Raw genomic sequence first — 144,179 nt, 5'->3', positions numbered from 1 at the left:
AAAGTTTTCTTTCTTTCTTTCTTTCTTTCTTTCTTTCTTTCTTTCTTTCTTTCTTTCTTTTTTTAATGCGGGCAATGCTCTGGCTCAGCAGGCTACACGGATATGTGTGTGCAGTATGCACTAAAATGCAAGGCTAATTTCCCTAGGGAAAATAGATGGGGGAGAAGGTGAGAAAGAAAAGACTCCCCTCTCCCCCTACAAGCTCTCCAGCCTGTCTTGGAGGGATAACGAATGATGGAAAGTACTTTGACAAGCCCGCGTACAATGCCACTCAGTAGAATGAGACGGACAGTCTCTTGCTTAACCATTCTCCAGCAGAGCCCAGAAGAGGAAGCCAGAAACTAATTCAGAAAACCCGACACTGAACACTAGCGGCACTAAAATGTGGTTACATAATTTCATTTCGTTTTTGTTTCTCCGCACTTGAGCGGAACTCGGTTCCACAGATGTCTTCCTCAATGTGAGAACAATCCTTTCTGCAACCACAGGGCTGCAGATGACGCCCTGGATCTCTCCCAGGGGCAAAATGCCAGGTCCGGGACTGCTTTTCCGCGGTCACTACCCTGGGTCGTTCAGGGGTCAACTGACCTTGGGACCTGTGGGCGGCAGACACCTGCATCTGCACCACCTTAAAGGGCCCACGCTAAGGGCCTGGGGGTAGGAAGGCCAGGTACCCTTGCTTTCTGGGCAGAAGACGAAACAGCAGCTGGGAGCGGGCCCTCCCTGCTCATCACTGGGCTACAGATTCCAGGCCCAGCGCCAACGTGGGCAAAGTGCAGGGGAAAATGCCCTTCGAGGTGGGAGCTGAGCGGGAGCCGGGAGCCTGTACTTGCTATTAAACCTGGTAAATGCTGCCGCTCCCCGAGCCCGGACCACACTCTGTCACCAAGTGGAAGGAAGAAGCCCTGTCCTCCATCCCGAGAACTCTTTCCAACGCTCTGCTCTTTCTCCCCTCCACAGACCTGCTGTCCGCTCGGGATGGACGGCGGAGGCGCCGGCCCCCATGGCCTGGGGTCCGGGGGCTGAGGGTCAGGGGCCCTGGGAGACCTGGTTCCCCTGGGCACCTGGAGCCTCCAGCGACCGAGGGCCACTCGGAGCTGGGCGGTGCGTTGAATCACGGCTGAATCACTCCTTTCAGGGTCCTGGAGTTTCCTAGCGGAGGAGGCGGGGCAGGGGATCGTAGGGCCGCCCTCCGCGGCTGCCGGCGACGACGGGCGGGGCGGGGAGTCGGCAGGGCGGGCGCCGCGATCGCGGAGGCGCGGGCGTCCGCGCGGCTCTTTATAGCGCGCCCGGCACCCGCTTCTCCAGACTCGGCTCCCCGCGCCCCTTCCCGCTCTTTCCCCAGGGGCGCATTCAGCCCAACCTCTCCAGCCTTCGGGGCGCGACGAATCCTCCCGACCTCGCCAGCAACTCGTGGACATGGCGTCTCCCACCGGACCCCGGGTGACCTGCCCCGAGGCCGCTGTCTCTAGGACACTCCTCCTCGGCTGGGTCCTTGTCCAGGTGGCCGGAGCCTCAGGTGAGTGGCACCCGCCTCCCTGAATTCCTGGGGCGCTCTGTCCGAAGCGGGGATCAGTCCTGGCTGACAGCGGGCTCGTCCTGCTGCCTGGAGGTGCCCCCGGCGCCTGCCCAACTCAGCCGCGCTCACCCACCCGCGTTTGAACCAACCTGGGCGCGAGTTGGAGGGTAGGCGCTTGGGGCCTGGGACCCGCCTGCATCTGCTAGAGATGCTTACTGGGAGATGCGTAGTTGTGTAAGTGCAGTTGTGGCTCCAGCTTTTAGGGAAAGAGCTTCCCAGTGATCTTGACGGTGGTACTTGGGTCCGCACCTGCACGGGTCAGCGTGCAGTGGTTTGGATAGTATCCTTAAGTGTGCACCTAATAAAGAGCGGCCCTCCGTGTGGTCTTGCTCGTCCTAGTTTAGACTGAGAGGCAATCCTGTTGTAGAATGTCGCTTGGATTGAAGCAGTCGTTACATTGTCCAAGCCTCCGTATGCCTGTGCGACTGACCTGCCCAGTCTTAAAAACGCAGACCTTAATAACCAAGCATCCTAACCGGTGTACAAGCATCCTCCGGTGTGACAGGCCCAACATCTGCTAGGTGTCTACTGACGTTTCAGGATAGAGACATGTTGGTGAAAATGAAAAGGATCAAGATTTGGCTTTTTCATTATATGCAGCCCTAACTGCTCTCACACATGTGGGATTTGCCCTTTTCCATAACTTATGGAAGACCCTTCCTAGCTGGCCTTCCCTGCCAGAGTCCAACCTTGGAGTCCTAGGCTCCCCCAGCTGGGTCAGGGACCCCCCAGGGCCCTGATGGCTCCTGGGCTATGCTTCTGGGTCAGGTTATCTGAGGGAGTCCCATGTGAATGATTTCAAACAATAATTTCAAGATCCTTGCCCGTTTCCTTACATTACAAGGAAGAACCTACCATGAGGAAATTCTGGGTTTGGGAAAATTTTGAATATTTTTTTCTCTGGATAATTCAGTAATGAAGTTTTCATAGTTGGAAAAAAAAATTACTGTGAGGTTTATGGTGATGTTTAGAGGGTAAGGTGTTTTATACCTTCAACGTGAAATCATGTGCTGAGAAGTTCATGTAACAATAGCTGTTTCTCTTTTGCTTAAAGGCACTACAGGTGTGGTGGTAGCATATAATATAACTTGGAAATCAACGAATTTCAAGACAATTTTGGAGTGGGAACCCAAACCCATCAATCATGTCTACACTGTTCAGATAAGGTAAGTTAGATACAAAAAGAGGAAAATATGGCTTCTGATGTTTCTCCTTCCCTGTGCTGTCTTGATGTTTCTACTTTAAATGTCTTTAAAGCTGACTGATGGTTGAGGTTATTGGATAGATGACATGGTAATTTGTCATACTCTGCTAAACCTGCCACATTTCCAGCCCTTAAACTGATAAAACATTTTAATTGCTTTTGGAGATGATGGAAAAATTCCTAAGTGGAGGAGAAGCTATGGAGAGGTGAACCTTATTGAGCAAGGCTTGATGTCACTGATAGATATGATTCTGGATGGATAACTAATCTCACCTAAGCGCACCCGTCTATTTCCGTGCTGTCTAGACTGTAAGCCTGCTCTAACGTGTTAGGGAAGGGAAGAGGTGTGCAGGAGTTTGGATACATACATTGCCCTGTAGCAATGTTGGATGCATTCATCCTCGGACTCATGTTTCAAACTTCAGTTGCATACGTGCTAACAGAGGAGGTCAATTTTGTGACTCACCCTGCTGGAAAGAAATACTCCTCTGCCTGCAGGCTCAGCTGTCAGGGCTTCTCTGATTGACAGTTCTCCCTAAGAGCCCATAATTCAGTATACTCAGTCTAAATGTGGACATGTCTTCCTTGATGGTTTTCTCTATATTCTTGTAAGTTTCTTGTTTCTGAAAGGTTCTAGGAGACTTGGAAGAGATCTTATTAATTAGAGGAGAGCAGCTGTGGAAATTATTTTAACACGTTGTATAAAGGCACAAAAGTATCACTGGCTAAAATTAAGGTGTTTTGCTTTTTGTTTTGTATTGTTTAGCTTGTCAAGCCTTTTTATAGTATTAGGAATGCAAGTCCTACATACGGAGGCAGTCTTTTAGGTAGATGTTCTTGTTTTACAAAATGAACTTCATGATGACTGTTGCCAAACCCACAGAGAAGTGTGTGTGTGTGTGTGTGTGTGTGTGTGTGCACTGAAATGCTTATATAGATAGAGGGAGGGTGAGAAAGGAATTTCATAACCTGAAGTCATAATTATGATTGTGGTCAAAGTTGTCAATTCATATTCCACTAGTCAAGAGCTGAAGTTTACTTTGGTAGATACTTCCTTCTGGAGATTGCAAATAACATTTTAGGAGGAATGCTTACCTCTGAAATATATTCAGTCTTATGTTTAGTGAGCATGTGGGAACATATTATGGTTTCCCGGATTTTTAAACATAAGCCTTTGTTAGCTCTCAGTTCTTGGACTTCCCAGGGCTGATATTCAAGTGAACGCAGCCCCTGTGTGCAAACATCCTAATGCAAAGCTGCTGGTTGGGGGCCTCCGTGGACACGGGGTTCTTGCAGAGCCCAGATCTCATACTCTCACCCATGTGCTAGAGCAGGGGTCCTCAAACTACGGCCCGCGGGCCACATGCAAATACAAATATTGTATTTGTTCCCGTTTTGTTTTTTTACTTCAAAATAAGATATGTGCAGTGTGCATAGGAATTTGTTCATAGTTTTTTTAAAAAAACTATAGTCCAGCCCTCCAACGGTCTGAGGGATAGTGAACTGGCCCCCTGTTTAAAAAGTTTGAGGACCCCTGTGCTAGAGGACCTGAGAGCAGTCCCTCCACCCTGCTGCAGACCTCACTCTTCAGTGTTGGTGAAAAGGACCACAGCAGTCATTTTATAGGAAAGGAAATTATTGCCCTAGGAAGGTGAGGGATTAATCCATGAGTGTCTTGATGGTGAGGGCCCAGCTGGGTCTGGAACCAAGGTCTGCCCAGTATTCTACCACCACCACCTTCTCTGGCGGGTCTGCCGCAGCTGATGTGAGGGTTGGTGCCAAAACACGAGTTTCTCCTTATTCCTCAGGTTTTTCTGTGAGGCTCCATCTCCTCAGTGGGCTGCCTTCCCTCCCAGTTTTCCTTCTCTAAAGGCAGCATCTCCACCTGCTTCTCCTCTGCACCTGCTGCTCCTTTGCACCCACCACTGGCCTGTCCCCAGCCATGGGGCACCACTGCTGGGCCTGCAGCCCCTACTTGGAGCTCCAACTGTATTTTTCCCATTTGGAAATAGTTTCAGTGACGGTTGCAAAGTGCTATTGGCTCAAGCACTGAAACATCACCTGTAAGATTGATTCCATGGGAAGGTTTGAATTCTAAAACGGAACTTCCAAAGCTCCTAGAAAACAACCTTTTCCTACATTGATGAGTCTTGATTCCATTGGAATTTTTTAGTAATTGAGGCAGGACTTTTATTATTTCCAAGTCAGGGGATTTTGCAATAAATACCTAGAGGATCCTTGAATGCTTTTAAAATGTTAGTGCTGATAACAGTGTTCAGAGGAGCTTACTACAAAATTGCCCCTTTATTACTTGTTCACGCAGCTTTACTGATTTCACTAGTTTCGGTGAAATTAAGTACTGTAATTCCTATATGTGAGCTGGGAGAAACAAAATACGGATCTGTCAGGTGGAAAGTAGTCTCGAAGCCCAGCAGTCTCTTTCTTGTTCTCTGAACGACATTTTGCCATAGGATGAAGAATCATCATGTTTCCTTCACTTTTTTCACTCCAGAATTAAAACAGCCTCTCTACTTCTGTCACAGAAAATTAGAGGAATCTAAGAAGTCAAAATCTTTCTGTATCAATGTTAGCTTGTGAATTTTAGAACAAAGAGTGTTATTTAGTTCCGATTTTTGAAAAATAACCTGTTTACAGCTCATGTGCATGGATTTGGACAATTGAATTCAGTTTGTTTTCCCCCTCATTCAACCTGTAAATGCAAACCATCTAATACTGAGCAAGGCCTGCTGTGTATAAGCCCTACAGCCTTGCTGCGTAACAGCAAACACAAGGGCGTGGACCCCTGGTACCATGCAGACGGTATTCAACATGAAGTGCTTTAGTGAAGATATCAGTGCTGGGAACAGGGAGGGGAGAGATCCGATCTGAGCAAGATCTGGAGATTCCCGGGGAAAGTGGGACTGGAACAAGGCCCTAAATGACGGACGGGGCTGAGGCAGTGGATGATGCTGAAGAGAAGTGTGGCTGTCAATTTAGAGAGGACAGAAGTGTGTGAATCAAGTCGCAGTGACAGTTATCTATGGATTGTTTGGGTCCTTTAAAGCAATTTTATACTTATAGAAGTTCTTTAAATAATTTCCTCTTCAATGAAGGAAGATCTTTTAGCCTCTTAGTCTTTCAGGCTTTGTGAGAGAGATACTATTGTTATTCTGTGATCTTTAATGGGAAGTATTCACATCTTGTAAAAAAAAAAAAAAAAAAAGTGAGAGGCATGTAGCAGAATGAGATGAACACACCCAGTTCTCACCCCATTAGTTACATGACCTTGTACAAATTACTTAGCATATCGAGCTTCAGTATCCTTGTATGTAAAAAGGATTCAATACCTTCTTGGAAGGATCATATCAAATGAAGTAATATGTAAAGGGTCTAGTATAGTACCTGCATATAGTAGATTCAATAAATATTAAATAACCGCACCAATAATTGTCATGATAGAATGTAATATGTAGAATATATTATATAGATTCCATTATTACTACATTGACAATATTCTACAAAGAATATAGAATGTTTATAATAAATAGAATATAATACAAGATAATAAGTAATAAATAGTTGGGCCTTAATAAAAAATCGTGTACATTCTAAGAAAGATATTTAAAATGGTTAAGAGCACAGACCCCCAAAATTGTTGTCTGGCTTAAAGTTAGGTCAGTTGTGTGACTGAGCTGGTCACCTAATCTCATTTTGCTTCAGTTACCTTATTGTGAAGAGAGAGATGATTACAGAGCCACCCCAGGTTACTGTGAGGACTCCAGTACATCTAAAGTGCTTAGCATGGGAGTGCCTGCTCACAAGTGGTTATGGATGCTATTATTGTAACAGCACCACAGCCAGAAAGCCATCTGTCTTGTTGGATACAAATCCTAATGTTCCGTTTCTCTTCCTTCCTTTAGCCATAGATTAGGAAACTGGAAAAGCAAATGCTACTCCATCACAGACACAGAGTGTGACGTCACTGATGAGATTGTGAAAGACGTGAAGCAGACGTACTCAGCGCGGGTCCTTTCCACACCGGCAAATGCCACCGGTTACACTGGGGAGCCCAAGTACACAAACTCCCCGGAGTTCATTCCTTACTTAGAGAGTAAGTAGATCAGTTTCATTCTCATTTTTATAAGCTCCCGAATCATTTTGTGAGCTCATGACCCTTAGGGGCCTGTAGGTAAAACAAGATTTCTTCAGAACCACATCTTTTTTCTCAGGAACCATAAAGTGCCCCAGCCCTCTTCACTCATTCCGATGTGGTAGGAGGTTCCCAGAGCGTGAACTTTGGAGTTGATAACACTGTTATCAAGTAACTTTCTCCCCTAGCCTATCCCCAGACCGTGCCAGTGACAGGCCGGATGGGGCCTGTGGGACTAGGCCTTCCACCAGGACTGGGGTTTCAGTGTTTCTCCATATATATTTTATTTACATACATATACACTCATACACACACACACACACACACACACACACACACACACACACACACACACACCATTTCCATCCCATCAGCAGACCAGAGTCCCAGCTTACAGTTTTTCACAGTCACAACTGCTCAGGGAAAGTCCAGTTTCCCTCTGATCCAGAGTCAGGCTTGCTGACCTCATCTGGCCAAGGCTGAGCCCCGTGCTGTGCCAGGCGCTTGCCCAGCCACTCCCAGCCTGCCTGCTTCGTGCAGGTTCTGAAAGTGCAGAGTGCTTTCCTCCCCCGCCTTTGCCCCAGTAAGCAGCCCTTTAGTATCTCCCAGGGGAATGCACAGGATCCTGGCCAAGTGGGAGATTACATTTTTTGGCCTGACTACAATAAACCTGTAACACACTAGGAAGGGTGAAATCTTTTAAGGTCTTTTAAGGTCTTTAAATCTTCAAAGGTCTTTGAGGAAGACCTAGAATGAAAGGTTAAAGTGAAAGGGTCGTGCTATCGGTGCTTTTCTATCTACCCCTCTGACCACCCAGTGAGAGCGGAGAGTTTCTGGAGGCGGGAATGGTGAGAAGGGGCAGAGGGACAGGCAGCCAACCTTTCCCCTCTGGTATCTACTTGGAGGGTTGAAATAGAAGGTAGCCTCAGCCCAGGTGAATCTGGCTGCCTTTCCTGAGCCCCTGTTTGCCAGAGCCTGTCTTTCGCTAGTGTGTCTGTCACGGCACCCAGCTGGGCATTAGACACCACATCCATGCCCCCTCTGGTAACTCCTCCCCGGATTACTGATTGTCCTCCTTCCATTGATGGCACCCACTTGGTTTTCTGTGACAGTTCTTGTAATTTTTATAAGCCACTTCAAGTCTCTTTTTGGTACAAGATAAAATATAGTTTGCATATTTATTTTGCATGTGCCTACACATAACTTGCACATAATTTGTGTTAAATTATTTGGGATTGATTTTATTGTTATTCAACCAAAACACATGGGATCATTGTGCCCTCCAGAGTCCCAAGGCTTAACAGAGGTTCCTTGAGGTTTCAGGACATCTCCCGGGCTTTCCCACAGCCCCTCATTTATTTTACCTAAAATATGGAATCTTGTGCAACTGTGTTGTTTAATACAGTTGCCTCTAACCACGTGTGGCTATTGAGCCCTAGAAATGTGGCAAATGCTATAAGGGTAAAAATACACACTAGATTTTGAAAAACATCTCCACAAGTTTTAAATGGATTACCTGTTGAAATGATAATATTTTCACTATAATGGGTTAAATAACATATATTACTGGAATTCACTTCACCTGCTCCTTTTCACATTTTCTAATGTGATTACAAGGAAATGTAACTGACACTGGTGGCTCCAGTTATATTTCCAATGAGGAGCGCTTCTATAGCAGGTCTTGGGGTTCGGCTTGGTGCCACTTGGCTCACTCCTGCTAGGGAGCGGGTTCTGTGCAGGTGTTTTATGAGGGATGACCAGGGTATTAACTGTGATAACTAAATGGGATTCTATTTGTAGGGAATTCTTTGGTTCCAACGAAGTTTATTTTCTGTTTTAGCAAACCTCGGACGGCCAGCAATTCAGAGTTTTGAACAAATTGGGACAAAACTGAATGTGACAGTACAGGATCCTCGGACCTTAGTCAGAAGGAATGGCACATTCCTGAGCCTCCGGGATGTCTTTGGCGAGGACTTAAGTTACACACTTTCCTACTGGAAAGCTTCAAGTACAGGAAAGGTGAGGATTTCTTCTGCTGGTTTTTATGACTTGCTTTAAATCGTAGGTCCTTGATTTTACAACCCAATTCTGCCCCAATTCAGAAGTAGCAGAATAGGGTGGTTGAGAGGGCAGTGCGGTGGGGTGAGAGGGGTGCTTGCTGTCCTGGTTCTACCCGTGACTTTGAGTGACCTTGTGACTTTGGGCAAGGCCCCCTTGGATACCCAGGTTCCTCAGCCAAGAGGCTCGACCAGATCATCTCTAAAGTTCCTGTCAGGTCTCACATTTCTCTCTCTATTGAGGATCACAGAGACAAAATTTGTTTTCCCTTCAACAATTAATACGGCATCCTTCCTTTCCCTTACTGCAAACATCTCCTACAGAGGCTAAGTTGGATATCTCTAGTCTTGGAAAAAGCACCCTCAGCAGTTAGCATGAGGAATATTTAGCCAAGTCACTTCTAATCCTGTGTATGTCAGATGTGTCCATGCAGGCTTTTGCTTCCCCAGTGACCTGGTAAAGGAGAAAGAACTCACTTGGAGGCCAGATGAATTAAGAACTCTATCTTTTAACAGAAAATGGTCAAGACAGACACTAATGAGTTTTTGATTGATGTGGATAAAGGACAAAACTACTGTTTCAATGTTCAAGCCGTGATTGCATCACGAAAAGCTAACCAGAAGAGTCCCGAAAGCCCCATTGAGTGCACCAGCCCCGAGAAGGGTGTGTTCAAAGGTGAGTGGCTCTGCCCGGCAGGTGGGAGGCACAGGTGCCCTCCAGAGGGCCAGCTCCAGCCGCAGAACCAGGGTGTCCTTTGTTCAGAGAGAAAGTGTCTTGGTTTTTCTTGGTTTTGTGTGGTTTTTTTTTGGAAGTTACTCATAATTTTAGGCCTTTAGAAATGTTTCTATGTTGTTCCCTTATAGTAGCGAGTATTTTCTTGAGCGCCTACCACGTGTTAAGCTCTCTGCTGAGTACTAGGCACATAGTCCGTGTTTGGGGTTTAGTGTCAATCACAGATTTCTCTGGGCATGTTTTCATACTTAACTTCTAATCTTTGGGGCTTGGGGAGAGCATCTGGACCAGCTGTGAGCACCCACGGTGGGCTGTAAAGTCTAACCCATGAAGGGAAGGGATTCAGTCTGTCACATATACCCATGTACGTGTGTCCGTCCATGCATGTGCACACACGGGGTCCACACACAGTGAGGAGAGGCTTCTAACTGGAATTGCTGTGGGTGTGTAGACACGTATGTCCAAGAAGCTGTAAGCCTAGGAGTTTCTCTCCAGGCTTTGTAAAGAAAGTGCTCTGAGTACTTCCAGGGATTAAATGTCAAAAGATAGTAATGATGACCTAGCTCCTTGCTAAGAAGACATTTTAAATTTAAAAACACTTTAAAATAAATTCTCCTCCATTTATTGACACTGACAGAAGGAAAGGACTCTCCTCTCTGGTCCTGCACCCTCTGGGCCATCGTACCCACAGCCCTCACATCCATCTTTCTAAAGCCAACTCGAGTTCCGCTGCCTCTGTCTTTGTGCACATCCCGACCGCTGCCTCCCAGGTCTCTTCTGTATCTGCAGAAATGCGTCCTTTGAGAGCCATTGCAATTGCCACCTCCACTCGGAAGCCTTCTTATTGCCCTAGCCAGTTATCATCTCAGCTGAATTCTGGTAGCCCTCTGTGTGTCTCTTTGCACTGATAGTTCATCTTCTACTGTAATCATTGCCACCAAACTCAGCATTATGCACTATTTTTAGCCAATTCTTTCTAACAGCTGTTCTTACTTCCGTCTATGTGTACCTTCTCTAGACTAAGAACATTAACCAGTTTACTTAAGCTTTTGGCCTTTGTCAATTGCCCTACAACATCTAGGGTGTGACAAATTCTTTCCTAACCAAAATGCGTTGTGGTGGAAAGAGTAGAGGAAAGAAATTTCAAATTACGCAAAAGCAGGATGGTGTAATTTGGAGTTAAGCCCTCAGTTCTGTCCACCGATAAATGGGAGTTGAGCTCTCTCTCTACATTGACTTGGTAACTTTTGTTTTTCAGACATGTTCTTCATCATCGGAGCAGTGGTGTTCGTGGCCATCATCTTCATCATCACCCTGGCCCTGTGTCTGTACAAGCGCAGGAAGGCCAGAGCAAGGGAAAGTGGCAAGGAGAACTCCCCGCTCCGTGTTGCATAAAGCACGTGACATTAGAGCTGCTGACTTCTGCAGAGTTTATATTGCACTGTGACAAAGAACTTTTAAAATGATGGAATATATGGAAACAAAAATGAATTTTTGGAGCATGGAGACTCTTGGGCCCAAAGAAAGTTCTTTATCTGACTGTTCTCATGATTAGCATTCTGGTTTCGAGACCAGCACTAGTCACTTTGGAATGTAATGAACGGTACAACCAATTCCAAGTTTTTTAAATTTATTTTTTAACACTATGGCACCTTTTGCACATATCATGCTTTAGATTGTATTTTCTACACTCAAGACGAAACCAGGTTATCTAAACAAAAACAAATGAACAAATGCCTTAAAAATTCCTGGGTGGACTTTTGGAATACTTTCAACATGCTGACTTCAAACCATGTGGGAGAGTAAAATGGAAATTGGGTGGACTTTTCTAACATGTGTCTGTCCTTTTAAAATGTGGAGTTTAGGTTCTTTATTTTTTCTTAGGAGTTCTTTTGGAGGTTCAAAATAGTTGGCAAAACATATGCATGTGTTAAATGCAGAAGACTTCCACTTTGCCTGACCAAGCCTGACAACTTTGGGCATATGCATTACAGTTTAGCACTTTAACTGACTTAAATGCTATTGATTAAACACTTGACAGCTAGCTATATTTTTATGAAACTATATAAACTACATAAAGTTTATGATTTAAGGTACTTCAAGTTTATATGGCCAACATTGTATATATTTATATAATTTTTTAAAGGTTTTATATATGGGGATTTTCTATTTATGGAGGTGATATTGTTCTATTTGTATATATTGAGATAATTTATTTAATATAGTTTTATATAAATAAAGGTGACTGGGAATTGTGACTGTTTCATTTATTATATCTTCCATTTATTGTTTTTCTATTCTTTATTATTTAAAGTATTACATGAGTCTCCTTTTTCCCCCATTGACCTCTCCCCAGCTGCTCCCATTCCCCAGCACATGCCCTCACCCCCCTGTCTGTGTCCATGGGTTATGCTCATATGCATGCATACAAGTCCTTTGGTTGATCTCTTACCCCCTGAGCCCCCACCTTCCCTCAGGCTGGACAGTCTGTTCAATGCTTCTATGTCTCTGGTTCTATTTTTGTTCATCAGTTTATATTGTTCATTATACTCCACCAATGAGGGAGATTGTGTGATATTTATCTTTCTCTGACTGGCTTATTTCGCTTAGCATAATGCTCTCCAGTTCCATCCATGCTGTTGCAAATGGTAATAATTCCTTCTTTTTTATAGCAGCGTAGTATTCCACTGTGTAGATGTACCACCGTTTTTTAATCCACTCATCTACTGATGGGCACTTAGGCTGTTTCCAAATCTTAACTATTGTAAGTTGTGCTGCTGTGAACATAGGGGTGCATATAGTCTTTCTGACTGGTGTTTCTGTTTTCTTAGGATATATTCCTAGAAGTGGGATTACTGGGTCAAATAGAAGTTCCATTTTTAATTTTTTGAGGAAACTCCATACTGTTTTCCACAGTGGCTGCACCAGTCTGCATTCCTACCAGCAATGCATCCTCCCCAGCACTTGTCGTCTGTCGATTTGTTGATGATAGCCATTCTGACAGGTGTGAGATGGTATCTCATTGTTGTTTTTGTTGTTTTGATTTGCATCTCCCAGATGATTAGGGACTTTGAGCATGTTTTCTTATGTCTCTTGGCCTTCTGTATGTCCTCTTTTGAAAAGTGTCTATTTAGGTCTATTTATTGTTTTTGATTTGGTTTTTGTATTGTCTCAACTTCAGGAACAAAGGACCCTAAAATTCTCAATGGATTATGAAAACATTTTTATATTATTTTTAATTTCTCACATCAGTTTGGTGGCTGTGGGTTAAATGCAGCTCTTCTTTTCTTTTTCTTTTTTATCCTCCCCGAGGATATGTTTTTATTGATTTTAGAGAGAGAGGAAAAGAGAGGGAGAGAGAAAGAGAAAGATCAATCGGTTGCCTCCCATACTCTCCTCAACCGAGGATCAAACCCAAAACCCAAAACCCAAAACCTAGGCATGTGCCCTGACCAGAAATCAAACATGTTGCCCTTCGATACATGGGACGACGCTCCAACCAACTGAGCCACACTGACCAGGGCTGTAGCTCTTCATATATATATGCTCTCCAGTTCCAACCACTAGAAACACCAATGATGAGAGAGAATCATTGATCGACTGCCTCCTGCACGCCCTCTACTGAGTATTGAGCCAGAAACCCAGGCATGTGCCCTGACCAGGAATTAAACCAAGACCTCCTGGTTCATAAGTCGATGCTCAACCACTGAGCCACATTGACCGGCTGCAGCTCTTCTTAATGTCTTGTCATTCTAAAACCCAAACTAAAGTGTAGCCTGTATTTGGATCAAGGCAGAAAGCTGGTAGAATCAGGCAACCACCTCTTCAAGTTTTAAGCTGTCTCTAAAAACCTGTGCTCCAGACTGGCCCACTGTCCCTACAGCTCCCGTGACACTGGCTCAAGCAAGACACATGACCACACCTGACAACACTGCCCACAGGCTCCACAAGTTACACAACAATGGGCAGGGATGATAGTGTTACAGGAAAGGTAGAACTCAGATAATCTACTGTAGACTTAGAGGGACAGAATTGTTGCCAAATGCATTAGTTTGAGTTGCAGATGAAGGTTGGAGAAGAGAAGGGAAAAAAGTTCTTTTGATTATTGTCTTGAAAAAACATTGGATAAAAGTACTATGTAAGATAGGGAGAGAGAGAAGTAGAGTGGAGTCTCTAGAATTAACTAAAAGCTCTTTGCGGGCAGGACTGGGTCGAGCTCATGTTTACTGCTCCTTGAGGGTGGCCATGCCAATGGGCTCTGAGTCATAGCGGAGTCGGGTTCATCACCGCCTTCTAGAATGTAGAGACAGTGAGTCCTCCATTCAAATACAAATAAAACAGCAGGTCAATCTTGTTCTCTCAACTCTATTGAAAGAGGATTCTAACCAGAGATGAGGAAGAGGTCCCTGCACCTACTCGGGCCACAACCACATTTGCCTCCTGCCGGGGAAGGCCGGGCCAGTGGAGTCTAGGAAAAGCATCCAGATGGCACACCTACCTGGACTTGGTCCCACACGGAGACACTGAGCAAGCATTGAAATGAGCAAAGACCAGGTTCACTGTCCAGCCATTCATAAATGTTAACTCCGTTTTGTTCCTTTGCTCTAAGGAACTAAATAAAAATTGGCAACAAAACTCTAAACATGATATGTTTGATATCATATGTTCTAAGGAAGAATGGGCAAAACAAACCTTTCTTTGAGGTTCCCTAAAAATGGTAGCCCAAAAGGAAAAAAAAAAAAAAAAGATAGACGTTTTGGAGAAATTAAGGGAAACAGGCCGGTGGTTGTTCAATCGAGCTAGTTTTGTTGGTTGGTTTGCCATCATCGGTTTGTGTTAATGCTGGAGAGGATGAATCTTACACCCTTGTGGGGCTGGGGAGGGGCGTGTGTTGTGCCAGAAAAAGAGGGGGTACATTTGCAGCAGAATCCATAGCAGAGAGGTTGGATGGGACGTCCTGAAAGAAGTGTGCTTTGGCCATTATCTTGAATTCCTGCTCACGTGGGGCTACCCGGGACAAAGAGCTTAGCACTTCCCGGGGGTACAACAAGCTCCCAGAGCCGCGTCTGACGTGGCTTTTCCATCAGACTGCGCTTTCCCTGCCAGGAATCAGTACAGCGTTATGCAATTCTGAGGCCTCATAATCTAAGGAATTTTAATGGTCCCGCTAAAGAAAGTTCTGGCAGAGTGAAAGCAGGTCTGGGTAGTAATGAGAGGTGTCTGGCTGTTCATAGGGAAGGAGTCCATTACAGACCGGAATGAGGCCGCACTGCCATGGACAGGAAGCGTCAATGCTGCAAATGTTACCTGTCTCAGGTTGCTACACCTCCGCTTATCGCTGAGAGGAAGCAGGGCCTGCTGAAATCCACACCGTACTATCAGTTGCTAGCTGGTACCCAGAAACCACCGCCACCCTGTGGGCCAAATCCTGCTGCATTACTTACCCAGCCCTTGAAGGATCCCATAGATCTAATTGTTATCAAACTAAACTTCCATGTTTTGAACAGAGATTTTTTTTTACCATCTTAAATTATTGACCAATTTTGACTTATTATAAGAAACTAATACTTATGGAATCCAAAGACATTTTACCTTAGTTATAGCTGATGGCCTACAATCTAAGTACCTGTCTTGAATAAACAAAAGAACAATGATCTCTATCCATCTAATAGTAAATAACTCATTCCCAAATGCAATTTTTATCCTTAGGATATGCACATTTAACGTGTGTTATTTTTCTCCAGAGGTTGCTTGAGGAGGTTTATTACTGTTACAACATGACCCTCATTCAGACGTATACAGTGGAGATTAGTTTTTCCCATAACCCATGCTTTCCAGCCGGGTGTCTAGATGACTCTGGCTTTGTCATTCAGCACATTCCTTTCTCAAGGCTGTGGAAATTGGTTTAGGGGTTGGCGCACGACCTGAGTCTAGGAAGCGTGAACCTCAGGGCTTTTTCTGGGAATATTGGAATAGTCTCTTTCTTGATGAACATAATGAGAAAACATAGCCCCAAGAGCTGCTGGCAGTTATCTTGAGACCATAAGGAGAGCAGCCTTAACTAGAGCTGGCGCATTGGAGAGCAATGCAGAGTGATGGAAAGAAACTAAGTCATCAAACTGCTGGATCAAGCCTTGCCTGAGGTTATCACTATCCATGGACTTTTCACAGGTTGTAAAAGCCAGTAATTGTTTACTCAAGCTTGATTCAGGTCTTCTTGGCTTTTCTGACTTGCAATCCAAAGCACCCTAACTGATGCTGTGTAAGCACTGGCCATGGACTATACACATAGAGGAAGAAGGTGCCTATAATGTCAGCTTATAATACAAAGAGCTTATATTGTAAAGTAACATTACATTTTCAATGACTCAAAGACTTTACATGGAAATTATCCCCTTTCCAGCATCGTCAGGTTCTTCTTTTCTATTGGATCGTTCCTACAGAACACAACATACCCTGTTATTTTCCCTCTTTAAAAAGAATTTTCCTTTGACCTATAAAAGCCTTTGTCTGGATTTTCTTCTCACCCCTACTCCTTGGAGACCATTCTCTTCTTTCTGACTCTAAATGTTGGATTACTTCAGTGCACCAACCTAGTCTCTATCAATTATCACTCTCCAAGTAATATATCCCGGCCCAGCTCTGTCACCTAGCTCTGTCATGCTACATCTCCATACCATCTCTATGCTGATGGCTCCCAAATGTCTCAGCCCCCAGCCTCTTTCCTACACCCCAGGTCCAATTGTTTACACACTTTATGAGAATGTCTAATGGGCATCTCAGTTTTATTTTATTCATTTTAATATATATATTTTTTATTAATTTCAGAGAGAAAGGGAGAGGGGGAGAGAGAGAAACATCAATGATGAGACAGAATTATTGATTGACTGCCTCTTGCACGCCTCCTATTGGAGATTGAGCCTGAGCCTGTGCCTTGACTGGGAATCAAACTGTGACCTCCTGGTTCATAAGTCAATGCTCAACCACTGAGTCACACGACTGGGCAAGCATCTCAATTTTAAAATGGCTAAAGAGATTATATTTCTCCCAACCCCAAAACCTGTTTCTCCCCTAATGTTTCCATTTTCAGTCCCTAGGCCTGGCCAGCGGTTGAAGTGCAAATATCTGGCATGGAAGGGCAGGTCCCAGCTGAAGCCTGGGCCCTGGGCAGCACCTCAGCCCCCAAGCCCCCACATTCCCCCCTCCTCCTGAGTCATGGCACCCAAGTCCCCATATCCCCATCACCCCTGCCCCCAGGTAGCTGGCAAAAGGTCACAGCCCCCCACCCAGGTGCCATGGGAGGTTGGTCACCACCACCCACCCCCAGTTCCCCATCCCAGCCCGGGGTTCAGCCCCAATTGGGCGATCAGGGCCTGTGGGCTGCTGGCCGCTGTCTGTGGTGCAATCAGCGGGCCCCCACTTGCACCCGCCTTGGCCTGGTACTGCCTGCTCAACTGCTCCACCATCCCACCGTGGTCCCTCTCTCCTCGGGGCCCATTGGGGCCAATAGCGCCTCCACTGCTGCCTGCTGCCAGCACCATGTCGCCGACGCCCACCATGTTCCGCACAGCCCCCTGGTGGTCAGCGCATGTCATAGTGAGCGGTTGAACTCCCAGTCAAACTCCCGGTAGAGGGGACAATTTGCATATTAGGCTTTTATTATATAGGATGATTATTTATTTATTTTCTAATCTTCACCCAAGGGTATTTTTTCCATTGATTTTTTTTTTTTTTTTTTTTTTAGAAAGAGTAGGGAGAAGGGAGAGAGAGAGAGAGAGAGAGAGAGAGAGAGAGAGAGAGAGAGAGAGAGAGAAACATCAATATGAGAGAGACACATCAATTGGCTGCCTTCCACATGAACCCTGACCAGGGCCAGGGATTGAGCCTGCAACTGAGGCATATGCTCTTGACCAGGAATCAAACCCATGATCCTTCAGTCCATGGGCTGATGTTCTAAACACTGAGCAAAATCAGCCAGGGCTGATCATGATTTTTATCCTTCATTTTGTTTATGTGGTTTGTTTAATTGATTTGCAGATATTGAATCAATCCTGAATCCCAGGAATAAATCCCACTTAATCATGGTATATGATCTTTTTAATGTATTGCTGAGTTTGGTTTGCTATTATTTTGTTGAGGATTTTTGCATGTATGTTCCTCAAAGATATTGGCATATATATATTGTCTTTGTCTAGTTTTGGAATCAGAAAAAAAAAAAAAGCTTGGGAGGCTTTCCTCTTCTTGAATTTGTTTGAATATTTTGAGAAGAATAGGTGCTAATTCTTTTTTGAATGTTTGGTATAATTTACCTGTGAAGCCATTCAGTTCAGGACTTTTATTTGTAGAAAGTTTTCTGATTACTGATTCTATGTTGTTGGTAGTAATTGGTTTGTTCAGATTTTCTATTTCTTCTTGCTTCAGTCTTGGAAGATTGTGTTTTTAAGAATTTATCCATTTCTTCCAGATTGTCTAATGTACTGACATATAGTTGTTCATAAAAATTCTTATAGTCCTTTGTATTTCTATGGTGTCAGTTGTCATGTCTCTTTTTTAATTTCTGGTTTTATTTCTTTAGATCCTCTCTTTTTTTTCTTGTTGACTCTAGTTGAGGGTTTATCGATTTTGTTTATCTTCAAAGAACCAGCTCTTGGTTTTATTGATCTTTTGTATTTTTTTTTAGACTCTATTTCATTTATTACTGCTCTGATTTTTATTATTTCCCTTCTACTACTCACTTTGGGCTTTGTTGTTCTTTTTCTGGTTCATTTAGATGTAAGGTTAGATTATTTACTTGAGATTTTTCTTGTTTCTTCAGGTAGGCCTGTAGTGCTATGAATTTTCCTCTTAGGATGGCTTTTACTGTGTTTCATAGATTTTGTGTTGTTGTGTTTTCATTTTCATTTGTCTTTTTTATTTTTTTCTTGCTCTCATTGTTTTTTGTTTTGTTTTGTTTTGTTTTATTGCTTAAAGTATTACAAAGAGTATTACATATGTCTCCTTTTTTTTCCCCTGCCCTTGACAATCCCCTGGCCTCCCCTACTCCCCCAGTGTCCTATGTCCATTGGTTATGCTTATATGCCTGCATACAAGTCCTTTGGTTGATCTCTTACCCCCCTCCCTCCTGCCCTCCTACCCTCCCCGGCCTTCCTGCTGTAGTTTGACAGTCTGTTCGAGGCAGCTCTGCCTCTGTATCTATTTTTGTTCATAAGTTTATAATGGTCTTTATTATCCAGAAATGAGTGAGATCATGTGGTATTTTTCCTTCATTGACTGGCTTATTTCACTTAGCATAATGCTCTCCAGTTCCATCCATGCTGTTGCAAATGGTAAGAGTTCCTTCTTTTTTACAGCAGCATAGTATTCCATCATGTAGATGTACCACAGTTTTCTAATCCATTCATCTACAGATGGGCACTTAGGCTGTTTCCAGATCTTAGCTATGGTGAATTGTGCTGCTATGAACATAGGGGTGCATATATCCTTAATCTATTCATTGTTTAGCCTCCACATGTTTGTGTTTTTCAGCTTTTTCTTAAAAATTATTTCTAATTTCATACCATTGTGGTCAGAGAAGATATATGATATGATTTCAATCTTCTCTAATATATTGATGCTTCTTTAGTGTCTTAACATGTGGTCTATCCTATATGTTCCGTGGATACTTTAAAATAATGTATATTCTGCTGTTTCAAGGTGACATGCTCTGAAAGTATCAATTAAATTCATCTGGTCTAGTGTGTTATTTAAGGCTGCTATTTCCTTGTCAACTTCTTGTCTGGAAGATCTATGCATTGATGCCAATGGGGTGTTAAAATATCCTACCATGACTGTATTACTGTCGATCTCTCCCTTTATGTTCATCAATATTTACTTTATATACTTAGTTGCTTTTATGTTGGGTGCACAAATGTTTATAAGGGTTATATCCTTTGTTGGATTAAACCCTTTATCATTATGCAATGTCCTTCTTTGTCTCTTATTATAGCCTTTCTTTTAAAGTCTATTTTGTCTGATATATGTATTGTTACCCCAGCTATTTTACATTTCCATCTGCATGAAATATCTCTTCCCATCCCTTTATTTTTAGTCTCTGTGTATCTTTTGCTCTGAGGTAGGTGTCATTTAGACAGTGTATGTATGGGTCTTGTTTTCTTATCCATTCAGCTACTCTATATCTTTTGATTGAAGCATTTAATCCATTTACAGTTATAGGGATTATTTATAGGTACATATTTATCACCACTTCATTACTTATAACTATGTTCCTCTTTTTTCTTTTTTTCTTTCTTTTCCTAAGAAGACCCTTTAATATTTCTTGTAATGCTAGTTTGGTGGTAATGAACTCCTTTTGCTTTTTCTTGTCTGGGAAGCTATTTATTTCACCTTCAATTTTAAAGGATAGCCTTGGCAGGTAGAGTAATCTTAGTTGTAGGTCCTTGCTTTGCATCACTTTAAATATTACCTGCCAATTCCTTCTGCCCTTAAAAGTGTTTGTTGAAAAATTAGCTGTCAGTCTTATTGGAGCACCCTTGTAGGCTACTACCTTTCTTTATATACTTTTAAGATTTTTTTTTTTATTCAACCTTTGCCATTTTAATGATGTGTCTTGGTTTGGGCCTCTTTGGGTTCATCTTGTATGGCCCTCTCTGCAATTCCGGGACTTGTATGTCTATTTTCTTTGGCAGGTCTGGAAAGCTTCTAGTCATTATTTTTTCAGATAGGTTCTTGATCCCTTATTCTCTCTCTTCTTTTTTTGGTACTCTAATGATGCAGATGTTGTTATATTTTATGTTGTCCCAGAGGTCCCTTAGGCTATCCTCATTTAAAAATAATTTTTTGTTGTTGTTCTGATTAGGTGTTTCTTCTACTTTATCTTATAAAACATTGATTTGATGCTCTGCTTCATCTAATCTGCTGTTGATTTCTTCTAGTGTATTCATTGTTTTGGTTGTTGTAGACTTCATTTCTTACAGGTTTTTTTTTTTTTTTATGGTGTGGGAACCATGTCAGGTCCCTGGATAGGCAAGGCAGTGGAAGTACAGAGGCCTTGTTATCAATACACCAGAATGGCCAAAGATGGCTCTGGGCATGTGCCTAAACAGAATGTTTAAGGACTCTGAGCCTGAGAATCCTAATCAGGCCAAGATACCATGAGCGGGTGCAAGGACACACAGTACACTGTGCCCTTCAGTAGCCAATATGATTGATGGAACTATTGGCACAAAGCCTTCTTTGTCTAAATAGTGTAAAAGTAGATTACTGGCCAGCTAGTAGGCTGGCATCTGGAGAGAGAGCAGCTAATACAGAATTTGGTTTGGCTATATAGGTGGATGGCTCAGCCCAGAGCCGATAGCTGTCACTCCAGCCCTCATCCTGAAGACATACAATTAAATTTTCCCTTTATGTTTCCAGCACCCTCCAAGCTTGAGGTTTCTTTATAAAGACTACAATGCAGGCCTAGGCTGGTTGTCTCCAGAAGAGCCGTGGGTCATAAAGGAGCTGGGTAGGGTGGGGTCTCAGGGATTCACCAGACTAATGCAGGTTCAGATTTGGCCCCTGGGGGAGGCCTCTACACAAGAAAAAGGCACCCTTCTGCCACACTGAGCGAGGGCTCAACCCGGGAACAATGGCAGCCGTCCCTCCCACCCCTACCTGCAAGTCATGCAACTCAGCCATCCCTGAAGGGCTCCAGCACTCTCAGGCTTAACCGGAATTTCTCAAGTTTTTAAAGAAAGACTCCAGCGTGAGCCTAGGCCAGTGATGGCGAACCCTTTGAGCTCGGCGTGTCAGCATTTTGAAAAACCCTAACTTAACTCTGGTGCCGTGTCACATATAGAAATTTTTTGATATTTGCAACCATAGTAAAACAAAGATTTATATTTTTGATATTTATTTTATATATTTAAATGCCATTTAACAGAGAAAAATCAACCAAAAAAATGAGTTCACGTGTCACCTCTGACACGCGTGTCATAGGTTCGCCATCACCGGCCTAGGCTGATTACTGGTAAGTTGGGTGGGGTGGTGTCTCAGGGAGTCATCATGGAGCTCGAGTTCACCAGACTACTGTACATTCAGATTTGGTGGGGGGGCAGGGGGGGGAGTTGCCTGACCCAGGAAAGATGGCACCTGTCAGCCAACAGGAGGGCAGTGTTGACAGGCAGCCTTCCCTCCAGCCCCTGCACTGAAGCCACACAACTCAGCCTCTCCTTGCATGTCCCTGGTGCTCCTCTCCCATCCCTGAGCCACTGTCCCCGCCAGAGCCCAAGGTGAGTGCCTGTGAGGGAGAGCTTGAGCACTGGCCTTTTAAAAGGGTGACTGGGTTTCCAGCAGCCTTCTGCTTCACCAGGACAGAGAGAGGAATCCCTGCTGATTCTCACAGCCAGATGTTATGGGGGCTTCTCCTCCCCGCACTGATGTTCCAGGCTTGGGAGCCCAGTGTGGGGTTGAGACCCCGCTCCTCAGGGGGAACCTCTGTAGGTGAGATGTCCCCCTAGATTTTCAACCTCCACATGTGGGGGTGGGGCCAGCCCGTTTTGTATCTCTGACCCTCCTACCAGCCTCTTCGTGGCTCCCTCTTTATATGCTTAGTTATAGAACTTCTGGTCAGCTAGTCTTCAGATGGTTATCCAGGTTGATTGCTCCATAATTTAGCTGTCATTTTGGTGGGGGAGGCAAGTACAGCATCCACCTAGTCCGCCACCTTGACTGAAACCTCTATAAATATCTTCCCTCCATGTTCTCTTTTAAGTCTGTTATCTGTGCTCAAATCCTATCCTGAACCAGGGCAGATTCTACTCTTCTCTGCTTTCACCTGCTGTTTCTCTCCCTGAGACAATGATCACAGCACTGTGACGGACTGAATCAGGAGGGTCACGGGTAAAGAACACACCAGGGAAAAGCATAGGTAGATATTCCACAGGATGTCATTTCACCATCCCAACTACAGAAAAGATTTAAAATTCACTCCCATTAAAATGTCAATGGCTCATAATAATGAAAGGCAGAAACCAAACTGAAATGCGTGGTTTCTTCTCTGGGCAGGATGCAACGGTGGTTTCTTTCCTGGTTCTTGTCCAGGTGGATTTGAAAAATGAAGCCACGGACAAAAGGTGGTACATATATGGAAAGGTGGAAATTTATTGGAAACAAGTACAGACTCCCACATGGGGAGGGGCTCCCAAAGGGGTAGCCCCGAAGCCCCTTTTTCCTAAGATTTATAAAGGCTGCAGTTCTTTGTCTATTGTTACTCCCTTCTTATTGGTCACTATAGCAGCTTCAAAGCACAAACCCCACCTGGGCCCCCTCCCTTTCTCTCCCTTCTGTGGCAGAATTCTCCACTCCCTGTGAAATCTGTTTTCCTCTTTCTCCCTTCTGTTTCTCTATTCTCTGTGGCTTTCCCCGGTCTTCTGTGAATGGGTGTCTTCCTCTCCCCATAGGCTGTGGAGCCTTTAGTTCTTTGTGAATGTATGCCTTTGCCAGCTCCAAGTCCCCAGCCAACTGTGTCTCCTTCCCCCATGGACCCTCTTTATTTTTAAAACTCCCTAAACCTACCTATTTTACCCCTAAAATCTCCTTTCAATCATATTTAACCAAGAGCCATACTCTTCAAATACAAAGAATGAGAGAGTAAAGGTGGAATTTCACTCAGCAGTTGTTGTGAGAGGGTTTGGTGAGAAGACAGAAAAGGAGTCTTCTCTGTCCTAAATCGGACCTCATGCTGTAGGGAAGGCCCCGTGCCTTCCTGACACACCCACTTATCCTTCCTACCCTTCACTCCACGCTTGGGTTCCCCCTTGTCCACATTTTTAGTATCCTCTTACTTTCCCTCCATGAACAGCTAAGTCATGCTCTTTTCTTTGAAAGGGAAACTGTCTGCATGGAGGCAAAGATTAAATCGTGTGCAAATCTAATTCCCTGAAGAAATTTGTTCATTTCCCTGGATACTTCCAGACCATTGCTTCGTTACACTGTGAGCTTTAGCCACTGGCTCTTCGCGTGGTCCCCAGACCAGCAGCGTTAGCATCACCCTAGAGCTTCTTACAGAAGCGAATTTGTGACCCTGGCCTCAGACCTACTGAATTAGCGATCTGTGTGGTTTTCTCCAAGGTGATTTTTAGACATAATTGACATACATCACTGTCTAAATTTAAGGTGTGCGCATGATGGTTTGATTTTCACATATTGTCAAATGATTGCCACAATAGGTTAATTTAACCTCCATCATCTCATATAGATACACTACAAAGAAAAGAAAATGTCTCCTTTGATGAGAACTCAGGATCTACTCTCTCTTTCTTAACACCTTTCCTATATCATATAGCAGTGTTAGCTATAGTCATCATGTTGTATACATGGCCTCCTTAGTACTTATTTATCTTCTAACTGGAAGTTTGTACCTTTTTTAAAAAATATGTTTTTATTGATTTCAGAGAGGGAGAGATAGAAACGTCAATGATGAGAGAGAATCATTGATCAGCCGCCTCCTGCATGCCCCACACTGGGGATCGAGTCCAAAACTTGGGCATGTGCCCAACCAGGAAACGAACCATGATCTCCTGGTTCATAGGTCAATACCAAACCACTGAGCCACACAGGCTGGGCAGCTTGCACCTTTTGACCATCTTCTTCCAATCTCACCTCCCACCTGTGGTAACCACAAATCTGGTTTCTTTTTTATTCTTCCTTTTTTTGGTGTGTGTGTGTGTGTGTGTGTGTTTATTTTTAGATTTCACATATAAGTGAGGTCATACAGTATTTGTCTTTCTGTGTCTGACTTATTTCACTTACTGCTTTCAAGGTCCATCCATGTTCTTGAAAACGGTAGAATTTCCATTCCTCATCTGGAATGGATAAAGAAGATATATGAATGGCCAACAGGTACATGAAAATGTGCTGTTAGAATGGCTACTATCCAAAAGGCAGAAGATAGCAGATGCTGGTGCGGATGTAGAGAAAAGGAAATCCTTGTGGTCTTTGTCCATTCATCTTCTTTACCCACTCATCTGTCCATGGACACTTAGGTTGTTTCCGTGTGTTGGTATGTAAATAAAGCTGCTATGAGCATGAGTGTGTAGTTTTCTGAGTTTGTGCTCCCATTCCTTTCGATATATTCCCAGCGGTTGGATTGCTGGTTCACATGGTAGTTCTATTTTAAATTTTCTGAGGAACCGCCATGCTGTTTTCCAAAGTGGCTGTGCCAGTTTACAACCCACCCACAGGCCACAAGGATTTCCTTTTCTCCACATCCACACCAGTATTTGTTATCTTTTGCCTTTTTGATAACAGCCATTCTAATAGGTGCTAGGTGATATCTCATTGTGGTTTTAATATGCATTATGATATCTCATTATGGTTTTAATATGCATTTAATAATCACTAGTGATATTGAGCATCTGTGTATGAATCTGTTGGCCATTCATATATCTTCTTAATAAAGATGTCAATTTGGATCCTTTACACATGCACATTTTTAATTGGAATTTTTTTTTTTTTTTTTTTTTTTGCTATTCGGTTGAACGAGTTCTTTATATATTTTGGATGTTAATCCCTTATCAGATATATGGTTGGCAAACATTTTTTCCCCATTCCATAGATTGACTTTTCACTTTGTTGATGGTTTGTTTTGTTCTGCAGAAGCCCATTATTTTGATGTAGCTCCACTCATTTTTTTTATCTTGTTGCTTGTGTTTTAGGTATGCTTTCCAAAAACTCGTGACTAAGACCCACGTCAAGGGGCTTTTTCCTATGTTTCCTTTTAGGAGTTTCATGGTTTCAGGTCTTACATTTAAGTTTTTAATCCATTTCAAGTTAATTTTTTTGAGTGGTGTAAGATGGGGATCAGCCATCTGTGTCTAACAATAAGCCCTTCATGTGATTCTAGTGCACAATAAAGTTGGAGAACCACTGGCTTAATCTATTATTTACTGCAGTCAGAGGCTGGGAGTAGCTATAGACCCAAATGGGGCATTCCTAGACCTTGGAGAGTCAGAATGCAGCCTTCTGTGAAGCCAAAATCAAATTCAGAATACATAAAGCACAGACAAGATCTCCATCTTAGACTGCACACTCCCCAGAGGTTTGTCACATTAGGGTCTGTTAGGATTGGTCCTATAGTGAGGAATAGAAACGCAAGAGAACTTAAGCAAAATTCAGGGCTGTTTTCTCGGTTGTCAAGTGCACTAATTGTTCTAAAGCTCTTCAATTCCTTTTAGCCTCAATAATGAACAATTATAAATAACTAGTGGGCCGGTGCTTGAGTTCGTTTGTGCACATTGAAAGGAAATTAATTAGAAGAAATATTTTAATATTGCTACTCACCCTTTCTCTATAATAGAAGTGTCAATCAAATTCACGATCAACAATGACAGATGGAAACACATGCGTGCGATTGGCGCCAATGAGAGCTTTATATGTATCGCACATGTGGGAGTCAACTTAGCCATATATATATATATATATATATATATATATATATATATATATATATATTAAACTTGCCTAATTAGACCTGCTTTCTGATTTAGCTAAACTTTTTCCAACCCAGTGAAGCACCCCAATTTCTCTTTCAGGTAATTATCAGCAACACAGCAGTAAATATCAACACGAAGCAGATTATTATTGGAGATCATCCAGGGAGAACAAAAGGTAAAATATTTAACCGCAGCAGTGTTTGACTATATTCTGCGCAGTGAGAAAACCTGAAATCATTTTCAAGGTCCACCATTTCTTACTTCTTTTCAGTCGGGTCAAGTTTCTAAACTTTCTAAGTCTCCGTTTTCCGGCTAATGAAAAGAAAATAGGATTCTACCAAGTCTTCTATCTACCTACTCCAGGACTTCTGTGAGGATCAAATGAGATGAGGCATGGGAAAATGCTTCACAGACATTTGATTAAAGTATAAAATGTTTGCACTTGGCTATGAAGCAAGTTGTGTTCCTGGGCTGAAGAAACTCCAAGGAGGCTGGTCGCTAGGGAGAAGAAGCCAGGTGTTGCTATGCAACGTCATTACCCGGCGCCCACAGCCACCATTTCTGGGCTGGGCTGGGCTGCAGGCTGCATTTTGTGCCATGGGGTCTCGGCAGCATCAGCTGCGATTTGGTGGGTGTCACTCCAGGGTGGTGGCAGGGCCTGTGTCCCACTTGGGGGAAGCCGAGTGTTGCTTTGTCAGCGCCAGGTCCTCGGTGCCATTTCTCTGTAAATGGCCAGTGCACGTCACAGCAGCTCCTGCATTGAGCGTCTGCCCCCTGGTGGTCAGTGCATGTCATAGAGACCAGGACAGTCGGACACTTAGCATATTAGCTATATATATATATATATATATATATATATATATATATATATATATATACACACACACACACACACACGCACACACACACACACACACACACAATCCCTAGGGACAATAAAAAAAATATAATTTAAGAATTTTGAAACTGAGAAGTTGTATTTCATCTTGAATACACAAAATTTAATAAACTTTAAAATAGGATTCTAAAATTCCATTGCATATATGTATCACAATTTTTTTATTCAATTATCTATTGATGGGCATTTAGGTTGCTCCCATATCTTGGCTATTGTAAATAGCACTGCAGTGAACATAGGTATGCATATATTCTTTTGAATTAGTGTTTGGGTCCTTCGAATATATACCCAAAAGTGGAATGCTGGGTTATAAGGCAGTTCCATTTTTAACTTTTTGAAAACCCTCTGTACTATTGGAATATTACTCTGCCATTCAGAAAAAAATGAAATCTTACCATTTACAACAACATGAATGGACCTAGAGGGTATTATGCTAGGTGAAAGAAGTCTGGCAGAGAAAGACAAATACCATATGATTTCACTTATCTGTGAAATCTAAAGAACAAAATAAATGAACAAATAAAATTAAAACAGACCCACAGATACAGACCAGAGGGAGGAGCTTTGAGGTACTGGGTGAAAAAGGTGAAGGGATTAAGAAGTACATATTGGCAGCTACAAAATAGTCACAGGGATGTGAAGTACAGCATAGGGAATATAGCCAATAATATTGTAATAACTATGTCTGGTGCCCAGTGGGTACTGGAAATATTGGGGTGATCACTTTGTAAAGTATGATTGTCTAACGACTGTGCTGTATGCCTGAAACTAATACAAAGTAATATTGAATGTAAACTGTAATTTAAAAATAAATTTAAAAAGAAATTAAATAAAATGTAAAGTTCTTTAATAAAACTAAACAGGGTTCTAAAAAAGCTTTTAAAAAGTTTCTTGACATGAACTTTTTTCAGCCGTATTTTCAAAGACCACCAAATAACTATGCTCCATCTGCAAAGTAACACGTTTTCTTTGAGCATATATCAGGCCAGAGAATAAGAAATGTAACAGTCAGAGGGGCAGGAAAATGCTTTTCTTTTCTTTGCATATTAACATTTGAGACTGGGAGTGTCCTTTATAACTAACACTGTGGCGCCATCTTCAGTTCCTGCGGAGGATCGACAACTTGACCAGAATGCTTAGCCTGGAATCACTGAACCAGAAAACCTTCTCCAAGTTGCTGCAAGGCCGCCTGTGAAGGTCTCCTTAGTCCCCAGCTAGAACTCCCACCCCAGATCCTGCTTCTTAAAAAGTGTGGTCTGTGGGCTTAGCATGATGCGAGCTAGTTAGAGAGGGAAATTCTCAGGCCGCACCAAGACCTCTGGAGCAGAATCGCACTGGCCAGCTGATGTGTGTGCTCACGGAGACCTGAGACACTGCTCTCTGTGATTTCCCCAACCATTAGCCCACTGGTCCTGGCTTTACAAAAGCAGCGCGGGGGGTTGTGGCGGGGCGGGGGTGGAGAAGGAACACAGACACCGATGGATAGAACTGCACAGCATTGGTGAGAAGATGCTGTTTATTAGACTGAACTATCAGCCGGTTAATAATCCATGACAAAGGTAAAAGAGAGCCTGGTCCTTTTGCAAATACTACACATTTCCCAAAGACAATTATTTGACAACCTCTGCCTCAATCCACAGCTTTGTAAAGACCAAAAGCTTTGATGCCTCAATTCCACTGAGTCATGTGTGCTGTTTCTACCTCCCCATCCTTCCAGATTGTTCATCCTGCCTCCTGGACCTCACCTAGGAGCCTTCCTCTCTCGAATTCCCAGTGTCCTCTCCCTGCCTCATCACTGCACGCTCACAAGTCCTGCTTAAGGTCCTTAACATTGTGCAGAAGAGTTCTTTACCCGTCGTGGCCCCTTTACTAGATCATAAATTCCTTAGTAAGAACAATGCTTATGCATTTGGATTCACTCACTTATTCATTCATTTATCCTAATACTTAGCAAGTGCTATGTGCCAGGCATTGTGGATTTGATTAAAATACAAGAGGCATAATCCCAGCTCTCTATTTGAGCTCATGCATTTATAGAATAAAATGACAAACAAGTAGTGATAATAGGAGATAAATATTATGACATAGAAAGTATAGGGTGTTTGGGCGGACTCACGTAGGGCCATCTAGCTTGGACTTGGAAAGGGTATCTAAAATGCCAACTAAAGGATACAGAGTTAATTGGGCAGAGGGGGGAACAAAGAGGAGAGAGTACAGGAAGTGTTCAGGAAGCAGGAATGCTTGCGTCATTAAAATCATGTCTTGGGCATACAATAATGCCAAAAATATGTGTGTTTGGCAAAGTTTGGCACTTTGTGTTGCCTCAAGCATCCAAAACTGAAAACTATTTGGCAAAATGTCTTTGGCTAAAAGAAGAGTTTGGCCAATTAATTTACCTTTTTAAAGAAAAGACAGCGTTTAAAATATGGGCAATATCTATATTTTTATTTGGGTTGATTGTTAATTTTTTAAAAGCATTTTCAGAGAAACAGGATGACCAGATTACTGAGCTTCCCTTTCCACTCTAAGAACTAGCAAGAGAAGCTTTACCTGAGTCAACAGAGAGCTCTAAGTAACTTTGTGAGTCTACTTTACAAAATCACCATGAAATCGATGTTCTAACGAATATCTCAGAATCATGACTCAATTCTTCATTTTGAGTTTTCTTAAATACTTTATCCTCTTTAATGCTAAAATATACAATCTTATGTGGAAAAATATATGTATAAATAAAGACTTCAAAAAGTCTATATGGACTTCCAGTTAAAGATGAAATATGTTTCTTCTCTCCTTCCCAAGACCCCACTAACATGATACTAGGTAAACTGCAAAAGTTTCAATCCATAGCGACAAAGAGAAAAGGAGCGAGTAAATTAATGGACTAGAGATTTCAGTAACTAGTGGACAAAGACATATAAATGTGTCCACGTTGAAAAGGGAGCCATATTCTGTTCGGAGGAGGAAAGGGAGGAAGAAAGTTAATCTGCCTTCTTGGAGATTAAGGACCTGCCAGATACACCAAAGGAGATACTCTAGACAGGAAAGTCATAGGCACGTGCATAGGAACAGGCATCAGAACACTGAACTTTTCAACAACAAACTGGATATAAGAAAACAAATAGAAGAGGAAAATAACTATAAAAATTTTTAAGGGAAAATGATCTTCAGGTTAGATTCAGCATTCCAGCTGAACTCCCCACCAGGCATAACAGAATAAGGCTATTTTCAGACATACAAGACTTCAAAGAGTTTCCCTGCCATGTCCCCTTTCCCAGGAAGCTCCATAGGACATGTTCCAGTACATAAAGATGTAAACCCCAGCAGAGGAAGACATGGGGTCCAACACAAGAGAGCTCAGTGTCAGACTGACAGCTCACCTACAAAGCCTGGGTGGAGGAGGGGGACAGAAGACCGGGAAGCACATCTCTGGGAAGAAAAGGACATGGATGTGATGGCACAACTGAAAATAATTAAGGACTATTATCTGTTAAGAGATTTATGGCAGATAGAGCAAAGTTGAGAGAAAAAAAAAAAAAAAAGGAAGGCAATCTGAGACTAAAGGGGGAGGATAGTAAAAATTCACACTTCTTGCCTGGCCAGCGTGGCTCAGTGGTTGAGCATCAACCTATGAACTAGGAGGTCCAGTTCAATTCCCAATCAGGGCACATACCTGGGTTATGGGCTCAATCCCCAGTGTGGGGCCTGCAGGAGTCAGCTGATCAGTGATTCTCTCTCATCATTGATGTTTCTCTCTCTCTCTCCCTCAGAAATCAATAAAAATATTTTTACAAAGAATTCACACTTCTCTACTTGGCTGTGCAGTGAAAAATACTATTTACAGTCCCCTCCCTCGCCCTTATCCCCAAGGGATACCTTCCAGGATTCCTCCGGGGATGCCTAAAACCACGGATAGCAACATATCATATGCAATATATGCTATATGTTTTCCTAAACATGCATACCTAAACATCCTTCCTTAAAGGAAGGACTTGATGGCTTCTTTTTGGTATATCTGAATTGCCAGCGTCGCTACTCTTGCGCTTTGGGGCCATTATCAAGTAAAATAAGGGCTACTTGAATACCCCCACCATCGACCTGATAACTGAGATGGCTACTAATTGACTAACGGTTGGGTAGAGTTTAGTGTGTGAAGATGCCTGACAAAGGGATGATTCAGTCCTGGGTGGGATGGAGCAGGATGGGGCAGAATTTTACCACACTACTTAGAATGACACAATTCAATACTTATGAATTGTTTATTTCTGGAACGTTCCATTTACTATTTTGGACTGCAGCTGACAGTGATAACTGAAACTGTAAAAAGCGAAATGGGATAAGGGGGGACTACTGCACATTCATCACAAAGCAAACATTGATTGTTCATTTAAAATGATTTAACTAGAACTTATGCTGCATTCTACTGGTCGCAGAACTAAGCCAAAGATGGCCCAGAGATGCTCCCTCTGTATTAGCCTATAATGATCCCCATGGTGTTGACTTCTTCAGTGGGCTAGGACCATTAGCCCAAAGCTTGCCAGTGCCAAACCCAAATCCTCACAAACCCAACTGCTTTATAGTCCAAAAAAGCTTTATTTTTATTTTTTTAAAATATATTTTATTGATTTTTTTACAGAGAGGAAGGGAGAGGGATAGAGAGTTAGAAACATCGATGAGAGAGAAACATCGATGAGAGAGAAACATCGATCAGCTGCCTCCTGCACACCTCCAACTGGGGATGTGCCCACAACCAAGGTACATGCCCTTGACCAGAATCCAACCCAGGATCCTTCAGTCCGCAGGCCGACGCTCTATCCACTGAGCCAAACCAGTCAGGGCAAAGCATTATTTTTAGCCAATCAGAGCCCACCTGCTTTACATACCCCACAACACTGAATCTAAGATCTGCTAACAGTAGACAACCACAGCTGCCCTTCAGAACAATTGCTGCTAAGCAGCAATCCCTAGACACCAGCCCCTTGGATATCTCCTTTCCCCCTGGGAGTCCCCTTGCCCTATTCCCCTAATGGGTAGTGTCCCACATCACCATCTCCTTAGTTCTGTCCTTTTGCCCCCATTGAGCCCTTCTAGCCCACCCTGCCCCCTGCCTTCACCATCCTATTGTTTGTGTCCATGGGTTATGCATATATGCATACAAGCTCTTTGTTTGATCTCTTCCCACCCACTCCTGCCCTCCCTCTGAGATTTCAGTCTGTTCCATGTTTCTATGTCTCTGGATCTATTTTCTTCAAGTTTATTTTATTCATTAGATTCCACATGCCAGATCATGTGATACTTGTCTTTCTCTGACTGGCTTATTTCACTTAGGATAATACTCTCCAGGTCCTTCCATGCTGTCTCAAAGGGTAAGAGATTCTTCTTTTTTACTGCTGCATAGTATTCCATGGTGTAAACGTACCATAGCTTTTTTATCTACTCGTCTACTGATGGGCACTTGGGCTGTTTCCAGATCTTAACTATTGTAAATTGCGCTATGAATATAGGGGTACATACATTCTTTCTAATTGGTATTTCGGGTTTCTTAGGATATATTCCTAGAAGTGGGATCACTGGGTCACATGGCAGTTCCATATTTAATTTTTTGAGGACACTCCACTCTTTTCCGTAATGGCTTCAACAGTCTGTATTCACACTAGTAGTGTACTAGGGTGCCCTTTTCTCCATATAATCGCCAGCACTGGTCCTTTTTTTTTTTTTGGTAGCCATTCTGATAGGTGTGAGGAGATACCTCATTGTCATTTTAATTTGCATCTCTCTGATGATCAGTGACTTTGAGCATTGTTTCATGTCTCTTGGCCATCTGTATGTCCACTGGAGAAGTGTCTATTTAGGTCCTTTGTACATTTTTTAACTGGATTGTCTTCCTTTTGTTAAGTTGTAGGAGTTCCTTATATATTTTGGAAACTGACCCTTTATCAGATGTATCATTGGCAAATATGTTCTCCCATACAGTGGGCTCCCTTTTCATTTTGTTGATGGCTTCTTTTGCTATGCAACAGTTTTTTATTTTGATGTAGTCCCATTTGTTTTTCTCCTTAGTTTTCCAACCTTTTTTTAAGAGGATACACAAATCACCAATAAACATGAAATGAGTTCAAGCTCATTACTGATCAGGGAAATGCAAAATGAAGCCAATAACATACTACTGATAGCTAGAAATACATAAAAACAAAATAAACCCACTCACAATACCAAGCATTGGCAAGGACTAGGAAGACTAGAATTCTCATACATTTACAGTAGAGTATAGAAACAGTACTACTTTGGAGAACAATTGGGCAGTATATAACAAAGCTGAACATGTGCCATTTCAAAAATGCATGTGTGCACCAAAGACATGCATAAAAACGTTTATATGGACTATTTGTAATTGCTCCAAACAGAAAACCCAATGCCCATCATTGGTAAGATGAATCCCGTATGGACTATCATATGATGGAGCAATAAAAGTGAAGGAACTCTTGACACATCTACCAGGGATCAGTCTCAGAAAGTTGAGGGTAAGTCAAGGGAAAGAAGCCATACACAAAAGGGTGTGCAGTACACATGGAGTTCAAAAACAGGCAAACTAATTTATGTGATAAAAGTCAGAATGGTTTTAGGGGCTAATAATTGAAAAATGATCAGAGGGAGGCCTTTGAGGTGAGACAGTGATTTCTTGATTTGGGGGGTGGTAATGAGAATGTGCACTTTGTAAAAACTTATTGAGCTTAAGGTTTATGGGCTTTTCTGCATATGTGTTATCCTATATAATAAAACCAATATGCAAATTGACTGAATGGCAGAACGACCAGTCGCTATGACATGCACTGACCACCAGGGGGCACTCAACACAGGAGCTGCCCCCAGCACGCAGGCCCCTATCAGCGGTGGCGGCAGGGGGAGGGGCCGGTGAGCAGACTGTGCCAGGCTAGCCAAGACGAGTGCGAGTGGGGGCCCCCCAATCACCCCACCGATTGGCCCTGATCACTGGCCAGGCCTAGGGACCCTACCCATGCATGAATTTCGTGCACCGGACCTCTAGTAGTACAATAAAGTGTTTGCAAATTTTATCCAGCCAGCATGGCTCAGTGGTTGAGTGTCGCCCTATGAACCTGGAGGTCACAGTTCGATTCCTGGTCAGGGCTCATGCCTGGGTTGCGGGCTTGATCCCCAATGTGGGGCGTGCAGGAGGCAGCCGATCAATGATTCTCTGTCATCACTGATGTTTCTCTCTCCTCCCCCTCTCCCTTCCTCTCTGATATCAATAAAAATATATATAGGTATATATTTTTAAAAAGTGTTTGCAAATTTTTAAAAATGACTTAACTGTATGTGGGGGATGAGGCAGAAATATGGGTAATAGGAATGTCTAAACTGGTAAATCAAGAAATAGCATATTGTTTAAAAATAAAAAGTAATCATCACAAAACAATCAGAAGTTAAGAATGACTGCCCTGGTGAGTGGGAAAAAGGACTGCTTTTTAGTAATTTTTAGTATTAAATATTTTTTTAAGTGACATGCATATGATATGTTTATAGGTCAAAACATTTCAATTCTTCACAAAGGAAAAATTACCAATGTAGGTAAAAGTGTAAACAGTTTTCTACAACTAATGATGCTAAAGTCTGTCTGATAGAAGAAAATTCATTGCTTTTAGGCAAATTACAGTTTTAAACACTAAGTTTAAAAGTTAAAAATTATTTAAGAAAATGACAGATGCTGTATCTCCACAGTTTAAAGCCAAATGCTAATCACTGAGGAAGGAGGTGAAGGGTGGCAGAATATGCCACCCCAAAATATGCCACCTTGGCTTATTTGAGCTAAAGGCACTTAAAATAAACAAACAGCAGGTGAAACAGGAGCACTCGGGCTCTCCTCTTTTTGTTCCTTAAAACAGGAGATAAACCCCACGGGGAAGATGCCCTCCTGCACCAGAAGTAACATTAACACCAAGGACAGGATGTTGACCCTCAGAGAATTCCACACAAACCTGATTAAAAGAATTCTTACCTTCCGTTAGCCTCCTGCTTACTTTCCCACAATTGCCTCTCTTTGTTCAACCTCGTATAAAAAAGCCTTTAGGTTCTGCCACTTCTTTGGGTCTTCATATCCTCATGAGGGATCCAGTTTCACATAAAACTTAAACTTTCATGATTTTTTCCTGTTAATCTGTTTTATGTCAATTTAATTCTCAGGCCCAGCCAAAAACCCTAAGAGGGTAGAAGTAAACTTATGCTTCCCCTGCAGTAGCAAACTCTAGGCACATTTGTTCCGTTAATGCATAGCAAACAATCTTAGTTGCTTACATAAAAATTTTTGATTATATAAAAAGTAGAAGTTTGGTATGCAACACAGAATGATACTTAATATGCAGTGTGTTGCTCATGGATGGAAGTTCTTATTCTTTAGTTTATTCTTCAGATTAAACTTCCATCTTCCTGTGCAATTTATACATAATGCTCACAGGAATTACGGGAAGACAATGCTCTGTGGTCCATCACTTGGGAAACAGTCGAAACACCTTCCGTTACTGTGCACTGTGACTCTCCAGGAGGTGCCTCCCATGACCCAGGTGGTGAGGTGCTTTAATATTTGTTAAATTAAAAAAGAAAGAAAACAATTCTAATAGTAAGAATCCACTATAGAGAGGACTGGGAGGCAGCTATTGGTCTGGGGCAATCTAGAAATCTGAAAATCTCAAACTTCCCGAATGCCTTAAAATCTTTCCCAGGACTAGTAATATATTTTAAGGTCTCCTGGCTATTTGGTAGCATCTGTCAGGTACACTAAAGGTTTTAACTGGCTTTTCTAAAAGACAAATTCATTTCATTAAAACCACATTTGACACAACTTTTCAAAAAAAGAGACATTGGGTGCAAAAAAGGCTTTCTGAATGTTAATTTATTTTTGTGTTTTTCAAGTCAAGGCTGTATGAACTACCCATTATTTAGATACCAGAATAAAAAGAACAAGCAAAGGGTGTATAGAATATCTGATTAAAAAAAAAAAAAAAAAACTGAACAGAAATTAAGTATACAAGTTTGTTAAAGAGTGGTAAAAACTGAATGTTATATAGTATGGAATCAGTAAATCAAGTTTTACTTTAGTAGATGATAATTCTTATAATTAATTCTGCAACAAAACAAAACCAGCTATGCAGAAACAAGAATAAAGAATGTCCCTTTCTGAACCCCCATTTGATAAGACTGATTTCATATCTAGCTTATTTATAATATTCAGTTTCAGTTCTCCCTGTGCAAATAATAGATGTGGTCATTAATGGTGGTCTGGTAAGGTGAAATTGATTTCTCTTAGGATAGTTCAACATAATAACCCAAATATTAAAAAGCTATGAAAAATTCATGGAGATAAAACAGTACCTACGGAACATAATTCACCCATGTGCATAATATTTTTATAACATTTTTTAAACATAAAATCACAATCAAAGGTAGTGATAATGTTGTATACTCAGTGCGTTCGTTCATGTAGTGCATTCTTATGACTCATTTGGAGTTTCACACCATGTAACCACCACACTTCTAATGAATGGGCTTTAATGTACACAAATTCGTGATTCTTTTAAAAAATCTAAACATCTAAGACCTTGAACTTGACATTTAAAGACTTTGTCTTTTAATATCCCAAACATTGGGAAGAGTAAGTGTGAAACATAGTAACCACCTTTTGTAAGCAAGACTGGGTATACTTTTTGTAAAAACCCTTAAATCAACTCAACACTGAAGATTGAGCAGGACACATTTATTATTTGGCCAAAGGAAATTCAAATGGCTGTCCTGGAGTCAAATGTATCCCAGGACATATACAAGGAATGAGTATAACTGTGGCAGCTAAAGAAACCTGCCGCTGTGAATAAATGCGCTTATGCAATGATGCTGTGCATTTTGATAATACACTATGATTTGTTTGCTTCCCACCATCAGGGGCACAAGAAAATTAAACTCAAAACTATCTTGTTATAACAGGACATGTGATGATACCAGTTTTAAACAGGGTTCTTCATTGAAGGAAAAGACAAAGCCATGAGTCAAATTAGCTGACTTTCAATGACTTATATCCCCAGGTGAATCAGGTGACACTGATTTAAGCCCAAGTTAATTTAGGCAGTTTTTCAACCACAAGAATAAGGTCATTCTTAGTACATATTAATAATTAAACCAACATATACACAATTAGCAATATCCTACATAATATTAAAGGTTTTAACAACTTGTTCTCGATTATTTTATATTTAGTTAGTTTGCTGCTTGGTTTTAAAAAAGCTCAACTTTATTTTACAATGTACTTTGCATTTCTAAGTGTGTTCTGTAATTATTTCATTGAAGCAGGTACAGTTCTCTGGATTCTAAGAGCCAAACTCAACTGTATCTTCTGTTATCTGTTTAAATTCATAATTGCCTCTGCCATCCATATGCAGGTAGTACTGTGGGAAAGAACGGGGGAAATCAATAAGAGAATTTCCTTCTTGTCAAGAATTTATGTAGAGATAATTATACAAGTAAATGATTAGAAATGATTATTTTAAGCAACTAAACTTAAATTCTTAAAAGTTGATACACAGAAACGCATACAGGTCTCAAGGTTAAGACTAAATAAAGAAGTCTATTCTTTTAAAAAATAGCAACAATATAACTCTGCTTGTAATTAAAACACTAGACCTTCTCACTATTTAAAGAAACCAAATCTATAAGCATCCCACAAATTAGAATGTTTCTACAACCAAGGGCCTGAGCTACCATAGGTCAAATTGCAACAAGTGCAAGTCTGTTCAATCCAGCAGCCTTTCATGCTTCCAGAATAATATTTTCTAGGTCAGCTTGGAACCTCTAACTAAAGGCTTTCTGTTTATTTTTATTTGCCAGAGGAAGAAAAGAGCTATCCCTATATCTCCCATCCAATGAAGACAGTCAGGACAATCTATATATATAAAGAGCCAGGGTCCGTAACATCCAAAATGACCGAAGGCTCGACCGACTGGAAGTCAGTACTGGGTTGCCATGGCGCCCCGACCCAGCACTGACTGCAGAGGGGGCTGTGGATCAGGGCCAGAGAGAGGCCAGGAGAGAGAAGCAGGGTCTGATCCACAGCCTCCGTGGCAGCTGTTGATCAGCACTTGCCTCTCTCTTTCTCTTGGGGCCTGGCCAGCAGCCGTGCCTCTCTTTCTCTCAGGCCTCTGCTAGGGCTGTTGATCAGCCCCGCCTCTCTGATCAGGCCCATTGATACGCCCCTAGATGCCAACTGGCATAGAAACTGACCAATCAGAACCAAATCTGGGTGAAGTGCCAGGAGCCAATGGCTGCCTAGGAAGCGGAGCTTTTGACGCTGACAGGCATAGAAACCGACCAATCAGAACCAAATCTGGGTGAAGTGCGAGGAGCCAGTGGCTGCCTAGGAGGCGGAGCTTTTGACGCTGACAGGCATAGAAACCGACCCATCAGAACCAAATCTGGGTGAAGTGCGAGGAGCCAGTGGCTGCCTAGGAGGCGGAGCTTTTGACGCTGATTGGCATAGAAGTTGACCAATCAGAACCAAATCTGGGTGAAGTGCCAGGAGCCAATGGCTGCCCAGGAGGTGGAGCTTTTGACGCTGACTGGCATAGAAACCAACCAATCAGAACCTAATCTGGGTGAACTGCGAAGGCAGAACCTAAGGTGGGGTGGAGCTTTTGACGCTGACTGGCATAGAAACCAACCAATCAGAGCCTAATCTGGGTGAACTGCGAAGGCAGAACCTAAGGTGGGGGCTGAGGAGGGGTTTTAAGGGCAACAGCTGTTTGGTGTAAGGTGTTAAGAAAGCGGTTCAATTTTTTAATGACCAGTTTGGCAATATAGTGCATATGGCTGGCTATCAGTCCAGATATAGGGATTATGTATTTTTGTCTGCCAAGAGCATCTCCTCCTGAATAAAAAGGCTTTCCCCCCCCACTTAAGCAATCCTATCCTACATAATCTATCTATACTACCAAAAGTATAATATGCTAATTAGACCAGGTCGACCGGCCGGCCATCTTCTGGATGTCTGAATTCCTTCCGGACAAAGCCATGGTGGTGGGGGCCGAGGCAGAGGCAGTTAGGGGCGATCAGGCTGGCAGGGGAGGGCAGTTGGGGGCGAAATCAGGTTGGCAGGGGAGGGCAGTTAAGGGCGAGATCAGGCCGGCAGGGAAGGGCAATAGGGGCGATCAGGCAGGCAGAGGAAGTTAGGGGTGGTTAGGGGTGATCAGGCTAGCAGGGGAGAGAAGTTAGGGGCGAGATCAGTCTGGCTGGGGAACGCCATTGGGAGTGAGATCAGGCCAGCAGGGGAGGGCAGTTGGAGGGAACCAGGCCAGCAGAGGTGGGAAATTGGGGCGAGATCAGGCTGGCGGGGAAAGGCAGTTAGGGGTGATCAGGCAGGCAGGCAGAGAGGTTAGGGGCAATCAGGCAGGTGAACGGTTAGGAGCTAGCAGTGCCAGATTGCGAGAGGTCCGACTGCCGGTTTAGGGATCAGGCCTAAACCGGCAGTCGGACATCCCCCAAAGGGTCCCTGATTGGAGAGGGTGCAGGCTGGGGTGAGGGAACCCCCACCCCCACACATCCCTGTTCACGAATTTCATGCACTGGGCCACTAGTCTATACTAATAAAAGGGTAATATGCTAATTAGACCGGACATCTTCTGGTCGACCTTCCGGACATCCTTCTGGACAAAGCCATGGTGACGGGGCCGAGGCAGAGGTGGTTAGGTGAGATCAGGTCGGCAGGGGAGAGCAGTTAGTGGGGATTAGGCTGGCAGGGGAGAGCAGTTAGGGGGATCAGGCTGGCAGGGGGGAGAAGTTAGGGCGATCAGGCCAGCAGGGGAAAGCAGTTAGGGTTGACAGACCAGCAGGGGAGAGCAGTTAGGAGGATCAGGCTGGCAGGGGGGAGAAGTTAGGGCGATCAGGCCAGCAGGGGAAAGCAGTTAGGGTTGACAGACCAGCAGGGGAGAGCAGTTAGGAGGATCAGGCTGGCAGGGGAGGGCAGTTAGGGGAATCAGGCCGGCTGGCAGGTGAGCAGTTAGGAGCCAGCAGTCCCGGATTGCGAAAGGGATGTCCGACTGCTGGTTGGGGCCCGATCCCAGCAGTCGAACATCCCCTGAGGGGTCCCGGATTGGAGAGGGTGCAGTCCAGGCTGAGGGACCCCACCCCCGTGCATGAATTTGTGCACCAGGCCTCTAGTGGTTAATAAAACCTTCTGTTTAGTGGCTTTTTATTGACAAAAAAGATTTCTGTTTTCCTGTTTTCTATACTTATTTCTTAGCTATTCTGGCTCTAACTTTGCTATACTTCCTGTCATCCCTCCTTCACATGGTACTGGCCTGATGGTTATTTTCCTACTCATCTATACATATCTCCAGAAGACAAGGAGAGGTAAAACCCAAGACTTCTCACTGTCCTGTTAAGTTTATGAACTTCTGAGAAAACACAAAGGCTTGCCCTGGCTGGGTTGCTCATTTGATTGGAACATCATCCCATATACCAAAGGTTGTGGGTTCGACTATCCATCAGGGCACACACCTAGGTTGTGGATCCAATCCCCAGTCAGCGCACATATGAGAGGCAACCAATTGACATTTCTCTCTCTCCCTCCCTCATCCTACCCCGTCCTCTCTCTCTAACGTCAATAAACATATGCTCAGATGAAAATAAAAAGGAAAACACAAAGGCGTGGATATATGTTAAACTGCTTTGATTTCTAGTTATTCAATCTCATTCAATTCATGAAAATATGGACAAATTATAATGCCCTAAGATAAAAACTACCTTTTGTTGTTGTTAATCCTCACCTGAGGGTATTTTTCCCCATTGCTTTGTAAAGGGAGAGGGGGAGAGAAAAGAAGAGAGAAAAACATTGATGTGAGAGAGACATTTTGATAGGTTACCTCCTGCACAAACCGACCTGGGCAAAGGATCGAACCTGTAACCCAGGTACGTGCCCTTGACAGGGAATTGAACCTGGGGACCTTTGGTGCCAGGGCCAATGCTCCAACTACTGAGATACACCAGCCAGGGCAAAACTATCTTTAAAAGTCACACAGCTATATGGAATTTCACTACACCTTATGAAATACTTTCATATAGGCTGTTTCTTTGATCCTCAAGGTAATCTATGAGACAGGCAGATAAGGATCAATAACTTTATTACACAAAGAAAGCAATTGATGCCAGAAACAGTGGTGTCTGAACCCAGGTTTTCTGACTTCAGTCCTATGCTCATTTTATCATTTGTACACTGTCATCTAAACTAGCGGTTTCCAACCTTTCGGAGCTCACGGACCACCAGTGGTCCACAGACCACCGGTTGGCGACCACTGATCTAAACTTATAGGTTCTTGCAGGTAGATAGTACTCTGAATCCCTCGGACACTTACCGTAGCCCAGTACTTGACACAAAAGGTGCTCAAGCAGCGATGTACTTCATAGGATAAGATATGCTTACCACTGTCCCAACTTTTCTCAGACCCTTTCTTTTACCTAAATTTTCTGTATTTTTAGGAAGGAAAAATAAGAAGGAAGGCAGGAAGGGGAAAGAAAAAAAGAAGGAAATAAAATAAAATGAGCTCGGCTGGTGTGGCTCAGTGGTTGAACATTAACCCATGAACCAGGAGATCATGGTCAGGACACATGCCTGCGTTGCCGGCTCAATCCCCAGTAGGGGACGTGCAGGAGGCAGCCAATCAATGATTCTCTCTCATCACTATGTTTCTATCTCTCTCTTCCTCTCCCTTCCTCTCTGTGAAATCAATAAAAACATATATTAAAGAATAATAAAATGAATTAAACTGGGTTTATTTTTAGGGTTTGATCATTTTATACTAAGAGTTGAAAAGAACTGCCTGCCATCTTGAGAGTGGCACTAGTGGAATGGCAAGAATAAGATATCTGCACAGTGTAAACCTCACTAGAATATCTTTGCAAATTGTGGTGACTACCTAATGAATTCTACTTTATCACAGTGCAATGATGCACATAGCTGACAACACTCAGTTTCCTTGTCATCCTGATCTCCACTAAAAGTGTCCCTAGACTTTTGGGGATCTAATCCTTTTGAAGACTCTTTCCCCTTCTGTTAATACTGGATGGTAAGAAAAAGTTTACTTGGCCACAGCTGTGATAAAATTATGCAAATTTTAGTTATTATATAACAGTGATAGCTAAAACCGGAGAACCACTAACTGGTTCTCTAATATTCATTGTATATAACAAGGGATTGTATACATATATTGTAACTTTCAAAACTGACAATTACAATAATATTTAAGGAAATCCTCTTTCATTTTATAAGACTGAAACAGAATCAACTTTTTCCCTTAAGGTATATGTATATAAGGGAATATACTCCAATAAATCTCAAACCACCCTGACCCGTGTTTCCCAATGGTTAGAGCACTGGTCCATGCACCAAAAGACTGTGGGTTTGATTTCCGGTCAAGGGCACGTACCTGGGTTGCAAATTTGATCCCCGGTCCTGGTCGGGGTGCATGGGAAAAACAAAAAATTGATGTCTCTCTCTCACATTGATGTTTCTCTCTCTCTGTCTCTGCCTCTATCTCTATCTCTCCCCCACCCTCACTTCCACTTCCTCTAAAAAAATCAATGGAAAGAATATCTTCGGGTGAGAATAAAAAGAAAAAGAAAGAAAATGTAAGAAATACAAACCTCATGGTGTTTCCAAAGAGACTTCCTATGAGACACAGTGAAGAGGGTGATGCCAACCTATTACAAAGAAAATGACTTATGTTTATAGCAATAACATAGATTACAATTTAAACCACTCTATATAGTTTAAGACAGCAGTTGCCAACCTTTTGGACCTCACGGACCACCAGTGGTCCGTGGATCCCCGGTTGGCGAACGCTGGTTTAAGATATTAAGATGATGGTCTTCAGTAGCTATAGTTAAAAAATCAATGTCAAAGAGAAAAAAAATTACAATTGATGTCAAATGTTCAAGGTAATACAAAGCATAGGCCATCAACCACATTATAAAAATGAACAGATATCAGTGAAGTTCTTTACGGGGAAAAAAAAAAACCTAAACTAACAGCATTATGTGTTATTTTGTTTGGGGCAGAAAAATATATATCCTAGCACATTTTCTATTTATTGTGAAAAATACATGAAAAAAGTATAAGAATGATAGAAATAGCAAAAGGTCAAGATCAATTTGCTTTTTAAATACAGAGTCATCATCCTTTCTGGAAAACCCTGTTTTGGAATTTGTCTTAGAATTCAGATTTTGGAAATGCAGTATTTACCACCCCCAGAGGGTCCTGGGACAAATTCTATAATTAAACACATAAATATTTCTATTGCAACACGTGTAGACACTGACAGTGAGATAGTTAAAGGAGTTTAAATACCTTTTATTAGTTCAGACCAGGTTTGGCTACCCAGTGAGCTTGCCAGAAAATAATGAAAAATCTTTTGGTTTTAAAAAACTTACTGGATTTAGACTGCAAATAAGCTTCCCCGTATCTGAACTTCATATTTAAAAAAACAACAACACTAATTTAACTAATTGCTTTGGATCAGTGGTTCTCAACTAGGTGGTGGTGTATGCGTGTGATTTTGTCTCTTAGAGGACATTTGGCAATGTCCATAAACACTTCGGACTGTCACAACTGAGCGTCTACTGACATTTACCAGGCAGAGGTAAAAGACACCACCAAACGGCCTACGGTGCATCCCACAACTAAGAAATTATCCAGCCCAAAATGTTAATAGAGCTGAGACTGAGAAATCCTGTTCTACATCATTGTTTGTATCCAGGAACTTTCCATCATGAGTCTAAATCTTATTGTCATGTGATAATTTTTTTTGAAAATCAGCAGTAAGTATATTCTGGATCACTTCTATCATGAGATTTAAGTGCCCAATGTTGTATTTACACGTCTGCTGTATGAAGTGATAATGTAAAGTAATATCACTTAAAACTTTAAACGTCTTAAGTTTAGCTCCCTTATGGAAGGATTCTCAAATTGGTTAGGAACTGTAGGACAAAATAAGCATATTATATATATGCTTTTTTATATATATTATATATTTTAAGAAAGCATATTATATATATGCATTTCTAACAGGCTCTCAGGTGATGTTGACGCCGATCCATGACCACACTGGGAGTAGCAGGAATTCATACTTCCTGTGCAACATGACCTTTTATATTTATTATAAACTCCTAAAAACAGCTACAAAATGTTAAAAGACTCTGTATTTCATTTGTTTATGTAAATTCTTTTTGGATTTTGTTCCAAATTTTGTATAAATATTAGTGATAATCTCTCACAGGAAAAAAAACAACAACTGAGACTACTGAATAGAACGGAACCAATGTAGATAGCCCCAGAAAAGGCTACTAAAAGCAGCTTTGGTAAAATACTGCCTAGGCCAGAGGGAAAAAAATGAATAAATTAAAGTTGCCAAATGATTACTGTTGCATTTTCTTGATTAAAAAAAACAAACAATCAAAAAAATACACACACAAATCATATTTAGGTAAAGTTCATGGAACAAATTAAAAATATACCAGTTTATTAACTCTTAATATAGGGAATAAAGTAAAAAAAATAAGTTTAAATATATTTTTCGTTTCATATCTAAGATGTGGCTAAAGAGAATTATATACAGAATTCATTTACTTTTTCTTATATCTATAATCACCTTAAAGTCCTTGCTAAAGCGAGATATCTTCCTTTGATAGTAATTTTGTTACTTAGTAATTTAGAATCTTCTCTTTTGGTAGCTATTTGGTTGGACACAAAGTAAAGCAGGAAGGAGGACGTGGACCCTCACACTGCAAACCTGTCCACTTACCTCTCGACAGTGATTGTAGATGTAGCCTTCCACGTCCACACTCACTGCGCTGGTGCACTCGTCCAAAATGGCAAACTGGGGTTTATGATAAAATAATCTTGCCATCTGAAGCAAAAAAATAATATTTTGTATAATCACATGCATAAGTTAATAAGCTAAAATAGGTTTACTTTAAGTTAAGTATGTACTTACAGTCTTATAAAGCAAATATGAAAATTATTCTAACTCAAAAAAATCTATTTCCCAGAAATGAAAGCAATGTAAATAAACCTAGTTGTTTCTATTATCTTCCTGAACAAAAAGAGAAATGTAATGCTTAGGAAATATTGTTCAGAGTAAAACAAAACTTTCAGGACTGATATGAGGTGAAGTAGAGTTTCAACTAATATTAAAGAAAGTTCTCTACACAAGATTAAAGGGTACATATTTAAACCAAAAATCTTACAAGTCAGACTCATAAATGACTCAGGTACAAACATATGTCTACCTTTAAATGTTTTGTTGCTTAAGTAATGCCCATTAATATTACATTGTCAATATTAATATTGTTATCAATATTCCCACTAATAATTTTTTGTGCACCTGTTTCATCAGCTTGTTCGTTTTTTAAAGCCTTTGCTAACTTTGTAAGTAAAAATTAACATCAAGATTGTTATAGCTTACATTTCTTTGATTAGCAGAAATGCTGGACATTTTCTCACGTTTACTTTCTATATGTGTTTTATTTTCTGGGAATTATTTATTCTGATCCTTTGTCTAACAAATGACTTCACAGGGCTGCTGGAAGAATTAAACAGGATCTGCCAGTCACAATCTACTTTTCCTCATCATTTTCCCAGTGCACTTTTTTGGTAGTTATATACTGCCTTGTATTACAGTTAGTTGAGAATATTCGGATCTCCTAACACGGGAGTGGGGAGCCTTTTTTCTGCCAAAGGCCATTTGGATATTTATAACACCACTAGAGGCCCGGTGCACGAAATTTGTGCGGGGGGCGCGGGGGGGGGGGGGCGGGGGGGGGGGCGGTTTCAGCCCGGCCTGCACCCTCTCCAACCCGGGACCCCTGTGGGATCGGGCCTAAATTGGCAGTCAGACATCCCTCTCGCAATCTGGGACCACTGGCTCCTAACTGCTCGCCTGCCTGCCTGATCGCCCCTAACCACTCTGCCTGCCTGCCTGATCGCCCCTAATAGCCTCTGCCTGCCTGCCTGATGCCTCTAACTGCTCCCCTGCCGGCCTGATCACCCCTAACTGCTCTCCCCCTACCAGCCTGATCGCCCCTAACCACCTCTGTATCAGTCCCCACCACTGTGGCTTTGTCCAAAAGGATGTCTGGAAGACGTCTGGTCTATCCAGTCTAATTAGCATGTTACCCTTTTATTAGTATAGATTCTCGGGCCATACAAAAGCATCAACTTAACCCTTTGTACACCTTAAGTGTCTACAGACGCAATTAAATTCAAAATATCATGGCTTGTGGGGATGGTTTCCGTTTTGGACATGTGGCAGTTAACTGGTTAAAATTAGCCTGCTTGCCTTAGCCAGTTTGGTTCAGTGGATAGAGTGTTGGCCTGCAGACTGAAGGGTCTCAGATTCAATTCCAGTGAAGGGCACATGCCCAGGTTCTGGGCTCAATCCCCGGCAGGGGATATGCAGAAGGCAGCCAATCAATGATTCTCTCTCATCATTGATGTTTCTATCTATCTCCCTTTCCCTTCCTTTCTGAAATCAATAAAAATATATTTTAAAAAATTAGCCTGCTATGTTTGGTCAAACATTTAATTAACTCACCTCTAATGCCTTGGCAGGGCCAGACCAAATGATTTCATAGGCTCAAGGGCCACACGTTCCCCACCCATGTGCTAACTAGATTATAAGGGCAGACACTTGGCTAATATTGAGCTCCGTGGAAATTATACCATAATTAAATTAGGTTTCTTACTATTAAAATAATGGAATAATAATCTCATTTCCCTACATTTATACTAAAGGAACTTTTAGAAATTTGTCACCAGACCTCCCATTATTCAATAGTATTATTCCATTCCCTCACATTCAAACCCTACTCTCCTTGCTCAAAATTCCTTTGGTTCATTTGTTTTACACAAACCTTCACTATTACAAATTCGCTATTTATTTTAGGTGGTTAAACCTTTCAAATCTGTTCTCCCTAAAAATTATAATTTTTATAATTTGTGAATGTAAATTTTTGATTTATAAAAACTGTCTTGTCTTCACTCAACTTTTTACTTTGAAAATTTCTAATCCTACTAAATAAATGAAAGAATAGTAAAATGAATATACATACTTCACCAACTTCATCAATGTTAATATTTGTTGCATTCACCTTTTCTTTCTCCCCATAAACCCTTTGAAAGTAGCAAAACAATATGCTGTCTTTTAAATTTTCCGGTCAATTCTCCAGACATTGGCCCACACAGAACATACTGTCAATGGCAGAGTCATGCAGCAGTGCCATGGGTGAGCTTTTTCCGTTTTCCTAACAACTCTATCACTGTCGATCTGGCTTTACAGGATTCCTTCCCCACACCCTTACTTGTTTGTTTTGTTTTGTTAATCCTCACCCGAGGATATTTTTTCATTGATTTTTAGAGAGAGCAGAAGAGAAAAGGAAAGACAGAAAGAAATATCAATGTGAGAGAAACACATCAATTGGTTGCCTCCTGCACGGGCCCTAATCAGGGCCCAGGCCTGGGCAACCGAGGTATGGGCCCTTGATCGGAATCAAACCTGGGACCCTTCGGTCCGCAGACTGATGCTCTATCCACTGAGTCAAACCGGCTAAGGCCCCATTCCCTTACTCTGTAAGATATCCTCTCACTCCTCAAGGTCTTGCATTCTTGTCTTCAAATAAAAACTATCCCTTCTATACCTTTATACCACACACACAAGATTCATTAGTTATGCACATTTATTTTTCTTTCCCTGAGTTTCCATTGTGTCCATTTATAAATCTTGACTATCCTCCCATTTTCTTTGAAGTCACAGTACAGAAATTTAAATTTGTTGTTTTGACTTGTAGTTATTCCTATAGCCATCCTCTAAATTGATTCAAGTAATGCCATCACTTCAAATTTTCACTCCTTCAGCCCAATTTCCATTTTGAATATAGCTGGCATCTCTCTTTTGTTTATGGTTCATTCTTCACTCTAAATTATACTCATATTATAGCACTAGCCAAACAAATCACAATATTAGGTTGATACTATGTTTGCACAGGATGGGTATACTTTTAGAAAAAACAACATGCAAAATCAGGGAGTAGTAGGCAACAAGAAGGTAGAATATAACCTGAAGATACTGAATAAGAAATTCTGCAATAAGCCATTTCTTTAGTCGTCTTTCCTTGGCTGCAGTTTTCTCTAACTTCCACAAGACTAATATTCTGGAAAGAAAAATTCCTCTGGATCTGCTCAAACTGTGATATATTCCATTAGAAAATGACTCTTTAAAAGTGATCCCTCTTAACAGAGTACTCTAAGTATCACTCTTAATATGTACTGTTCTATAGTGACATTTGATTAGGGATAAGTTTAGTCAATCATAAATTAAAATATAGTTCCTCTCAAATGCTTTTTTATAGTAGGAAAACTTTAAAAATCTAAATAACTTTAAGTAGCAGATACTGAGCCCTGACACAAGGATATATACAATGGCAGAGGGAAGGGGCAAGAACAGAATAAAGAATGAAATGGTAACAAAATTAGGGTTGATCACCTCTAATATCTTCAGCTACTTCAGACAATAGCCTGAGTAAGACAAAGAGATGTCTGTAGGGAAAAGATCTCATATGAACAAGATCTCATAACCCAACCATAATTACTGTATGTCCCAAGACCAACATGGTACAAAGTTTCCTCAACTTTTACAAAAAAATGGATTAATGATATATATTTGAATCTGCAGTTTTTCCTTTCACAGGAAAACTCAAAATTTTTCAAAATTTCAAATTTACATGCAAGTTACTTTCAAGCACCTTTATTATTATTTAAACTAATATACACTATAAAAATTGCCATTAAAAATATGAAAGTATAATAAAAAATAATAAATGCTCATTATTTTTTAATAATCAGAAAATACATATAGCCATAAACAAGAAAGTAAAGATTCCCTATTATTTGAAACATCCAGAAATGATAGTGATTAACATTTGGTGTTCTGATTTTATATTTTAATATAAACATATAGAAAAAAATGTACATATAGATAACCATGCTATACATTCCATTACATAATCTTTTGTTTTACTTAATATGTGAGGACATCTCTGTCCATCTTCTTGCATTATTACATTAACTTCCTGTTTCCCTACTGGCAAATATTTAGGTTTGCCAATCTTTTTTTTTAAAATAATTTGTTTCTTTTTTATTGATTTCAGAGAGGAAAGCAGAGGGAGAGAGAGACGGAAACATTAATGATGAGAGAGAATCATTTATCGGCTGCCTCCTCCACACCCCACACTGGGGATCAAGCCTGCAACCCAGGCATGTGCCCTGACCGGGAACTGAACCATGACCTCTTGGTTCATAGGTCGACGCTCAACCACTGAACCACACTGGCCAGGCTAGGTTTCCCAATCTTTTGTTTTGTTAAATGATACACTAAAGAAACTTCTTGTACAGGCATTTCTGTGCATTTATCCTGTTAATTCCTTAGGATAAGTTCTTAGAAGTGAACAATTAAATGTCAGTATACACATTTTAAAATGCTGTATCAATTTGCCAAATTGCCCTCCAGAAAGTTTGAACTAATTTATATTCTCTTTAAAGTGTATGAAAGTATCTATTATCTCACACCCTCATCAACACTAGTTATTATCATTCTTTTCAAATTTTTCCAGTTTTATAGGTTAAAAGGTATTTTTATTTTAATTGGCATTTCACTTATTACTAGTGAGGTAAAATATTTTTCATGTTTATTGGCCATTTGTATTTCTCCTTTTTGATTTAACTTGCTTAACCATGCTTTAACTATATTTTCTAATGTTTTTTTAAATCTTTTCATTGATTTCTAAAAGTTATTCATAATTCAAAAATATATGTTGTGAATTCTTTTTTTTACAGTTTTTCATAACTTCAAGTATGTAGTTTAGATATTTTTCTTTTGTTTTAAGTAGCCAATATATTAAAACTTTCTTGTTTTTTACTTTTGGATCATGATTGGAAGGGTATTTCTTATTCTAAGATTAAATAAATTTTTATCTGTGTTAAAAAAAATATGCAAGTAAAAATATGTGCCTTGATTAATCAAACAGGTGCATTTTTGTGCAATGTCTTCAGAGTATACTTACTGCCATTCTTTGCTTCTCTCCACCACTGAGCACATCCATCCAATCCTGAACACTGTCCCAGCCTCCTTCGCGTTCAAGAATATGACCCAACTGGACATTATCTAAGTATTCCTTCAGTACCTTTCAGAAAAATGATTAAAGATGAAATCAAATGTAATAATATACCAACATTCTCTATCTTGCTGTATTTTTTAAACTAAAATCACTATAATTCTATTGCCAATATCATTTAAAGAGGTACATTTCACACAAAAATGTGGCACAAGGGTAACCCTGAAGTCTTTACTTCCTATCTACACTAATTTTGACAAAATATATCTAGCAGCTTAAGGAGGACACAACTGTACATAATTAAAGGACAAGAGCAATGAGAAAATAAATAATATTGTAAACAAGGTTAAACACTCGAGTCATATTTACACAAAGTGGTTAACATCTTACCTCAACTTGAAAAGTATAATTACTGTCAAAGCTTTAAAAGCTCTATAGGTTAGAATTAAACTGCCTGGCATTAAAAGTACGTAACTGAACATCCTGGAAATGAATGACAATGAAAACACAACAATCCAAAATCTATGGGACACAGTGAAAGCAGTCCTGAGAGGGAAGTTTATAGCTCTACAGGCCTACCTTAAAAAAACAAGAAAAATGGTAATAAATCATCTCACTCTACAACTCAAAGAATTAGAAAGAGAGCAACAAGAAAAGCCCACAGTATCCAGGAGGAAGGAGACAATAAAGATCAGAGAAGAAATGAATGACATAGAGATGAAAAAAACAATATAAAAGATCAATGAAACCACAAGCTGGTTCTTTGAAAGGATAAACAACATTAATGAACCTCTAGCCAGGCTCACCAAGAAGCAAAGAGAGAGGACCCAAATAAACAAAATCAAAAATGAAAAAGGCAAAATAACAACAGACCCCACAAAAATGCAAAGGATTGTTAAAAAATACTATGGACAACTCTATTCTAACAAACTAGACAACCTGGAGGAAATGGACATATTTCTAGAAAAATACAACCTTCCAAAACTCAATCAGGAAGATTCTAAAAATCCCAATAGGCTGATAACTATGGAAGAAATTGAAGCAGTCATCAAAAAGCTTCCAGCAAACAAAAGCCCAGGGCCAGACGGCTTCACAGGGGAGTTTAACCAAACATTCAAGGAAGAACTAAAACCTATCCTCGTCAGGCTATTCCAAAAAATCCAAGAGGAAGGAACACTTCCAAGCACATTCTATGAAGCCAGCATCACCCTAATACTAAAACCAGATAAAGACAACACAATGAAAGAGAATTACAAGCCAATGTCCCTCATGAACATAGATGCCAAAATGCTCAACAAAATCCTAGCAAATCGGATCCAGCAGTACATCAGAAAGATCATACACCATGACCAAGTAGGATTAATACCGGGGATGCAAGGATGGTACAATATCCGAAAATCAATAAACGTGATACATCACATAAACAAATTGAGAGATAAAAATCACATAGTCATTTGACACAGAAAAAGCATTTGACAAATTCCAACACCCTTTCTTGATAAAAATTCAGCAAGGTGGGAATAAAAGGATCATACCTCAACATAATAAAAGCCATATATGACAAACCCACAGCCAACATCATACTCAATGGGCAAAAACTAAAACTATTTCCCCTAAGAACAGGAACAAGACAGGGATGCCCACTCTCACCACTTCTGTTCGACATAGTATTGGAAGTACTAGCCATTGTGATCAGACAAGAAGAAGAAATAAAAGTCATCCAAATTGGAAAAGAAGAAGTAAAACTGTCTTTATTCACAGATGACATGATACTGTACATAGAAAACCCTAAAGACTCCATCAAAAAATTATTAGACTTAATAAATGAATTTGGCAATGTAGCAGGATACAAAATTAACGCCAAGAAATCTATGGCACTTCTATACACTAATAATGAATGTACAGAAAGAGAGACTAAAAAAGCAATCCCATTTACCATCGCACCAAAACAATTAAGATACTTAGGAATAAACTTGACTAAGGAGGTAAAAGACCTATACATGGAAAACTACAGGACAATGAAAAAGGAGACAGAGGAAGACATAAACAGGTGGAAGAACATATCGTGTTCATGGATTGGTAGAATCAACATCATCAAGATGTCCATACTACCCAAAGCAATCTATAGATTCAATGCACTCCCCATTAAAATACCAACGGCATATTTCACAGACCTAGAACTAACTTTCCAAAAATTCATCTGGAATAAAAAAAGACCCTGAATAGCTGCAGTGATCCTGGGAAAGAACAAAGTAGGTGGGATCTCAATACAAGATATCAAGCTGTATTACAAAGCCACTGTTCTCAAAACTGCCTGGTAATGGCACAAGAACAGACATATAAATCAATGGAATAGATCAGAGAACCCAGAAATTGACCCAAACCACTATGCTCAATTAATATTCAACAAAGGAGGCATGAACAGCCTCTTCAATAAATGGTGTTAGGAAAATTGGACAGATACATGCAAAAAAATGAAACTAGACCACCAACTTACTCCATACACAAAAATAAACTCAAAATGGATAAAGGACTTAAACATAAGACGGGAAACCATAAAAATACTAGAGGAATCCACAGACAGCAAAATCTCAAACATATGCTGAAGCAATTTCTTCACTGATACTGCTCCTAGGGCATTGGAAACTAAAGAGAAAATAAACAAATGGGACTACATCAAAATAAAAATCTTTTGCACAGCAAAGGAAACAATCAACAAAACAACAAGAAAGCCCACTGAGTGGGAGAACATATTTGCAAATGTTATCACCGATAAAGGTTTAACCTCTAACATTTACAGGGAACTCATACAACTTAACAAAAGGAAGATAAACAACCCAATCAAAAAATGGGCAATGGACCTAAATAGATACTTTTCGAAAGAAGACAGAAGAAAGGCCAAGAGACATATGAAAACATGTTCAAAGTCACTAATCATCTGAGAGATGCAAATCGAAACGACAATGCGGTACCATCTCACACCTGTCAGAATGGCTATCATCAACAAATCAATAAATGACAAGTGCTGTCGGGGATGTGGAGAAAAAGGAACCCTCGTGCACTGCTGGTGGAAATGCAGACTGGTGCAGCCACTGTGGAGAACAGTATGGAGTTTCCTCAAAAAACTAAAAATGGAACTCCCATTTGACCCAGTGATCCCACTTCTAGGAATATACCCACAAGAAACTAGAAAACACCAATTAGAAAGGATATATGCACCCCTATGTTCATAGCAGCACAAATCACCATAGCTAAGATTTGGAAACAGCCTAAGTGCCCATCAGTAGATGAGTGGATTAAAAAATGTGGTACATCTATACAATGGAATACTACGCTGCAGTAAAAAAGAAGGAGTTCTTACCATTTGCAACAGCATGGATGGAACTGGAGAGCATTATGCTAAGTGAAATAAGCCAGTCAGAGAAAGATAAATACCACATGATCTCACTCATTTGTGGAATATAATGAACAACATAAACTGATGAACAAGGACAGATCCAGAGATGGAGAGGCATCAATCGGACCGTCAGGCCTCAGAGGAAAGGTAGGGGAGGGTGGGGGTAAGGGGGAGAGATCAAACAAAGGACTTATTATATGCAAGCATTTAGGCCTCACCAATGGACACGGACAACAGGGGGGGGTGAGGGCATGAGCAGGGGGGATAGGGGTAACGTGGGGATAAGGACACATATGTAATAACTTAATCAATAAAAAAATTTTAAAAAATAAAATAAAAAAAAAATTAAAGTACGTAACTGGTTAAGAAAAAGAACCTTAAACATAGTATTTTCTGCAGGTCTGAGATATAAACCGTTACATACTAGGTCAGATATCCCCTTCCTTTTTTGATCTTCTCTTCCATCTGGATATATCACTTGGTCTCGAAGGGTTCCAAGGGTCATATAAGGTCTCTGATAACAGACCAAAATTCATTAGAAGTGAATTTTTAAGCAATAAGTAAAAATATCTTTAAATTAAAAATTACAAAATAACTCAAGGTCTTACCTGAGGAACATAAAATAACTTTCCTCTCTCAGGTTTAGTTAGACGTCCTCCAAAAAGAGGCCATAACTATAACAGGAAAGAAGTGGGATGAGCAATAGTAAATTTCACAATGTGGTAGATCATATGGCAAAATAAAACTGCAAAATTTTGAGGCCAATTTGTACTTACTTCACCAAGAACACGGAAAAGTGAACTCTTCCCACAGCCATTTGGACCACAAATTAGAACATTGGCCCCAGATCGAACCTGAAAGAAAATTATGAATTAATGAATAATTTTAACAGATTTAATTTAATGAGGTAAATGAACTAGAGTGAATCTGTAAACAATGAATATTTCCTCAGAGTCCAAACGTTCTTTGCTAATGATAAACTTTCCGTTTTGTCTATAAATGTGATATCAGATATAAGCAGTGGAGGGTATAGTTGAAGGGACCCTTTATTTTTGTTTACTTTAAAATTTTACTCACTTTTTAATTTAAAAATCATTATTGATATTATCAACTTAATCTCAACCAAATACAAAAAGCTAAAGCTTAAAAATTTGAGAATTCTTGAAAACAATCAATATGTATGGTTTTTTTCTAATTTTTATTTTTCAATTACAGTTTACATTCAATATTTTTTGTATTAATTTCAGGTGTATAGAATAGTGGTTAGATAATCATATACTTTACAGTGTGATTCCCCAGTATTTCCAGTACCCACCTGGCACATAATTATTATAATATCATTGACTATATTTCCTATGCTATCCAATCTTTCTAAAAAAATAATGGAATTGTACTATATATGTCCTACATTTGTTATTATTTCACAATATATAATAAATATTCTTCCAGGTCAGTATATTCAGATTCTTCCCATTCTTTTTTCTAATACTCCCAGTGTATCCTATATTAAGGATGTGACATAATTTATTTAAGTATTTAGGTTGTCTGCATTTTATTTTGCTCTTTTAGGTAATAGTGTAATGAACCTCCAAGTCAGTGAGCAAATTTATGCACTAGTGAAATATGTTTCTATATATCAGATTCTTAGAAGTAAGTGTTGGATCAAAGTATATATGCATTATAACTATGCAAGTACCACCAAACTGGTCTGCAATAACATAAAGTTAAATAAGAATATGTAAAAAACTGCCTAAGTTCTAAGCTTGCAGTCTTGTGTTAATCAATCCTGTGAAGATTCTGAAAACCTGGGTTATAAACTAGCATATAACATAACACAGCCATGTACACATGAGGAAGGGAGACAACGAAGGTGAAGAAAAAGGCGTTATCCAAGCTGTGGCTGTGGCACCTACCTTAGACAATTTACTGTTGAGCTTCAGGTTCCTATTATTTAATTCAATAAATATTTACTAAATTCTCAGTGTCAGGCTCTGTTCTAGGCAATGGAGCTACATTTGAAAAAAGAGAGAGACCAAACCATCCCCCCAAAACAATCAAACAAAAAGCTCAAACCCTCCCCCACCAGCCTACATTCTAGTGGGAGAGACATACAGTAACTGTGCATAATAAATAAGCTAATTAAATAATGTTAGAAAATAAGTGCTACAGAGAAAAAATAGATCATAAGGAAATTTGGGAGTGGTGAGGGACGTTGCATTTTTAAAGGGGTCAGGCCAGGCAACTGGGCAAATACTGAAAGAAGGAATGAATTTGGAATTTATCTGGAGGAATACTGTTCTAGTACAGTTGATGGCGAACCTTTTGAGTTCGGCGTGTCAGCATTTTGAAAAACCCTAACTTAACTCTGGTGCCGTGTACATAGAGAAATTTTTTTGATATTTGCAACCACAGTAAAACAAAGACTTATACTTTTGATATTTATTTTATATATTTAAATGCCATGTAACAAAGAAAAATCAACCAAAATGGTGTCATAGGTTCGCCATCACTGTTCTAGTACTAACCCTACCAAAAAAGGCTGATTCAAAGGCACTGAAGCAAGAATGTATCTGTTCTATTAAAACAGAAGGAGGAGGCTGATTTGGCTGAAGAAAAATGAGCAGAACAGAAGAGGAGTAGGAAATGAGCTCAAAGAGATAAGCAGTGGGGGCAGGATAGTGGCAGGCAAATCCTACAGGGCATTGTAAGCCACTGAAAGGATTTTTAAGGCTTTTTGATCTGATGAAATGGAGAACCGTTCGTATTATTTATAACTAGAGGCCCAGTGCATGAAATTCATGCACTGGGGGAGTGTCGGGGGGTTGGGGGGGGGAGTCCCCTAAGCCTGGCCTGTGCCTTCTTGCAGTCCAGGAGCCCTCAGGGGATGCCTGCCTTCTGATTCTGATTTAGGCCCGCTCCCTATGCTAGCAGGTGGACATCCCCATCCCTCTTGCAGTCCAGGAGCCCTCAGGGGATGCCTGCCTTCTGATTCTGATTTAGGCCCGCTCCCTATGCTAGCCGGTGGACATCCCCATCCCTCTTGCAGTCCAGGAGCCCTCAGGGGATGTCTGCCTTCTGATTCTGATTTAGGCCCGCTCCCTATGCTAGCAGGTGGACATCCCCATCCCTCTTGCAGTCCAGGAGCCCTCAGGGGATGTCTGCCTTCTGATTCTGATTTAGGCCCGCTCCCTATGCTAGCAGGTGGACATCCCCATCCCTCTTGCAGTCCTGGAGCCCTCAGGGGATGCCTGCCTTCTGATTCTGATTTAGGCCCGCTCCCTATGCTAGCCGGTGGACATCCCCATCCCTCTTGCAGTCCTGGAGCCCTCAGGGGATGCCTGCCTTCTGATTCTGATTTAGGCCCGCTCCCTATGCTAGCAGGTGGACATCCCCATCCCTCTTGCAGTCCAGGAGCCCTCAGGGGATGCCTGCCTTCTGATTCTGATTTAGGCCCGCTCCCTATGCTAGCCGGTGGACATCCCCATCCCTCTTGCAGTCCTGGACCCTTCACTCCTCACCACCCGCCTGCTTGCTTCCCCTTACCGCTCGGCTCGCTGCTCCTTAGCACTGTCGTGGAGGCGGGAGAGGCTCCTGCCACCACTGCTGCGCTTGGCAGCCATGAGCCCGGCTTCTGGCTGAACGGGGTTCCCCCTGTGGGAGCACACTGACTACCAGGGGGCAGCTCCTGAGTTGAGCATCTTCACCCCACCCGCGCCCCCCCAGTCGGTACACATCGTAGTGACCAGTCGTTCTGGTCATTCCACCATAATGGTCACTTAGGCTTTTATTATATAGATAGCAAAAAAAAAAAAAGTGACCCAAGAGAATGAATGGACAAAATGCGGCACATATCTATAATAATAAAAGGGTAATATGCTAATTAGACTGGACGTCCTTTCTGACATTCTTCTTTCTGGACAAAGCCGCAGCAGGTGGGGGCTGCGGCAGAGGCGGCAGAGGCCCCTGGACACGGTGGTGGCAGCGGGCGGGGGCCAGGGCCTAGGCCCTTGCACGAATTTCGTGCACCAGGCCTCTAGTATATATATAATATACACTAAAATATTATTTAGCCCTAAAAAGGAGTTAAATTCTGAAACATGCTACAACTTGGATGAACTCTAAAGACAATATGAAGTGAAATAAACCAGTCACAAAAGGATCAATATTGTATTATTCTGCTTATATGAAGTACCTAGAGTAGTTTGATTCATTGATGCAGAAAGTAGAACAAAGGTTACCAGGAAATGGGGAGAGGAGGAAAATGAGGAGCTAATGTTTAACGGGTACACAGTTTCTGTCTGTTATGATGAAAAAGTTCTGCAGATAGTGGTGATGATTGCATAACACTAAATGTAGTGAGCGCCACTGAACTGTACCCTAAAAAATGGTAAAAACAGTTAAGTTTTATGTTATGTATATTTTACCACAATAAAAACAAAGAAAGAATGTGCTCCTTAAAAAAGGCTGAGAACTACTGGTATACCACATAGCTGACCACATCTTATGCAATCAATGTTAAAGAATACACTATTCTGAAAGACTTTTCCAGAGGAATGAACTGAGAAATTATTTTTAAGTATCATTTTGATGAACTTCTTTATGTGCACTTATCTACTTCCTTTTCCTATAAAATGGAAAATACTGACTATTCCTAACAGTACAAGGTTATTATATATAGTAATTTTACTCTACTAGAACAATGATGCCCTCATGAGCTCCTGCAGTTCAGAGAGCTGTTACTTACGTGGTTCCCTACTACTATGCTTTGAGTAATGTCATATCTTTTTTCTGCTCCTCACTGCTCATTATAGTCTTCACTGGTATCTAATACTTCTCCATACTATTTGTTTCAATATGGCAGGAAGCTATAAGACCAAGTTTGTAATTATGTAAATAATAGCTAGACTTATGGACATTCTTCAGTTACTCCTATGCTCAACTGTCTTAGATTCAGCATTAACTTTTCTTTATTCCATGGCTTTTGGTAATGTTGGGATAAAACTTCCCATTATAAAATCAATCATGGTAAGCCAGTGGTAATTTTTCCATATTAAAGATTTATAAAAATGTATATTTTTTCCCTAGGTTGAATTAAGACTAAAAGCTGCCCTGGCTGGTGTGGCTAGATAGAGGGTCAGCCCACCCATCTAAGGGTCTTGGGCTCAATTCCAGGGCAAGGGCACATACCTGGGTTGCTGGTTCTATCCCCAGTCCCCATCAGGGTGAATGCAGGAGGCAACCAAACAATGTGTCCCTCTCACATCAATGTTTCTCTCCCTCTCTCTCTTCCACTCTCTCTAAAAATCAATGGGGGGAAGGAGAATCCTCTAGTGAGGATTATCAACAACAACAGAAAAAGACTAAAGGCCAACAATCACTTTTACTGAAAATTGAATTTGTAATAATACTTACTATTGAGGCTACTGGATTGACTTAATGGAGCAACAAATGCTTTGAATATTTTAATATATATTCCCTGAAAAATAAAACTTCTTTATAAATCCTTTCTATTAATTTACCATAATAAATCATGAAAAAAATCTACCCATAAATGATTTTAGTAAAAGAGAAATTATGTAAAAGTATTCTGCTTATGAGGATTTATAGGCTTCTTATACATTATAAATGTGCCTTACTAAAAAGTAAAAATTTGAGTAAGTTACAAAGTACTATTTTAACGTCCATATTATAATTTACAAGCTATCTTAGGGTCTCTTCAATCTATATCTAGATAGGTAAATATGCCTATGCTGAGGAGTTTTTATAGGAATAAGCTATACAATCTCTTATGTCAAATAACATAAGCTTAGACAAACTAATTATAAAGTATAAAACATTTACTTTTGGTGGTCAAGTCTGTTTTATTTTTTTATGAATAAGTCTTGTATTTTACTTAAAATATCTCTTAAAAATATGAATATACTGCTAATCTAAGGAATGTTAATTACTTACATGTCACCTAAAAATTAAGGTTTCTAAGGGTTAAGAATTCTAATTGGAAAGAAATTATGGTTTTCGTGTCATTTTGAAGGGAAAAAAAAGTGGGTTCTGAAAGTTGTAAGGTTTGTGAGGAACGGTAATGTTTGTAAAGAGAAATGTTGAAAGGAAGTTATATAAATGGCACATGCCAGTAAGCCAGGATAAAGTAGAATAGGGGCCAAGTCCATTTTATTATACCTATAACCAGGAGAAAAGGAATCTTTATTTCAAGTAAAATAGATGGGTAGAAAGTAACTGGAGGTAAAAAAGAACTGAAGGGTGTTTGTTGAATAAAGGAAGGCTATGTTAAGAACAACAATGAAAAGGATACATAGAACAGACTGACAGATCTCAGAGGGGAGAAGGAAAGGGAGGATGGGAAGAGATCAACCAAAGAATATATATGTAAATATGCATAACCCATGGACATGGACAATAAAATGGTAAAGGCCTGGTGGGAGGCAGGGTGGAAGGGAGGGGGGGAATGAGAGACATCTGCAATAGAGTCAACAATAAAAAAAAAACAACAAATAGACAAACAAAAAGAATAAAATGGAAAGACAAAAATAAATGAGAAAAGCAAAGTCTAACTTAAAATTCCTTAAGTCAGAGACAGAAGAGGAAAGAGGAATCCATTACAATAGCTCAAAAAGACAGAAGTCAAAGAAACAGTGGAGGAGAAAACAAAAGAATCACAGGATAGATAACAGGGGGTATAAAATATAGTCACAAAGGAAAAAACTTGAACAAGTAGGGGCATAACTGGGTACTCAAATAGGATTTTCCAAATGAAACCAATATAAGAGCAAGAAAGCAACGGCCTTTCTGAGACTATAAAAATGAAGTTATAAGAACTGTCTGGAAGTATATTAAATCCAAACATAAGGGCCTTAATGGGAAGGGCTTTTGGACTAAAAGGCAAATGAGAGCTTTCGTGTAGTACCTTATGATAAAAGTGAGTAATATTACAGACCATAATCATACGCTTACCTACTCTATGTATCTGTGTATACATAGAGTCCCAAATCCCACCCCACATGCTTAAGCCATGTGTGCATCTGTATTGTTGGATTAATTATTTCTGCATAAAGACAGAGTGAGGGAAAGTGGAAGAAAGGGCCAAGACGATTCTTTAATGAAGAAATCTGATGACCCTTTTGATCCTTGGGTTGTGGCAATAATGGGGCTACTGAACTCTAACAAAGATGGGGTTCTGATCTGTTTTATACCTGAAATCAAGCCTGATAGATACACACCAAACTGACTGAAGTACCTACAGCTAAATGAGAAAACACTTCTGTAATACTTGTAGGCATTCAATATTTACCAACTACATTTACATTTTCTCTACTTCCTCTTGTGTTTCCTGGCTTTAAAAAATATAGTATACAATACTCATTGTTATTTAAATAAATTCAAACTACTTAGCATAACTAACATTTTTCATTTAAAAAAGAAACTGGAGATGTAATTAATAAAGATACATTACTAAGTATAAGAAAATTGAAGACATGTAAGATTATAACAATTTAAAAACAAATCCAGTGGTTGAGCATCGACCTATGAACCAGGAGGTCACGGTTGATTCCCAGTCAGGGCACATGCCTGGCTTGTGGGCTCAATCCCCAGTGTGGGGTGTGAAAGAGGCAGCCAATCAATGATTCTTTCTCATTATTAATATTTTTATCTCTCTCTCCCTCTCCTTTCCTCACTGAAATCAATAAAAATATCTTCAAAAGTAAAAAATAAAAACAAATCTAATAATTACATACCTTATTTTGTAAACTATCAGAAAGCAGTTGAAAAGAACCCCTACACATAACACAAATGATAAAAGGCCACATATATTGGCATATAGAGAGGAATTCTAGAGCTATGCTGTCTAAAGATCAAATTTATTAAAATTAAATACAATTTAAAATTCAGTTCCTCAGTTGCACTAACCAAGGACTTTATTTGCAAAAGACTTTTTATAATAATATCTGAAACTCTAAAGTCTTATCAATTAAGAAAAATAGATTTCTAAGTATTTCAAGCACTTATTTTTTAAAGCAATTTTGTGGATTCAGAGATTAAGTCAAGCCTTAAAATTATTTTAAATATTCAACCCTTATGCATTTCACATTTTAAAGATAAGTTAAGTTTTTATACAATCATTTTAAAACTTACTTCAAAATTAAGATCTCGGATCAAGATATCTCCATTTGGCGTTGCTAAAGGAACATGATCAAATCTACAGAAGAAATTAATAAAAAAGGATAATTTTTCATTAAACACTAAGCAAGTGTAGCTGAAAGAAAAGGGTACTATGTAGTTTAACAAATATTTATGGTCCTAAAAAAACTTTTTCTGTACGTACTTTATAATGTTATCAGTATTGATGATTTCTCCAGCTCCAGGTATCAAGGGAATGCTTTGTGCTCCTTCAATACCTTAAATAGAAAATAAGTATTAAAGTATCATAACCACACTGTGTATTAAAGCAAAAACGTAAATTATAAGACGTAGAACATTCATATTTACCCCTTTCTTGTTGAGAGATCATTGTGCGTTCGTATTTTCCATTTTTTAAATCCTTTAATACTTGCATTAATTCTGAAATCCGAGCAGTAAAACTGAAATTAAAAACAAGCTATGATCAAATCTCCAGAGGCTATCATATATTATTTATTTTTTGAGATAAAATTGACATATAACATTGTGTAAGTTCATATCTTGTTTTACTTTTTTTTTTTAATTCTCACCCGAGGATTTGTTTTTACTTTTTTATTTTTTTAGAAAAAGAGAAAGGGAGGGAGGGAGGGAGGGAGGGAGGGAGGGAGGGAGGGAGGGAGGGAGGGAGGGAAACAGTGATTGGTTGCCTCCCATGCACACACAGACCTGGGATCAAACCAGCAACATAGGCACGTACCCTGTCTGGGAATCAAACCTGCAGCCTTTTGGTGTATGGGACAATGTTCCAACCAACTGAGCCACCCACATCTTTTATTTTATACAAACTTAACTGAAGTTTAAAATTATTATCTAGTGTAAATAAAATAACCTAAAAGAAGTCTCATTAACATAAAGTATTAGTGATAGTATGCATGTTTTACTATTACATTTCAGCACAAAAGCAGAAACGTGGGGACAAAGGGAGAGGTTTCATAGGATTCCTACCTCAACAGATACTTCTTTAATAGGTACTAGTAAGTCAAGAAAGTTGTTTGCCATTAGAAGTTTAAGGAAGTTTCTAGTAGATACTAGTAGGACTAGTACTTGGGCATTCCTTAGGCACTGAGTTCCCGCTAGAGTGTGCTATAAAGCCTGGTATAAAGATGGCCTTCTATCTGATGAAGGTGTTTATTATACACTAGAGGCCCAGTGCACAAAATTCATGCACTTGGGGTGAGGGTTGGGGGTTCCCTCAGCCAGGATTGCAAGAGGGTGCAGGCCAGGCCGCGGGACCCCACTGGTGCACGTTCAGGGCTGGGGAGGGATGTGGGAGGTTGGCCAGCTGGGGAGGGACCGCGGGAGGGCTCCAGGGCATGTCCAGCCCATCCTGATCAGCCAGACCCCAGCAGTCAGAGCGTCTGCCCCCTGGTGGTCAGTGCACATCACAACAACTGGTCAATTGTCTGCCCCCTGGTGGTCAGTGCATGTCATAGCGAGTGGTTGAGCAGCCTTAGCATATCATTAGCATATCATGCTTTGATTGGTTGAATGGCTGACCGGACACTTAGCATATTAGGCTTTTATTATATAGGATATGCCAAATGGCTGCTACCACCCTGCAAACAGAAGATTTGGAAGATTCCTCTCTTATTCTAAAGAGGGGAAAAGAGCCCAGTTGGTGTCGCTCAGTGGTTGAGCGACGACCCAGGAATCAAGAGGTCACCAGTTCAATTCCTGCACATGCCCAGATTGCAGGCTCAATCCTCAGTAGGGGGCATGCAGGAAGCAACCAAACAGTGATTCTCTCTCATCACTGATATTTCTATCTCCCTCTCCCTTCCTCTCTGAAATCAATAAAAAAGATATATATTAAAAAATAATTAAAAGGTATTTTTTAAAAATAAAAAGGGGAAAAGATAAAATGTTCTTAATATTAGATAGAAATCACTGTGGCAATATAGAGAAATCGAAACTAATGACAAAAGGTTGAGGCATATAAGAATGACATCATCGTCAAAGAGAAAGCGTTCTATATCAGAGACACAAAACAGGATTTCCCTGTGAATAACAAGCAGGAATCTCCTAAAGAAACAGAAGCATCCATATGCCAGGAACTGCACCAGAAAGTTAAGTAGGAAGAATGTCAGCGTTTGCAAGTGAAAGAAGCTCCGCACATAGTTTACAACTTCTTCTATCTTGCCCTGAAGACTTTAACTGCCATAGGAGGTGGGGGAGCAATAAAGAGGAAATATGCAAATGAACCTCCAGTCTTAGGCAAATACCTTAGGCCATCCAATTTTTCCAGATGATCTAAAATTTATGGTCCTTTTTTACATTATACTGTGTGTTTTTTATACCGACCTTTTATATTAAGAGCTTGAAATACTGAAATATTTAATTCCATTTTATGGTCGAACAACAATATTCTTAGACAATATGACCATATTTACAACTGTACCTACAGATACCACAAGATAACTTTTCATTTTATCCCATTAATATCAACGTCATCTTTGTTCATCTTTTGCTAGGTTGCCAGTATCAAAGATTTAAGAAAAACAAAGTATTATGGGAAACAGAAAGTTCAACTGAGAAGATTCTATTCATTAACTTAATTTTCTGTGAATTAATTAGACTGCCATGATTGAACATTTCCTAGATTACTGAATACCAGTTTCCATGAAGCAGTTTAAGAAATCCTAACCTAATTTAAGGCTCAGAACAACTATCTAAAGGAAACATAAAGACTTCACTATCAGAGAAAAATCTTCCTTAATTCTTTATCAAAACCAGCTTCCAGGAGTAGCAGCTTCAGTTATCACTGATCTTAACCTCAACAGAGCACAATCATTAAGGATAACATATTTTTAAAAATTCTCTGCAACTGCTCAATACTAATCTTACTTACCCAGCCAATCTAGTCATTTCGCGGCCAGCCAAAACTATTCGACCCAGAGCTTGAGACATCCGCAAAAGCATCCTTCCACTTTGGTAGTAATCCTTCAATAGAAATAAATATTAGTTTTCACTTACGTTTCTAAGATTAAAAACTAGGTTTTCTTTTTCTTCTTCTTTTTTTTTTTAAACCTTACCCAAGGATATTTTTTCTATTAATTTTTGGAGAGAGTGGAAGAGCAGGGGAGAGACAGGGAGAGAGAAACATCGATCCAAGAGAAACACATCGATTGGCTGCCTCCTGCACATGCCCCGACAGGGACCAGGGATCGAGCCTGCAACCAAGGTATATGCCCTTGACCGGAATCAAACCTGGGACCCTTCCGTCCAAGGGCTGATGCTCTATCCACTGTGCCAAACCGGCTAGGGCAAAAACTAGGTTTTCTTTATTTTTATATTTAAATTTTCAATGTACCATTATTATTATTACTACTACTTTACCTCCAGAAGTTCTGAATGTGTACTCTTGAGATGTCGAGGATGAGACAAATCTAGGAAAGGGCGGCTGACAACTAGGTAACCAACAACAGTGGCAAGATCTGAAACAAAGCAATTAAGATTTAAAATACTCCTCTTACTCCACAAATCTCATTCCACTATCTCTTTTATAGCATACTTACATTTGGCAATTATGCTATCGATGAAGCCCATAGAAAACCGAAACAAAATGAAATTATGCAGGTGTTCCACCTGGCAGAAAGCAAAAGCAAAAAAATAATGATTTTCTATGTTTAAAAAACACACAAATCTACCATAAGGATAAAAGAAACTGTAAAATATATTTATTCAACAAATATTTACTGGCTGCAAATGATTTCTGATTATATTGTATATCACATTTCATTGAGCACAATGATGATCTCAGAGCAGGTGCCAAACAAATACTTCATGAAACCATTTTTATACAAACAGAATGAAAATTACATAAAGAATGTTAATGTGGGATCCTTTACATGTAATAGTACAATGGTATTTATTCACAATACTATCAGATACATATATGCTTTGCTTTGTTTTGATTATTGGCTGTTAATAATCAAAACAAGAAGAACAGAAGGATGAGAGCATTTAGGTTGAACACTAGCAGTCCAGATTGGTACTCTATGCTTTACTTTAGTTTGAGACATCTGGTCTATGATGAATGATATTACTACTCATTCTGAACCAAGTGCTCATGTAATTAAGGCCACAAAGTCCGAGTGTGTAGCTTTAGTCAGAACATGCATTATCTCAAAATTACAACTCTAAAAACGTTTTTTATTCTGCATCTTTAGTGTTTTCACATTTTTCACCTATCGGATTATCCAAGGTCCTGCATGATCTGTCACTGGGCTCTATCTTAAACCTCATCTGCTTCTACTTTGCTCCTTGGATTGAGTTCCAGAAATGCAGCTTTCGAAAACATGCTCCTGCCTAAGGCTTTCTTCTTGCCGTGCTCACTGCCAGGAATACAGTCTTCCTAGATACTGATATTTTGCGACTAACACTGCCCACCCACTTCAAGTGGGTTTCTGATGAAATGTCACCTCCTCAAGAAAGATCTTGCCTTCCTAGCTAAAATACCTAATAAATAGCCTCGATCATACTCTACCACTTTATCTTATTATATCTTCGGTCATAGAGTTCATTACCATCTGAAATCATAAAAATACCCATTTGTTTACATGTTTATTGACTCCTCCACTAAAATGTGGCGTTCCTAAGTACTGGGTAGTTTGCTCTTACTACCTTCTGCAAAAGAAGAATGGCTGGAACATTTATTCAATGAATGCTGTGTGCTACATGCGTGCTAAATACGGAAGATACAACAATGAATAGAACAAAGTTCCTGAGCTCATGGAGTTTACATTCTAATGAAAGAGACAAACTAATAAACAAATTAACCAGATAATTATAAATTGCAATATATGCTTTTAATGGCACAGATCATTAAAATGGAAAGTAACTGGTGGAGGCCATTTCAGGCAGACTAATCAGAGAAGGCAAGGCATCAATAAGATGTAAACTTTTGGGCTGAAATATAAAGGATAAGTATAAACAAGCCATGTGAAGAGTGGGCTGGTGAACGACTCCAGGAAAATTACCTTAAATGCAATTTAGTGAGCACTATCAAAGTTCAGTTATGTTAAATATACATAAGGCAAAATCCAATTTGTAAAATAATTTTAAATGGCAACCATTTTAATCTTCTTAAATCACTTCAAATATATATTAAATTTCACCAGCTTCCACTAAAATGTAAGCTCCATAAAGGCAGGATTTTGCCATCACATTCACCACTGTTAACACACTAGCACCTAGAACAGGCTCAGGCAACTAGATGGCATTCAATATCTTTTGAATGAAAAATAAATAAAATTACTTGAATTCAAATTTTCCAAGTGGCAAGTAAATAAAAACTGAAATATAGTTTCCATAAGAAACAATGTTTATATTCTAAATCACAGGTCAACAAACTATGGCCCACAGTCCAAATCCAGCCTTTATTAGAGCACAGCCACACACATTCATTTATATATAGAATACTAGAGGCCCGATGCACGAAACTCCTGCAAGAGTTGGCCTTCCTTCCCCGGCTGCAGACACCAGGCTTCCCTCCCAGCCCCGGCTTCATCCAGAAAGCTGACCGGTCTAATTAGTATATTCCACTTTTATTATTGTAGATTATAGATGGCTACATTTTCGTGGCAGAGTTGAATATCTTTAATAGAGACCATAAGGCCTGAAAAACCTAAACTATATATGTATTATGTTGTTCTTTACAGAAAAAGTTTGCTGGCCCCTGCTCTAAATAATAATCTTCATAGTATTTTCATGAATGCTATTGAAACAAATTTTCTGTAGAAATCACTAAACTTATCACTAAATAAGACTCCTATGCAACCTCTGTAAAAATATGCTAACAGTTATTTTAATAAATCTACCATTTTATAATTAGGCAACTTAATATATTGATATGATAGTTTTTATTCTCATATTGTTTAATGAAAACAATATATTTGTATTTTACATAAGCAAAAGAAAAAAATATTTCCATAAATACATGAGCCTCAGGCATGTTTTCTTACCAGTTTTTGGAAGACCGCATGGATTGTCTGCTTTTCTCTTTTATTCCCATCATAAAAGGCAATTTCTTCACTATTAAAAAAATAATTTAGCGATTAATTTTGATGTTAACCAAGCCTGAAAAATTGCAAAACAGTATTTTATGACTGAGTATTTTTATTTAAATGGGTATTTTGTGACTAAGAGCTTACCAAGTACATCTCAAGCAGTGGTCTGCACTTGAGACCCAGCTCCTGGCTCAGCTGATCAGAGCATAGGAATACATACCCGACTAGATCCTAGATTGGACTGCAACCATATGTTGTATGTGTCATATATAACTGGCTGGAAAAAGTGTGCTGACCCTCACAAATCAGAATAAAGAAATAAGAAATGAGAAGGAAGCTACCATGATATACAGAAGGCAGGGCAGGGACAGCCAACATAAACTACAAATTGAGTACAGACCAAGATAGGAAGGAGAGGGGAAAACAACGGCTAGAGAAAGTTAGGTAGGGATGCCATGACACACAGCCTTTGAAAGACAGAAAAGCCAACTCAGACTTCACAACCTCACAGTGACAGCTCCCAGGGGGCCTAGCTGGATAATTGTTCTTATTCTTGGAACCCCACCATATCCTCCCAACAACTTCCGTTTTCTTGAGCTGGTTTGAATGGGCCCACAAGGGCCACAAGTGTCTTGACTAGAAATAAAAGGGTGTGTTTACAGATGAAGAAAGGTTCAGTGTAATTAAGTAAATTTGCTAAAGTCATACAGCTAGCAAGTCAAGTAGTTGAGATTAATGACCATATCTGACCCTCATTTCAGTCTTTCATTTTATTCAGTATGATATAAACTTTCCCAGCAAAGCACCTCTTACAGCAAAGGAAAGGGAAGATTTACGTAGGAGTCCTGAAGGCACAGTTAAAACAGCCTTCAATAAACACCTAATAAGTATTTCAAGTTTCTTTAATATGAATTTCTAGAATATGAATTACATATTCTACTCCAAAATATGCCTGGATTTCCTCCATCATAAAAATAAGGTAGCTTCTATTTCAACTCCTTCAAGTAAAATTAACTTGCCATAAAGATTCATCATGTCTGACCTGTTTCATGGTTCCCTTGATACAATGAGAGCCCCAAAGCATCAGAAACAGAATTCTGCACCTACAATTAGTTTTCTTACTTCCTTCGATCTCCTCTTCACATTTAAGCTGATGGAAGAAGATGGGGTAAGAATTCTACTTCCCCTGAACTGAGTCAGCTTAGACCCCCCCTCTAAAACCTGAAAGGACAAGACATTTTAGAGTACTGATGGCTGCCTTTCCAACACCTATTCTCGTCCTCATCCTTTTTCCTAAGAGAAACCCAATTTTCTTAAAGTTACCTATCCTTTTCTGGGTATCCAAAAGGTTTAGTAATGGCCTCAACACCATCTACGGGGGTTGAGTTTCTATGTTCTAATCCAATCACTTTGCTGTAAATGCTTGAGGCATGCCTGAGCAAATCACAATTCTGGCCAATGAGATATGAAAGAAGGTCTGCAGTACGGTTTCTGGGTAAGTTTCCTTGCTATCATACAGCAGAAGAAATGGCTCCATTTTTGTTTCCGGACTTTTTTGCAAGGGAAGAAGGTTAATGAGATTTGGAACTGCTTTTGACATCTTGTTACCACAAGAAGAACCAGGCTGAAGAAAGGGGCAACATAAAAGGAGGCAGAGCAAAGAGAACATCAAAGAAGAGTCAGGAACTGCTCTACGAGTTCTTATGTGAAGTAGTGTACTTAGGTTGGAGCCCTCTGAGTCAGGGTTTTCTGTTTCTTACAATAGAAAGAATCCTAGCTGATACCATCTTTCAGTCACTTGGCAAATCACCTCTCTATGCAACCGTCTATTCTCTGCCTCCCTAGAGCATAAAACCTTATTTAAAGCCAGTACCATTTTAGCAATCTAAGGAAATAAAGGAAGAGGGAACTATTAAAAGAGTAATTTTGTAAATGCCTATAGGGTAATAATAAATATTAGTACCCTAAAACTAACATACAGTTGACAGGTCAATATATGAGAAAATTTACTGAGCACCACTACATATCAAAAACTGTACTGTAAACAGACTGAGGAATCTCAGAGGGAAGGGGGAAGGGAAGGTGGGAAGAGATTAACCAAAGAACTTATATGCATACATGCATATTAAAAAATAAAATTTTAAAAAACTTGTCCTATAGCCCTGGCTGGTTTGGCTCAGTAGATAGAGTGTTAGCCTGCGGACTGAAGAGTCCCAGGTATGGTTCTGGTCAAGGACACATGCCTGGGTGTGGGTTCGATCCCCAGTGGGGGCATGCAGGAGGCAGCCTATCAGTGATTCTCTTTCATCAATAATGTTTCTATCACTCCCTCTCCCTTCCTCCCTGAAATCAATAAAAATGTATTTTTTGGGGAAAAAAAAACAACAAAATATTTCCTGTAAGCTATATATATTTCACATTTAATCCTCAAAATAGGCCTGTTATCTACCTATTATAAACAAAAAAGGTGAAGCTATACAAGACCTGCCAAAAGTTGTTGAATATATAATGGATGAGTAGAAGAGGTAGATTTTGAAACTAGTCAGGCTGGCTCCAAAGCTCAATATTTTTCTTCCTATTTTGGATTTTTGTGGAAAATAGGTAGAGGCACATGCAGTAAGACTGAATTACTGAGTATTACAAACACAGTCTTAAAAACATTTTGAAATAAATTGAGACAAAATTTTCTTTGAGTATTATATGTAAATTTGAATTGTATTTTGACTATGTTTAAAGTGAAATTAACAAAATTAATCAATAACATGAAGAGGTGAATCAGAAATACTACATAGTTAACCAGAAAAAAGGTTATAAAATTGATATCCTTCAAAATGTGTATTTTCAAAAAGAGGTAAATACACACACACACAACTAATTTCAATAACAGTGTTACTAGATTTTTGAAGTCAACTTACACCAGCGGTTCTCAACCTGTGGGTAGCGACCCCTTTGGGGGCCGAACGACCCTTTCACAGGGGTCGCCTAAGACCATCGGAAAACATATATAATTACATATTGTTTTTGTGATTAATCACTATGCTTTAATTATGTCCAATTTGTAACAATGAAAATACATCCTGCATATCAGATATTTACATTACAATTCATAACAGTAGCAAAATTATAGTTATGAAGCAGCAACTAAAATAATTTTATGGTTGGGGGTCACCACAAAATGAGGAACTGTATTAAAGGGTCACGGCATTAGGAAGGTTGAGAACCACTGACTTACATGATATCAATATCCATAAAAATAAATTTTTAGTACAGCTAAATACATTTAATACATTTCTCCTTACCTGTTTGTGATGAGCCGGGAATTAACATATCTATACTCTCCTTCATACTTTTGCTCAGTTATTGTCATCTTACCAATGGGTCTTCTAAGTCGAGTTAGGAACAGCCCAGAAACAAGCAAATAGGCCATCATGCTCGCTGGGCCCTATTATTATCGCAAGAGAAAGACACAAAGGTCAAGAATATTTAAAATTTACTGAACACAACATATACAATTTCTATAATTAAGTTGTGACTTTGAGAGAAGTTGATCTTTTGACTAATTTTTTCCCTTCTTTTCTGAAAAAAACACACACTGGACCTCTAAGCTTTTACTATTCATCTATTCCTCCTCCCACCTCTGCAGCTCATCCCTAGCTCTCCCAAATAGGCTCACCTAAGAACTCCTAATTGCAGTCAGTCATCATCACTCTTTATGGTATCTAACTCTCCCAATGGAACTCTTCTTGATATTTACTCAAGATTCCACAATAATTCAGATCTCCTTTTTACCTTCTCTTTGAATGTTAATATTATTTGAGGTTTCTTTCTTAGCTTGATTCTCCCAAATTTATATCTCTAGTCCCATCATTCCTAAAAACCCAAGAAATTATTTCCAAGTAAGTACTATTCATCTTCACCTCGCTGTTCTATAGAGCCTCAAGCCTAGCTCCCCCAAACAAGCTCCATCTGCCTTTCCATTCTCATACATCTTGCTTCCAGCTCTACACTTTCTAACTTGGTAAGCGACCTCATCGCCCACTGACCATTCTAAGGCAGAGTCTTCAAGCTGACCTTCCCAAGCTCATCATGACACTTCCCTCATTCCCATACATATGCTATGTTCTGCCATACTAAAATAATTGTTTCCTGAACATGCCATTCAATGAGGTTGTTCTTCTGTCTGGCAAGCCTGACATTCAGGGATGTCTACTCATCCTCCTCAAAGCAGCTCAAATATCACCTCCAATTCTCCCAAGAGTAAATATTTTATTCAAACTTCTATTATTGGACTTATCACTCTGCATTATAATTGCACAAATACCTCTTTTCCCAGATCATAATCCCTCCTCAGTAGTTCCTGTCTTACTCATCTTTTCATTCCTACCACCCAGCACAATATGTGTAAAATACAGTGTGTATTCAAGATTTTTTAAATTAAATAAGATTGATTCAATGCATTGCAAGAAGTATGGGCAAAAGTATAACTAAAACATAGTTTCTACCTTCAAAAAATGCAGAATCAGATAAAATGTAATAACCATAAAAAAATATTACAGCATAGAGACAAGAGGGATTAGGCCTATTCACTTCTTATAATGAAAACATGCTATAAGAATGATTAAGTCTGGATCCAGAAAGAGCAAAAAGAAAGGTAGACAATAAAACTGAAATAGAAAACTGCTGTTTCCAGCTTTTTGGAAAGGAACAAAAACCACTATATAAACTATTCACTAATCAACTACAATATATATATTTGGAAAGGAACAAAAACCACTATATAAATTACTTACTAATCACCTAATCAATTACTAAACAACTAAATAATCAAAATTATTTACTAATCAATTTACACACACACACACACACACACACACAAACCAACTATTATTATATGGTTACTACAGGCCTAGCGGACAAATTTGTGCACGGGTGGGGTCCCTCAGCCTGGCCGCCAATCGGGGCCAATTGGGGCCAATCAGGGCCGATCGGGGCCAGCTGGCTGGGGGGAAGGACCATGGGAGGTTGGCTGGCTGCAAGAGGTTGGCTGTGGGAGCGCACTGACCACCAGGGGGTAGCTCCTGCATTGAGCATCTGCCCCCTGGTAGTCATTGCACGTCATAGTGACCAGTTGACTGGTCATTTGGTTGCTTAGGCATATATATATACATACATACATACATACATACATACATATACATATATATACATATATAGACACATACTAGTAGCTCGGTGCACGAAATTCGTGCACTGGGGTGGGGGGGCGGGGGGGAAGGGCCCCTCAGTCTGGCCTTCACCCTCTCCAATTTGAGACCCCTCAGGGAATGTCCAACTACCTGTTTGTGCCCACACTTTTAACAGATAACAGCTCCATTGTTGTTTCTTTCTTATGCTTAAAACCATTGGAATTAGTAGGTATTCAAAGTGTGTATACATTTTCGGGGGACACCCTGTATATCTCTAGTCAGTGGTGAAAGAAACCAACAGCAGATTTGGAACCCCCAGACAGGGAACCTCGCTCACTCCCCACATGTCTCCCCACTTCACTTTCCACCTTCGTGGGCAGCAGGAGAATCAACGTTTTCTCTCATTAATTTGGAAAAGCACGTCCTGTCACCCGCTGCCTGGCAGGAGTGTGCTAGGCCCCAAGCAAGCGAGGCTCAGTCAGGGCAGCCTTCGCTCATGGGTGCTGGCATCCAAAGTGTATATTCCTTCTCTACAGTCGCCCCGACTATCCCACTGTTTCACTGAGAGGACGGAACTCCTCTCCGCCTCTGGGTTCTTGATCTTGAACACTGACCGAAGGCACCTCAGCGAGGGCCGCCCGCGCACACCAGGTGTGTCTGTCTGCATTTGCTCCCACCTCAGCACCTGCATTAACCCCCCAGAGGTGATCCCGTAGCTGCACTGGCCTCCATGGGAACAGGGCATCACCACTCCACCCTCTCACTGTCATCTCACAGGCGCCCACCCTCAGCACCCAGAACACCCAGACACTCTCCAAAGGACGTGAGCACATCAGAGGGGATGTGTGCACATCCTGTGGGGGTGTTAGGCATGCTGGGTTGATGGAAGTGCAGTGGAGAGGCAGGGGGAACTTGTGCACGCCTTGGTTTGCAACTATTGCAGGCGCGGGAAGGTGACAGTGTGCTGGAGGATGTTCGCACACGGGGGGGGGCGGGGGGATGTGCACACCGGAGGCCTCTGGCTTTGCAGATCCGCAAACCCCCGTGGTGCGGCCCGGAGGACGTCAGTCTGGCCCGCCACGGTGGCTGTCCCTGCGATCCTGCACCTTCTGGGCCAGGAGGCGGATCTCTTGCGCAGCCACTCCTGGGCGCTGATGGCCTGCAGGCGCTACTTCAGCTCAGCCTGCAAGCTCCGCTTGTCGTGCTCACAGCTGTCACCATCGCCATGTGGGGAGTACAGGCCGCCCTCCGCTGGCCTGCCTCCCCTGTCCAGAGGCTCTCTGTGCTGCTCACCTGCCCAGAGTGACTGGGGCTGGGTGGAAGCCAGGCGTCCTGCCCTGCCCAACCCCGGCCGATCCGCCCCTGTGCGAGCTGCCGCCCCGCCGGGAAGGGTCACGGATCTGGGTCCGAGACCGCGGACAGCCTCAAGCACTGCCCCCCGCCCGGCAGGATCACAGATCCAGGTCCTGGGATCGCGGACAGCCTCAAGCATTGCCCCCCGCCCGGCAGGGTCACAGATCCGGGTCCCGGGACCGCGGACAGCCTCAAGCACTGCCCCCCGCCAGCCAGTGTCACAGATCCGTGTCTTGGTCCCGTGGACAGCCTCAAGCACTGCCCCCCACCCGCCAGGTCACAGATCCGGGTCCCAAACCACAGACAGCCTCAAGCGCTGCCCCTGCCCGCTAGGTCATGGATCCGGGTCCCAGACCGCGGACAGCCTCAAGCACTGCCCCCTGCCCGCCAGGGTCACAGGTCCGTGTACTGGTCCCGTGGACAGCATCAAGCGCTGCCCCCCACCCGGCAGGGTCACAGATCCGGGTCCCGGGACAGCGGGCAGCCTCAAGCACTGCCCCCTGCCCAGCAGGGTCACAGACCCAGTCCCGGACCGTGGACAGCCTTGCCTGCTGCCGCCCGCCTTCAGTATGCAAATTAGCCGCCATCTTGTTGCTTCAGGGTGGGGGTCCCCACTGGGGTGCCTGGCCAGCCTGGATGAGGGGGTGATGGCTGTTTGCAGCTGGTCACACCCCCTTCAGGGTTAGGGTCCCCACTGGGGTGCCTGGCCAGTCTGGGTGAGGGGCTGAGGGCCGTTTTCAGGCTGGCGGGCGACTGAAGCTCCCAACTTCTCCTTTTTTTTCTTTTTTTTTATTCTGGGATTTATTTACCTTCTATGGCTGTCACTGGAGCTGAGAGCCGGCTTTAGCTCTGAGGCCCGGCTGCAGCTCTGAGACCTCGGCTGCTGAAAGCAGGGATCTGGGTTTGTTTGGATTCTATAATTGAAACACTGCTGCGATCCTGCTGGCTGAAGCCCGGCTGGCCGAAAGCAGGTTTCTGGGTTTTGTTTAACTTCTATAATTGCAACATCGTTTCTTAGAGTGCAAGCTCAGAGGCTGGCAGTGGCAGGCGGGGGACCTTGGCTTCCTCCATCACTGGAGCAAGCAAGCCTCCTGTTCGCTTCAGCTGCCTGGCTGCCGGCCGCCATCTTGGTTGGCAGTTAATTTGCATATCACCCTGATTAGCCAATGGGAAGCGTGTCGGAGCTACGGTTAATTACCATGTTTGTCTATTATTATATAGGATATAGATATAGATATAGATATAGATATAGATATAGATATAGATATAGATATAGATATCCTATATAATAAAAGCCTAATATGCTAAGTTGTCCGTTCAACCAATCAAAGCATAATATGCTAATGATATGCTAAGGCTGTTCAACTGCTCGCTATGATGTGCATTGACCACCAGCAGGCAGATAGTCAACTGGTCAACCAGTCGCTATGTCATGCACTTACCACCAGCGGGCAGATGCTCCGAACGGTAGGTTAGCTTGCTGCTGGGGTACAACCAATCGGGACTAAATGAGACAAGTTGGACACGCCCCGGAGCCCTCCCATGGGCCCTCCCCAGCTGGCCAACCTCCCACGTCCCGCCCTGGCCCCAATCGTGCACTGGTGGGGTCCCTTGGCCTGGCCTGCGCCGTTTCGCAATCTAGGACCCCTCGGGGGATGCTGTAGAGCCGGTTTTGGCCCAATCCCGCAGGCCAGGCTGAGGGACCCCACCAATGCACCAGTCCTCTAGTATGCATATAAGATCTTTGGTTAATCTCTTCCCTCTGAGATTCATCAGTCTGTTCCAGTTTCCATGCCTGTGCATTGAGCGTCTGCCCGCTGGTGGTCAGTGCGTGTCATAGCTACCAGCAGGTCGGCCGGTTGCGTAGACTTTTATATATATAGATAATAATAACATTACATATTAAGTGACTAAAGTTAAACTTTAATAAGAATACTCAGGAAAAATTAAAGGTCATTCTTACCGACACAAATATCAGAGACAGGGTAATTAGGCTCATAGAACAACCAAATATATTATCATAAAATATTCTTGAAACTGGTATAGCAATTCTAAAAGTATTCCTGATATTTTAACACTAAAATTTCATATTTAAATTATTGTTTCCAAATCTCTTTTTAGACATTACTTTGCAACAATAAGTACATGTTATGTTCAATGTTAAACACTGCACTTATGGTTATCAATACCACACAAGTTTTTCAAGTATCTGATTTAAGGAAAATTAAAAAGGCATATTAGAAAAAATTTTAAAGCTCTAGTATAGCATTATTTTATAACTAGACTTTATTAGGTAAATCTTATAAAAACATGTTCTTGAGATATAAAATATATTCTTACAAACCACCCAGCTATTCACAATACAGCATTACAGTAATTTAAAAAGCAGAATAAAAGTAAACTCACCTGAGCTCCTATTGCACTCGTTAACTTGAAGATATACAAAACTATGTCTAAAAATGGCTGTAAAATAAGTATCAGAAGGTATATCAGTAAAAAGAATTAGATTACCTAGATTGATAGCTAATACATTAAATACAAAATGCTATTTAATATATAACATGTAATTGTTAATGTGTTGAGTTCCCATTGTGTATAATGTACTGTAACATGTTGATTAATGATTACATAAAAGGCAGTTATTGTAAAAAAATAGAAAATGGAGAAGCCTGATCAATGTCTACTGACTGGTGGAAAAATTTTATCACTTTTCATCACCTAAGATAGCTCTACTGTGATAAATGACCATTAGTAACTAAGCAATTTCTCAAGGTAGTGCAAAGACATAAAATGACCCAAGTTGTAACTCCAAATGTGCTACCAGCTTTTCTGGTTTCTATATATTTTCACCTATAAAAATGAGAGGCTCTTCCTGCTCTTATTACTGTTTGATTCTATTATTTTGTCAGAACATCTATATGTTGAAATAACATAGTAAGCCTATTTATGAATATAATCTTCGGATATAAAATTCAAATTTCTAGGACTAAAACAAACATTAAGAACCTCACACAGAGACAGCTCAACTGACATGCTAAAAGTGTTTTTTGAAGTGTTTCTCAAGAAATCCAAATTGAGTTCATTCACTTAAGTCTACAGCCACCCCTTTTTGACTGATATATACATTACAAGGATCAGGGACTTGGTTTATTAATTGGCTTGTACTACTTTCTTTTTGCCTTATAAATTATGACACCTGTGAAATTCAAGTACATCTAAAAGTTGATAAAAATTACTCATAATTTAAGTCAGAGTTCAAACAATAAGATAATATTAAAAGTAAGTATATTATAATGCATAGCAATTAATTTGGTATTTTATTCTACTGCAGATGTGACAACACCTGAGCTGTAGACTTGCTCAAGTGCCAAGATATAAAGACTAGAAGTCTACAGAATTACATGAAAAACTTTATATGTTACCCCCACACACTCACATATAAACAGAACAAACTTTAAAATATGGTAATGGACTGATAAATCTCAGAGGAAAGGGGGGACAGGAAGAGATTAACCAAAGAACTTATATGCATTTATGCATAACCCATGGACCCAGACCATAATGTGGTAGGCCTGGGGAAGTGGGGTGGGACGGAGGTGGTGGGCAGGTGGGGAAAGAGGGGACATCTGCAATACTTCCAACAATAAAGATAAATTTAAACAATAAATAAATAAATGTGGTAATGGGTGAAAAGAAAGCTGAATTACTGAACAATATTGGTTTGTCAGAGTTCCTAGAGTTTGGAACCAGTTAGCAAAGGCTTCTTCTGGAGAGCAGAATAAAGACAAGGTTTGGCATGAAGTGAAAAGGTATCTTAGCAGTGGGCATATCATGAGGAGTGAAGCTCTTGTGGATACATATCACTTTTCTAAGAATTGCCTATCCTCCCTCCATCCACATGGTTGAAGCAGAGCATTCCTGTTCTTACACTGTGACCAAGCCCCTTGTATGTAGATATCTGGATCAATTGTGGCCAGAGGCAAAGATACTATAAACGGTCCAGTCTGAGACAAGCTCCCACCGCAGACCAAGAGCTGTAATGTGCATCGAAGTGAGAAATGGAGCATCATCTAAAATGAAGAGGGGAGGAAATGCTGTGTAGATAGTCTCACAGGTACCCACTACATGTCCAAGTGCATGTGTAAATTAATATCTTATGAAACCTTTTTGACTATTATTTAAATGATCTAATAGAATTAGAGATACTGAAGGAGAGAATGGGCAGAAAGAAGTTCTAGCCTAATGGTAATGGATGTAGAACTAGAAGCATAAATTGACCGCAGATCTCTTAACAATTGCAGAAAATAGAGAGATCAAAAGATAAAATGTAAATTTTTGTTGTTTTACTGAAATCAGACTTAATATTCTTACGAAATCTTTATAAGACACTAAATTCTCAGTTCTTAGCTAAAGCACATTATAAAAGTAATATAAAAAAATAATTATAGTTAAAACTATTATAACTCAAATTTTCTCATAAAAGTGTTAAATATTTACATGATGCTCTTATATGAATCAAAACAATTCTACATAAATTTGCTGAGATTCAAAATTCAAAAAATTAACAAGTAATAATAAAAAGTTAAGAAACTTACCTTACTAAGATTTGAATACAGATCAACTACACTGTTACAAAATTTTTCTACATCTTGTGTAAGCAGCTGGTCTGGGTTAGCTATTCTGTTGTCCAGATTCCCCATTTTATAATATGTGAAAGCTCTAAAATAGCAATAAAAAAATGACTTTAAAACAAATAATATTTTTTAAAAACTCACATTATACTACTTAGTTCACATTAATAGAAACAGAAAACTTTGGAGTTGGAAGAGGCCCCAGAGATTGTCCTAATTTACTTTAAAGATGAGGAAACAAGTCTAGAGACGGATGACTTGCCAATTAATGGAAGAGCCAGAATTATAGATTCTAAATACTGGGTCTTTCCTTATGTTTCTGGGTCTAAAAGCAATTTTCTTGAAAACATAGCCAACAAAAAAGAAAATCTACATCACAACATCATAAGTATTACCGTTCAATTTAAGTATTTTAATATAAAAATAGGTTATTACTTACTGGAGATACTCCTCATAGAGGTATTTAGTTAGCCTTACTCGGAAGCACAGTTTGAGCTCATTTAACCCAAACTTCAAGAAGTTATTAACCAGAGAGATCTAAAACAAACAAACACATATTACTGATTTTGCTTAATTTCTACTTACTAAATCATATTGTATTTCTCTGTCATTGGCTATGTCCCCAAATCCTATGATTTTTATAATTAATAGTCCAAACTTATATAATTCAGTTCTGTTTTACTTAGAATTTACAAAGATACAAAAAGAACATGCTAACCAGTGATGGCAAACCTATGACACACGTGTCAGAGGTGACACACGAACTCATTTTTTTGGTTGATTTTTCTTTGTTAAATGGCATTTAAATATATAAAATAAATATCAAAAATATAAGTCTTTGTTTTACTATGGTTACAAATATCAAAAAATTTCTATATGTGACACGGCACCAGAGTTAAGTTAGGGTTTTTCAAAATGCTGACAAGCCGAGCTCAAAAGGTTCGCCATCACTGTGCTAAGCCAAAGGCTCTATTATCCTGATATGTTAAACTTTACTTGGAGCTTAATTTTAGAGTATGTTAATATCATTAATTCTGAGAAGTCTCTTGCTACCTTTTATTTTGGTAGAAAAAAAAGCCAAATGTGTCACCTTCCTATCTAATGTAAAGAACTTGCTTTTAAGAAGTACTGACATTTGTGTATACTTTCTGCTTCCTACTACCAGTGTTACAACCCCAGACAATGGAATTCTATACATATTGCATCTGTATTTGTTTTAAAAAGTAGTATAGCCTGACTGGCGTGGATCTGTGGTTAAGCATCAACCTATGAACCAGAAGATCATGGTTTGATTCCCGATCGGGATACATGCCCAAGTTGCAGGCTTGATCCCCAGTGTGGGGCATGTAGGAGGCACCCAATAATGATTCTCTCTCATCACCTTTCCCTTCCTCTCTGAAATCAATAAAAATATATATTTTTTAAAGTTGTATGTCTTATACCTACAGATTATTTCTAGAGTCATATTTACTATTTTTTTCCATCATTATATTAAAACTAGCTGGTGCACAAAATTCGTGCACGGGTAGGGTCCCTAGGCCTGGCTGGCAATCAGGGCCGATCGGGGCCTTCTGGCTGCCAGCAGGGGTCTTCCTTGCCTGGCTGATGGCTACAGGCCAGGGCCTTCATTCATTCCATGCTGCCCCCTGGTGGTCAGCACATGTCATAGTGAACGACTGAACTCCCAGTCTCCAGGTTGAACTCTGAGTGGACACTTTGCATATTAGCTATATATATATATGTATATGTATATACATATTTTTCCATAGTTCTGAGTCATATTTACATAAAATATTTATCCAAAAACAAAACAAAACTGATTTTCTGCTGAATCTCAGTTTTTGACTGATAGCTAAGCTACTTATCTCAGCTTTATTAAATCTGGCATATAATTAATGCATTTTACAATCAAGTTCCTCCTTTTAACTCCCACATTTAAAATACTAAAATTCTTATAGTGCCAATAAAATGGAACAAAAAACAAAGCTAAGAAAATCACTTATAATTTAGAACAGCGGTTCTCAACCTATGGGTCACAACCCCTTTGTGGGTTGAACGACCCTTTCACAGGGGTTGCCTAAATACATCCTGCATATCAGATATTTACATTACGATTCATAACAGTAGCAAAATTACAGTTATGAAGTAGCAACGAAAATAATTTTATGGTTGGGGGTCACCACAACATGAGGAACTGTATTAAAGGGTCACGGCATTAGGAAGGTTGAGAACCACTGATTTAGAACAAATACCTTTATTTTTAATAAATTCAGATAATAAATTACAGTTTAACTTAAACTACATCAGTGGTTTGAGTTACTATAATATTGTGGCCTGAAGCAATAAATGTAAATCAGGATGATTTTGTGCCGCCCTCCCCGCCCCAAGCTCAGCCCCATGGGACATTTTTGGTTCTCACACTGGGGAATTGGGGGGGAGAGGTGGGGGAGAACTACTGCCATTTAGTGGGATTCTATAAATATTCAAGAAATCTTGGCTTAAAGGTTAAAAATAAATCCACATATGTAGACATTCCTTTAATTTTTCATCTAGTGTAAAGGTTTACATTGAAATGTTCTACTACAGTTTTAAAACTAAATTCAAAATAGGAACTCAGTATCATAAGTCTTTAAAGAAGTTAATAAGTAAATATCCTTAAAGATTTTTGGAAGATGCAATTTTTTCCCTGTATAAATTTAAAGAATTCCACTTACGAGAGGCATGGCAGCGATGAAGTTGAATAAGTATCTCTTGAAATCTTTTCTGCTACGACCAATGATACCACTGCAAACCACCACATGCAATGCATTAGTTGCAAAAGAAGCAATATTTTACACTAAGAAAACTTCTGAAACAGCTGTAAAATTACTTTTGCAAATTTTTATTGAATCAAAAGAATACGAAAAAAAGATGCTAAATATTTTCTTACAAATACATGTTTCAACTTTTGAAATTTTATTGTTTTAAACAGCTTTCTTAAAAAATCACTCTCTATAAAAGGCAACATTAAATAAGAGTAACTAGTTCTTTCCTTAGTAAAAATGTTAATTTTTTAAAAAGGCTTAGGCTGCCACAAAAGGGGTTTAAATGGCAAAACAATTAACTCTACAGACTCAGGAATGGGTTACTATGGATAAAACAAACTAGTATTTCTTTGTTTTTAAAATGTTTTAACATTCTGATTCTGCCTTGTTATGAACACATAGACTTAATGAGAGAGATCAGCAAATTCCTACTATAAAGGATCAAGAGCAAATACTTTAAAGTCTCTGGGCCACCAGGTCTCTGTTGCAAACACTCACTTCTGCTATTGTAGAACAAAAACTGCCAAGAATGAAACCAGTGCCATCCTAATAAAATTTTACAACAGACGGCATTGGGCTTTGACCTGCAGGTCTACTTTGCTGACCCTGGAAACTAAATAACTCAGTAAATCAACAGGGTTCCTCAGAGTCTCACGGTCTGTTAACATACTTCAACTAAACTAGCTCCTCTTTTTTTAATCTGTTTTTGATCAATTTTACATACTTATTTGTTTGTAAAATATCCATTAAGAACTTTTAATGTAAGGGTTCCACTACTTTTTTAAAAAGTTTGAAAGCCATTAATATAATGTAAGTAAAGAATATCTGAGTACTGTACATCTATGATCCAGTAAAGAGATAGAATTTATTTGATCACACACTTTCATCAAATAACATTAATACTTCAAGTATAAATAAAATATATTTTGAAAAATACTGCACTAAATTATTTAAACCTAACTACACACACACACACACACACACACACACACACACACACACACACACGGTATATGATAGAGAATAATTTGCTTTTAATGAAGGATTAGGTGAATAATGCCAAGTTATGTTAGCTGATCTTTTAGATAAAAAAATAATAATTCCATGGTCAAATAAATTCAGGAAAACCTGGCTTAAACAAAGCTAACAAATATCTTTACCGAAGACCTTCTCAAAGCACTTAATGTATATGTGCACTGTGACTCTCTGAGAGGACTTTGTAGTATGTTGTAGCATTTCCTCTGTCATAACTAGCATTCCACAGAACATACTTTGGGAAATGTTACTTTAGACTGGTATAAAAATCAATAGTCCAATTTTGATAAAACTACTAAAAAGTTAAAAAATTTAAGTTGAGCTAGAAAAAAGTTAAAATAGAAGCACACAAAAGTGTTGTTTATAGCAATAAGAATATTAGAGACACAAAGCAATTAAGACAGAACAAAAGGTTTAGAGATTTAAAATTGTTTGAACCAAACTTTACATAAAACCAAGTGCTTTAGTGCTGCCCAAGCTGCGAAACACACAAAATTATAAAACTTTGGTAAAACACATGCCATCATTCAGCAACTGTTTACCACTGGAATAGCAGCTATAAATTTAAAAAATGGTTCCTTGAATAAAGCTTTATTTCTGCTTATTATTCCACTGCAAAACAAAATAATAACAATGAAGAATATAGTAGTCCCAATCATTATTACTTTCAATACATATAAGAATCTTATAAAAGATAAAGATGCTGCTTGTAGCCAAATGGGTGAAAGTAAAATATATTTATGATTACGTGTAACAGCAACAAGATAGAAGGATTCACCTCCATATCATGTAATTACCACAGTTTCTTAAAGAAAAGGTGTGTCCTATTTAAAATGTGCCCACACTCCAAAGGAATTAGCCACTGTTAACAAATAAGCCTAAAAGGTATGAAGGATATTAAAATGAGGTACACTAAGCACCAAAGCAGAAACGGATGAATCTAAACCTACTTTGGAAGACAAAAGGGAAACAAGAGATAAATCCATTTACAATGTAGCTTTAGTAACAAGTTAGAGAAATGTGTAAATTTTTCAAATAATGTTCCATATTATGAACTCACAATATTTTAAAACTTGTAATTTGACTAAATATGAAATAGTTCATATTTCTGCTACAGCAGAAACTCAAAAATATTTATTAAGGAGAAAATTAACTTTAAAATGATCATTTCACAATTGGTAAATTTGAGTAAAAGTACTGTTTAAGGTAGTTCCTTATACTATTCTTACAGCTTTTCCGTAAGTTTAAATTGTATCAATATAAGTTTTTTAAAAGCTATTAAATTAAAAAAATATTTTTTTTACATCTCCTAACTAAAACTGCAACAAGATGATTACTCTACAATTAAAGGCTGGCTCATACTACACAATAACTTTCCTCTATCCACAATCACCAATTAAATTAATGCATCACATACTCTTAGTTAGGCATTTTCTACAGGACAGTAAGTCTTTAAGAAAATATGTATTGGCATCTATTCAATTAAAGTTGGAAATCTCTAGTTTAGAAGAATAAATAATAACACTTTTGGATTACAAAAACATGAAATCAAAATCTGAATAAAAGGGAAAATCTTTTAAAAATAAACAAATCTCCTGTATTATACCATGACTGTGCAGGGTTTTAATATGTAACATATGACAAATTCTATACAGATATTTAATACCAGAGGCCCCGGTGCACAAAATTTATGTGTGTGTGGGGGAGGGTGGGGGGGAGGACAGGGGTGTCCACAGCCCGGCCTGCGCCCTCTCTCAATCTAGGACTCCTCAGGTAGGGTCCCTAGGCCTGGCCGGAGATCAGGGCCTATCGGGGCTTTCCTTCCCCTGGCTGCGTAGGTGTGATCGCTTAGCGGGCCTGGGCCTCCCTCTGCGGTGCGATCGCTGGCCGGCCCCACACACCCGCCACAGTGTCACTGGCCGGAGGCCTAGGCCTCCATCTGTGGGGCTATTGATCACGGGGCTCTGTGATCGATCACCCAGCAGAGGGAGGCCCTGTCCACCCAACCAGGGCTCCACGATCCATTGCTGCGCAGAGGGAGGCCCCACCCACCGGCCGGGTAGCCTGGGCCTCCCTCTTTGGGGCGATAGCGGAGGGCTCCCCCCATTGATCGCCCCGCCAGCCGGTGGCCTGGACCGCCCTCTTTGGGGCAATCGATCGTGGAACCCCCGCATCGGTCACCCCGCAGAGGGTAGCCTAGGCCTCCCTCTGTGGGGTGATCATAGGGTGATGGCAGGGCCCCCCGACCAATCGCATTGCACTTGCCTTGGAAGGCCTGGCTCCAGGGGGTGTCATAGCGTGGTCATCCGGAAGGTCATTCGAATGGTCGTTCTGCTGTTTGGTTGTTCGGTCGATTTGCATATTACACTTTTATTATTATAGATAATGTTACTCAGAGCGGATGTAACCTATGTATTTTTGCCACAGGTAATAGTTGGGGAGTCTATATTTTTAACAGATATGGCATCTAAATAATACAGCCATCAAAGAAAAAGCATAAAATTATATAATAATGTAAAAGAACATCACTTTTCTCTACATTAAATACATAAAGGATTCCAATAAAACCGATCCTTCTAAAGCTAATATGCTAACAACAATGAACATCTGAACTATGTTTATATTGAAATTCTTAGATTTGTTAGAGGCACACAGACACAAAACTGACCAGACTCTGCCCACAGACACCTACAAACATTGGAGACTAGACACTCAACAAGCTCTCAAATTGGATTCTAACAAGATTTTTAGGCCTTCAGTTTTAAATATGAATATAGAGCCAAGAGTAGCAAACTGCTTGAGGAAAGCCTCCAACAAAATCAGAACAACAGTCAAAGGATCATGAAGGAAACAAACAAAAAACAATGCTATAAAAATGAACATCCATACAAAAAGATAACTCTTAGAAATAAAAATATAATAAAAATTCTCTGGATGATAAAGTTAAAAGGAACTTCCTAGAATACAGAATAAATATCAGTAATAAAAACAGTATAGAGCCCGACCGGTGTGGCTCAGTGGTTGAGTGTCAACCCATGAACCAGGAGGTCACAGTTCGATTTCCTGGTCAATGCACATGCCTGGATTGCAGGCTAGATCCCCAGTAGGGGTTGTGCAGAAGGCAGCCAATCAATGATTCTCTTATCATTGATGTTTCTCTTTTGCTCTCTCTCTCTCTCTCTCCCTCCCTCTCTCTCTACCTCTCCTATCCTCTCTCTGAAATCAATAAAAACATATTTTAACAAAACAAATAGTATAAAAATTATAGCATAATCAGATGATCAATCCAGTACATACAACACTCAACTAATAAGGATTCCAGAAAAGGCATAGATAAAAATGGAGAGGAAGAATGATGGAAAAGAGCTCACCTCATGCCCAGCACAATGAAGTAAAAAAAAAAAAAAAATGAACAAATCATACCAATATTCAGTAAAATTCCCCAACACCAGCAATACATCAGTAACAAATGATCATAAAAATTTCCAAAGGTTAAGAACCAGTAAGTCCTATCCTATATAATAAAGAGGTAATATGCAAATTAACCCTCACGCCCTCACAAAATGGCTGCCTACCACCAAGCCAGCAGCGGGGTTAGTGAGGGACGACCAAACGACTAAACAAGCAGGCTGCGTGAGGCGACCAGGCTGACAGGGGGTCAGTGAGGGACGACCAAATGACTGAACAGCAGGATGCATGGGGGACCAGGCCAGTGGGGGGGAGGGGGCCATGAGGAGCAACCAGGCCAGTTGGGGGAGGGGGGGCAGTTGGGGGCAACCAGGCTGGCAGAGGGGGGCAGTTGGGGGCAACCAGGCCAGCAGGGGTAGGCAGTTAGGGGCCATCAGGCTGGCACGCACAGGCAGTGAGGGGCGATTAGGCCAGGGAGGTGGCAGTTAGGGGTGACCAGGGAGATGAGCAATTAGGAGCCAGCGGTAGAGGATTGTGATAGGGATGTCCAACTGCTGGTTTAGACCAGACCCCCAGGATTGGGCCTAAACTGGCAGTCAGACATCCCCCAAGGGGTACTGGGTTGGAAAGGGTGCAGGCTCAGCTGAGGGGACACCCCCCTGCCCCGGGCACGAATTCCATGCACCAGGCCTCTAGAAGATAACAGGGGATACTTTCCAAATTCTGACAAAAAGTAATTTCCAACTGGGAATGTATAAATACTTCTCAAGTATTATCAGATCTAAAAGGTCTCAAAAATGTATTTCCCTTGTACCTTTTCTCAGAAAAAGACTGAATTTGCCAAAATGAGAACATAAACTGAGGAAGAAGAAAACAAAAGATACAGAAAACAGGTTATTCAATTCCTGCAGCAGAGAAGTATGAAAGAAATTCCCAAGATCATGCATGATAAAAGCAAATTCAAACATGACTGCTATTTAGTGGGCCTAAAATGCAATCCATCCTGGTTAGAGCAGGAAGACAGGAAACTAACAAGAAGCATAGAGTGGGTAGTAATAGATAAAATCAATAGATTATTTGGTATATGTGACCATATTACAATACTGAGATGATTTTACAGTGTTGTCAATAAGCTTGAGTTCAATTAGTAAGAAATAGGCAAAAACCTAAAGCACACAAAACCTTGCAATTTCTAAACGCTAGGAGAAACAAAACATTGTATATAAAAGAAACTACTAAAATATATGCCATGTGGCTCAGCTATAAACAATAGTCAAAATCAAGTAAACAATAAATTCCAATTTAATAAAATATTGTAATAGAACAACATTGAGAGGGAAAGGATGAGCATGGGCATGGCTAACAGTGTAAAAAGCTGATTCTCATCTTCCAAAGTAGGAAATAAATACATACTTTAAAACTGAAAATTCTAGAAACAGTAACACAAGTATGTCACACTGAAGTCCAGAGATAAAAAAAGAGAGAGAGAGAGAGAGATGAAACAATAAAAAGAACAGAAAATTACTGGCTACAGGAATGACAGTTATGACTGGAAGAAATGGTGCACAGGATTGATACGTTTGTGACTAACTCCTGCAAGACTATCTGACATTAAGCTATGTTCACATATCATTTTTAAGTTGTTTATATATTACTTTGACTAAAACCTTTTAAAAGGCCTGGGACTGACCACAGGTTTCAGAGAGACTTGTGTTGAATACAGCCTACACAATTTACACATATTCAGAGGCATGTGATTAGGGCTTTAAGCTTATGCAGAAAACCCTTATTCTCTGAGACAGCTGAGTCAGAAAACATGTACATAAAGAAAGCATTCTTCCTCTTCCAACAAATCCTCAAAGTAGCAAATCGAGGATATGAGGGGGAATAATCTTTATTTCAAACTTTGGGAACATTTAAAAAGTGTAAGTACTATCATTCCAAAAGTTATCTTAGATTAAGTATTTAAGACATTTTCTGATAAAATATTACCTACCAGTAAACAAAATTTCAAGAAAAATTTTACTCTGACATTCAATTGGTATTATGAGGAATAAGTTCTTTATCAACACGTTATTTTTGTTTTTAGACCCAAAATTATCAATTGCAGTAATAATTAACATGTAAAATGACTATAATAAAAATTTATAAACACTAACTTCAAAAACTAAAAGAAATGTCTAAGAATTGTTTTTCCTTTTAATCAACATTTTCAATGTGATTCCCTAAAATGTTTGATATTTTCCTACAAATTATCTCATTAATTTTAGTCATCCAATGTGGTGACTTTTTAAAATCCCCAATACTTGTAAAGCATTTACTATTCTGCATTTTAATTTTCCTCTTATTTGTCTCTAACCCTCTATAAATTGTCAGCTCTGCAGGCCTGGATACAGGGAGGGTCTCTCCCATTCACCAGTATATCCCTCTCATAAAATTCCTGGCACATGGGAGACACTCAATAAATATCCAAGTAAATGAACAGAGACATAATTTGATTAAAGTATTTACCTAATGTAGAATATAATTCTTGCTCGTTAAGATACTGTTTATGAGACAGGTTAGTATTTCATACATATGGGAGGAAGGTGAATAGAAAAGTACCTTTCAATGAGTGTCCCATTTTGAATCATCCAAACATCACAATATGTTCGAGACACCAGCATAACAGCAATAAGTATCAAGTAACCTGTCTAAAATAAATCAGGTACAGTAAATTAAATAAATGCATTTTAAAAAGTTTAAAAAACAAACAAATATTTCTTTGGTAAAGATTTTTTATTTCTAAATTCAAAGCTTTATTCTAGCTTTATTACAGTTGGCTATTTTACCTATAGGCAATTTTTTTAAATTTTTTAAATATAAATGGAAAGGCCTTAAAGATCACTTAATCTAACTTTCTTATTCAGAATTCAAAAGTGAATCCCAGGCAGGTTAAGTGACTTGTCTTCATACAATTAGTGTCAGAAATTAGCATTATTAATAAAATTACCCGAATCACATGTATTATGATTATCTTGTATTTTCAATATATTATTAATAAAGAAAAATGATAATAACTGTCAATATACAATTACACTACAAATATGGAAGACTATACTTTTGCCCAAGTAGAATAAGTTTGGTTCCGTTTTTTAGGAAAATCTCTAAGAGTGCCTCTGCCCTCACAGGACTTTCAATTTAGTTATTAAGGCAAAATTTACACTAAAAAAAGGGAAGAAAACAGACCAATGTAGGTATATTTGCATCACTTCATGTGCTAAGTAACAGGATAAGAAGGCCTTGGGTAGCAAAAGAGGGTAATGATATTAGGAATACATTAATCATACCAAGTAAATCAAAAGAAAGAATGAGGATTATGAGTAAAAAAAAATGATTTAATGAAAAATAAATGGATTAAAACCATATGAATTACAGTATAGCATATCCAGCAGAGTTTAGACAATATAAAACTACTGAAAGCTTGTAGGTAGAACAAAATGTTAAAGGTACTGTTTAGAAAACATTACTGAAGCAATGCTGTACAAGAAGAATTATCAAGGGGGAAGAGATGAGATATCAAGTGGCTGGCTAGTAATCAATTATCTCTGTGTTAGATGAAAATCTACCCTCCAACCTGCAATACACATTCAAAACTGACCTTAAACCTTCTAAATAGGAAGACTATGATAGTAACACAGAAACTAAAGTCGGGGAAGCTGGTGTGTGGCAGGGGGGACATTTGTTGGATAATGTGCTTAATTTCAAAGTTATGGAATTGAGGGGCAACTGCATCTAATACTTATGTAATTTTTTCAAAACAAATACTTTTTTTAAAAGATTAAGGTACTAAAAATATAGCCCTTTAAGTGAAAGACAAGACAGGGAGTCATACACAGAAGTAGTGAATGAAGCCATAAGAAAGAAGATGGTGTGAAATAAAGTTTGTGATGAGCTATGACAAATGCTACCCCAATGTTTGCTGGAAAGAAACAATACCATCTTTCTACCCTATCTTACCATCTCAAAGTTAGATATTCAATTGACAGTAGAACCTATTGATTTTAATAAATGTTGTCTGTATGCCATTCTAACTGTAATGTTAACTTTTAATTCAGACCTTTCATACAGTCTCAATCCTAAATTAATCACTTCAGTTGTATAAAGGTAACATTAGATAAAGATAGTTTATTTATTTCTTCATTTTATGCTCTTGGCTTAATTTATCCTTAAAGTAAGTATCAAGTTTACTTGTGTCACTTTAGCAAAATCTGGCAAAATAATTATTGATAGCCCCGAAAAGCCTTTATATAAAAGATGTAGTTAAAATCATCACTATTCCCATTATTAATGGGTTTGCAGACCATGACAGAAATTAAAGATTTGCACTAATGTAGGCTTTCTCTCACCTTCTGGTATATATGAATTTCCATATATTCATATGTAGTATTTTCATTTCTCTATTTCATAAATTAGTTAATCTATCCCTACCTCCAATCTTTTTTGATTTCTATAGGAGTTTACTTCACTTTCTTGAACTAAGGTTAAATTTGGATTTTCATATCCTTCAAAAATGGTTCATAAAATAACTCTAGACAAAACTGGCAGGTTAGCCAAGTTAGGCTCTTCTACCTCCTTACTAACTCCTAGAGATCTATCCAATGTCTCACATTCATTTTGTACCCCTGCTAAGTAATTAAATAAGTTTATGCTGTTAACTGACGAGGGGGGAAATATATGAATCTTTCCAGAGAAGCTTGTATTTTAAATGTATATTTTATTGATTTTTTTACAGAGAGGAAGGTAGAGGGATAGAGAGTTAGAAACATCGATGAAAGAGAAACATCGATCAGCTGCCTCCTGCACACTCCCTACTGGGGATGTGCCCACAACCAAGGTACATGCCTTTGACCAGAATCGAACCTGGGACCCTTCAGTCCGCAGGTGGACGCTCTATCCACTGAGCCAAACCGGTTAGGGCGAGAAGCTTGTATTTTAAATAAGAACTCTCCAAAGTCAGGTAGGTTGTAGAATAAGAAAATAACTAACTATGCCTGAAGAGTCCTGGGAAACCTTCATAAAGAAGATAATGAGCATTAAGCTATTTTTTTTTAAGTATTTGTTACGTTTAAAAAATAACTTAATTTTGTTGGGGTGGGGGCCCGGGATGTCATAGACATGAAGCCATGACAGCACACAGCCTGACTGAAACATGGCAAAGAATCTTCTAAGCAGATGATATTGAAAGGAAGGTCAAAGTCAGGTTCTGATTTATCCTATAAGAAAATATATATATTCTTTTTATTAGGATTTTAACTAGTTAGGAAAGAAGAAGCAAACAGACCATTTAAGAGATTATAATAATCCAATAGAAACGGAAAGCAACTAATTAAGAGAAACTCAAGGATACTTGGAAAAACATTTAAAATACAAGGGAGGAAGCATATTTTAAAAGTTTCCGTGTGATCTCATTTTTATTATGTGCTCACACCAAAATAATAACAGAAGTTTTCTCTGAGTGGGAGGCTAACAGGCACCAAGAAGAAAAAAATATCTATCTGCATTTTCCAATTTTTCTTCAAGGAACACACTATCTCTATCTAATCAGAAATAAACAAATGTTTTTATTTTTTAGAGTTTCTTAATGGTGGAACTCTTAAGAGTTCCACTTAAGGGTGGAAGGAAGGGGGAAGGAGAGCAAGTCCAGTGTAATGGAGGAATATTTATTCTCCTCGGGAATCACATTGTTTTTGGGGCATCTTATTCTTTTCTTGCTATTAATAGATTATAAGGCAAATGCTTTTTAAAATTTGAACAATGGGAAACATCGTAAGATAAATTTGGCAGATAAGATTAAAAGGGGAGATTCTCTGAAATGAGACTAATTAAAGAACACTATAACATCCAGGCTAGAATATTTAAAAGAAAAACTGTCAGATCCCAGTGACTGAAAAGATAAGGTATGAGGAGAAGAAGAGTCAAAGGTGATGATACTGGTGCAGCCACTGTGGAAAACAGTATGGAGTTTCCTCAAAAAATTAAAAATGGAGCTCCCATTTGACCCAGTGATCCCACTTCTAGGAATATGTCCCAAGAAATCAGAAACACCAATTAGAAAGGATATATGCACCCCTATGTTCATTGCAGCACAATTTACAATAGTTAAGATTTAGAAACAGCCTAAGTGTCTATCAGCAGATGAGTGGATTAAAAACCCGTGGTACATCTACACAATGGAATACTACGCTGCTGTAAAAAAGAAGGAACTCTTACCATTTGCGACAGCATGGATAGAACTGGAGAACGTTATGCTAAGCGAAATAAGCCAGTCGGAGAAAGACAAATATCACATGATCTCACTCATTTGTGGAATATTATGAACAAAAATAGATCCAGAGACACAGAAGCATCCAACAGACTGTCAAATCTCAGAGGGAAGGCGGGGGGGTGGGGAGGGGGGGTGGGGGTGGGGAGGGGGGGTGGGGGTGGGGGAGATAAGAGATCAACCAAAGGACTTACTTGTATGCATGCATATAAGCAAAACCAATGGACACAGTCAGTAGGGGGATGAGGGCATGTGCTGGGGGGTGAAAGTGGCCAGGGAGAGGTCAATGGGGTGAAAAGGAGACATATGTAATACTTCAAACAATAAAGAATTTAAATTTTAAAAAAAAAGGTGATATTTTTAGTTGTATAAAAGGAAAATACTGAAGTGATTAAAGATGGAAAACACAGCAATATTTTCTTTTTTAATCATTATAAACACCTATCTGTAATATGTTAAACAATAAAAAAAATTTTCAGACCAGTAAAAAAGAAAGACACATCAATAAAGATAATCTTGATAAAAGGGCAAAGAAAGGGATAATAAAACTTTATTCCTACAACCAACTCACTGAAAATATTTGAAATTTCAGATATCATTTTGGTATCTTTTTTAAAAACATGCTTAAAAATTTTATTAATCAATGTCACCCCAATAAATTCAATAAATAAATTTAAAAATAAACAAAACATATTCAGTCAAATATGAAGAAGTAACCCTGAAACCTATCCCATATCAATGTGACTTATTAATATCTTAATGAAATAAAATGATTTGTCTTTCTAAATTTAATCTTGTTTTCATTATAATAGAGCACCACAACTTAGGGTACCTGCACTAATGTACTCTAGAATGTTACATAAAACATAATAAAATAATATTTCATAAATAAGAGAAATTTTAAAACTGGCACTGAACAATAAGGATACTTATGTGACAATGATTTAAAGACAAAAATTTAGTAGTCACCATAACCCATATAGAAAACATTTGACCTTAGTATGACAAAAGCTTTATAATTTATTATTCTAATTTCATGTAACCTTTAAAGTTGAACACTTAATATTATAATTTCACTTTGTTTATATATGACTTACCTCTTTACAAAATGTTCTAGGGACCATGATTTTCAGAATCCGTGACAGCCTTGAAAAAAACACCTTGTCCACCATAGCTCGCTCTTTTTTCCCTTCTTTCTATATAAAAAAACAAAACAAAAATTTAATATAGCTATAACAAATCTACAACAAATAAGATTAAAGAACCATGTATTATCTAAGTCAATATAAACTACCAAGATGTTATTACATTGAGAAAATACAGAATTGTACTGCTCTTCATATTCAAACATACTTTCAAGAAAATAAGATGTTTACCAAAAACAATAAGCTGCGTTTGTTTTATCTTGAACATGAATTTCCCTGATATCAATTGCATGAAACTTTTAGATTCCTAAATTTATCATTTAGCATTTCTAATATGCAATTTGCCAATTCACTCTCTCTTCCTCATAAATTCAATGACAACGTTTCTTCACTCATACAGCTCATAGAGCAGGGGAAACATAAAAATTAATAAGTAAATTGTTACAGATAGACTAGGCAGAGTCATGAGAAAATGAAGAATGATTCAGACAAGATGATGAGAAAGGTCTCTTTGGGAAGGTGGCATTTAGGCTGAGATATAAACAAAGTGAAACTATGTGATCAGTTTGGAGGGAAGAGGGTAGTGAAGGACAAGAAATACCAAGCAGAAAAACCTAGTGGTAGGAATAAAATTGGAGCAAGATGATAGTATTGCTAGAGCAAAGGGAACAAAATGAGAAAGCTGAAGGTAGGCAAAGACCTATAAAGTACAGAGGGTTAAAGCCACAGTAAGGATTTAAACTTATTGTCAGTGTAGAGGGAAACCACTAAAGATATTTAAGAGTAGTAATTAATCTTATTATCCTCAGACATTTCTTCATTTTGACAGGTTTGCAACGATAAGGACAAAGTGATATGAATTGGGTATGGTGGAGGCTATTTACTTTATTACCCTTGGACTGTCTGGAAGAATAGACAGGAGGAACTTCTTGGGATAGATAAGACACTCCAGAAGGAACCCATCCCCTACCTACCCACATCACCCACAATCACAGCTCAATTATTTGTTAACGACTATACTATTGATAAATACCCAAGATATAGTGAATTCTATTAGTTAGACAAACTTTAGTGTAAATATGCTATAGTTAAATTAGCATCTATCTTGATACCCTATAGTGAATAATTTTTGTACTAAATTAGACTAGTAATAAGCTACCATCTGTGTCAGACACTGTGCTAAGTGCTTTATAATCCTACTAGTGGCCTGGTACACGAAATTTGTGCACATTAAAAGGGAATTAATTAGAGGAAATATTTTAATATTGCTATTTGCCCTTTCTCTATAATAGAAGTGTCAGAGATGAAAGAAAATTAGTGAAATGTATATGAAAATCTCCCTCCTGTCAGAGTCTGGGGTGTGCCGCGGGACCCAGAGTCAAGTCCCCGCCCACCCGCATGCACCTCAAAGTCGCGTGAGACCCAGACCTGACCAGCCCCATCCCCATCAGGCCCCACCAGGCAGGGGGCACAGCCTCAGGTCCCCCATCAAGCTCTGCCAGGCAGGGGGGTACAGCCTCAGGTCCACCAGCCCCGGCGGGAAGGCGGGAGGGCGTGAGGGCAAAAGGGTGTGACAACTATTTGCATATTAGCTCTTTATTATATAGGATTAGGCACAGAATGTAGTACAAAATTATAGACCAAGAAAGGAAGTCTCAAGTTTGTGTTTGTAGAATTCAATCAGGAAGACTGATAAAAAGAACTGGATAAAAATCAGCCAATCCTACAACTGTTGGAATAGAGTTCAGGTCTTTCAAACCTTACTGAAGGTTGCAAATCTCATCCTACTGAGTTACAGGCCCAGTCTACTTCACTTACACATACATGCAATCATTGATTCAATATTTACTCGACCCAAGGCACTGTTCTAAATGATACAGACACAGCAGTAAATAAAACAGACAAAAAGCCCTACTCTATTTACTTAGCTAGCCTATTCTTTTCCAGGCAATCTCACAACTTCAACCTAAATCTTCCCTTTTACTCCACCAAACTGAAAAGAACAAGGAAAAGGCAATACACACCAATTACCTTAAAAAAAATAGTTAAAACTTCTACTTTCAAATTTTTTCTCCTGTCACTGCCTCCCTACCTCACCTCATCCCATCAATAACCAGTTTTCCATTGCTAACTTGAAGTGAAATAGAGTAATTCCAAAGTGAAATAGCCAACTTCTGACTTAAACAGAGCACTACCTACTTCTACATAGGTTCACAAAAATTACATAAATAAATAAATAAGTAAATATCTACGGCAAACAATGAGGAAGGTTTAAAAAAAGTTCTAAGAAAGTAACATTGAAGCATTAAAACAAAAACAAAACACAGCTACCTGGTATACAATTCCTCCTCTTTTTTTCTGTTCCTGTTGTCACTGCTCCTATTGCTTAAGCTGTCTGAAAGCCTGCCTTGATTACATTTCAATCCATGAAGGGAACTATATACTTCTTAAAGTCCTCACAGGATTTTCTGCAAAAAACAAAAACAAAAAACACCACCTGGACTGGAGGACTGGCTCAGAAGAGCTCAAGAAATAGAGATGCTCTACCATTCTTGAACCTTGAAACCACTCTAAATGAGAATACCTACAGAAACATTACATTTTATAAACAGTAAGCATGCATTTTAAATTTATAATTGACTTTCCCCACCTCTAAATTTCCCAGTAATTTCTTAAAAATACAAAAACCACTTTGTTGCTATAAATTTAACATATAAATTATAGAAAAAGCACGCAAGCCATTAGATAAAGACCAGTTAAGAAGTTGAAGTATTAATATAACCAGAAAAAAATGTACCTAATATTCAGGAGGCAACAAGGGCGTTGAGAAGTTCCTATTTATGTGTCAATAACTTGGAAAGGAGAGATGAACTAAAACTGACTAAAAAAGATAGATGTTTGAAATAGCAAATAAAATAAAAGGCCATACAGTGCTGACCAGAGTGTAAGCATAACACATACAATGATTCAATTTATAAAATGTTTCAAAATGCAAAATAATTTTACCTATATTGTTTATGGAGCTATACATACCTATACTTCAAAAGTATAAAAATATGTATGGGAATGCTAAACGCCAATCCCAGCACACTGTTTACCTTAAGTGTTTTGAATTTACATGATGTAAATTACAACAAATTTAAATAAAAAGGTATTTTAAAATCAAATCAATTATTTCTATATAATATTTTCTAACTGAATTCATTCTTTTTCTCCTTCTTAAATCTTATGTCTTATGAAAATTGTTTCAATCCACCCCATCCTACCAGATTATAACAGATTTCAATTAAAAAAAATCTCTTTTAAATTGCTTTCCCTCATAAGTAACATATTCACTAAAAAAAAAAAAAAAAAGAAAATTCTAAATTAGCAAAAATAAGAGGCTTACACCTACCATTTAGAGATATCACCTTAATATTTGGCATATATACCAGATTTCATTTTAGTATATGCTAAAGGCCTGGTGCACGAAATTCGTGCACTGGGGCGGGGGGGGGGGGGGTGTTTCCCTCAGCCTGGCCTGCACCCTCTCGCAGTCCAGGAGCCCTGGGGGGATGGCTGACTGACGGCTTAGTGGGCCTAAGCCATCAGTTGGACATCTTAGCATTGCCACGGAGGCAGGAGAGACTCCCACCACTGCTGCTGCGCTCGCTAGCCATGAGCCTGGCTTCCCCCTGTGGGAGCACACTGACCACCAGGGAGCAGCTCCTGCATTGAGTGTCTGCCCCCTGGTGGTCAGCGCACATCATACTGACTGGTCATTCCACCATTCGGTCATTTGCATATTAGCCTTTTATTATGTAGGATACTCTGTAGATGAGGACCCCTAGAACCATAAGAAATGCAAAAAATTCACTGTTAACTCATTCTCGAATTGCCCCCATTCAAAATCAAATTGCCCTCCTATGGGGCATGTGCTGCACCTTGGGAACCACTGAGCTTGACACTTTTCCTCTCTGAGCTTCATTTATGAATACATATGCATATACCATGGGAATTGTAACCTCTTCTCCGCCCACCTCACTGGGTTGTCATGAGGAGGTTCTGAGCTAATAAACCTAAAAATGTTTCAAGTAAGTGATGTCTAAACAGGAAGGGATTGTTATTTTTAAACCCACAGGTACCCTCGCAGGTAGCAGGTGCTGATTAGGGGAGGGGGGCATGATTGTTTCCTAGGACTGTAGCTATGGAAGCTTTGCAGAGGGTTTCGCAGGCCTTGGAGGAGCGGGCTCTGGCCAGCAGCCCTGTAGCAGTGGTCGTCCCTGGAGGCGCTGGCAGGGGGGCGGGGCGTTAGGGGGGCAGCGAGGCCGAAAGGGGAGTAAATGTCAAACCTCCCGCTTGGCACCATTCTTTAAATTGTACGTGGCTGTTTCACAGCTGTGCCTGCTCAGGGCAGGACTCCAATCTCCTGGAACAGGGGGAGGGGGGCAGAGCCAGGCGGGCTAGGAGGACGGGTTTAGCCATGCCCCCAGTGAGGCTCAGCACACTTCTGCTGGTGCTGCTGCTACTGCCGGGGAAGGGGGGGGAAAGGGTCTGACCCTGGGGGGCCACTCAGGCCTGCCTCCACCCGAGTCTGGAGTTTTAGGGAGAGGCATGCCCGGCCCCAGCAGAGGGGGCCCAGCAGCAGCAGGCCACAGGTCCCGGGTGCCTCGGGGGTGCTGACGGGTGGTCGCCAGCGTGCTATTGTTGTGGGCGGCCCCTGGTGGGGGTGGCGGGCAAAGAGCTTGGGAGTCAGAGATGTGGGCTGCTGCTACCCTCGAGGCTGGGTCTTCTCCCCGTCCGGTCAGCCTCCCCGTACCCCCGGGGATGCGGGGGCTGCAGTAGGGTGTCCATGCAGGGGGATTGGAAGAGCTCCCCATGGCCGCTTCCTCTTCCTTCTTTGCAGTCCGAGCTCCTGTCAGGCACTCTATTCAGATCCCCAGGAACTTGGCTCCAGCCACCCATCCCCTGCTGTACATGCAGCCTCCTGCTGGTCTGTCAATATGCAAATTGGTTGTTACTGTGACACCGTTAGGACCAATTAGCATGTTACCTCTTTATATATATAGATGTATATAATGTGCATGTGTGTGCACTTCCTCAAAAAATTTTACAAGTGTGGTATCAGTGTGCACAATATCTTACATCCTTTTCTTGCAAACCTATTAATCTAAATTTATCTTGCTCACACAGTATGATCAGTAAATAAGTACAGTGGGGCCTTGACTTACGAGTGTCCCAACTAACGAGTTTTTTGAGATACCAGCTGTCTCTCGGCTGATTTTTTGCATTGAGTTGACAGAGTAATTTGAGTTAACGAACTCCTTACCAAGCTTGGTCTCAGAACGAATTAAACTCATAAGTCAAGGCCCCACTATATATGATAAAAACATAGTACAAAAAAAGAAAATTTAAAAACAAGTGAATGAATTTAGCTGTACTAACTAGTTTCGATGATGTCCTAGAACTTGCAGATATAATATGTAGATAGTAGATATAAATAACTAAGGTTTGATATAAATCAGCTATGGTTTGATTATACCTTAGATATATGAGATTATGAAGATGGAGATATGCCAGACCACTAAAGATAAACACATCTTGAACCATTTTTCAAAGCCTGCAGAAAAGATGATGGAAACTAAAGAAGAGAAATTTTGATGTCAATCTCCAGGATATTCAGAGAATAGATATTAATATGGAGGATTTGGGAATACTTAACACATTGCGTACCGCATAGAAATCTCGAAGACATACGCCAGGGACCAGATGTTTTTGGGCAAACTGCACGTTATTTAAATCATCATAACTACAGATCATAATGCACTTTAGGTGTTGTTTTTCAATAATTATAACATTTTTATTTACAAAAACAATTAAACAATTAAAGTTCCTAGTACTTAACGTATGGTATTGCGTAAAACATTTTCCTCTATGAAGAGGGACCAAACAAAATTTACATAAGTATCTAGATTCGCTCCTTTTTCCATGGGCAGCACGAACTCTGCAGGCTCTCGTAGGAAATTTTTTCTTTCCACTCACTGGAATACACGTAGGTTCATGCTGCTTCATATCATCTGACAACCTTTGGGTGGATCTTTACGAGGTGCTCTCCTTGCACCCACAGGGGAAGGGCTGGAAAGATTTGTCTCTGGTTCCAGAAAGCCTTCATATTGTCATCCGTTATATAGTCTCTCGCCACCGATAGCAGAAACTGTTTATACTTCATTTTTGCTTGTGGATTGAGGACGTTATACACGCTAAATGAATTGAAAAGTCCACAGTTTATAAGGTACAGCACTACTTTTTTTGTCCATTTCATCGTTTTCCTTAGAATAGAACAACACAAAAGGAATTGATCCACACGATCAACGCCTTTCATGTGGGCATTGTATTCCTTGATGCAGGTAGGTTTTACAATATTCTCTCCCATTTTTCTATTTTTTTTCCTGTTGTTGAGACAGAAGTGTCATGGATCGTTGATATCATTTGGACAACCCGCTTGTCTTTCCATCCTAGGAGAAGAATATTGCCTTTTCTGGAAAATATTATGTCACCTTTCTTCATTCTTGATGTTTTCATTTTCAAATTTGGCGGTAAACCTCTACTCTCCCTAATAGTCCCACAGACTCTAGTTTTGTTCTGTAGCAGCAATTCAGCAGTAGATGTAGCATTGTAATAATTATCCTGGTAAATATGGTGCCATATGCCAAGATTGGGTCCAAGGACTGAAAGAACAGTTTCTTACAATTTCCTTCCTTCAGCAGTATATATCTCCATATTGCAGATATAGCCGGTGTCACTCTCGCACACCATCCAAACAAGTAAACCGTATTTTGTTATTTTCACTGGGTTGTATGTGCGAAATTTGAAACGTCCTCTCCATGGAATCATTCCCTCGTCCAAAGACAACTGTTGCTTTGGTTTGTATATTGTTTGAAATTTATGCAGGAAATAATCCAGCACAGGTTGGATCTTGAAAAGTCTCCCCGAGCAACTGTCCATTTTGGCGTTATCATTGAAATGCCAGAATGTCCATATCTGCTCAAATCTCTGGCGACTCATTGTCTGTGGAAATATAAGGGTACATATCAAAGGATCTGTTGACCAATAGTCTTTCAAGTTATCTTTTCTTGTTTGACCCATCAGAATAATTAGGCCAAGGAATTTATTGATGTCCTTCTGTGTAACCAGAGACCACTTTAGTGTTATAGATGGTGTTTTGCGTTTCATTGCGGTTTGATCGTGATAGTTGGACAACTCTTTGCACAACATCTCCAACAATTCATCACCAAAAAAGAGATTGGTCACAGAGGGTACAGAGTCACAATGAGACGGAAATGTAGTGACCCCCGCATGACCTTCAAACATTTGTAAGCGTGGTGGTGTGTCAATTTCAGACCAACAATTATCAGTAGCTTCGTCAGTGTCGGAATCATTTGAAAGCACCGCCACCTTGCGCTTCCTTACAGGTCTAATAATTTCACTGTTAGTAGAATCGTCTCCGGAATCGTCAAAACAGTCATCCGCATCTTCGATCTCACTAGGAATATCTGATAAACTATCATTAAATACTTCCAGAAGTATATCAGTTTCGTTGGTTTCCTTCCTTTTTCTGAGAGAGGGCATTTCTAAAAGCGCCAGGAACTTGAAGACGAAGACTATTCGAATGACCAAAATACAATGTAACTGCAATGCTTTACGGGTTCGTGCAATTATATAGTTTTTCGTAGATTGACCTGCACGGTTTCCACCAATGAGATCGCTTCATTCGATGTGGACTGTGCCGCGCCAGCACGGCCAAGGGTGTCTATGAGTGGGGGGGTGAAAGGATTAAGGAAAGACAGACAAGAGAATAATAGCTGGGTCTCGGTGGGACGCTGCTCCCGGAAGAGGAGACAACGCCAGCGCCCAGAAGCCGTGTCTTTATTTTATAGTAGATGCCACGAGGCAAAGTAGGGGTGTGATCACGTTGTTTACAGCATTCTCGTGAGTCTCAACCCTACTCAACTACATGCACCTAAACTCTATCACAAGGCACGTGGGGCCACGTGTTTGGACCATAGGTTCAAGCTTACAACCACAGCCACTGGCTACGATTGTGCTGGGAGGGCCCTGCCCTCCAGCTGGGACTTGCACATGGAAGTGAGAGGACCCTGTCCTTTCATTAGTCCGAGGCAACCGCGCCCCACAGTGGACAAGACAGTGTGTTGACGTCTAAGGTCCATAACAGATGGCACGCGAAACGTGAGAAAACTCATGAGCGGTACGCAATGTGTTAAGAAACACTAACCACTCTAAGCCAGTGTGAGTTTACTAGGAATAAGTCATGTTAAACTCTTCTAATTTTCTTCTTTTTGAGGATATTATACTAGTATTGAGCTGACATATACAATGTAAACTCCATAAGGACAGGGACCTACTTTTATAACTGCTATACACCCAGAGCCAAGAACAATGTCAGGCATATATAAGAGACTCAATATTTGTTGAAAGATTACTAAATTAATCAAGGAATTTGGTGTTTCTTATAAAATTATTGTGGCCTTAATGGACAAATAAAGACCAGGTTTTGGTACAGTTGAATAAAGTTACAGCTGAATAAAACATAACCATAAAAAAAAAAAAATTAAGAGATGTCACAGAGTAATCTCATTGGTCCTTACCTAGTTAATTCTATTAGCAATTTTGACAACAAAAGGGAAGGCCAATTAAATTTGTAGATAATACCTGCTACCTAATGGACTAGATGCTAGAATTACATTCAAAATTATACTAATAGATGGACCTATTATCTACATATATAATAGCCTAAGCGACCGTTACGATGGAACAACTGGAATGACCAAAACGATGCACATTGAGCAGGCAGGCAGGCGAGCGGTTAGGAACAAGCAGGTTAGGAGCGAGCAGGCAGGCAAGCGGTTAGGAGAGAGCGGTCCCGGATTGCAAGAGGGCACCTTAACCGCCCGCCCCCCCCCCCCCCCGCACAAATTTCGTGCACTGGGCTTCTAGTAATATATATAACAGTACATAGTGTAATATGTATAATATAGATATCATATAGATGAACTAATATCATAAACCAAATAAGCTGACACTTATAGGGAAAATTAATGTTTATTTCAAATAAATTAACTGAGTTACCACACAACCCAGCAATTCTACTCCTAGGTATATACCCAAGAGAAATGAAAACATATATCCACACAAAAACTTGCATATGAATGTTCATGGTAGCATTATTAATCATAGGCCAAAAATGGAAACAATCTAAATTTCCCTCAACTGATAAAATATGGTATGTCTACACAATGGAACTATTCATCAATAAAAAGGAATGAAGTACTGATACATGCAACAACACAGATGAAACTTAAAAACATCATGCTAAGTGAAAAAAGCCAGTCACAAATAGCCACATTTTTATGAAATGTCCAAAATAGGCAAATCAGTAGAAACAACAGATTAGTGGCTGTCAGGGCCCAGGAGAGTATGAGGAATGACTCCTAATGAGTACAGGATTTCTTTTGGGGGAGAGGAATATTTTCTAAAATTAGTGGTGATGGTCTCACAACTAAAACTACTGAAAAATTCATCCACTTACATGGATGAATTTTATGGCATATAAATGGTATCTCAATAAAGCTGTTATTAAAAAAAAGAAATGAAGACATCAACTGACAAATACAGATGCTGAGAATCTGTCAAATGACCAGTTCATCAGAATGATACCTGAAGGTTATAATAAACTTGTAAATTTTGCCCACTGAGTATGTTGTTGGTTGTGGGTTTGTCATATAGCCTTTATTACATTGAGGTATGTTCCCTCTATTCCCACTTTACTGAGAGTTTTTATCATAAATGGATGCTGGATTTTATCAAATGCATTTTTATGCAACTATTGCTATGATCATGTGGTTTTTATCCTTCATTTCGTTTATGTGGTATATGTGTTGTTCTGTAGATATTGTATCAACCTTATATCCATGGAATAAATCTCATTTAATCATGGTGTGTGATTTTTTTTAATGTATTGCTGGATCCAGTTCCCTGATATTTTGTTGAGGACTTTAGCATCTATGTTCATCAGGGATATTGACCTATAACAGTGATGGTGAACCTTTTGAGCTCGGCATGTCAGCATTTTGAAAAAAACCGTAACTTAACTCTGGTGCTGTGTCACATATAGAAATTTTTTGATATTTGCAACCATAGTAAAATAAAGACTTATATTTTTGATATTTATTTTATATATTTAAATGCCACTTAACAAAGAAAAATCAATCAAAACAATGAGTTTGCGTGTCACCTCTGACACTCTTGTGATAGGTTCGCCATCACTGACCTATAACTTTATTTCTTTGTAGTGTCTTTATCTGGTTTTGGAATTAGGATGATACTGGCCTCATAAAATGAGATTGGGAGTCTTCCCTCCTCTGTTTTTTGGAATAGTTGGAGAAGGATAGGTGTTAGTTCTTCTTTTAGTGTTTGGTAAAATTCACCTGTGAAGCCATGCAGTGCAGGACTTTTGTTTGTTGGGAGTTTTTTTTTTTATTATTACTGCTTCGATTTCACTAGTTGTAATCTGTAAATTCAGATTCTCTGATTCTTCCTGATTTAGTTTTGGAAGATTGTGTTTCTAGGAATTTACCCAGTTCTCCCAGATTGTCCAATTTGTTGGCATATAGTTGTCCATAACATTCTCTTACAATCCTTTGTATTTCTTTGGTGTCAGTTTTTACTTCTCCATTTTCATTTCTGATTTTATTTATTTGGGTCCTCTATTTTTCTTGATGAGTCAGGTTCAATGTCTATCAATCTTGTTTATCTTTTCAAAGAACCAGTTCTTGGTTTCAGTGATCTTTTGAATTGTTTTTTTAGACTCTATTTCACTTATTTCTGCTCTCATCTTTATTATTTACTTCCTTCTACTCACTTTCCACTGAATGTAAACAGCAGTTATGGTTAAAAAAATAAAAGCAATTTTTGGCTGACTTTGAGCAATACATATAAAGAGATATAATAGTGCTGATATATTCCATGCTAGTCGGACCATGTCTGTTCAACTACATTCTATTCTAAGTCTAGAGAAACTAAGACAGTATAGGTCCAGAGGAATGAATACAGAATTGAAAAAGGATCAGAAACAATGTCAGAGACACTTGAAAAAAATGAGGATTGCTTAGAATAGGGGGGAAAAAAGACCCAAAGGATATAACTACAGTGGGGCCTTGACTTACGAGTGTCCCGACTAACGAGTTTTTCAAGATACGAGCCGTCTCTCGGCCGATTTTTTGCTTTGAGTTGCGAGCTAAAATTCGGGTTACGAACCAGCTTCAGATACCCCACCGCTAGTTGGCACAGCGAACGTCACAGTGAACGCCACATCAGCCCAGCATCACGTGCCTCACTCATTCACTGTTGATTTGACATACGAGTAATTTGAGTTACGAGCTCCGTCACGGAACGAATTAAACTCGTAAGTCAAGGCCCCACTGTATCTTTAAACAATACAAGGGCCTATCAGAGAAAAGAGAGTAGACTTGTCCTATGTTGCTGCAAAAGACAAAATAGGCCATCACTAAGTGCCCAGGGGGGAGATTAATCTCATCATGAGCGGGAACTAACACAATTATGTCTGCCTCCTAGGTACTCTCCAACAAATGAAGATTCAAGTAAATACCAGTCTATCAAGGACTCCTATTTCAGGAAGAATTCCTATAATATGTAGCAGATTGGAGGTAATATTTAAGTTCTCCAATTCTAAAAATGCTAGGATTTTTATCTTAATTCAAAATTATATAACAAATAAATGCATAAAATTCCAAGGAGTTGATGATTTAATATTTTACCTCATTTTTCTGTAATGGTGGTTTTCCATTTTTCTTACTGCAGAAAAAAAAAAAAGAAAGCACTTTATTTGCAAACTATTCCCATCATAAAATTTGTTTTAAGATATCAAAAGAACGTACTAAATTCTCCAAAGGTTTCTTCTTTAACATATCATACATAGACTATATTAAGTATAACAGTACAGCTGCACCTTATTAAGTACTAGAGGCGCAGGGCATGAAATTCGTGAGCGGGTATAGTTCCTAGGCCTGGCCTGCTATCAGGGCCATCTTCCCCAGCTACCCACAGCCAGCCCCGCCCCCGCCGCCACCCACTCCCAGTTCCCTGTTCGCCATCAGGTGATCTGTGCCTGACGGCCGGGGGAAGGGACCGAGAGGTCAGCTGTTCCCGCCCGCTCGCCAGCCCTGCTCCCGTCGCAGGTGGCCATCAGGTGATAGGAGCCTGCTGGCCAGGGAAAGGAACAAGAGGTGGTCAGTGAGCCTCATAGTGACTGGTCCAATGGTCGTTCTGCAACTAGGGTCAATTTTCATATTACCCTTTTATTATCCTATCTAATAAAGAGGGAATATACAAATTGACCATCGCGCCATCACAAAGATGGTGGCACCCAGTCCCCTCAGCCCCGCCAGAATCCCCCAGTCCTTTCAACCCAGCCGGGGGGGGAGGGGGCACACGCGGCAGATGCAGCCGGTCCTTCCCTCAGCCCCCCAGCCATCTAAGGCCAGCCTGAGGCACAGGCAAGCCTTGGATGTCGGCTGCCCAGACACCCAGGGCGGGCCCAAGATGCTGTCAAGCCTCAGATTGTGGCTTCCCCACCACCCAGGGCGGGCCCGAGGCGCTGGCAAGCCTTGGATGGCAGCTGCCCAGCCACCCATGGCCACCCGCGGCTCAGGTAACCAGGGCCAGCTGAGGCTTGCGCTGCTGGCAGTGGCAGCAGCATAGGTATGATGGGGGCGTCACCTTCCTCTGAATTCCGGGTCACCTCCTGCTACTGAGGGCTCCTGGACTGTGAGAGGGGGCAGGCTGGACTGAGGGAACCCTCCCCCCCCCACCCCCCCCGCGCTCCAGTGCATGAATTTTCATGCCCCAGGCCTCTAGTATAGTATAGAGGCCTAGTGCATGGGTGAGGGCCAGCTGGCCTGCCATGAAAGGGGCCCCAGATCGGGGTGGGGGTCCCCGCTGAGGGATGGGCCTGCCCAGACAAGGGGCCATGGGCAGTTTGCAGGCCAGTCACGCCCTCGGCTTTGTCAGGAAGGACATCTGGGATAACGTCCGGAAGACGTCTGGTCTCTCTGGTCTAATTAGCATATTACCCTTTTATTAGTGTAAGTCATTTATTGAAAGTGTTTAATAAATGTTAACTTCTACTACCAGATAATATATATTGGTAAATTTACGCGCATACACATATATACTTGTTTTTTCAAATTCTCCCATGGAGAGGTGAAATCTATTTTTCCATTCTTGAATCAAGATTTGGCCACGTTGACCTGACCAGTTTGGCTCAGTGGATAGAGCATCGGCCTGCAGACTCAAGGGTCCCGGGTTCAATTCCAGTCAAGGGCATGTACCTTGGTTGCAGGCACATCCCCAGAGGGGGGTGTGCAGGAGGCAGTGATCGATGTTTCTCTCTCATCGACATTTCTAACTCTCTATCCCTCTCCCTTCCTCTCTGTAAAAAATCAACAAAGTATATTTAAAAAAAAAGATTTGGCCACGTAAACTGCTTTAGCTATGGGACATTAGCAAAATGACGCAAGCAAGGTCTGAAAATGTCTGTGCATTGGACACTCTCTCTTGATGCTAGGAACCTTTTCCCAGCCATGTGAACAATCCCAGGTTAGTTACCTACAGGATGAGAGACTATGTGTCATTCCCATGTTACAAATGAAAAAACTGGCTTGGAAAGGAAGAAGTAAGTATATCTAAGTTTCATGCTACTCAAAGTAGTTAGTCTGGCACTAACCCAGACCTGACTACTGATCTAAGCCACCACCCTGAACAACATCATGACCAGGCTTAGGTTCTTTTAATAACACACTATCATAGCACCCTATGCTATGATCACATTACAAATTTCTTATTTAATGTCTCTTTCCTCCCAGTATATTAGTTCTATGATATCAGGAGCTATTGCAGATTGGTTTCTCCACAATATAGATAGGGTGATGTTTGGGGTACAATATGTTTATTGGGGCTCAACACCTGTGAAAGGAAGATGAAGAAAGCAAGTTTGGGCAGAATTTAAACTGTGATGCAGGCCCAACAAAATTTCACCTAACCAGGTGGGAAGCTGTGATTGGCTGAAATGATCAGGTCTTTATACCTCTTCCTTGCTCAGTGTACAAATGCATGCTGCTCCAAGGAGGTCATGACCTTAGGAAGGTGGCTCTACAGCTAATGCAGATCCTAAAATGGGGCAGAAAGGGTTACCTGGTCTGCACTTATCACAGCTAGACTAGACCTTCTGGAAGAGGAATCTGGGTAGCATATCTCCACACCTACTACAGGAGTCATATATTACTCAGCCATCTATTCAACATCTAGTTGAGCTCCAAGAATCTGCAGAATAAACATTTTCAGTAATAGAATACCAGGTCACACTGAACAAGGCTAGAAAGGCAAACTTAACTACAATTCAGTAAGAGTAGATGCTCATATTTTAAAAATGCTTAGGCTTATTATTTCTAATCTCAACGGTATTACAGGATTATCTATTTTAAAATGTTTATGAGATTGCAAAACTGTTTCAGAAATGCCATGTATATCCTATCTAATAAAAGAGAAACAGTAATTGGCGTACGACCGCTACCCTTCCCACTGGCTAATCAGGGTGATATGCAAATTAACTGTCAGCCAAGATGGCGGCCGGCAGCCAGGCAGCTTGAAACTAACATGAGGCTTGCTTGCTTCAGTGACGGAGGAAACCACCGTTCCCTGCCTGCCTTGCAGGCCTCTGAGCCGGCAGTCTGAAACATTTTAACAAATACAGAAGCTAAAAAAAAACCCAGAAACCAGCTTTCAGCAAGCTGGGATCTCAGAGCTGGATTCAGAGCTGGAGTTATACATTGTTTCGAACCGAAACAAACCAGATACCTACTATCAGCAGCGGAGGCCTAAGAGCTGGAGCCTCAGAGCTAAAGCTGGCCCAGAATTAAAAAAAGAAAAAAGAAAAAAGGAGCGGTTGGGAGTTTCCGTCACCCGCCAGCCTGAAAACAGCCCTCAGCCCCTCACCCAGACTGGCCAGGCACCCCAGTGGGGACCCCAACCCTGAAGGGTGTGTGACCAGCTGCAAACAGCCCTCAGCCCCTCGCCCAGGCTGGCCAGGCACCCCAGTGGGGACCCCCACCCTGAATGGTGTGTGACCTGCTGCAAACAGCCATCATCCCCTCACCCAGGCTGGCCAGGCACCCCAGTGGGGACCCAAACCCTGATCCAGGACAACCTTCAGGGCAAACCAGCCAGCCCCACCCATGCACCAGGCCTCTACCCTATATAGTAAAAGGGTAATATGCCTCCCAGCACCGGGATCAGCGGAGCCAAGAGGCCTCCCGGCACCGGGATCAGGGTGACGGGGCAGCACCCAAACCCTCTGATCGCCCTGCAGCTCTGTGTGTGACAGGGGGCGGGGCCACAACGTCCCTATCCGCCCTGCTCTGTTTGTGGCAGGGGAAGGCGCCCCAACCTCCTGATCAGCCCTGCTCTGTGCCTGATACGGGGGAGCCCCCAACCTCTGATCGCCCTGCGGCTCTGTGTGTGACAGGGTGCAGCGCCCCAACCCCCTGATCGGCCCTGCTCTGTGTGTGACAGGGTGCGGCGCCCCAACCCGCCCCCCCCCCCCATGGGGCCTGCTCTGTGTGTGACAGGGTAGAGCCATAACCTCCCCATCGGCCCTGCCCTGAGTGTGACAGTGGCGGCGTCCCAACCCCCCTATCGGCCCTACTCTCTGAGTGACAGGGGGGAGCTCCTCAACCCCCTGATGGGCCCTGCTCTGTGCGTGACGGGGGGAGCTCCCCAACCCCCTGATCAACCCTGCTCCATGCGTGACAGGGTAAGGAGCCCCAACCCCCCTGATGGGCCCTGCTCTGTGTGTGACAGGGGGCAGCGCCCCAACCCCCGGATTGGCCCTGCTCTGTGCATGAGAGGGGGTGGCGCCCCAACACCCCAATCCGCCCTGCTCTGAGCCCGATCAGGGGCTGCACCTAGGGATTGTGCCTGCCCTCTGCCACCCGGGAGCAGGCCTAAGCCAGCAGGGCGTTATCTCCCGAGGGGTTCCAGACTGCAAGAGGGCACAGGCCAGGCTGAGGGACCCCCCCTTCCCCCCCGAGTGCACAAATTTTTGTGCACCGGGCCTCTAGTGTATGTGTATATATATATATGTGTGTGTGTATATATATATATATATATATATATATGTGTGTGTGTGTGTATATATATACATATTCATACACACACACACTCATGCATACTCAGTTAATTATGAGCCCTCTTTTATAAGGTTTTCTAAAAATCCGCTTTCTAAGGAATTCTTTAAATGTTTTCCACAGATGTTCTCAATTTTGAAGATACTAGCTATATAAACATAGAGAGATCCCCTAGGATAAATCAGAGCAGTGTACTAGAATCCCATTTAATTGGTTATATTGTTTTCACTTGAAATGTTATGCTAAAGACTGGAGAGAATTTAATTCCAGAAACATGATCTACTGATAGGCAGATTCAAGTCTAACAAAAATTCCGTATTTTCCTTTTCTTGATTTTTATCCTATGAAACTAAAAAGGCTCTACAACAGATAGGCATGTCTTCTACCTTTGTGTATTCCTTTTGCCTAACAAAAAAGATCAATTTATCAGCTAAATAGATTAAAATAAAGGTGTTCAAAATATACACATAGTAATGGCAAGATAATTGGACTTCATTAAAATTTTAAAAGTTTGCTCATGAAAAGATACTATCTAGAAAGTTAAAAGACAAGCTACCAACTAGAAGAAAATATATGCAAACTATATATCCAAGAAATAACTTGTATTCAGAATACATTAAAAAACTCTTATAGTTGAATATGAAGACAATTCACTTAAGTATTTAAACAGTTTTGCCAAAGAAAATGTACGCATGGAAAATAAACACATGAAACATGCTCAAAATAATTAGTTCTTAGAAAAATGCAAATTGAAACCACTATGCATATCTGCTAGAATAGCTAAGATCATAACAAGTGTTATTAAGGATGTGAAGCAACAGGAATCTCTTTCCACAGCTGATGGGACTATAAAACGGTTCAATTACATTGGAAACAGTGTGGCAGTTTCTTAAAAAGTTTAACCCCCTCTATACAACCCTGCCATTCCACTACTAAGTATTTTGCTCAAGGGAAATGAAAGCATATATTCATACATAGACTTTACATGAATGTTCATAGCAACTTTATTATTAGTAGCTAAAACCTGGAACTAATCCAAATGAGTGAATGGAATAAAAAATTGTGGTATAGCCATAAAACATACTCAACAATTTTACTGGTACACATGAATGAATCCCAAAATCATTATGCTGATGAAAATTAGCTAGGCAAAAAGGTATGTAGTGTATGATTTCTCTTATATGAAAAACTAGAGCAGCCCAAACTAACTGTGGTACAGAAAGCAGATCAGTGCTTACTCCAGGCTGGTGGAAGGGAGGGAACTAACCACAAAGAGATATGAGGGATCTTTGAAGTGACTGTAAATATTCCTTATTTTAATTACTAGAGGCCTGGTGCACAAATTCATGCATGGGTGGGATCTCTCAGCCAGCCGGGAGGAGGAACCACGGGAGTTTGGCCCCAGCAGCAAGCTAACCAATGGCTGATTCCATGAGGAATTGGGCTCCCTCCTCCGTCCTGTCTGGGTCTGGGGTGTGGGTGAACCAGATTCGGGGCTGTCAGGGCCCCAGCAGCAAGGTCTGGGTCAGTGCGCGTCATGGCTACTGGCCTCCTGTCTGGTTGTTCCAGTCGCTCAGTCTTAACAGTCACTTAGGCTTTTATATATAGAGATATAGATAGTGACGGTTACATAAGTGCTTACATGTCAAAACTCAAGTTGTAGATTTTAAATATAAGCAGTTTGTTGTACCTTAATAATGCTTCAATAAAGCTATAAAAAATTTTGACCAAAACTCAGTAGACACTTTTTCCTAAGAACATAATAGTGTATTTTGTTTGTTCTTTATTGTTGGAAGGGTAAGGGAAAAGGAGATAAAGTTTACTGTTCCTTAATAATGCCAACAAAACATGCAAAATTAATAAACAGGAACTTCCCCTAAAGATGGACGGAGATAAACTATGAGACTGGGAGGAAAAACTGTAAGGGATTAAAATATAGAATTTTTTAGAGCTTTCAGACTAAGTAAAAAAGAACACAATTCTGAAAACTTTAAATAAAAATTTAACTAACTATAACAATAATTCTAACCCTAAAGCTTCTCTTATTTAGTTCATTTATCTAAACAGTGTCTTCTAGACACAGGGTAATGTATAAACCTCTTCTGAGGGAAAAAAAAATCCTACAGACCCTAGCATTGCCTTATATTAAAGTGGTGCTTTCTTAAGTATGTATAAGCATAAAATTAAGACATTAACTTTTTTTATAGCTCTTCTACACCAAAAAATAAAATTTATCATTTAAAACAGGCAAAAATTATAAAGCAAATAAAAATGGAATCAACATTCATTTAAAGTAATAGGTGAGATAACACTGCTACAACTAATCACCAATGCTGGGGTAAAAGAGTAGAAAGAATTATTTATGTATTATTTGTTCCAGTTGACGTCCAAGATTATTTTATAATCTTCATTATTTTTCTTTAATGAACAATGAACTGGTTTTAAATCACTGCTTTATTAATGTTGATGGAATAATTAATTTATTAGAATATCCCAAAACAAAATTCTAAAAATTAAAATATTCAATGAAAATTCATAGCACTTACTACTATTTAATAAATGCTACAAGTTGATATGTAGAGAGACAAATAGGGTTCTGTGTAATGCAACTGCTCAAAAAAATAAGTATTTGCACCCTAGCTGGTTTGGCTCAGTGGAAAGAGTGTCGGCTTGCGGAATGAAGGGCCCCGGGTTCAATTCCGGTCAAGGACACGCGCCCAGGCTGTGGGCTCGATCCCCAGTAGGGGGCATGTAGGAGGCAGCCAATCAATGATTCTCTCTCATGTTGATATTTCTATCTCTCTCTCCCTCTCCGCTCTGAAATCACACACACACACACACAATTGGGCCACAGGATTAGTCAAATCTCCCACCAATTTTCTCTTTTCAGGCTTGCATGAAATACTCCGTAAGAGTGTACCATGACATCTTATAAGGCCTTCTCATAATCTACATGTAAATTCTATATATTTTTTTATTAGTCTGTGACAATTAAAATGGTGCATTACTCTATTGTTGTGTCATTTTCATATCAAATAAAAGCTTCCTTATAAAATTTCAGTTTCTTAGAAATTCTATAGAAACACTTTTTACCTGTAATTATCACTACAAAAAAAATTTAATGGCAAAATAATTCAGTATGAGTACAAAAGTCAAAGACGGATTTTCTTAATTTTAAATTACTACACTTCAACCTAAGGCAGATATTAATGCAGCAGATTGGTTTACCATGCATGTGGGTCTTTGGATGATCACTTAGCAACAATTCATATGCAAATATAGGCACAAACATTTTTAATAGTATGGTAATCAGTTACATGAACCAGAATGTGCTCATACTAATTTATTTACATATTTTTAAATTTTATTTGATTGTAGAGAGAGAGGGAAGGTGGGGGGGGGGGAGAAACATCAATTTGTTGTTCCATTTATTTATGCATTCATTGGTTGCTTCTTCTATGTGATCTGACTAGAGATTGAACCTGCAACCTTGGCATATCCAGAGGACACTCTCTCTAATCAACTGAGCTATCTATCAGCAAAGTGAAAACACAAAATTAGAAAATTCTCCAAAAACTTTAGGACCCTAGAGGATTCATTTTTAGATCTATTGTCTCCAGGCCCTAAAGAAACCTTCAATGAGTTAGGGCCCATGTTCAGTACAAGAAGTTGGAAAAACAGATTTGGGATGGAAAGGTAAATTCAAACAAAGACATCCAGTTTCAAATGGTTTTAGTAGGCCCAGGTACTGATAACTTATTTTTAAAAACACACATACACACACAAATTTTGAAGTCAGAAGCTCAGGAAAGAAGAGGGAGCTAGAGATTTGGAGATTCATTAGGGCATGTGTAAAAGCTGGTATCATAGTTCTGGTAGAGTTGGCCTAGAGCAATGATGGTGAACCTTTTGAGCTCCGCGTGTCAGCATTTTGAAAAACCCTAACTTAACTCTGGTGCCGTGTCACATATAGAAATTTTTTGATATTTGCAACCATAGTAAAACAAAGATGTATGATATTTATTTTATATATTTAAATGCCATTTAACGAAGAAAAATCAACCAAAAAAATGAGTTTGCTTGTCAGAGGTTCGCCATCACTGGTAGAGTGTACACAGCCGAGGTCAATCAGGGCCCAGAGATGAAGACCTACACAAAGGCAGTGGCTATGGGGATGGAAAGGAAAATGTAGGAAAACTGCTAGAAATACAGGTGAGGAAATAGATAAGAGCTGGGCACTAATTGAATATGGAAATGAGAGGAGAAGAGGAGCAGAGACTTAAAAAACTACGTAGGGTACAGTCCCGCGCGCCGCCTGGTCGTTACTGCGAGGCAGGTGGCTCTCAGGCCGGCGCAGGTCCGCCGTGGTCGTCGGACCCAAGGTCTGTGAGCAGCCACGATGTCGATCTTCACCCCCACCAGCCAGATCCGCCTAACCAATGTGGCCGTGGCACGCATGAAGCGCACCGGGAAGCGTTTCGAAATCGCCTGCTACAAAAACAAAGTCGTCGGCTGGCGGAGTGGCATGGAAAAGGACCTTGATGAAGTTCTGCAGACCCACTTGGCGTTTGTAAATGTCTCTAAAGGTCAGGTTGCAAAGAAGGAAGATCTCATCAGTGCATTTGGAACAGATGACCAGACTGAAATCTGTAAGCAGATTTTGACTAAAGGGGAGGTTCAAGTATCAGATAAAGACCGGCACACACAGCTGGTGCAAATGTTTAGGGACATTGCAACTATTGTAGCTGACAAATGTGTGAACCCTGAAACAAAGAGACCATACACTGTTATCCTTATCGAGAGAGCAATGAAGGACATCCACTATTCAGTCAACACCAACAAGAGTACAAAACAGCAGGCTTTGGAAGTGATAAAGCAGTTAAAGGAGAAAATGAAGATAGAACATGCTCACATGAGACTTCGGTTCTTTCTTCCAGTGAATGAAGGAAAAAAGCTGAAAGAAAAACTCAAGCCACTGATCAAGGTTATAGGAAGTGAGGACTACAATCAACAATTAGAAATTGTATGTCTAATTGACCCAGGCTGCTTCAGAGAAATTGATGACTGAAAGGGCGAGGCCTCAACCTAGAGGCCCTGATGCCCAGCGCTCCCCGCAGTTGGTCCCGGCGTTCCCCGCGGCGGGCCCGCCAGCCCATCCCCGCCCCTCTCCTGGCACCAGCGCTGGGTTGGCCGCCCCCGGTCTAGTTTCCTGCCCAGGAAGGCCGAGGGCCGCGGAGAGGGGGCAGGCCCGGGGCTCTGGGGGAGCAGGGGCAGCCCGAGCCCCCTCCAGCAGGGGAACGGCGCCCCGGGCTCCTGGGTGCTGGGGAGCGGCCTGCGGCCTTCGGGGAAGGACGCCTATCAAGGGGCCAGGAGGCGGGCTGTCGGAGCCAGGGTTGCAGTGCGGGGTCAGGGAACTCGGGAGGGAGGGAACAGGACAGTTCGCCGGAGGGCTGGTGCGCTCGGCTCCCACCCGCGCTTGAGCTAGGAGGCCCCGCATGGCCCTGCGGACAGGGGGGACGGTGGGGACCGCCCAGGCTGCAGCCGCCCAGAGCCGCAGGCCCATCCCGGGACGGCCTCCTTTCCCAGGCGAGCGGAGACCTGGGGACGCGCGGCCCCTGCCCTTCCCCGCGTTCTCAGTGGAGGGGCGAGGACTGCGCCCTCCATCTTGCCCTGGGTCCTCCATTTTTCGGCAGAGCCATGTGCTCGGCAGGTTTCTTCCTGGAGGCCCAGGCCTCTGCTGGCCACGCCCAGGATTTCTCTGGACTAACCAATGATAATCAAGGGAAGTGCATGCCATCAATATGACTACATCCTGTGTAATGAGACACCGACTAGCGCCTGGTCAATCGGCGGGGCCCACAGTCCCCTCTCCTGCCCTTACTCCACCCCCCTATAACACCCCTCGTCCCATCAGGCCTCTCTCTCTCTGCCACCTGCTGCTTTGTCAGTAAGGAGGGTGGGGGAGCCAGACCTAGGTTTGAAATAAAGGACTCTTTGCTTTTGCATCGGACTCGCTGGCTCCCTGGTGGGCTCTTGGGAATCTTGAAATCTGGGCATAACATGACCTAATACAAAAGGAGACAAAAGGCAAAGGTTCTTTGGAAGTGCTCAATCTGAAAGATGTGGAAGAAGGAGATGAGAAATTTGAATGACATTCATCAGTCTCTTCTGCTTTGAAACACTAAAACGTTTTCATTTCCCACTGTCCTGTTTTCTTTCTGTGGTCTGCCAAATACTTGCTCAAATTAGTTTGTTTTCTGCCTTTGTGTTAAACAAAAAAGACTTTGCTAAATTATAATTGTGGTTAATTTAGTTTTATCTGTAAATTGGGATTTTAGGGGAAAATGAAAAATTAAAGACACAGAAGTCCAGAGAAGCATTTTGCTGTCTCGTGCCATTGTAGCTTTCCAAGGTGAAAGTTATTTGAGGCAGCTCTTGTGAATAAAAAGTTAAGTTTTGTACATTATAATAAGAGTAATTTCGGAAGGATATGTCTGTATAATCAAAAGGGAGTATTTGCTGAAAAAGAAAACAGTGCTTACTTCTACTTAATGAAATGCATGTATAGGGGTAACTATATCTTGGCCTGATATACAGCTTGGATAATAGCTTCCTAATCAGCTGAAAAATATGACTGTGCAACACAAATTTCATTAAACATGCTGCCATAACATAAATTATTCCTGGTTTAAAAAAGTCATTTATTTCTAATTCTTAAAGTTTATAATATATGTTAATACAGTCAAAATTATGAAATCAATAAAGCCACTCTTTATTGTTACTAAAAAAAAAAAAAAAAAACTATGTAAAGGTAGAGGAGGTATAGAAACCTTTAGCTCCAAACTGATGCCCTGAAAGACACAGATCATTTTCCTAAGATCTCATAATATGCACCGTGAGTGAACAGAAGACAGTGATTCCATTAACCTTAATAAAGCATAACAGTAGCCCTGGCCATTGTGGCTCAGTTGGTTGGAGTATCGTCCTGTACACAAAAAGGTTGCAGGTTTGATCCCCGGTCGGGGTGCATGTGTAATGCAACCTAGGGATGTTTTTCTCTCCCTTCCTTTCTCTAACATCAATTAATAATAATTTTAAAAAAGAATAACAGTAGAAGAAGCATTAAAAGAAATGATGCTTTTCTACAATAAACTCATTTGTAAAAGTGTTAAATTTCAAGTCTCAATAAGATAAATTTTAAGGGCCAGGACAATTTTGAATATATTTAGATTTGAAGTTCAAGAGTAGACATGTTGATTTCAAAGGCATTAACATGACAATGATGTAGACATACAATGATATAACTCCTTTGAAAAACAAAAATATGAAATCTGAAATGTGAGTCTTGCATCTATTTATTAAGATACTATACTAAAAATTTTAGAATGTGCTCTTTAGGAACTTGGTTTAAGCTGTATCCTGGTTAATATGGCTTCCAGGAACCTTTAGAAAAACTTTTCTCCTATACTGAAGGTATCTACACTAATAAAAGAGAAACATGGTAATTGGCGAACAACCGCTACCCTTCCCATTGGCTAATCAGCGAGATATGCAAATTAACTGTCAGCCAAGATGGCGGCTGGCAGCCAGGCAGCTGAGAACAGGAGGCTTGGTTGCCCCAACGATGGAGGAAGCCAAGGTTCCCCGTCTGCAGCTGCAGGGCTCTGAGCTCCTGAAGCAACAACTCGAAAAGATACAACGTTTCAATTATAGAAGCTAAAAGATGGCGGTTAATTTGCATACTCAGGCTCCAAGCAGAGGGAAGCCAAACAGCCCTGAAGCGGCAGGGCAGAGAGGCCTCAGGACCCTGGGATCAGCAGAGCCGAGGGGCCTCAGGACCCTGGGATCAGCAGAGCCGAGAGGCCTCAGGACCCTGGGATCAGCGGAGCGAGAGGCCTCCCGGCCCGGGATCAGCGGAGCCATGAGGCCTCCCGGCCCCCGGATCAGCGGAGCCGAGAGGCCCCCCGGCCCCGGTTATCAGCGGAGCTGAGAGGCCTCCCGGCCCCGGGATCAGCAGAGCCTCGAGGCCTCAGGACCCCCAGATCAGTGAAGCTGAGAGGCGTCCTGGCCCCGGGATCAGCGGAGCAGCGAGGCCTCCCAGCACCGGGATCAGTGTGACAGGGGACAGCGACCAAACCCCTGATCGCCCTGCGGGCTCTGGGTGTGACAGGGTGCGGAGCCCCAACCCTCTGATCGGCCCTGCTCTGTGTGTGACAGGGGGGAGCTCCCCAACCCCCTGATGGGCCCTGCCCTGTGTGTGACAGGGGGCAGCGCCCCAACCCCCCTGATGGGCCCTGCTCTGTGCGTGACAGGGGGCAGTGCTGCAACCTCCCTATCGACCCTGCCTTGAGTGTGACAGGGGGCGGTGCCCCAACCCCCCAATCGGCCCTACCCTGAGCGTGACTGAGGGTGGCATCGCAACCTCCTGATCCGCCCTGCTCTGTGCATGACAGGGGGTGGTGCCCCAACTCCCCAATCGGCCCTGCTCTGAGCCCGACCAGGGGCTGCACCTAGGGATTGGGCCTGCCCTCTGCCACCCGGGAGCAGGCCTAAGCCAGCAGGTCGTTATCTCCCGATGGGTCCCAGACTGCGAGAGGGCACAGGCCGGGCTGAGGGACCACCTCTCCCCACCCCGAGTGCACAAATTTTTGTGCACTGGGTCTCTAGTGTTTACTATAAGCCTCAAAATTATTCCTGTAAGTAATTTTACAAAAAATGTCCAGAACATAATCAAGTCTAGTCCATCATCACAACAACAAAAAATTTCCAAACTTTTGGAAATTGTAGTAGATTAAATACCGAGACAAATTCCTTGTGTTCCTCCTAAAAAAGAAAGGATCTATTTCCCCATCCTAGAATCTGGCCCAGGCTTGCAACTTGTTCTAATCAATATACAGTGGTTATCAACCTTCTGGCCCTTTCAATACAGTTCCTCATGTTGTGACCCAGCCATAAAATTATTTTCGTTGCTACTGTTATGAATCGTAATGTATATATCTGATATGCAGGATGGTCTTAGGGGACCCCTATGAAAGGGTCGTTCGACCACCAAAGGGGTCGCGACCCACAGGTTGAGAACCGCTGCAATAGAATGTAGTGAAAGTGTTTCTGCTTTCACCTTCACCTCTTAGAATGCTGACTTGAGACTACCATGTGAGGGACTGGTCAAGCCTGCTTGATGATAAAAAGTCACTTAGATAAGAACCAAGGGACCCCAGTCACCAGCCAGCACAAACTGCCAGGTATGAACCTTCCAGAGCAGCTAATCCAATGCAGCCTCACAAGCGAACCCAGACAAAAACAGCAGAGAAACTGCCCAGCCACCCATAGAATTGAGGGGGGAAATAGCTGTTTTATGCCACTAAATCTTGGAGTTATTTGTGAAAAGTCGTGTCAAAGAAATAAAAATGTACTTTAGAATAAATCACATACATATCAAATTGTATGTTTGCAAAATGATATAGTATACATATCAAAAAACCTGTGGAATGCAACCAAAGCAGTGCTTAGAGAGAACTTCATAGTCTTTAATGCATACATTGGGAAAGAAGGCTGAAAATTTGTAATTTATCACAGATCAGAAAAAACAAAAAAATTAAATGAAGAAAGTATAAAGAATAAAAGAATACAAATAAAAGCAAATAATAAAAGTAGACACTCAAAAGAGGTAAAGCAAAACTAAAAGCTGGAATTTTGAAAAAAATTAACACATTTTACAAACTCATGGCAAAACTAATCAAAATAAAAAATGAGAGGGCAATATAAGCAATATTAGAAATTGATCTACAGATTAGAAGCAATCCACATCAAAACCTCAACATGCTGATTCTAAAATTTATAAAGAAGTAATACCAATGCAAATGTTGGTAACTGAGGTGCTTTTCATATTTTGTTTATGAGTCACTGTCTTAAAATAGGGTTCCTCCAATGCATTTATAAAGTAGTGAGTGTTAGGTCTGATCAAATAATTGAATTGATACCCCCACCCCTGGGAAGTGACCTTTAAGCCACTTCACAATGGACATTCGACTTACTTAGACTACATCCCACTTGCTAAGACAATTACTTCTCACCTCCAGAGTTTCCCAGAACTTGGACCTGCACAGAGAATTCTCCACCCAGAAAAAGCCCATCTAAAGTCCTTTAAAAACCTCCGGCTCTCCACCCTAGCCGGTCTGGCTCAGTGGATAGAGCGTCAGCCTGCGGACTGAAGGGTCCCAGGTTCGATTCCGGCCAAGGGTGCATGCCCGGGTTTCGGGCTCCATCCCCAGTGGGGGGGCGTGCAGGAGGCAGCCAATCAATGATTCTCTCTCGCTGATGTTTCTAGCTCTCTCTCCCTCTCCCTTCCTCTATGAAATCAATAAAGAAATATATTTAAAAACAAAAAACCTCTCACTCCCTGTCTTTGGGGCCTGGTGCCATTTTGGGGCTCAACCCATCTGGTTTTCCAGATGACCTAATAAATGCATAATTCTTTACCCCCTTTAGCTTCATGTGTTCCTCCTTCGATGACCCTAACAGTGAGCATTAAATATTTATTTACTTAGAGTAAATCAATAGGTTTATAATGACTCTTAAAAAGAACTCATTGGTCACCGCCAGAGGATAAGAGGAAACTAACGTATTACTTTAAAAACTGGTAAAGAAGCAAATGTCTACCCTGCCTTTCCTAACTAAACTGTACCACTGGGTAACCAAATAGTAGATGAAGAAAAGTTTCTTTTTATGGAAGCATTCCATTTTATAAATGAATAAATAACAGAATTTAAATATCTCCATTCTGTAATCCCTAATAAATTCATTGCTCTAGGTATCAAACATCAATGGCTGCTAAACTCACAAAGAATAAATAATCATATATACCTTCTAATGGAGGTTAGACCACATCAATACGTAGGATACATTCTTGTCCAAAAACAAACAAAAAAATCTGAACTTGGTCAAGTTTTTAGATCCAACTACCAATTTACAGGAAATACAGAGAATGACTAAAAATCATACAAATAGCATAACCCAGATTATTTAATCTGTAGCAGTCAAAAACCTGGTTGCTTCAATAAAATGTAGAAAGTGGTAAGGAGAGATGGCATTGGACCGTGAAGATTAAGACTTCAAACAAACAAAAAACAGGCACAACTAAATTACAGTTTTAAGAATGCACATTTGGGTGATAAAATTATAAAACACTACCAAGATGCAATTACTATAGAAGTCAGGAAAGCAGTAACTAGTTAGGGGAGAGGGAAGGGGCTATGACTGGGAAGGGGTATGTGGAAGGCTTCTAGGGTAGATGACAAGGATTTATTTCTTAACCTGGAGAATATTTACAAAGGATATTTATTTTGTTTGTTTGTTGTTGTTTAAAAAGTTATTAAATTATATGCATTTTATGCAGTTTCCTGTATTTGTGGTATAATATACAATGAAAAGGTCTAAAAATCTTAAGAATATTATACCATGACTATATATTTTAATATTAATTTACTACAGTAAAATTTTAACAGTTAACTTCATTTTGAATTTAATGTAAGACTTTTTAAACCCCAGAATAATTCTTGATTGTTCTTTTGAATATAAGTCCATCAGATAAAAATGCTTTATTCTGACTTTTACCTCCCACGTGGCTATTTCAAGCTTAAAAATCTTAGAATCAGGTACCATTTTTACCTCTCTGATTCCTCACTTGTAAAATAAAAATAATAAAATAACTATCTCAAAAAACTGTTGTGAGGAATAAATGTTAACTATTTAGAACAATGCTTAAAATATAGTAAGTGCTCAATAAATGGTTAATAGTATTGTCTTCAGCTTCCTGTCCTTGCAGTCTCTTCTTCTCAAATCTTAACTCCAGCAATTCCATGACTTTGCTCATGCTGTTTTCCCTATCTAGGATGCCTTTTACCCCTTAGCAAATATGAAACTTTCCCCATGTAACAATCTTAAGAATTAAACATTCCCAATTCAGTGCTCCCTCCCAGATTTTTTTCCTACCACCCAGGTCTAGTCATACTGAGGCGGTACCTCATTGTCATTTTAATTTGCATCTCTGATAATTAGTGACATTGAGCATTTTTTCATATGTCGCTTGGCTATTTGTATGTCCTCTTTGGAGAAGTGTCTATTTAGGTCCTCTGTCCATTTTTTTAAATATATTTTATTGTTTTTTTACAGAGAGAAAGGGAGAGGGATAGAGAGTTAGAAACATTGGTGAGAGAGAAACATCGATCAGCTGCCTCCTGCACACTCCCTACTGGGTATGTGCCCGCAACCAAGGTACATGCCCTTGACCAGAATCGAACCTGGGACCCTTGAGTCCACAGGCCGACGCTCTATCCAAACCAGTTAGGGCCTCTGTCCATTTTTTAATTGGGTTATCTGTATTCATTTTATTGAGTTGTATGGTACCTTACATATTTTGGAAATTAACCAATTATCAGATGCATCATTGGCAAATATGTTCTCCCATGCAGTGGGTTCCCTTTTCAGCTTGATGCTGATTTCTTTTGCTGTGGAGAAGCTTTTTCGTTTGATTTAGTTCCATTTGTTTATTTTTTTCCTTTGTTTCTCTTGCCCTAGGTGATGTATCTGTGAAAATTCTGCTACATGAGATGCCTGATATTTTCCTGCCTATACTTTCTTCTATGACTTACATTTAAGTATTTTATCCATTTTGTGTTTATTCTTGTATATGGTGTAAGTTGGTGGTCTAGTTTCGTTTTATTTTATTTATTTTTTTTGCATATATCAGTCCAATTTTCCCAACACTGTTTATTGAACAGACTGTTTTTACTCATTATATGTCCTTGCCTCCACTGTCAAATATTAATTAAGTATAATGGTTTGTCGAATTCTAGGTTCTCTGTTCTGATCCATTGACCTATATGTCTGTTCAAATGCCCATAAGTAGATGAATGGATTAAAAAACTGTGGTACATTTACATCAAGGAAGACTATGCAGCAGTATAAAAGAAGGAACTCTAACCTTTTGAGACAGCATGGAGGGACCTGGAGAGTATTATACTAAGCAAGACAAGTATCACATGATCTCACTTATATGTAGAATCTAATGAACAAAATAAACTGATGAACAAAATAGGCCCAGAGACATTGAGACATGCAACAGACTGACATATTTCAGAGGGAAGGGGGGGTTGGGAGTGGAGGGGGAGGTAGGAAGAGATTAACCAAAGAATTTATATGCATACATGCATAGTCCATGGGCAAACCAATAGTGTGGGGAAGGCCTGCGGAGGGAGCGGGAGCAGAGTGGAGGGGGTCAACAGTGGGGGGGGAAAAGGGGATATCTGTAATACTTTAACATTAAAGATAAATTTTTATAAAAATTTTAGTCCTTCTAACTAAAGTAAGATAACCTTACAGGACCATATTTTTTCCTTCTGAGGAAATAGCATGTCATGCTGCTTACTTCATAGGTTAATGAAAATATACAAATGTTTTAAACAGTGACATATAGACACAACATCCTGATTAAATGACTAAATTATTATTTATCAAAAGATATTGCCTCATTCCAGATAGCATATTTATTTTCAATGGCAACAGATAACTTCTTAAGCATAGAGTAAATCATACAATCTATGTTTATGGGTAGTATTATGGTACCATTATAGTAATATGTGAGATTGCTATATCTATTCAGATATCAAAATAACTGATTGTGCTTTGATGACCTTTATTTTCAATGTTCTAGTTTATTAATTTAATTGCATTAATTCAGGACTGCTAAATCTAGCAAGAGATAACAAATGCATGTTTCAAAAAACCACCCTTAAGCATACTCACTAGTTTACCTAATAAGGCTTCAAGTTATCTTAATAAAAAAAAAAATAATCCCACTAAAGCACAAACATCAGTTATCCAAAGCACCTTATCCTATATTATGGAAGGCTATGTTCTTGACAGAGATGCCTAAAACCAAAGTAATTTTCTTATAAAAATAATTTTTATAATGAAAGCTATGTTCTTAACAAAGGCCTGATGCCTAAATTTTTTGTAGAAATGATTACAAATGCCATTTTTAAACAACTCTAATATTCCATAAAATTAATTTTAAAAAAACAATAGAGAAATACAGTACCCAGTTTACATTAAACTTAATTTGGTATATATAATTCTAAAGAAAATTACAAAGAGCCTGTCTTTCTTCTTCATTAATTCCAGCTTATACTTTATTGCAACAGCTTATATTTTATTCATCAGGTCATGGATTAGTTTGATGTTAATCCGAGAAAAAAATTACAACTTATTTATCTAAATTGATAGCATGGCATAGGTACTTAGAAAATGGTAAATTCTAGGAGCAAAAATGAGCTCACCAAAGTCATGTCAGATCAAACTCATCCTCTTCTCTGAAGGAAATCATGAAAATCGGTTAACTTAGTTTATTATGCTACCAAGCACTTGATGTTGGACCAATCAGGGATTCTCTACCTTTTCCAGGTAAAAGAGATCAATGCCACATTCAGCTCTAGGGTCTCATCTTCACAGCTCCATAACTTAGGGGGTGGGGGTCAGGGGGGAAGTTCCTTCCTTCCCCACTGATTCCAGCAGAAATATCCCAAAGGAGGATTCTGACTGGCCCAATATGGATCAGATGCCTTGCCCTATGGTCAGAGTGCTAGGTCATTAGCAAAATGAAACGTGTGGAAAGGTGCAAAGTAGTTATTAAAGCTGAGAACCAATATAATACCCAGAGGGTGTCAATTAACAGACAAGTTATAGTGATGTAAAAACTCTGTTCTATACTTAATTTATTGGGAAAAGAGAGAGAAGGAATAGTACTAATTAAGTATGCCGGATTTTTTTTAAAAAAATTAGAGGAGCCCTAACCGGTTTGGCTCAGTGGATAGAGCGTCGGCCTGCGGAATAAAGGGTCCCAGGTTCGATTCCGGCCAAGGGCATGTACCTTGGTTGTGGGCCCATACCCAGTGGGGAGTGTGCAGGAGGCAGCTGATCGATGTTTCTCTCTCATCGATGTTTCTAACTATCCCTCTCCCTTTCCCTCTGTAGAAAATCAATAAAATACATTTTAAAAAAATAAAAAATTAGAGGAAGGAAGTGATGTGCCCAAACAAAGAGAAGTATAAATACCTGCACCTAAGTTTTAAAAAAATAAATAAATAAATTGAAGAGGGGAAAGAAAGGGAAAACAATTGTGTACGTTAAATATGAGTGAAGAATATTATTTGTCATAAAAATGAATGTAACCTCACCTATTCTAACAAAAGCTTAGGATCTACAAAGCAGGTCCCACTCTGCGTCAGACTACACTTAGAATAATGAACTATGTTTCTCACCTGTCTTTAAGAGGTGGAGAAATAAGAGTATCATATTCAGGAAGCAGCAACTGAAAAAATACAGAGGCCTGAAACCATGTCACAAAAATGTAACTTAAATACTACCCAGTTATAAAAGTAAATGATTCTGTCAATTCAAAAGGCTTCTGCAGAGAGATGTTCATGGGCACATTTGGTAGTGAGAAGTGCTAAGGAGAAAAGTAAAGCCAGGCAAGTGGGAAGAGCACATGTGTGGAGGGTGCTATTTTAAACTGAGTGGCAATGGAAGGTCTCGCTGTGAGATGTCTAATAAAAGACTGAAAAGAGGGACAGAGTAAGCAGTGTGGATATCTAGGCGAAGAGTATTCCAGGCAGGGGAACAGCAAGCACAAAAGCCCTGAAACAAAATGCCTGGCCAATGATGCTAATGTGCCCAAAACTGAGAAGTGTGATTAATTAAACAGTCTATACCTACTTCCCCCATCACACACAGCAACACAGTTTGAGAAGTCTGCATCTGGACCATACCTGCCATTAGCTGGTTTCTGTATACCGCTGCTTTCCCTGACAAATCCTTTAAGGCCTGCTTCACCTATGGCTGCTTAAGCATCTCCTTTTTATTCTGAGGATCCAACTAGAGCCAGGGCCTCCCCCTGTAAGACCTACTCTCAGTTCATCCTAAGTGTCTCAGGCAGCTACAACCCCTCACTTGGCCTATTCTATATTTGCAAAACATTCAGTGGGCCTGTGAAACTGAGAAAGGTGAAACCAGCCCCTTCCAGAGCTTGATTTGAAAGATCTCAAGATGAACGTATTCAGGAAAGTTGTTAGGGAGGTTAGTGAGGAGAAAAGTACAAGGGGGGGAACCAGAGATAGGAGAACTGATCCAAGGAGTACAGAAAAGACCCAGCAACAGGCCACAAGGCTGAGGTTTAGGGGAAAATAGTGAACAAATTTCCAACAGTGGGAATGTCTAAAGAACTTGTAAATAAAAGAATGTCTCCATTTTTAAGCTGTTCATTATGCTGATAAAATCCCTGCCACCACTCCCGAATTTTCAATAAAACTCTACTACAAATACCTGCTTTGTAGCTGATGCTTTAAAGCAGCGGCTCTCAACCTGTGGGTCGCGACCCCTTTGGGGGTTGAACAACCCTTTCACAGGGGTCGCCTATACATCCTGCATATCAGATTTTACATTACGATTCATAACAGTAGCAAAATTACAGTTATGAAGTAGCAACGAAAATAATTTTATGGTTGGGTCACCATAACATGAGGAACTGTATTAATGGGTTGCAGCATTAGGAAGGTTGAGAACCACTGCAAAGGAATGAAGGCAGATTCCAAAAAGACAGGCTCAAGAGATAAGATGTAAATGGGGTCTAAAATAGAGCAGAAGTGAAGAAGTGAATTAGGCATGTCTAGGAGAAATACAAGCTCCCTGAAACTCCTCTGAGATATTTGGAGGAGGAGACTGTGTTCCCATCATCTATAGACTGGAGCTTTGAAAAGGATGAAGGATCACTCCATGAGCTGGTGGACTTGGCTGTACCCTGATAACTGACAGCTAGATCACACCTAGTCAAGCAATCTTATCTAATAATCCTATCTAATAAAAGAATAATATGCAAATTGACCAGCACTCCAACACACAAGATGGCCGCCCCCATGTGGACAAAAGATGGCCTGCGGGGGAGGGCAGCTGAGGGAGACCCAGGCCTGCAGGGGAGGGCAGTTGGGGGGGGGACCCAGGCCTGCTGAGGAGGGCAGCTGAAAGGGACCCAGGCCTGCATGGGAGGGCAGTTGGGGGGGACCAGGCCTGCATGGGAGGGCAGTTGGGGGGGACCAGGCCTGCAGGGGAGGGCAGTTGGGGGGGACCAGGCCTGCAAGGGCGGGCAGTTGGGGGGGACCAGGCCAGCAGGGGAGGGCAGTTGGGGGCAATCAGGCTGACAGGGGAGTGGTTAGGGGCAATCAGGCAGGCAGGCAGGCAAGCAGTCGGGAGCCAGCAGTCCTGGATTGTGAGAGGGATCCCAGATTGGAGAGGGTGCAGGCTGGGTTGAGGGACACACACCCACTCCCCCCATGCACAAATTTCGTGCATCGAGCCTCTAGTCTATATATATAAAAGGCTAAGTGTCCATCCAACCAGTAGCTATGATGCGCACTGACCACCAGGAGGCAGACACTCAACGTAGGAGCTGCCATGACGCGCACTGGCCATTTAAAAATAAATGGCATCACGGACCTGGCGCCGATAAACCAACACTTGGCTTCCCCCAAGGGGAAGCAGGCCCTGCCACTACCCCAGAGTGATACCCCACCAAATCACAGCCAACGCTGCCAAGACCCCATGGTGCACAATGTGGCCCACAACCCAGCCCAGCCCAGAAATGGTCGTTGTGGGCCGGGTAATGATGTCACGTAGCAACACCAGGCTTCCTCTCCCTAGTGACAAGCCTCCTTGGAGTTTCTTCAGCCCAGAAACACTACTTGCTTCATAGCCAGGTGCAAACATTTTACAATTTAACCAAATGTTTGTGAATCCTTTTCCCGTGCCTCATCTCATTTGATTCTCACAGAAGTCCTGGAGTAGGTAGATATGAGACTCGATGGAATCCTATTTTCTTTTCACTAGCCAGAAAACGGAGATTTAGAAAGTTCAGAAATTTGACCCGACTAAAAAGAAGAAAAGGTGGAACTTGAAAATGACTTCAGGTTTTCTCACTGCACAGAATACAGTCAAACACTGCTACAGATAAATATTTTACCCTTTGTTCTCCAATGATCTACAATAGTAATCTGCTTTGTGTTGATATTTACTGCTGTGTTGCTGACAATTACCTGAAAGAGAACTTGAGGTGCTTCACTGGCCTGGAAAAAGTTTAGCTAAATCAGAAAGCATGTCTAATTAGGCAAGTTTATACACACGTGTGTTTCCATCTGTCATTGTTGATTATGAATCTGGTTGACATTCTATTATAGAGAAAGGGTGAATAGCGACATTAAAATATTTCTTCTAATTAATTTCCTTTCAATGTGCACAAATCCATGCGCTGGGTCACTAGTTAATAGATAAAACAAGAAACGTACCTAAGTTCATGCTTCAGAAAGTTAACAAGGGGGTGATCATCATTTAAATTATCAAGAGTTGTTAAATAATACTTCATGGAACTCAGCCTTAAAGGATAAGAGTTGAAGAGCAGAGGATACAGAGAGATATTCCAGGTATGGCTGACATGGTGAATAAAGCTCCAAAGCCAGGAATGAGTTTGGCCTGTTTGGAGAACATTGCAGAAACTGGCCTATTTGGAACAGACACTGCCCATTGGCAGGCAGTGGCATATAAGATTCGCCAGGTAAGATGAGATCAGATGGAGGAAGGCTCTGAAATCCAGGACAAGAAATCTGAACTTTGACGAGCATTCTTAAGAAAGAAAAGAACTGCTTTGTTCTTTTTTTGGTTTTTGGGTTGTTTTTTAAGATCATAAAACACTTTGGCAATGCAAACTGGTCCTTTCCCTGCCTTCTAAAATTAGCCCACTGATTTCCCACTACCCAGCTCATATTACACTACCCTTGGTACACAACTATTAATCACTTCCGTGAAGATAATGTCTCTACTCATGTTTGTACTGGCCTCAGGGCTCCAACTGCCTGTCAAACAATTACCTTCACAAGTTCTTCACCTATCCCACATCATTGGTCCACCCTATAAACACTTATTGTCCATCCCATGACATGTGCAAACTAAGAATTTAAAGATGACTCAGCCCATGCCCTCAAGAAACTCCGAGTCTGATGTAGGCAGAAGTCAATAAAATGAACTAATACAATACAGAGTGGTAACTGCTGGAGTAGAGGAATGCTTGAAGTGTCCTGAGAGCTGAGAACAATAACATCAGTTTGGAGACCAGGAAAAGATAGAAAACACTTAAGAGAAAGTGTTGGCTGAACTGTCTTGAAGGAAAAGAAACGTCAAAGGGTGGGGAAGAGACCTGTAGATAACAGTGATTACCATCAGACTGCAAAGGCTGGGCAGAAACATATAGATACACGGTAGAAGTCATCAAGCACCACACCATGAACATCATTCTCTCATGCTAAGAATTTTGTGTTTTAGCATAGCTGAAAAGTTTCAATAAAAAAAATAATCACATTTGTTTTTCTTAAAAAGTGGGAGACGGATTGAAAGGACACCACAAAACTTTTTGTCTTCCTATCATAACGTACAACAAAAATCCGATAAAGGCTGCTATAACATTCAATTGATCTCCTGTTATCCATGCCTATCTCCAAACTAGGCATAGCGCACATCCTTCAGAAAAAAACCGCCCCTAACTTCACAAACACATTAGTCTTTCCTTTCTCAAAACTTCTAAGGGATATCTGTCTGCAGTGCACTGTGTCAGCAACTTACATTTTTGCCTAATTTACATTTAAATTTCTTCTCCCTAACAAGTACATAAGCTCCCTAAGGAAAAAAAAAGTCATATCTTTTTATATTTGTGTAATACACACACACACACCTACCTTTCTTCACCCAGTAGCACCTAGGAGAGTAATGTACCATTCTAAAACAAATAATGCCTTTGAACTGAATACATGGTCTCTTTTATCCATGAGTAAAAATATTCTACTATTCCCCATAAATGAGGAACAAAGTAAGATGTATAATTAGGCAAACCTGAGAAAAAAGTTAGTGCAGTGACAGCAGGTAATGTATACAAGGGAACTTTCTGGGAAGAAGAAACTGTTCTAATTTATGATAGGTGTGTGCTACACTGTTGTGCGTAAAAATGCTCAAAGTCACTAGTCATCAGAGAGATGCAAATTAAAATGACAATGAGGTTTTACCTCACACCTGTCAAAATGGCTACCATCATAGAAACAGTATGGAGTTCCATCAACCAATTAAATAGGAACTGCCATTTGACCCAGTGATCCCACTTCTAGGAATATAGCCTAAGAAACCAGAAACACCAATCAGAAAGAATGTATGCACCCCTATGTTCATAGCAGCACAATTTACAATAACTAAGATTTGCTGACAGCCCAAGTGCCCATCAGTAGAGGAGTGGATAAAAAAGCTGTGGTACATTTATAACATGGAATACTATGCAGCAGTGAAAAAGGATCTCTTTCCCTTTGAGGCAGCATGGAGGACCTGGAGAGTATCATGCTAAGCAAAATAATCCAGTCAGAGATAGACAAGTATCACATGATCTCACTCATATGTGGAATCTAATGAACAAAATAAACTGATAAACAAAATAGATCCAGAGACAGGTTGGTGTTAACTCAGTGGTTGAGCGTCAACCTATGAACCAGGAGGTCATGGTTAGATTCCTGGTCAGGGCACATGCTGGGGTTGTGGGCTTGATCCCCAGTAGGGGGGTGCAGGAGGCAGATGATTCTCTCTCATCATTGAAGTTTCTATCTCTCCCTCTGAAATCAATTAAAATTTAAAAAGAAAAATAGACCCAGAGATAAACATGGAACTGTCAAATATCAGAGAGAAGGGGGGAAGAGAAGAGATCAACCAAAGAACTTGTATGCATATATATGCATAATCCATGGACACACACAGATAATAGTGTGGCAAAGGCGGGGGGAGGGGCTGGAAGGGGTCAATGGGGGAAAGAGGGATATATGTAATACTTTCAACAATAAAGATTTTCTAAAAAATAAAATATTTATTTTATTTTATGTAAGATCTGTACATTCAATATATTCAACTTTTACCTAAAAACCTATAAAAGAAAGGGATGGGGAGCACAGAGTTATAGATGAAACAAGACTTGAAGAATATTGATGATACTTCTTGGGTAAAGTGTAGAGGGTTTCATTAAATTATTCTGCATCTACTTTTCCAAAAATGTAATGTGTAAAAATTTCCATAATAAAACGTCATATATGCATATATAACTTAAACGGATGAAAAAGCTGCATTAACAAAACTAAAAAGTAACTCAGAACATTAAATTACTTATTCTCTTAATGTGTGAAATAATGTGATATTATAACTTTTAAAGTGGTTTTACTGGCTCTACGATTCTAAGAAATATCTTCTAAGGAAAACCTACTGTTGATAGCACAGACAAAAAAAAAAAAAAAAAAAGCTGAGAAGCCACAGGTTCCTTAGACACCAGATAGTAAAATTAACCAGCCCTATTACCAAATATACTCAAAAAAAGCCAGTACAATTTAAAGTTAGAATTCTCTAATCTTCAAACGGTGATGCCCAAAGACAGCGACTAAAAAGGCATTCGTAAGATTTTGGAAGTACAACACCTCCAACGACAGACTCAACACCATTCTGAAGAGTTTTTAAATAATCCAGTCATTTCACCTCAGTAATTTAAACTTTAAGCCTCATTATAGGCTCATACTTTGCATTCTCTTCTCACCGATCAGTTTCTGAAAAAGAATCCCGATCCTCACCTAAAACACACTTGCACCTGCAGAGCCGAGGGAGGGAGCCTTGCTCTCGGGTGAGACGCCTGGGCACTCACGGGCCCGCTCCAAGGTGACACCACTTCAGAAGGCAATGGTGCCAAGTAGATCAGGAGAGTTCGCAGGAACCATTCCCGCAACTTTCAACAGCAACTCCTATGGAGTCGTGCCAAACCTCGCCGGAGTGAACAGCCTCCAGCCTGGCGAGTCCACTCCCAGCCTCACACACACACAACACACACGCGCGCCCACAAAGCCAACCCACCGTGCGGCAGGAGATGAGATGGCAAAACCAGAGCACACCCAGAAAGTTGGTCACAGCAAGGAGGTGGTCCGGGCACGGACACACCGTTCTGCCAGCGGGCGCAGAATATGCACACTCCCGCGGGCGGAGGAAGGGCTCGGCCAGGCCCGCGCGGGCACGGGGAGCGCCGAGGATGCCGGCGCCGCGGGCACAGCCGGACGCCCTGACATTGGAGCCTGGCAGCGGCCGCGGCCGGCGCTCTCTCTCCGCCTGACCCCGCGGGGCAAAGGGACCGGTCCGCCCGCCGCCGGGCCGGGCGGGATAGAAGCGCCGGAGCGTCCGCTCGGTCCCGGGAAAGCGGCGCGGCCACGGGCCTTCTTACCCGTGCAGGCCGAGGGCGCGGCGCCGCTTGTGGAGCAGGCAGAGCAGCAGGAACGCGGCCCCCGCCAGCGAGGAGTTTCGCGCCGTCAGGTACTTGCTGAAGGCCGCCATGGCACCGCGGGAGCGAGCAGCCGGGAGAGGGGACGCGGCGGAGACTGCCGGAGTGCAGGAAGCGCGGGGGAGACTGGGAGGGGAGGAGCGCGGAGGGAGGGCGGGGCCGGCCGCGCAGGACCGCCCCCTGGCGCGCGCCGCCGCGCCGGAGCCCACCGCGGACTTGGTCTCCGCGGGGGCGCGCGCGGGCACCGCGGAGGCCGGAACCGGCCCGGGCCCTCTCTGCGCACGCGCGGACCCCCACGGAGTCGCCGGGAACGCGGGCGTAGAGAAACCCCTCCCCGCTTCCCGCGGTGCCTCCCGGCTCCTCCGGCCCTTGTCCCTGCCTCACCCCTCCTCCCACCTCCGCGCGCGCGCGCACCCGCCCAGGCTTTCACAAGAACTGGAAAAGCGAGCCGGGCCTGCGCCGGGGGATTCGTGGGATCTGCCAGTCCACCCCCGGCGATGGGCCGTTACCACCCTCTTAAAGGAGCCCTGGAAGAAGGGAATGGCTCTATCCCGGGCGTTTGCATAAAACCGGGGGCTCGGTCCTCATACACGGAAACGACTGTCGGGAACTCCGAAGTGTAGGGAGATGGGGGAAGAATGACTACAAACCCAAAACCTTTTCCCAAGCCTGTGTTTTCCAAACCATGGGTTATATTATAGTAATTTCTAGGGGACCGTGAGATCAGTTTGGCAGATCGAGACCACTACTTTTTTGTGTTTTAATGAAATGGGAAGAATCGAACACGATATAAAATCTCGGAATGCATCCCGGGTAAAAGGAGTTCTTTGAAATTTTTATCCCAGTCTTTTGTATCTATGTGTCCCAAGTAGTAATGTAAGATGCCTTTCTTTATGTGGGTCTGATCAAACAAAAAAGTTTGAGAAACGCTGTTCTTTGCAAAGAAGCTTTCAGAAATAACAATCGTGCATTGTGTTAAACTGGCCTTACTCCCAGGAGCTGAGGAGCATTCCAGATTACAGCATTCTTCCCCTGCCTGGCCCTCGTGATGCAGAAATGGTGATTCCTAGCGTTTAGACTGGCATGTGTACAGTAACTTAGTGAGCTCCCCTCTTCAGTTGAGAAAACTGGAGAAAAGCACGTGTGTCATTCAGAAAATGAGTACAGAAAACCTTGCATAATGTGCACGCATAGTAAAGTGTGTTGAAGTAGCCCTCATTAAAATAGCCCACAAAACGTTGTTTTCAGTACAAGTGGGTAGTTGCCTAAACAGTTGACAAGAATCACAAGGACCAGATATACTAATGGTGTATCTGTGTGTGTATAGAGATGTTCAACAGTCTAAATTTCAATGAACTAGAGCTTCTACTAAATTGTTCATTTGCCATGTATACATTTCATTACCTCATTTAACAATTGTAATTAGGTAAACCTGGCACAGTGGATACAGGATGAACAGATTATAATCCCTATTTTGCAGAGGTGGTGGAGGTAAAAACATGGGGAAAATTATCAATGTCGTAAGTGCCACGTTAAAGGTATAAGCAAGGCACTGAAGTATGGTAGCAATCATCTCAGGTAGAAACTATAGTTTAACTTTAACCCTGCTGTTTGGCTTCTGTACTTATTTGCTTTGTTTAACAATAGAAAAGTTATTTTGATTTTCTGAATTATATAAATCACCCCATTCGATTGAATACCCTATTGATTGTACTGTGAATATCCCATTGGTTGTGGTCATACTAGTCTTAGAAAGCACATTTTCCTTTACCTGGGAAGGACAGCACAATTATCCCAAGGTCAGAGGGCTCCAGTTAACGTGTTGACTCAGTGTTCCGGAGACCCAAAAACTGTGATTTAGGTAACATGTTGCTTCTGCTTCTATAAACTGCTTTTTTGCAAACCAGGTTCCTCATTCCAGACCCTAGGGCTCTAGATAATGTGTTTCTGTCAATTCAGTGATCCAGAAACCCAAAACTATAATTTAGATAACATGCTGCTTCTGCTTCTGTAAACTGCTTTTTTGCAAATCAGGTTCCTCATTCGAAACCCTGGGGTGTAATCAATACCTTTGTGATTTTTGCCTATATAAATCTGGTGTTGCGGCCATCTTATCACAATGAGATCTGGGAGAGCAAAATGCCCCCTCATAGTCCCAGATTTGCAATAAATGTGACTCTTTAATTCGACTTCTTGAGGCGTCCTTGTGTGATTCGCGGGGTACATTACAACAGCACAAAAGAGTAAATGCTTAGTTTTTCTAAATCTAGAGCCTTCAATTAAGGCTAGACACAGAAGATGATTTTATAGCTGAATCTTAAAGACCAGAGAAGTGTTAGGTTTGATTGAGCAATTGAATTGATACTCCTCCCCTGGGAAGTGGCTTTCCAGGTCATTTCACTATAGATATTCCCTTTGCTGAGACCACATTTCACTTGTGGTGACCACATTCCATTATCTCCCCTCCAGGTATGCATAAAGAAGTATCCGCCCAGAAAAAAAGCCCACCAAAAGACCTTTAAAAGCCGATGACTACTGTCACTGGGTGCTGGAGCCATCCAGGCTCAACCACCTGGTGTGCAGATGATCGAATAAATTCGTAATCCCTCACCATTCTGGCCTTGTGCGTTCCTCCTTCAGTGACCTAACAAGAAGAAGTTGCTCAGAAGGACAAAAGGAAAAATTGCTAATTGAGCAATAAATTGCTTAGTAATGTAAAAGTATTAGGAATCTTGGGAGAAAGTGACTGAATGAATAATTTTAGAGTCTGTAGCAGCGAAGGAACAGCATGCAAGTTTAGTCCAAAATGTCTGGCCTGGCCTGTGTGGCTCAGTAGTTGAGCACCAACCCATGAAACAGGTCACCATTCGATTCCTGGTCAGGGCACATGCCTACATTGCTGGTTCGATCCCCCTATACAGGAAACAGCAGATCAATGATTCTCTCTCATCTTTGATGTTTCTATCACTCTCTCCCTCTTTCTTCTTCTCTCTGAAATCAATAAGAACATTTTTTTTAAATGTAGTCTGTATAGGAAATAGACTATATTTCAGAAGAAGGATATATTTAGAAAGTAGACTGTAGTTCAGAGGAAAGATAAGGATTCACTGGGCAAGATATTCTAAAAGGTACCCTTGATCAAGAAGCATGGGTGATTCTTAAAAAAAATGAAATTAGATAATATGAGCTCATAAATTATAGCTGTTCATAAAGCCCATCAGATAAAGATCTCCAGGGCCAAACCTGTAACCTAACAAAGTTAGGTGTATTAACTTGCAGCAAAGAACACCACACAGCAGAAGACTGTGGGCATGTCTCCAAAAAGGGAAGAAATGGGGGTCGTTATAGTATTAGGGGAAGGGGAGAGTTTAAGTAGGATCTAAGTGAAACAATACTTAAGAGACTCAGATCAGTATGTAAATGGGTTAATATCAGACCTCAGTTGACAAGCAGACTCTGGGGTCTATTTCCTTGGGGAAAAAAATTTAAGATTAATGTAGAATATTGTGTCCCAGAGTCCTTATCTGAACCTATGCACTCACTCTAAATCAGTGGTTCTCAACCTTCCTAATGCCACGACCCTTTAATACAGTTCCTCATGTTGTGGTGACCCCCAATTTCATTGTTTCAAACTGAACATAATTAAAGCATAGTGATTAATCACAAAAACTATGTAATTATATGTGTGTTTTCTGATGGTCTTAGGCGACCCCTGTGAAAGGTTCGTTCGACCCCCAAAGGGGTTGTGACCCACAGGTTGAGAACCGCTACTCTAAATTGAGGCTGCTTCTCTAAGTGAAAGTGATTTGAAAAGTTGACATCCGCCAGGCAAAAAAGGAACACTCTGTTCTTAATATGAGTTCCAAACAACCAAATTCGGATAACCTATGATTTTAGAGAACAAGGTTTCTCAGCATTGTCCTTTGATAATTAACCAAAGCAATTTTTCTGGCTCACAGTTTATAATACTGAATAATTAAGAAAAAATATTATTTTATCAGTAGAACTCCAGGAGCTCTGACTTTTAGAGAGTTTGACCTATTGAGAATAGGGAGGAGAAGGTCATAGGGAGTTAGGGAATCTAGAAAACCTCTTAAGAGATGTGGTGTTAGCCAGCCTCCAACACTGTCCTCAGTAATCCTCGCTTCCTGGCATTCATGCCCATGTGTAATCTCCCTCACATCAGAGCTGGTCTGTGTGACCAAAAGAGTAATATGTCTTCTGAGACCAGATCATAAAAGGCCTTGTGGCTTCCACCTTGGTCTTTTGGCTTCCTTACTCTTGGGGAAGCCAGCTGCCACAGTGAACACTCAAACAGTCTGGAGAAGAATTGAGGACTCTTCCCCTCCCCCTAAGAGACAGCACCTGCCTGCCAGCCTTGGAAGCAGGTCTTCCAACCCCAGTCAAGCCTCACTGCTGCCTCAGGAGCAGCCCTGAGCCAGCTGGCCCAGCCAAGATGCTCCTAAATTCCTGACTCACAGAAACTGTACAAAATAATAAATATTTATCATTGTTTTAAGTCAAGCATGTCAAACTCAAAGGCTAACATGGGCCAAATAAACAACGTTTAAGTTTATATGGGCTGCAAGAAAATGAAAGGTTCAATTTTCTTAGAAACGTAGGTTTATTTTGATAGAGACATGCTGAATACAAAGGGCTGAAATCAATGAGTAATCGTTAGCATAAAATAATAGAACATTTTAATAAAAATTAATATTTTTTCTTGAACATTAACTTACCAGACACTGAATAACTGAACAAAGTAATAAGCGTAATGCAAATAAACCTATTTTTCTTGTTCTCTGAAAGTGAAATATTTCCTGTTGTACACATCAAACAAGTCAGTCCAAGACTAATGACGTGGCAATCGGCTGCTAAAATATTCGTTGCTAGTATTAGTGGAGAGAAATGGTGCGCCTGCATGTAAGGCGAGTAAGAGAAATGAATGTAACACGATTATAGTAATCAGTCATTAGCAAACGTTGCAGTTCATTATTAATAACTAGAGGCCCGGTGCACAAAAAATTTGTGCACTGGCGGGGGAGGTAGGGTGGGGGGTGTCTCTCAGCCCCACTTGTGCCCTCTCACAGTCTGGGATCCCTCATGAGATAACCACCTTCTGACTTAGGCCTGCTCCTTGGTTGGCAGATGGCAGGCCCGATCCCTCGGTGCCTGCCCTGCCTCCCCGGTTTGCGCACACGGCAGGGCTGCGCACACGGCAGGGCCGATTCCAGGGGTTGGGGCACCGCCCTGGGTCAGGTCACACCCGGGAAGCTGGGTGGGCTGGTGGATTGCTGCTGCCCCACCCGGCCTCCCTGGGTCGGGTTGCACACAGGACGCCCGGGCAGGCCGGCAGATCGCACATGGGATGCCCAGATGGAGGCCAGGCGGGCTGGCCAATCGCTGCTGCACCGCCTGGCCGTCCCGAGTCGGGTCACACACGGACGCCCACTGGCCCGGGTCGCAGATAGCAGGCCCGGATGGCGGCAGGGCAGGTGGGATGGCGCTGTCCCACTCCACCACCCTGGGTTGCAAATAGCAGGCCCAGATGGTGGCGGGGCAGGTGGGATGGCACTGTCCCGCCCCGCCTGCAGTATGCAAATTAGCCGCCATCTTTGTTGGTGGTTAATTTGCATATCGCACTGATTAGCCAGTGAGAGGCATAGCGAAGGTACGATCAATTACCATGTTTGTCTATTATTAGATAGGATTATGTATAACAGAATATTGTAAAAATTAAGTTACAAAATTTTTATTAAAACGTTTCTTATGTACTGTTATATTGTCTGGGCTGCAAAAATATTCGTTGTGGCCACATATGGCCCTCAGGCCATGAGCTTGGCATGCTTGTTTTAAGCCATTACATTTTGGGGTAATTTTTTATGCAGTTGATGTGATCTGGGCCACACCTTGAAAAATAGATAGAAGAAAGGGGCTTCAGATATAATGAGAGCAAAGAAATGGTGTGGATGGGGGTTCAAGGAAGGGTGTGAAGTAGGACAAACAGTTGAAATGTTTAATGGAGGTCAATATTTAATGGAGTTAATTACTCAGTGTTTAATTCAAGTTCAGGGTTGAGTAGTAACCTCAGCTTATATTTAGGGAAGGCCATGTTAGTGGCAGTGTGTAGGATGGATGGAAGGAGGAAACATCAAGCAGAGAGAACAGTTTGAACACTCTTGAAATAGTCTAGGTAAGAGGTTGTGATCATGTGAGTCAGGGCAACACAGAGCAAACAAGAAGAAAGGACTTTGGGTTCAAATTAGATGGGGCGGGTGAGATTGTTATTTAGTTGGAAGAAAAATTTTAAATGGAATCTGAGATTTCCTGGTGGGGTGCCTGAGAGGAGGATAATATTTACCTGAGGACAGGAGCAGAGAAGTCATGTGTGCTTACCAAGGAAGGTAATCATATGCAAACGAATACATTCTTGACTAGTTCCTCATCACCAATACCAACTCCAGGATGTTTAGCATCTTACACAAAGGCAGTTATGATAGAAGCTCTGCCTACCTCCTTGAATCCTGTGTTGGCACTCCTCCCCTCCAATAGATGTTTTCTACCTCTGCCCCAGGAGACAAAAGCACACTGCTATTCCCCTCTGTTGCCTTCCCTTAACTATGCTGTTCCTTCTACCTGAAATAGCAATCTCTTCCTGCCCTACCATCCCCACTCCCAACTCAGCTCATCCTTTAATAGGAGGCACTGATGGTCTCCTACTCCAAACTGTGTTTTCTGACCATTTCTACCTACCTCCACCTCCTGGCAAGTTAATCACTTCCTCCTTTGTACTACTTCTGTTTCATATATGATTCTATTAATGTATAATAGGGTGTCTGGAGAGGCATGTCATTGCTCTGACAAAGTAAACACATAAGTCACCAGGAACATATCATCTTTGCTTAGAGTCACCTGAGAAGCTCCTCTTACTGATACAAATGGCAGAAGAGATAGGTACCCATTGCACCAGGGAGAGTATATAATAAGACATCCTGACAAGACAATTCCTATTAGCCCAAATCCGTACAGAGAAAGTTTGCCCAGTAGAGCCTCTGAGAGGAAAGAGATTTCGATCTCAACCTCTTTCTTGTCCAGGTTGACCATTATTAGAACCGCTTTGATGACTGAGGTAGTCCTGTCTCACTAGCACAGGATCCTAAAGAGAAAGTCTTCAGGAGGAATAGAAATCTGGGCTAATGAACTAGTTCAACAGCAGAGCCTCATGGCCACAGGTAGAGCTAAGTTATGAAAGCCATCCCAATTCAGTCACCTAGGAACTACCCCTGTTTTGGGGGGACAATGTCCCAGCATAGAGGAGCTTTGGGAGTCCGTGCTTCAGCCAGTCTACAACCTGTGCACCTGGTGCATTGGGCGGTGGAACTAGTTATGAAAGCCATCCCAATTCAGTCACCTAGAACTACCCCTGTTTTTGGGGGACAATACCCCAGCATAGAGAAGCTTTGGGAGTCCGTGCTTCAGCCAGTCTACACACAACCTGTGCATCTGGTGCATTGGGGCGGTGGAACAACGGTGCTTGGGACTGACAGAGCCAACTTGCAATGGCAACACCAGCTAGCAGCCAAAGATTTTTATTAGCCAAAAATCCAGTCACCAAACTACTCAGAAACCTTAATTCCCTCTCTTACCTGCAAACAAGTCTAATAACCACTTTGGGCTGAGTTAGCCCCTATTGGTTTTGGTGAACTAGGTGAAAGAGGCAATACCAAGAACAAAATACTGGATTTCCTAATAAGGGAATTAATTGGGCAATTCATTGGGAAAAATAAATAATATGAAATGTTATGTGACTTTTACCCCAGACCAGTGGTCGGCAAACTCATTAGTCAGCAGAGCCAAATATCAACAGTACAACGACTGAAATTTCTTTTGAGAGCCAAATTTTTTAAACTTAAACTATATAGGTAGGTACATTGTTATTAACTTAATTAGGGTACTCCTAAGGCTTAGGAAGAGCCACACTCAAGGGGCCAAAGAGCCGCATGTGGCTCGTAAGTCGCAGTTTGCCGACCATGGCCCCAGACTAATGAAGCAGATCATACTAATTAAAAATGTATATGCACACTTGTTTCTTTACAGTAGCTATATCCTCAGGCCCTGTACCATGCTAGCACATAGCAGGCACTCAGTGGAGGAAGGGAAGGGGAGAAAGAGAGAGACATTGATGTGAGAGAACATCACCAATTGGTTGCCTCCTGCATGCCCCATACTGGGGATCCAGCCTACAACCTGGGCATGTGCCCTGACCTGGAATCGAACTAGCAACCTTTCCATGCATGAGACAACACCCAACCACTGAGAACACCAGCCAGGGCTGTCTGATAATTCTTGATTGTGCACTCATGATCCTTGATTGTGTGGAACAATTTTTAAAGCCTAAAACTAGCACTGATTAAAAAGACAATTACTACCAGCCTTTAGGTATTCAGCTGACTTAGTTTATTTATGTATACCTTGGTGTCTAGTCTCATATCTACTTCATTCCTTTTCTGTGAAACAGATGCGAGAAGATGATTATTTAAGTAATAATGATAGCTATGAGAGGGAAGCTATAAAGAGACAAACAAAAGAGGAAGATTTCAGGGCTGCAATGGACCTTGACATCTAGACCAATGGCCTTATTTGCAGATGAAGACAGATCATAGGGAGAGGTGAGTTCGGAAGGTGAAGCGACTTGGCCAACGTTTTGTGACTAATTAGTGGTGGAATCAGTATTACCTCTCCTATTCCATCACCTGTTTCTAGACTTTCCCACTTCTTTCCTCTATAATATAGTTACATTAAGATAGACCCATTCAGAATAGTAATGTAATCAGTGTTGGTACCCACTGGATTTAGACATTTCTATTTAAAGTTATTACATTTAGGCTTTAATAATCAAAAAAGGGTTATTTAAAATTAAAATTTAAATGACACCATAGATAAATAATGAGTTCCATTAAACAATTTTATTTAAGGTTATTTCCTGCAGCATTATTTGAAATTACAAAATAATGGAATCTAATCAAACATAGGACATGATTGTAAAACCTTTGGTAAAGATGCAGATTGAGTTCTATGCAGCTGTAAAAAATAATAGAGATCTCTATGAACTGAAATGAAATAATTTCAGAAGGAATCATTAAGTTACAAAAAGCAGACAAGTTTATATAGAATGCTACCTTTTAAGTACAAAAGAAGGGAAAACAAGGATACACATACATATTTTCTTATCATTGCAAAAGAAACACTAAAGGAGAAAACAGATAACAATGAATTGGTGGTATATGGGGCTGGCAGGAAACCAGATGGAAGGAATGTAAAGGGAATATCACTTCTCTGAGTATATATATATATATATATATATATATATATATATATATATGTATATATATGTGTATATATATATATTTTGTGTAATTCTTGAAGCATATTTATGTCTTGCATATTTTGAAATTAAATTCAACCACTAAGAATGAGGGGGAAATGAAAAACTGAAAGGAAAACAAAACAAATGAACATAATTGTATTTCAGATGAAACCATAACCCAAACTGGGCAGGAGGGTTGGGGGAAAAGAGGGCGCAACACTAAGAAACGAGCTAAGGAAGGAAGAAAAGATGGAAGGAAGCCAAGTAAATGATGAACAAATATTTGACTACTTGTGGCAAGGTAAAGGATAAGAACAAATTCCAAATTAATGCTGAGCTCATGTTAGAAATGTCTTTATTGTAGTATTATGGGCAAAATGATTCTGAAGCTATTTTAGAATATATTATAGGATTGAGCAAATGTATTGATGTTGTTGGTAACTACAGACCTCAGGAAAGTAGAAGAGACATAGAAATATGTAATAGAAGAAGACAAAAAAGGAACTTGAGGGGATGGATTGGAATTGGAGTTCTCAGGTGTGAATTTATAAAATCTAAAACATGTAGATAGTGTGTGTATGCATATATAAAGTTCATGTGTATAAGTACATATGTTTATGTACTTGCAGATAATGGCAAGGAATAAACTTTCCTCTATCTTCTAGGTTCTTTTGCCTGGTATAATAATTAAATCTGCATGGGACAGATTAACAAGAGAAAATTACCAAATTTAAATATGTATGTATGTATGTATGTATGTACGTATGTATAAGAAAGTCAGAAATCCTATACATACAGTACATGAGAGGTTCAGAGATAGAAAGAAAAGTGAGGTTGTATGACATTTTGAACTAAGGATGAGGTAAAGCGCTTTGGGTCTTTAGTGGGGAGGAAGGTCATTTCCAGGACAATAAGAAGATAGGTGTTTAGTAATTAGTAGTTTTCCCTGCCATAGAGATAGGTTAAAAAGTTTATCTCTGATCATCTCTTATGGGCAATGCCCCTAATTTAAATTCTAGGTAGTTGCGGGAGGGGGTGGACAGAAGTTTCTCTTGAGCCCATAGTTGCCTTTAGCTCAAAATAACCCACATACCACAGAGGCACATCTTGGGGTCATTCATTCTGAACCCCTACACAGGTGTATATTTGTATATCTATATAATACATTTCTTAATTTTTTCCACTGAAAGGGCCAAGAAGCAGATACTTTGGTACCTAGATCTTGATCTTTAATACCATTCTTCACTGACAAACCAGGGCTCCTCAAAATAACACCTAATTCCATGGATGGAGCAGGTTAAGTATAAGATGAGCCCCTAGAACATCTAGTTATGCCAGAAAATAAGGAGATGATTTTAAAAATTATGAGCATATGTCACATGAACACAAGAGCCATCTAGAAGAGACTCCTTTTGCCCAAATCTGGGATAATTTGTGCACCAAAATAAGTACAGTAATTGAAGAAATAGAAATTAATAACAATACTTATAATAAGTAAATTATGCAGAAGACAGAGCTCTTGATACAGTGGAATGCTAAGGGCCAATTGGTAAATGTGTAGGAATACACAAGTGGAAAATTATCATTTTGCAACAGTCATAGTAAGGATTGAGTCAGACAAGAATTACCAATGGATGTTAAATCTAGGAGGAAATTTTGGTAAGAAATAGGATATTTTCATAATACTAAATTATCTCCCCATAGACCAACCATTAGTTACGACAGAGAGAAAATAGTAATTTTACAGAGAACAAAACGAAAAACATCTTGCTCTGGCAGTCCAAATTAATATCATCAATGTGAGATAGATCGACATCTCATCTCTGTAAATGAGCTCCTCTAAAAAAGATATATCTCTTATGCAGTATTCTGGTCTAGAAGGCATAATGTGAATCTAATCATGAAGAAACTCAGAACCTATATAAGGAACATTTCAAAAGGGAAGGTACTGTATCTGTCAAAAATGTCAATGTCATAAAGACAAAGAAAGGCTTTAGAAATACTCTAGATTAAAGGAGGCTAAAGAGAGGTGACAATTAAAAGCAATAGCTAATCCCAAACTGGATTTTGTAGTGAGGGAGGGGAGAGTAAGAGACTTTGTTAGGACATTATTGGGTTAACAACTGACAAAATTGGAATATGATTGGTAGATTAGAGTATTATATTGATGTTATATTACTGAAATTGATAAACATACTGTGGTTATATTAGGCCGTATCCATATTCTAAGAAATATACACTGAACTTTTAGGAGTAAAGGGCCATAATTTTGGATTAAAAGGCCTTCAAATGGTTCAGGGGAAAACACACACATATACATATACAAAAAGAGAAAGCACACACACACAAA

The 144,179-nt window shown here is 40.6% G+C and overlaps 3 protein-coding genes across 9 annotated transcripts; 2 read left to right on the top strand and 1 right to left on the bottom strand.

Moving 5' to 3' along the window:
• The first annotated feature begins 1,216 nt into the window (after nucleotides 1-1,216).
• F3 (coagulation factor III, tissue factor) lies at nucleotides 1,217-11,336 on the top strand. Of its 3 annotated transcripts, XR_004974167.1 has the most exons (7): nucleotides 1,217-1,519; nucleotides 2,634-2,745; nucleotides 6,704-6,894; nucleotides 8,774-8,952; nucleotides 9,507-9,666; nucleotides 10,361-10,602; nucleotides 10,982-11,120. XR_004974167.1 is itself a non-coding variant. In XM_036350780.1 (6 exons), the coding sequence occupies exons 1-6, from the start codon at nucleotides 1,420-1,422 to the stop codon at nucleotides 11,116-11,118; spliced, it is 879 nt and encodes a 292-aa protein (XP_036206673.1). In that variant the 5' UTR covers nucleotides 1,223-1,419; the 3' UTR covers nucleotides 11,119-11,336. The 3 variants fall into 3 exon arrangements, 2 of the variants coding, with proteins under 2 accessions (XP_036206674.1, XP_036206673.1); XM_036350780.1 differs by lacking the exon at nucleotides 10,361-10,602 and having other exon boundaries at nucleotides 1,223-1,519; nucleotides 10,982-11,336; XM_036350781.1 differs by lacking the exons at nucleotides 9,507-9,666; nucleotides 10,361-10,602 and having other exon boundaries at nucleotides 1,218-1,519; nucleotides 10,982-11,336.
• Nucleotides 11,337-35,977: 24,641 nt separating this feature from the next.
• On the bottom strand, nucleotides 35,978-132,839 carry ABCD3 (ATP binding cassette subfamily D member 3). Of its 5 annotated transcripts, XM_036347342.1 has the most exons (24): nucleotides 132,406-132,470; nucleotides 105,603-105,639; nucleotides 96,100-96,236; nucleotides 93,721-93,819; nucleotides 88,924-89,012; nucleotides 81,787-81,856; nucleotides 79,512-79,609; nucleotides 79,037-79,160; nucleotides 76,848-76,904; nucleotides 71,202-71,344; nucleotides 67,858-67,927; nucleotides 65,410-65,479; nucleotides 65,231-65,328; nucleotides 64,743-64,834; nucleotides 62,204-62,295; nucleotides 62,040-62,112; nucleotides 61,850-61,913; nucleotides 54,478-54,555; nucleotides 54,310-54,375; nucleotides 54,126-54,215; nucleotides 50,254-50,373; nucleotides 44,940-45,044; nucleotides 42,784-42,840; nucleotides 35,978-37,538 (listed from the first exon to the last, which is right to left on the bottom strand). In XM_036347342.1, the coding sequence occupies exons 4-24, from the start codon at nucleotides 93,793-93,795 to the stop codon at nucleotides 37,461-37,463; spliced, it is 1,809 nt and encodes a 602-aa protein (XP_036203235.1). In that variant the 5' UTR covers nucleotides 93,796-93,819; nucleotides 96,100-96,236; nucleotides 105,603-105,639; nucleotides 132,406-132,470; the 3' UTR covers nucleotides 35,978-37,460. The 5 variants fall into 5 exon arrangements, with proteins under 5 accessions (XP_036203235.1, XP_036203234.1, XP_036203236.1 ...); XM_036347341.1 differs by lacking the exon at nucleotides 96,100-96,236 and having other exon boundaries at nucleotides 132,406-132,607; XM_036347343.1 differs by lacking the exons at nucleotides 96,100-96,236; nucleotides 105,603-105,639 and having other exon boundaries at nucleotides 132,406-132,839.
• Nucleotides 114,328-116,704, top strand: LOC118675137 (ribosome maturation protein SBDS-like). Its single transcript, XM_036347346.1, has 2 exons — nucleotides 114,328-115,087; nucleotides 116,088-116,704. The coding sequence occupies exons 1-2, from the start codon at nucleotides 114,427-114,429 to the stop codon at nucleotides 116,177-116,179; spliced, it is 753 nt and encodes a 250-aa protein (XP_036203239.1). The 5' UTR covers nucleotides 114,328-114,426; the 3' UTR covers nucleotides 116,180-116,704.
• Nucleotides 132,840-144,179: the final 11,340 nt, after the last annotated feature.

This window comes from Myotis myotis, unplaced genomic scaffold (assembly GCF_014108235.1).
Source record: "Myotis myotis isolate mMyoMyo1 unplaced genomic scaffold, mMyoMyo1.p scaffold_m19_p_2, whole genome shotgun sequence".
NCBI classification, from domain to species: domain Eukaryota; kingdom Metazoa; phylum Chordata; class Mammalia; order Chiroptera; family Vespertilionidae; genus Myotis; species Myotis myotis.
The sequence above is the reverse complement of the archived record's forward strand: the minus strand, read 5'-3'. Positions and strand labels throughout refer to the sequence as shown.

Coding starts and splice junctions, on each gene's coding strand:
- F3 (XM_036350780.1), top strand. CDS start 1,420: ATGGCGTCTCCCACCGGACCCCGGGTGACCTGCCCCGAGGCCGCTGTC. Junction 8,953..9,506: donor AAGCTTCAAGTACAGGAAAG/GTGAGGATTTCT, acceptor ATCTTTTAACAG/AAAATGGTCAAGACAGACAC. Junction 9,667..10,981: donor CGAGAAGGGTGTGTTCAAAG/GTGAGTGGCTCT, acceptor TTTGTTTTTCAG/ACATGTTCTTCATCATCGGA.
- ABCD3 (XM_036347341.1), bottom strand. CDS start 132,515: ATGGCGGCCTTCAGCAAGTACCTGACGGCGCGAAACTCCTCGCTGGCG. Junction 64,835..65,230: donor CACATTCAGAACTTCTGGAG/GTAAAGTAGTAG, acceptor TTTCTATTGAAG/GATTACTACCAAAGTGGAAG. Junction 61,914..62,039: donor AATACTGATAACATTATAAA/GTACGTACAGAA, acceptor TTTCTTCTGTAG/ATTTGATCATGTTCCTTTAG.
- LOC118675137 (XM_036347346.1), top strand. CDS start 114,427: ATGTCGATCTTCACCCCCACCAGCCAGATCCGCCTAACCAATGTGGCC. Junction 115,088..116,087: donor AGGCTGCTTCAGAGAAATTG/ATGACTGAAAGG, acceptor TCTGGGCATAAC/ATGACCTAATACAAAAGGAG.